General features: G+C 33.0%; 22 protein-coding genes and 1 long non-coding RNA gene across 41 annotated transcripts; 15 read left to right on the top strand and 8 right to left on the bottom strand.

The window, feature by feature from the left end:
* Positions 1–14,539: 14,539 nt before the first annotated feature.
* ETR2 (ethylene receptor) lies at positions 14,540–17,628 on the top strand (the record flags this gene model as incomplete). Its single annotated transcript, NM_001297539.1, is given in 2 exon segments — positions 14,540–16,300; positions 16,883–17,628. Coding segments are annotated over 2 exon segments (2,304 nt in total). The 3' UTR covers positions 17,426–17,628.
* A 12,673-nt stretch (positions 17,629–30,301) lies between these two features.
* LOC103484177 (AT-hook motif nuclear-localized protein 20-like) lies at positions 30,302–31,429 on the bottom strand (the record flags this gene model as incomplete). Its single annotated transcript, XM_008441140.3, has 1 exon — positions 30,302–31,429. A coding segment is annotated over one exon (888 nt), but the record flags the coding sequence as incomplete, so codon positions are not given.
* A 4,755-nt stretch (positions 31,430–36,184) lies between these two features.
* On the bottom strand, positions 36,185–43,403 carry LOC103483620 (DNA repair protein RAD5B). Its single transcript, XM_008440333.3, has 18 exons — positions 42,121–43,403; positions 41,856–41,989; positions 41,617–41,749; positions 41,463–41,516; positions 40,909–41,058; positions 40,651–40,802; positions 40,474–40,558; positions 40,166–40,369; positions 39,833–39,976; positions 39,552–39,704; positions 39,255–39,322; positions 39,025–39,147; positions 38,817–38,916; positions 38,542–38,654; positions 37,862–38,438; positions 37,711–37,782; positions 37,539–37,637; positions 36,185–37,399 (listed from the first exon to the last, which is right to left on the bottom strand). The coding sequence occupies exons 1-18, from the start codon at positions 42,985–42,987 to the stop codon at positions 37,277–37,279; spliced, it is 3,351 nt and encodes a 1,116-aa protein (XP_008438555.2). The 5' UTR covers positions 42,988–43,403; the 3' UTR covers positions 36,185–37,276.
* A 305-nt stretch (positions 43,404–43,708) lies between these two features.
* Positions 43,709–45,059, top strand: LOC103483621 (enoyl-CoA delta isomerase 2, peroxisomal-like). Its single transcript, XM_008440334.3, has 2 exons — positions 43,709–44,142; positions 44,634–45,059. The coding sequence occupies exons 1-2, from the start codon at positions 43,738–43,740 to the stop codon at positions 44,931–44,933; spliced, it is 705 nt and encodes a 234-aa protein (XP_008438556.2). The 5' UTR covers positions 43,709–43,737; the 3' UTR covers positions 44,934–45,059.
* A 190-nt stretch (positions 45,060–45,249) lies between these two features.
* LOC103483622 (enoyl-CoA delta isomerase 2, peroxisomal-like) lies at positions 45,250–46,465 on the top strand. Its single transcript, XM_008440335.3, has one exon. It carries the CDS (start codon positions 45,589–45,591, stop codon positions 46,312–46,314), a length of 726 nt encoding a protein of 241 aa, XP_008438557.2. The 5' UTR covers positions 45,250–45,588; the 3' UTR covers positions 46,315–46,465.
* Positions 46,466–46,508: 43 nt separating this feature from the next.
* On the top strand, positions 46,509–47,895 carry LOC103483623 (enoyl-CoA delta isomerase 2, peroxisomal-like). Its single transcript, XM_008440336.3, has one exon. It carries the CDS (start codon positions 46,989–46,991, stop codon positions 47,706–47,708), a length of 720 nt encoding a protein of 239 aa, XP_008438558.2. The 5' UTR covers positions 46,509–46,988; the 3' UTR covers positions 47,709–47,895.
* Positions 47,896–48,617: 722 nt separating this feature from the next.
* Positions 48,618–49,722, top strand: LOC103483618 (enoyl-CoA delta isomerase 2, peroxisomal-like). The gene has a single exon (XM_008440330.3). It carries the CDS (start codon positions 48,809–48,811, stop codon positions 49,526–49,528), a length of 720 nt encoding a protein of 239 aa, XP_008438552.1. The 5' UTR covers positions 48,618–48,808; the 3' UTR covers positions 49,529–49,722.
* On the bottom strand, positions 49,545–61,818 carry LOC103483619 (actin-related protein 9). Of its 12 annotated transcripts, none has more exons than XR_536589.3 (22): positions 61,729–61,817; positions 61,578–61,650; positions 61,318–61,427; positions 61,171–61,230; positions 61,027–61,092; positions 59,896–59,998; positions 59,181–59,389; positions 58,582–58,702; positions 57,197–57,261; positions 56,681–56,770; positions 56,426–56,476; positions 55,554–55,685; positions 54,308–54,397; positions 54,150–54,220; positions 53,862–54,061; positions 53,738–53,781; positions 53,574–53,623; positions 52,687–52,732; positions 51,080–51,130; positions 50,253–50,399; positions 50,012–50,078; positions 49,545–49,857 (listed from the first exon to the last, which is right to left on the bottom strand). XR_536589.3 is itself a non-coding variant. In XM_008440331.3 (21 exons), exons 1-20 carry the CDS (start codon positions 61,729–61,731, stop codon positions 50,256–50,258), a joined length of 1,779 nt encoding a protein of 592 aa, XP_008438553.2. In that variant the 5' UTR covers positions 61,732–61,817; the 3' UTR covers positions 49,545–50,078; positions 50,253–50,255. The 12 variants fall into 12 exon arrangements, 4 of the variants coding, with proteins under 4 accessions (XP_008438553.2, XP_050942027.1, XP_050942026.1 ...); XR_536591.3 differs by having other exon boundaries at positions 49,545–49,846; XR_536588.3 differs by having other exon boundaries at positions 50,024–50,078.
* Positions 61,819–62,615: 797 nt separating this feature from the next.
* On the bottom strand, positions 62,616–65,038 carry LOC103483616 (uncharacterized). Of its 2 annotated transcripts, none has more exons than XM_008440328.2 (5): positions 64,798–65,038; positions 63,444–63,558; positions 63,224–63,322; positions 62,998–63,096; positions 62,616–62,910 (listed from the first exon to the last, which is right to left on the bottom strand). In XM_008440328.2, the coding sequence occupies exons 1-5, from the start codon at positions 64,863–64,865 to the stop codon at positions 62,806–62,808; spliced, it is 486 nt and encodes a 161-aa protein (XP_008438550.2). In that variant the 5' UTR covers positions 64,866–65,038; the 3' UTR covers positions 62,616–62,805. The 2 variants fall into 2 exon arrangements, with proteins under 2 accessions (XP_008438550.2, XP_008438551.2); XM_008440329.2 differs by having other exon boundaries at positions 63,224–63,313; positions 64,798–65,019.
* Positions 65,039–67,477: 2,439 nt separating this feature from the next.
* On the top strand, positions 67,478–68,974 carry LOC103483615 (1-aminocyclopropane-1-carboxylate oxidase homolog 1-like). Its single transcript, XM_008440327.3, has 3 exons — positions 67,478–68,153; positions 68,226–68,547; positions 68,633–68,974. The coding sequence occupies exons 1-3, from the start codon at positions 67,537–67,539 to the stop codon at positions 68,879–68,881; spliced, it is 1,188 nt and encodes a 395-aa protein (XP_008438549.3). The 5' UTR covers positions 67,478–67,536; the 3' UTR covers positions 68,882–68,974.
* Positions 68,975–71,246: 2,272 nt separating this feature from the next.
* On the bottom strand, positions 71,247–73,575 carry LOC127149848 (uncharacterized). The gene is made up of 3 exons (XR_007821633.1): positions 73,429–73,575; positions 72,113–72,603; positions 71,247–72,031 (listed from the first exon to the last, which is right to left on the bottom strand). It is a non-coding gene; the product is annotated as an uncharacterized LOC127149848 (long non-coding RNA).
* On the top strand, positions 71,486–72,910 carry LOC103483614 (1-aminocyclopropane-1-carboxylate oxidase homolog 1-like). Its single transcript, XM_008440326.3, has 2 exons — positions 71,486–72,048; positions 72,128–72,910. The coding sequence occupies exons 1-2, from the start codon at positions 71,486–71,488 to the stop codon at positions 72,711–72,713; spliced, it is 1,149 nt and encodes a 382-aa protein (XP_008438548.1). The 3' UTR covers positions 72,714–72,910.
* Positions 73,147–74,911, top strand: LOC103483613 (1-aminocyclopropane-1-carboxylate oxidase homolog 1-like). Its single transcript, XM_008440325.3, has 2 exons — positions 73,147–74,112; positions 74,194–74,911. The coding sequence occupies exon 2, from the start codon at positions 74,225–74,227 to the stop codon at positions 74,780–74,782; it is 558 nt and encodes a 185-aa protein (XP_008438547.2). The 5' UTR covers positions 73,147–74,112; positions 74,194–74,224; the 3' UTR covers positions 74,783–74,911.
* A 1,787-nt stretch (positions 74,912–76,698) lies between these two features.
* On the top strand, positions 76,699–78,442 carry LOC103483612 (1-aminocyclopropane-1-carboxylate oxidase homolog 1-like). The gene is made up of 3 exons (XM_008440324.3): positions 76,699–77,527; positions 77,600–77,921; positions 78,017–78,442. Exons 1-3 carry the CDS (start codon positions 76,989–76,991, stop codon positions 78,278–78,280), a joined length of 1,125 nt encoding a protein of 374 aa, XP_008438546.1. The 5' UTR covers positions 76,699–76,988; the 3' UTR covers positions 78,281–78,442.
* Positions 78,443–78,747: 305 nt separating this feature from the next.
* On the top strand, positions 78,748–80,369 carry LOC103483611 (1-aminocyclopropane-1-carboxylate oxidase homolog 1-like). The gene is made up of 3 exons (XM_008440323.3): positions 78,748–79,382; positions 79,479–79,803; positions 79,887–80,369. The coding sequence occupies exons 1-3, from the start codon at positions 78,823–78,825 to the stop codon at positions 80,160–80,162; spliced, it is 1,161 nt and encodes a 386-aa protein (XP_008438545.1). The 5' UTR covers positions 78,748–78,822; the 3' UTR covers positions 80,163–80,369.
* A 938-nt stretch (positions 80,370–81,307) lies between these two features.
* On the top strand, positions 81,308–84,156 carry LOC103483608 (1-aminocyclopropane-1-carboxylate oxidase homolog 1-like). Of its 3 annotated transcripts, none has more exons than XM_051086065.1 (4): positions 81,308–82,005; positions 82,245–82,566; positions 82,675–82,962; positions 83,975–84,156. In XM_051086065.1, the coding sequence occupies exons 1-3, from the start codon at positions 81,425–81,427 to the stop codon at positions 82,924–82,926; spliced, it is 1,155 nt and encodes a 384-aa protein (XP_050942022.1). In that variant the 5' UTR covers positions 81,308–81,424; the 3' UTR covers positions 82,927–82,962; positions 83,975–84,156. The 3 variants fall into 3 exon arrangements, with proteins under 3 accessions (XP_050942022.1, XP_050942021.1, XP_008438542.3); XM_051086064.1 differs by lacking the exon at positions 83,975–84,156 and adding an exon at positions 83,124–83,400; XM_008440320.3 differs by lacking the exon at positions 83,975–84,156 and having other exon boundaries at positions 82,675–83,400.
* Positions 84,157–84,933: 777 nt separating this feature from the next.
* Positions 84,934–87,510, top strand: LOC103483609 (1-aminocyclopropane-1-carboxylate oxidase homolog 1-like). Of its 3 annotated transcripts, none has more exons than XM_017043562.2 (4): positions 84,934–85,523; positions 86,126–86,447; positions 86,534–86,823; positions 87,368–87,510. In XM_017043562.2, the coding sequence occupies exons 1-3, from the start codon at positions 84,937–84,939 to the stop codon at positions 86,786–86,788; spliced, it is 1,164 nt and encodes a 387-aa protein (XP_016899051.2). In that variant the 5' UTR covers positions 84,934–84,936; the 3' UTR covers positions 86,789–86,823; positions 87,368–87,510. The 3 variants fall into 3 exon arrangements, with proteins under 3 accessions (XP_016899051.2, XP_016899050.2, XP_008438543.2); XM_017043561.2 differs by lacking the exon at positions 87,368–87,510 and adding an exon at positions 87,131–87,277; XM_008440321.3 differs by lacking the exon at positions 87,368–87,510 and having other exon boundaries at positions 86,534–86,935.
* On the top strand, positions 87,316–88,225 carry LOC103483610 (1-aminocyclopropane-1-carboxylate oxidase homolog). Its single transcript, XM_051086066.1, has 2 exons — positions 87,316–87,861; positions 88,073–88,225. The coding sequence occupies exons 1-2, from the start codon at positions 87,321–87,323 to the stop codon at positions 88,081–88,083; spliced, it is 552 nt and encodes a 183-aa protein (XP_050942023.1). The 5' UTR covers positions 87,316–87,320; the 3' UTR covers positions 88,084–88,225.
* A 19-nt stretch (positions 88,226–88,244) lies between these two features.
* LOC103483607 (CASP-like protein 5B3) lies at positions 88,245–91,036 on the top strand. Of its 2 annotated transcripts, none has more exons than XM_051086067.1 (4): positions 88,245–88,394; positions 89,693–89,893; positions 90,576–90,708; positions 90,793–91,036. In XM_051086067.1, the coding sequence occupies exons 2-4, from the start codon at positions 89,763–89,765 to the stop codon at positions 90,985–90,987; spliced, it is 459 nt and encodes a 152-aa protein (XP_050942024.1). In that variant the 5' UTR covers positions 88,245–88,394; positions 89,693–89,762; the 3' UTR covers positions 90,988–91,036. The 2 variants fall into 2 exon arrangements, with proteins under 2 accessions (XP_050942024.1, XP_050942025.1); XM_051086068.1 differs by lacking the exon at positions 88,245–88,394 and adding an exon at positions 89,215–89,378.
* An 894-nt stretch (positions 91,037–91,930) lies between these two features.
* LOC103483605 (transcription factor bHLH104-like) lies at positions 91,931–94,465 on the bottom strand. Its single transcript, XM_008440318.3, has 5 exons — positions 93,998–94,465; positions 93,824–93,898; positions 93,522–93,599; positions 93,088–93,250; positions 91,931–92,395 (listed from the first exon to the last, which is right to left on the bottom strand). Exons 1-5 carry the CDS (start codon positions 94,111–94,113, stop codon positions 92,147–92,149), a joined length of 681 nt encoding a protein of 226 aa, XP_008438540.1. The 5' UTR covers positions 94,114–94,465; the 3' UTR covers positions 91,931–92,146.
* A 779-nt stretch (positions 94,466–95,244) lies between these two features.
* LOC103483604 (electron transfer flavoprotein subunit beta, mitochondrial) lies at positions 95,245–98,414 on the bottom strand. Of its 2 annotated transcripts, none has more exons than XM_051086062.1 (5): positions 98,185–98,414; positions 97,793–98,115; positions 96,975–97,055; positions 96,169–96,263; positions 95,245–95,776 (listed from the first exon to the last, which is right to left on the bottom strand). In XM_051086062.1, exons 2-5 carry the CDS (start codon positions 98,048–98,050, stop codon positions 95,551–95,553), a joined length of 660 nt encoding a protein of 219 aa, XP_050942019.1. In that variant the 5' UTR covers positions 98,051–98,115; positions 98,185–98,414; the 3' UTR covers positions 95,245–95,550. The 2 variants fall into 2 exon arrangements, with proteins under 2 accessions (XP_050942019.1, XP_008438539.1); XM_008440317.3 differs by having other exon boundaries at positions 97,793–98,077; positions 98,185–98,413.
* Positions 98,415–100,165: 1,751 nt separating this feature from the next.
* Positions 100,166–101,472, bottom strand: LOC103483603 (RING-H2 finger protein ATL16). The gene has a single exon (XM_008440316.3). The coding sequence runs from the start codon at positions 101,317–101,319 to the stop codon at positions 100,351–100,353; it is 969 nt and encodes a 322-aa protein (XP_008438538.1). The 5' UTR covers positions 101,320–101,472; the 3' UTR covers positions 100,166–100,350.
* A 6,912-nt stretch (positions 101,473–108,384) lies between these two features.
* On the top strand, positions 108,385–108,990 carry LOC103483602 (ethylene-responsive transcription factor ERF096). The gene has a single exon (XM_008440315.2). The coding sequence runs from the start codon at positions 108,448–108,450 to the stop codon at positions 108,862–108,864; it is 417 nt and encodes a 138-aa protein (XP_008438537.1). The 5' UTR covers positions 108,385–108,447; the 3' UTR covers positions 108,865–108,990.
* Positions 108,991–110,434: the final 1,444 nt, after the last annotated feature.

Raw genomic sequence — 110,434 nt, 5'->3', positions numbered from 1 at the left:
AAAAAGAAAGATCATATCAATTACGATTGAGTTAAATTTTCTTCGACAATCAAACAAACAAAAATGTCTCAAACGTGGTGTTAAAAATGGTAAGGGAAGGGGTGACATTAAAAAGGAATGTGGGCCAGGATAGGGACCATCGGGAGGGTGGTTTTACTCTCTCGTGATGGCCCAAAATCGGCCCAGCATTTACTGGTTCCGAATTTGGGATGTGAGAAATTCCCATAAATGCCCCCCCCCCCCCCCCCCCCTCCCCCCCACATCATCATGCTTCTTTTTCTTTTTTCAAAAAAAATATGTGGAAATTGAGGCTAAAGTTGAATAAATGTTATAATGTAATAAGTCAGATTAATGTGGGGAATGGAAATTGAATTTAGGGATAAGATAAAGATGAAAAAAAAAGGGGGGGAAGGGTAAAGAAAATGAGAGACAAAGGGGTTGAGAGTAAAGACCAAAACATCCTCTGGCGTTTCACTATCGGTCGGCCCATTTTGAACCTCGGATTCACATATCTTTTGACACACCACCAAATTAGGGGCCCAAACAAACAGTGAATCAAATTTTCTTTTCTTCATTTTTACCTCAATCTTTTTAAATATATTTTAGAAAAAAAAAGTTTCCAAATTCTTTTACATTTCTGTCATATCTACAAATTTTTTATTTATTCTTTTTATTTTAGAATTTTGTGAAACCGAGTTGATATCTAATTTCTAGATTTACTGTAAACACATAGCTTAAAAACGATTAACAACAAAACTTTTATTTTTATTAATTTCTTGTTTTAGTAAAAAGGAAAATGATATTTTAAATATTTCTTTCCTCTAAAACATATATATTTAACTTTGTTTTCACTACCAAAGTCGTTTTCTTTGTCTGGAATCCTAATTATGAATTCTATAAATAATTTTCGAACATAAAACAAATCTGACATATATTTTACTCTTCTTTTTATTTCATATCATACTTTAAATATTTGTTTGTTTTTAACATTTCAATTCTGTGATAGATTTGGCTTTAAGAAGAAAAAAAATTAATTAATTAAATGGTGAAAGATATCTATTAAAACTATTGTTCCACATCAACAGAACTATAACTTAACCGACACATGAATCTATATTATCAATTTTGTGGTTTAGAGTTTGATCTTCATATCTCACACTGTTGTTGGAAAACAAAAAGAAACATAAAGACTCTTTTATCTTAAGCATTTAACCATCTGATTTTAATTCAACTGTGAAATAAAAAGCTAGTAGTGGAGAAAGTATTGAATATAAATTTGACAAATATATAGAGTGTATTATTGATCAAATGGTTTAATAATAATCCCAACCATGTCAGAACTCAAAATAATAATAATAATAATAATAATAATTTCATTGTGTATAACTAAAACACCATTACAGCTTCCTAAAATAAGAGAATCTTTCCAAAAATAATATGAACAGTTTATTCTAAGTCCCAATAATTTTTCGTAAAGGACATTGATATTATTTTATTGTAGAATATTGTTTCAGCAAACTTCTTATGTCCCTCTTTTTTTAACCATTGTGAAAGAGAGAGCTAATATAAATGTCAAAACTAAAATTCACCTCGATTTGATTTTGGGGGCAATTGGGAGAAAAAGTGATTTACTGTTGTATATTTTGTAGGGAGAGTTAGATTAGCTGAGATTTTAAATAAAAAAGTTAATCAAAACAACTCATAGAGAACAATAGTTTTGAATGTCATATCACCCATTTGATATTGATTCCATATATGGAATAAGAGGATGAGATATAGAAGATAAAGTTAATTGAAAGTTCGAAAACTTGAAAAGAGATGAAATTAAAAAAGAAAAACTAAAAAGAGAGAGAGAGAGAGGGATCTGAGTCTCATCTCATGGATATGAAACAGACAGAATTGTAGTATACAATGGACATATTTTGGGATGCTCTTTTTATTTACCCTTTATTTTGTGTTTGTTGATAAAGAAAGAGCATATGGGGTGAAGTCAGAGAAACTGTTTTTGAGAAAGGAACAACTCTAAACAGACTTATAAGATGAGATCAATTGAGAGATAACAATAATAATACCCAAAAAGCAAAAGAAAAAATAGACAGAGAATTGGAATTATGGGTGTATTGTGCAGAGATATATGATGATGAAGATGGTCACTATAAGAGGTTTCAAAGCCCTTTGTTACAAAACCTTCACAAATGGACCCTCTTATTTCCAACACATGGGATGTTGCATTTGCATGTGCATTTTTGCAGAGACCCCCCACCACTTTTTTCTTTATTCCCCCCCCTCCAAAAAAGAATTGAAAAACCAGAGAGTTTCCCATGTTGACTTTGCTTTCAAATTCCAAAAATGTTATGTTGGATGGAGAGGAAAGAAACACATATATATTATATCTCTCTAACATCTTTTTTCTTTCTTTCAATTTTGTCATGCTAAACCAATCCCAACTCATTAAAGTATCATATTAGAAATGTATTTTGTCTCACATCTAAAAGCTTCAAAGCACGAGATGACCTCCGAGCAATACACCGTAAAACAAATATATGTAACTATTTAATTGTCCTTGAATCAATATATCAAGTTAGGTGTATCAATAATATATTGATATGTTTTTGTAACGAGATTAGAAGAGATTTAAGTGTGACTATAATAACTTTTCACATACCATTTAAAATGTTTGTATATTAAGGGATGTATTTAGGTTTATTGAAATTTTTATTTATCCGTACGTGGAAGGTTGTTCATAACAATATCCATCTCGTCATAAATGTGCCAGAATATCTCTACAATTAAGGGAAAAGAAAAAAGAGGTCATGAATTTCTATAATATTCTTATTCCCACCTTCAATGCTTCGTAATAGAGACCAATGATGGAGGTGGAGATGTGTGTCAACCACACTTTCCCTCCCCCACTTTGCCCTTTGGTCAGCCATATATATATATATATATTTTCTTTGTGTTTTGTAAAGTAATTCAATGAAACTAACTGTAGGGTTTGTTAGATTAAATTATATAGTGATAGATTGAATATTAAAATATATGTGAATGAATTTCAATTGTTTGTGCTTTCAAAACTTAAAAGAGAAATAATGGGTCAGTCAACAAGAATGATAAATATTACTCCTCCACCGATTTGTAATAATGGCCGACTACAACAGTACTATGTGCACTTATGAGCTTTTTGTTAATTAAAAAGATTTTAACAATGTGAGCTGCCAAGCTTACAACAATAAACAGACTGCCAAATTGATTCAAGCGTCTCCTACTAATAATATTCACCTAATACGACTCAAACATATATCATTTTAATAAAATGTATCGTAAAAATTATTACTGTGTCATGAAATGTTCGATCAAAATAAGAAACATTTTAATCGATGAGTACTCTATATTAATATTGTTTTATGATAGTTGTTCTTTAAAATTAACACAAAATTAAACGACTTTAATGAACAAGCGGTTGTCATAAAAGAAATATAGGAACAAAGAACAGAGATAAAAGCTAGGAAAATCGACCATCCCAACCTTTTAGAGAAGCCAAAAAAACCATTTGAAATGATCACAAAATATTATAGATTAATTAATAAAAAGAATCCAAATTTTATTTTAGACTTCTGTTCCTATGGAATTGTTGACATAATATTAGAGTTGTTTACGGTGTTCGAAACTATTCGATATAAAACCAAACTCGACTTAAATATTTCTAGATTGGTATATACTTCTTTTAGCCTAGCCTAGCCGGTCAAGGTAGATATAAAACTTAGACCTGTATAATGCTTCTAAATTTTTCTTGGACTAGTTGACTATTTTCATGAAGCTAGCATCCAAGATCTAAAAACCACAACTATAAACAAAAAGAATTGATTCTGTTGTTACAACTGATCATATCTAAAGTGTATAGCGTGTGGGATGAGAATGAATAATCCGAAAGTAAGTGTATTGTTTGGGTACAAATCGATAAATAAAGAAGAAGAAAAGAAATAGGTAAGTCCCATCACATGTTTTGGGAAAATTTTCTGCCCACAAGAAAAAGATAGGAAGAAAAAAATGGTGGTACTGAGATAAAGTTGAAAGATTAAAAGAAAAACAAGCATCGATTAGACCTTTTTTTTTTTTAAATTGTGAAATAAATGATAATAATAATAATAAAAAAGAAAAGATTGCGTGGTTACAACAATTCCTACGATATATATATATATATATATATATATATATATAATGCTATATTCAATTTTCTTTATAATATGTTCATGAACCTTCTAATATTTTCCCAATTCTCTACTCAACAATCTCTCACCACCATTAGCCTTTTTAACACTTTTCTTATCTTTTCTCGATTTTTGCTTTCGTCTTTGCTCTTTTCATTACTATTTATTTTTATTTAATATTGATTTTAAATTAGTGAATAGTTACATGATTAATTAATTTGGAAATTAGGAAGAATGAGGTGAGTTTGATATGATTTGATTTGAACATAATATCTAGATGGAAAATAATATATATATATATATATATATAAAAAAAGATAAATAAAGAAATAATAAAATAAGGACACGTGTGAATAAAAACATCACTATCAATGTGGGAATAAATTCTAGAGGGGCAATCCATTTTGGTAAATTGGCATTAAATGGAAGAAAAAAGGGGGGAAGTTTTCGATGATTGAATTTTTAAAAATAAGTTTAAAATGTTTTTTTAAATAATTTTATACTTTTATTTTAAATAATTATGTGATATTTAAAATTAAAATAATGCACTAAAAATATAAATATTTATCAAAATTGGAGAAGCAGAAAAATAGTTTTCCGGAAAAGGAAAAAGAAGAATATTGAAGTTAAAATTAAGGACGGGGGTGATGGGGAGAGTTCATTGCACATTAAAAAGGTGAATAGAACTTGGAAAGGTGCATTGTTAAGAATTTTGTCAACTTTGTCTAACCCATTATTATTTTATTTTAAAATTTTAATTATCTACTTTACAAAGAAAAGGATAAAGTTTAAAACCAAACGGAAATAAAAAAGAATTACTAACATTCTATTCAGTACACCGTTTTCTATAATTCTGCCTTTCTTTTCATCTCCCTCACATTTAATAAAAATCACAACTAACGTTTCTAAATTCAAAATTATTCCAATTCTTTTTCTTTTTCTTTTTCTTTTTCTGTTTATTAACTCAGCTTCAAAGTATCAAATCTTTTTTAGTATCACATCCATGTTAATTAATTGGTTAAAATCTTAAATTTCACTACTCCTATTTTCTAAATATAATTTTATAAACTTTATTCTAAAAAAAAAAAATTACATGTTTCCATTGAAATTCTTTTTCGTGTCCTTTAATTTTGATTTATGTCTTTAACCAATTATGTTACGTTTTGGTTGGTCCGTATTAATTTTGTTAAATAAATGATATAATGACATATTTATTAATAGATTGAGGAGGCATGAACATGTATAATTGGCTACTTTATCAAAACAGAGGTTTGGTTTCACGTCTTTCTTTTATATCCAAGTGTCATCATCGCCTTTTTAAATATATAGTAAAGCTAAGGCTATGTTATATCAAGCACGATTACTTGTGTTATTAAGTAACTGTGTATTTCATATTAATTAGAAATTAAATTGTGTTATATTATATATTTAGTTTAAAAAATTGATTATATACCCAATAATTCAATCAATCCATCGTAATGTTTAAATTTAAAATTTATTAAAATTACGTAATAAACTAAAATTTAAAAGTTTATCTTCTTCGATTTGAGATCATTTAGGATGATATCTTAAATGGACGATATTGTACTATTATAGAGATACACGTACATGGAAAGTTATTACCATTACATTTTAACCTTCTTATTCTTATTATTATTATTAATCTCAAAATCAATCTTTTATTAAATGGTATCATCGTTCTTGAATATTTATAGATGGATAATTTTGAGATATCCAAACTCGTTGGCATGAAAAAAACACTAAAGTTCAAAATATAAATGTGAAAGAAATTTAGTCAAACAAGTAATTGGATAGCAAAGACTAATCCGATCAACAATCATCATGTTATGTCTTTATTTATTAAGTTGTCAAAATTGGTGGAGCATGAATTTGATGTTTCTTGTTCATCCATGAAAACAACCATTTTAATTCCCACAATTCATTGTTCTCCATCATTCCATACATGTCTCCATTTTCTACTTAAAAGAAGGAAAAACAAAAAGTATAACTTATAATTGATTCTAATTCAATATATATATATATATATATATATATATATATATATATATGAAAAGAAAGAAAAACTCATACCACGATTATTTCTATCGAAACTTCAAACTAATAATTATGTAATTTTAGGTCGAGACATTCAAGTTTTTGGCATGTTAATTTATTGATAGTATACAACTAACTTAATTGAAATCTATTTAAGTTAGATATTTTTTTTTCCTACTCAATTATAAAAGATAATTCATCATAGATTGTCTTGCTTAATAATTTTATCGAGCCAATCTCAAGCGAAATTCAATAAATTAGCCATAAATCATCTAACACAATTGGTCCAAATTGATTCCTATAGAAAAGTGAAGATTTAAATTGTTATATTTATTAGACTTGTGTAGTTAATATGATCTAATTTTAGTAGATCTAATATAATAAAAATTTCCAATCGTATAGGTAGTATAGTTTAAAGGTATTTTTCTTTTCTTTTTTTGTTGCATAGAAAAATTAAGTCTCTTAACTTCCACTATATAATTTAATTATTTTAACTATTTACTAAAATAGTCAAAAAGAGTATTTGAGAATTGATTAGGTTTAATATACATAGCAATTTAATTAAAGAATGCAATAAATAAGAATGGTGAAAAAATTGAGGATTTGGTGAAGATAAGAGTAAAATTTGTAAGAAAATGTGAAATTAGTTGGAGCCAAAGTCTGAGCCATATCCCCCACCAACTCTATCCACCCAAGGGGGATGCAATGCATCATCATATTTCAATTTATTTTTGTATTTAAGATCATCATATCTCACTGTTCTATTTTAGTATTCATTCAAACACCTTCCTCAATTACTTCACCTTTATTTATGCGTAACTTCTTTACTCTTCTTTACTTTTATTACTTTATGTAATGTATAAATCTAATCATAAACTCTCTATAAGAACTGTCTATCACATTTGATTTTGTTGGAATAAAACTTAATTATTGATAGATAATATATTTTTACCTGGCTTATGCTATTTTAATGGTTGTGTTAACTATTTATGCTATGAAATGATTCGATCTTAGTTGAAAATAAAAATAGTGTTCTTCCTTATTTACTCCGATGAACGACCACTAGACTTTAATTCCCTTTGATTTTAGTCTCATGTTGGAGTATAAAGACATATTGCTTCCTTCCTTTTTTACTGTTTGTCTATATGTTAGTTTGTTATGTCAAATCAAATCTTTAAATAGGAATAGAAATTTTATTATTTCTAATCAAGTAACCCAACAATTGTCTAAGACCATGTTTGGTACAATCAACAACGTGAACGTTTCCAATTTTACTAAAACTTTAACGTTGGAAAATATTTATAAAGAATTGTTAAAAAAAATATAAGTAAACTTAAATAAGTTGAAATGTTTATTAATTGTATTAAAATTACATCAGATACACTTCATTGTTCTTTGATATTTAATATCTAATAACCACAAATATATTACACCAAAAACTAGTTAGGGCTCAGGTTGATAGAATTATTTTATAGATATATATATATATATTGTATATTTAGTCTTTTCTTTTTAAAATTGTAAAATATTTTATAGGTATATATATTGCACATTACAACACTGTTCAAAGACAGACGAACAGAGAAAAAGGTAAAATATTATATATAGTCTTTCTGTTTTATGATTTTAAAAATAGTTTGTAATAATTAATCATGGTAACAATTTAAAAATAGTGTTTTGTTAATTAAAAATAATTTTGTGTGCACTACAAAACTGTTCCACACAGAGGAACTTGTCTGCGTAAAAACATGTGGAGTGAAGAGAGATGATTTATTACTTTTTTATGCTTCTAACCAAAGTTCATATGAATCCAAACCACAAACAAAAAATGGACATCATATTTCATTCTTCAGGTGAAGATATTAATCAGTTGCTCAAATTTCTAAAGTACTGGGATTACAGTATTTACAAATAAATATAATTATTAATTCACGAGGCAAATTTAGAAAATTATTGAGGATGCAGACGAGTGTTTAATACTGTAGTAATGTATGTAAAATGAAACCAAAATAATTGACTTTATAAGAAAAGTACTATTATCTCTTTTTAAATATATTATAATTCAACTTGGTATGTACATTATCTACATCCTCGAGAGCAATGAAAATTTTGATATTTTCAAAGTTAAAAAGTTTGATTAATTATGATTTGGGTTGAAAAGTATCAATGTTTACCTCTAATTAGGGATAAAACTAAAGCGTCAAGATAGAGGCAAATAAATATATTTATTTTAATTACCATTGGCAAACCCTCTTCACACACACACACAATAATAGTGAATTTTGAGATCATAAGAATGTGGAAAATTACAAGAAAAAAAAAAAGTAGAAAGGTAGGTGAGTGGGAAATAAAGAAATAATAATAATATTATTGTTAGGACTAAAACAAAATTAGATGAAAAACTTAAAAGAGCTTCAAATCAATGTTGTGATGGTTACAAGTTCTATCTAAGTTCAATTTATATTAATTAATCAACTAATTTTAATTTAAAAGCGGTTTAAACATTTTCCTCAATTCATTGAATTAATTAAGGAATTAAAGGTTTGTATAATATTAATTAATTAATGTCAATGAATAACCTTACCAAAATCCATTAATTTTAGGTTTTAAAAAATAGCTTGGTTGTTATTTTTATTTAAAATTTATTAATTTAATGTCATAATTTTGAAGTTTAATTTTTTTAAATCCTAACGCTTTGAGTTTAGATGGTGCGAGATACAATTTTCTAGTTATAAAGTATAGATTTGATAAGTGAAAAACCATATAAATAATTTTATTTCCATATCTAAATATTATATTGTATTCGGTCTTAGTTCATAAACCTTTTTAAACCGTTTGTTTTAGTCCATAAATTAAAAAAAAAAAATTGTTATTTTGTTTATTGTATTAGGATTTCGTTAACTCTTTAATACAAATATGATGTGATTTATATATTTAAAAAATTAGACTGTGTATTTAATTTAGTAGAGTTTGTTTTTAGGTGGGTTGTTCTTAATTTAATCTTTAGTTTTATTTCATCTCATCATGAAAGTTAAAGTCAATATGTAAGTTCTATTTTATTTTTATTCTACTTAACGTTCTTTACTATTTTTTTTAATATTCAATTTTTTTTTTAAAAAAAAACAAAGGATATAAATAGTTGAGTTTTGAGGGAAAAAAGGGAAAAAAATAATTTTTTAGTTTTTTTATTCAAGTATGTTGATTATGTTTTATGTTAGTATAAAAGATTTATAAAATAGATTAACAAAATTTATTAATTAAATTAATATGATAAATGTAGAAGCTATAGTTATTCAAATATTAAAATCGTTTTAGAGTTAACCAAATTTTAACGAAAATAATAAAAACAATTTTTAAGAAGTTTAAAAATATTAAAAAGGACATGAAAGATTAAAATAAAATAAGATATATATTTTAATGAAGGGAATATGTATATATAAAATGAGTTGTTGATTTTAGATAAAAAAAAAAGAAAAGAAAAGAAAAGAAAAAAGTATGTTTAATTTGTTGGAGGGATTAATGAGTGTGGATTGTATTTGCATTAAATGCCAAAGCAACCAAAATAGAAAGTAGAAAATAGAAAATAGAAAAAGGAGTAATTTGAATTAAGTTTCCAAACGCGCGCTTTCCCTGTAGCTATGTCCCGCGTGAAACGCGTGGCTTCCTCCCTTGTGGGACCTTCCCCCAAAAAATCAAACACATGCTCTTTTTTAATATTTTATTCCTATTAAATAATTCACTTCCTCCCATTTTTTATTTTTAAACCTTTTACACTTATTTATTCAATTTTGGTACCAAAATTCTAACCACAGATTTCATGCTATGCCCTATTCATACATTTGAGCTCAACTCTTGTTTATTTTCCTTGACTATATAGGATTGAATTATATGAGGTCGTAGGAATTTTTTTTACATGCTCTAAAAATTATGATTTGTTAAACTGAAAACTAACTCAACCCTTAAAATCAAGTTAGGTTTAGTTGAATTGTCGAATTATTATTGTTATTATTATTCTCACCTATTTAATATACTTAAATTTAGCTACCACGCATGTTTAATAACTAAAAATTCATACGGCTCAAAGATTAAATATCAAATATTTAATTATATCTACAATAAATTTTGAATGAAGACAAACAATTTTAAAAGAAAAATATTATAAGACTTAATCTGACTCGATAAAATGGAAAATTTTTAACCCAACTAAATCCAATTTTTACTATTGGAGTTTGATAGTTTAGGTTGTTCGAAATGTCAAATTATTTAAATACCACTAGGTAATATTGAGCCAAAGTAATATAAAAAAAAAATGAAAGGAAGAAGAAGTGTTAGGATGGTGAAGCAAAGATCCACCATATATTCTTTGGATTTGGATTCATTACCTATTCATGACTTGGACAATTGTAGACTCCAATATTAAAAGCATTAAACACTACCAACCACTTAAAATCCTACTTTATTTCCACCTTCTTCTTCTTCTTATTTCTTTGCTTTCAATATTCACACACACACATATATATAATTTTTCATTACTTATTTATTTATTCAATTTAATTGGTTGTCACGTCTGAAAATAATTAATTTATATTGTACTAAAAAAATCCATAATTTATCACATCATTTGAAATTATAAATTGGTAAATTTGCTCGAATGTCATGTATCTTCATCTGATATGATAAAATGGCTTTGTCCAACTCGATCATGATACTAAGGTGAAGGTTCAATGAACCAAAAAGTATGTTCTTTAATCCAAATACCAAATTGATTGGTCTAAAGAGCCATTCAAAACAAAGATGACATTATTTAATGGAAGCTTCGCAATTAGAAGAGTTTTTATTCATTTTGGTAATCCATAAATTTAAATATTTAGAGAGAACTCACCAACTATCAAAAGACGAAACTAAAGTCATATTTTTAAGACTCATATTTTTTTGAAGTTATAAAACTTTCCTCGCAACAACTTCAACTTCGATCGCAACAACATTTATAAATCTTTTAAGTCATAAAACTTCCTTCGTAATAACTTCAACTTCAAGAACATTTACATGTTACATTCTTCAAATGAGTGTATGCATTCAAGTAAAACAATCAAACTTATATATCAAGTGTTTGAGATCAAACCGCACATCTATAAATCAAGTTCAACTCCACCAACTAATTTTTTCTAGAAACTTTATACAAACATTAGCTAATTAAACGGATTCTTTTGTGTATTTTTAGTACAACAGGACATAATGGAGATTGGTTCTTCTAACTAATAATAAATAAATAATACCCCACTTTTACTCCTTTTACATTATTAAAGATCAATGACATGTTGTTTGATAAGTTAAAATCATAATAAAAGGTTTAATTAACGATAACTACTTTTTCTATTGTTTGTGTAAAAAAAAAAAAAACCCAATGTCATATTTGTTGTCAAGTGAATGTAATAAAAGATCGCTCAAAAAGCACTATATCTACTATATCGAAGTGAGTTTGACTTAGTGAAATTGACACAACTTTCACGTTTAGATCCGGTTAGAGGTTCAATCTCTCACTATGGTTTGTAATCCACTAAAAATAACAAAAAATCTATCTTTAAAACGTTTATGATTAGACTAAAGGTTGAACTACATAAGACTTAAAAGCTAAACTACTATTTTGAAACATGACCATAACTGTGAGCATGTTGTATTCAAATTGAGAACAGTAAATTTTCCAAGCCCTACAGAATTCAAAACCACTTTTTTATTAAATTTAAAAAATATTTGGATTGCTTATTTGTGGCTTTCATTTAATTTTGCATCATCAAATCCACTATATACATCAATGTTGTAGTGTTCTCGGTACAAAATTTCTGGCAATTTAGAACAATACTCAAATAAAATAATCGATCGTTGATTTTGAATTTATAGATCTTATTTTAATGAGAAAATTCAATCTATAGACTTAAATCTTATAGAGTTTATAATTTTTTTGTTTGTAACGATGAAAGGGTATGGTAGTACTCTCGTAAGGATATTTTTTAAAAAGCTACATTGTTTTCGTAAACAATCAAAATTTGTCTAAAACTAGAAAAATATAAAACTAAATACAATGTATTTATTGATGTTGATATTTCACCAAATGTAACATAAAAGAGAGAATAAATAAAAACCTTATCAAACAATGTTTTTGTCTAATTAAATTTACTTTTGTCTTATTTTAGTTTTTAACGCTAAAAAATATAAATATTCTAAGTTACTAAGAAAATTAAAGTTGAGCCTAAGTTTAAGTCTTTTCTTTTTTTAATATATATAATTTTATCACCATGATTTCATTTTTTTTTTCTAATTACAAATTTCCCATGATTTCCAACATCTCATACAATACAATGTTAATAATTTCACTAGTCAATTATTTGATAAAAATTCATACAAATGACACAATCAATTTAAATAAGACACTATTTAAAAAAAAAAGTAAAAAAAATATTATTGAATACTACCATCAAGAGTTTATAAAATATTAATGGTTGCAATGTTGACTTCATAAATTAGTAACTATGGATGAATTATAAGGTGTAGTTATTAACATAACTCAATAAAAAATAAAAAATAAAAAAGAAAGTGGATAATTTACGTAAAATGAATGGTTAAGCGAAAAAAGAAGAAGAAAAAGAAGCGGAAGAGGAAGGGGTGAATGATACGGGGGAGGTATGAGAGTGGTGGCGTTAGAGTAGAGACCACGTGGCAAATAGAAAGAAAGAAAGAAAGAAAGAAGGAAAGAAAGAAAGAAAGAAAATAAAGAATTAAAAAGGAAAGGGGGGGAAGGGGGAGGTTGGGTTTAGGAGAGAGAAAGAGAGGAAAAATAAAACAAAAGTATTTTTGAGAGATTTATAAGCAAAAGAGCGTCTAAGTTCTCTTCATGTAACAGCCTGAGGGTCCCACTCAGTCTCTCTCATTGTCCTTCTTCAATTCCCCCCCCCCCCCCCCCCTTTATTTATTTATTTATTTATTTATTGTATTTTTATTTTTTAGATTATTATTATTATTATTATTATTATTATTATTTTGGTTTTCTGCTTATTTCCGAAACAACGGCGCAAACAGTCTGCGTTTCCTCTCCCTCTCCCCCATCTTCTTCACCATTCTCTCTCTACAAAAACCTTTTTTACTCTCTGTTTGAAATTTCAAGGGCAGGGAGAGAGAAACCCCATCCACCCCAACTTCACCAATCACAGATACAACACTCTCTACCCCCTTCCCCCATCTTCTTCTATTCTTCTTCTTCTTCTTCTTCTTCTTCTCTCTCTCTCTCTCTCTCTCTCTCTCTCTCTCTCTCTCTTTTATCATCTTTTTCCTCTACCCCTCTTTTTTTTGGAGGGGAGATTATAGCTACCTATTAAGACTAGAGCTCAACTCTATCAACCAAAGAAGATCTGGTGTTGATTCTCTCTGTTTTTCTTGCTTCCTCTTTTCATTTCTTTTTTTTTTTTCAATCGCTTCTTACTCGTGGGCTGGGTTGCTTTTTTTTTTTTTTTTTTTTTTTAAAAATATTTATATATCTTTTTTCTTGTAATCGTATTTCTTTTTTGGTTCTCCCTCCCCTTTTCTTTCTTGGTTAATCTTTTTCTACGCAGTTTTTTTTCTTTTTAATTTGTTCTGAGGAAGAGGAGGTGTTCTGGGATTGATTGATTTGGGTTTCTGTTGGTGGGTTGGGTTTAAATGAATGGAAATTGGGATGGATTGGATTAATGGATGAGAGAGATGGGATTGCGGATCGTTTGAGGTTTGTGCATGTGTTGGAATGCTAAGATCTGAAGCTGGATGTGAATGGAATCTGATGTATTGGCGATTGCTTGGTTTTCCTTTGTCAGGTTTGCTATATTCTTTCTCTATTTTGTGTTCTGACCTTTTTTTTTACTTCTCTGATGGTTGGGGATTGGTTGGTGTGGTTTTCAATTTCTTGATAATGCTGTTGATTTTTTCTTTTCCCCTTATTTTTCGTTGGTGGAACTTTGATGGGAAAGTTTAAATCGGGGTGGGGATCGGGATTTTGTTTTTAGTTAGAAGCGGATTGTTACTTTTTTTTTCTTTTTTCTTTTTTTATAATGGGGATTTTAAAATGTTCCACTTGGCTGATGAGGTTTCTCCGTGCTTTCTATTTTGTTTCCAGGAAATGGGAATTGGAGATGCGTGTATTGTTGTTATAGTTGATGCCAATTGCTACTCCGTTATCGGCAAGTTGTTGGGGCTTGAATCTCTCGAATTTTGGGCGTTAATGGATTGAAGAATCTTGGGTTTTGGATGCAATGTTAAAGGCATTGCCATCTGGGTTTCTGATTTTGTTATTACTGGCATCTGTTTCTGCTGCCGACAACGGATTTCCGAGATGTAATTGTGATGACGAGGGTAGTTTATGGAGCATCGACAGCATTTTGGAGTGTCAGCGTGTGAGTGATTTTTTGATTGCTGTGGCCTACTTTTCTATTCCTATTGAACTCCTCTATTTCGTTAGTTGCTCCAATGTGCCCTTCAAATGGGTTCTATTTCAGTTTATTGCCTTCATTGTTCTATGTGGGTTGACCCATTTGCTCAATGGTTGGACTTATGGCCCCCACTCTTTCCAGTTGATGCTAGCTCTCACCGTCTTCAAAATTCTTACCGCCCTGGTTTCCTGTGCTACTGCTATAACCCTCATCACACTTATTCCTTTACTTCTCAAGGTGAAAGTGAGAGAGTTTATGTTGAAGAAGAAGACATGGGATCTCGGAAGAGAAGTTGGTATGATACTGAAGCAGAAAGAAGCTGGCTTACACGTTCGGATGCTTACTCAAGAGATCCGCAAGTCTCTTGATCGACATACGATACTTTACACGACCATGTTTGAGCTGTCTGAAACTTTGGGTTTGCACTACTGTGCAGTTTGGATGCCTAATGAGAGCAAGACGGTGATGAATTTGACTCATGAGTTGAAAGATAGGAGCTTCTCAAATGGATACAATGTTTCTATACCAATAAGTGATTCCGATGTCATTAAAATCAAGGGCAGCGATGGTGTTAATGTTCTTGGGCCTAATTCGGCCCTTGTTGTTGCTAACTGTGGCGAGTCTGATGAACGTGGTCCTGCAGCAGCGATTAGGATGCCAATGCTACGTGTCTCCAACTTTAAGGGAGGAACTCCTGAGATAGTTCCAACTTACTATGCGATTTTGGTTTTAGTTCTCCCTGGTGGACAACCTAGATCTTGGAATAACCAGGAACTAGAGATAATAAAGGTGGTTGCTGACCAGGTGGCTGTTGCTCTCTCCCATGCTGCTCTTCTGGAGGAGTCCCAGCTCATGAGAGATAAACTGGCTGAGCAGAATCGAGATCTGCAACAGGCCAAGGAGAATGCTATGATGGCAAGCCAAGCTAGAAACTCCTTCCAGAAGGTAATGAGTGATGGGATGAGGAGACCTATGCACTCCATCATGGGTTTGCTTTCAATGTTGCAGAATGAGAATATGAATGATGACCAACGAATTATACTTGATGCTATGGTGAGGACTGGCAATGTTGTATCTACATTGATAGATGATGTTATGGAAGATCCAATTAAGGATAGTGCAAGATTTCCTTTGGAGTTGGAGATGAGATCTTTTAGGTTACATTCTATGATAAAGGAGGCAGCTTGTCTTGCCAAGTGCTTGTGTGCATATAAGGGCTTTGGTTTTGCCTTTGAAGTTCAGAGGTCTCTCCCTGATCATGTCATGGGCGATGAAAGAAGGGTTTTTCAGGTGCTTTTGCATATGGTGGGGAGCCTATTAAATGACATCAACCAGGGAGGAGGATATGCTTTGTTTCGGGTTGTGGCCGAGAGTGGAAGTCAGGGACGGAATGACCAAAGGTGGGGTAATTGGAGGCAAAGCTCTTCTGATGGGGATGCCTTTATCAGATTTGAGATTGGGATAAATAAGAGCAATTCTCAATCAGAGGGCTCTATTCCAAATGTGGTATCTGGTGATCGGAGATACGCCAGTGATGGAGCTGAGGAACGCTTGAGTTTTACCATCTGCAAGAAGCTTGTTAAGGTCAGTTTTTTTTTTTATTGCGTTTTAGTTTAATCCTTCTACTCAGTCATTTTGATCTTCATGAAACTAGAGATTTTGCATTTTCTTTACAAGCCTTGGTTTCTTCTACTACTGTAGTCTGAGGGGAACAAAAATTTTCCGAGTCTTTGCCTTTATTTGAGTAGCTTTAACTGTGATCGTTTCTTCCTATGGAGTTTTGGCTAATCGAACCTAACATTTTTGTTTATTCAAGTTATATATTTTTTATTGTTGGTTATTTCTTACTACTACTGAACGGATTATAGTTTGGACTTCGGATTTTAATCTATAATCTTAATATTTTTGTTTTACTTAAAACTTTTAGCAAAAAATGTTTTTATACTTTATTGAGTTTCTGTTTGGAGGAAGATTGTTTAGTTTCAAGGTCTTTTATATGGATAACTAATCTTTACCAAACGCTTGCTGTTCCTATTAGACGCTGGTCCAAGCAACTATTTTTAGACTTAAAAATTTTGTGCTTCCTTTTACCATCCAACTCTATCTTTTTCTCCTTTTTCTCCTTTTTCTTGTTTCTCTTTTTGTTAATGATCTTATCACTGGCAGTTGATGCAAGGGAACATATGGGTAATCCCTAATCCTCAAGGATTTACACGAAGCATGGCACTTGTTCTTCGTTTTCAACTTCGACCCTCCATAGCAGTGGCCATGCCTGAACCTGGAGAATCATCAGAACATCCACACTCCAATTCCATCTTCAGAGGATTGCAAGTTATTTTAGCCGATGCAGATGACATGAACAGAGCTGTGACACGAAAAATGCTCGAGAAGTTGGGCTGCAACGTGACTGCTGTTTCTTCTGGATATGAATGTCTCACAGTCATGGCACCAGCTGGTTCTTCGATCCAAGTGGTGCTCTTGGATCTTCACATGCCAGAATTAGATGGTTTTGAAGTTACAACAAGGATTCGAAAGTTTAGAAGCCAGAATTATAGGCCAGTGATCATTGCATTAACTGCAAGTGCCGGTGAAGATTGGGAGAGATGCGTGCAGATTGGGATGAACGGTGTCATACGAAAACCGGTTCAGTTACAGGGAATCGCCCATGAGCTTCGCCGTGCTCTGCTGCAAGCAAGTAAGGTTGTGTGAGGAGGAATAGAGAACCTGGCAGTTAATGTTTATGTGCAAAAATCTGGTTATCTTGATAGAGAGGTAGCAAGCAAATATAATTAGTCTCTGACCTCAAAAGTCTGAGTTTCCCCATCAAATCTCTTCCGCCAGAGAGGAATGTTACGAACTCGAAAAAATGTTCAACAATTTCACAGTGAAAAATGGTATACAATAGTTGTCCCTACTCTCTTTTCCTTTCACATCTTCTTCTCCTTCAATCCTATCTAACACGGAGGGAGGGGAAGGAAAGAACATGGCCGCTCCCCATTATTCTTTCTTATATCTTGTCATAGTTTGACTTAGGTTGAAAAGAAAAATCAAATCAATTCGATGAATGGAACCGAATAAATCTATTTTGAGTAGGTTTGATACGGTTAATTCTACAGGTTTGATTCTTAGAATCAAATCTATTATTTATGATTTGATGTTCGATCATATTTTGAATATATGTGATCATATATATATGTTATGTAAATTTCGTGTTATTATTTTTGAAACTTACTCAAGTCTGACCATATGCTTGGCTGCCATTTAGCAGTGCCCTTAGTTTTTAAACTGTGATTGAAGCCTCAATTATTTAACACCCATACTTCTAGGCTGCTTTCCAAGTTTTTCTCCCATTTTTCTTCAATTTTGTCCTTGCTCAAATGATTCTGAGCAAACTGTGTGGGTCTATCCGCACTTGAAACTGATCTATAGAGTTGGGAATAAAGTTTTTTCTTTCACTAATCTTTTCCTCAATCTCATCCATTTCCCCCTTTTCCAGTCGTTTATCTCGTGGGTTTCATTTCGTTGCTACAAATTTTTTTGATCCGTTGGTTGATATAGTCACTTGTGCTTTACAGAACAACTCAATTCGATTCTTCTACCATTGGTCTGTCTCACTCCTAGAAATATCTACAGAATCTAAACTCGTTAGGACTCTTCATTCAACCAGCTTCAACTAACATAAACACATATTGATTATCGTATAGGATAACTTGACGCTAATGCCCATATACATTACAAAACAATAATCTCCCTTCCAATCATATTTTCGTCAAGTTCAATTACCAACTTATATTCTCGTACAGAAACTGAGACCCAAAAAAAAAGAAAAAAGAAAAAACAAGTGAAGTGCTTTTATTGAGCAAACGAACAATGGGGCAGTAACAATTACGAGAGCTAAAAAGCTATTTTTCATAGGAGAAAACAAAGCTATTTTAGAGTTGACTTCTCTAGATCTTGCAATAGTTTCTGTTAGATGAGAAGGTTTAGAGTGAGAAAGTGGGTAAGTATCATATTTTTTCTTAGAGACATTTCGAAATAAGTTTACAATGTTTGGAAGCCATGATAGAAACAATTAGCAAACAAAGAATCAAATACGAACAACGATAATACATAGATTGACATAGTTTGTTACGAGGATGCTAACTATTTCAAGAAGATACAATACCAGAAAGATTTGAAGATATTTTTATTATCATTTATAAATCAAAAAAAAAAAAAAAAAACGAAGTAAGTATATCAAAGAGGATAAAATTTATGGTCGATAGTTAGAATGATTAGATAATAGATTCAAGGCATTTGAAAGGATAGGATGGGATAATCGTGTATTTAAAATAGAAATTTGAATAGAAAACATGCATGAATGTGGTACGTACATGGACTCTTTGTTTCAACGTCCAAAAGGCATTGGGTGGGGCTCTCTGTTTTTTGTTTTTTTGCTTATCCATGCCACCTCACCCTCTTTTTCTAATAATAATATCTTCGGTTTTTATTTTTAATATTGTTTTGTATATTATTTTGACAAAAATGAAAAATGTTCATGATGACCTTTTGGGCTGGCCTTGTGGGCCTTGTTTTAGAGAGAGAGAGTGTGTGTGTGTGTGTGTTTCTTTTCTTCTTTCTTTTATGAAAGTGATGCCTTTGCTTGTCAACATTATGTCATGGGTTTATTAATTATGGTAGAGTACTACCAATCCATCACTCTCACTCAATCCTACCCACTTTCTCTCTCTCTCTCTCTCTCTCTCTCACTATTCCATCCTTCTCTAGTATCTCTCTCTCTCTCTCTATATATATATATATATTATTTTATACATCTCTTTTCCCCCATTCTTTCGTGTTTGTTTTTGATTTGATTTCTTTTCTTCAATGCCACCATTTCTTATTTCTTTCTTTTCAGTTTAACCGTAAGATGAGAGATTGACTTCTTCTCAAATTCTTAACTGATACCGATGCATCGCTAGCATGCGATTGCATGCCTACGATTAAAAAGGAAATAAATATTATAATTAAACCTCTAGAATTGCAGATATAGTATGCATCTTTGACTTTACAAAGGGAAAAAGGAAAAGGGAAAGGGAAAGGATGACATAGGAGATAAAGCTAAGTGTGGGTACAAATTAATTAATAATGAGGAGTAAAAGGATTAGTGATAGCTTTCCCTTCTTGGTCACTATTTGATTGAAAAATTAGAAAGAGGGGATCTTTTTATGGTCAAATTAAATGGTGAAGCAGTGCAAGTTGAGGGCATGTTCCAATATGGATGATGGCATTTGTATAGGTAGCCATCATCCAACATATACTATTATTTTATCAATTTAAATACAATATTAGCTAACCCTACTTTTTATTCTCTCTCTCTCTCTCTCTCTTTATTATTATTATTTTACTCATTTGTTGAATCATAAAGTTGTGCCAGGGGTTATGTATCTCTTTCCCAACCTAATTTTATATATATGTGTGTGTGTGTGTATTTACTTTGTCTTGAGATCCTTTCTTCAAATCCCATTGGATTTACTTAAAAACTTTCCACTTGTGACTTACTCTTTTTAAAATATGATTCTGACCCTACATACTAAAAGTAATAAATATACCATGTTTTCATATTTGATTACTAATTTGTTTTGAACAAGTGTAATTTAACAAATTTATATTATGGAGTTTGAAATTAGAGATATGATTGAGGATGTGGATTTATTGAAATAATATATATATAGTTAAAGATTTAGAAGGGATATGTTAAAATGGAATGGGAAGAGTAGAATATTAGCAAGTGGAGGAGATATATATATATATATATATAATTGAACATATAGGGTATGGAAAGGGAGATGAACCTGTAGAGTCAATCCCAACTTGGGGGGGGAGGGAATTATTTTTTTGACTCTTTTGGAGATTAAATCTCGAGCTCCTAAACTTCGTAACCCTAATAATTCACAAACAAACCGAGAGGATGGTTGATTTTGATTGGTTTAAGTAAAGGAAATTTGGACTTTATTGTCGTTTTCTTTTCTTTTGTTGAAGATCAAAGAAAATATGGGAATTAGTATGATTTATTGAGGATGCTTCAATTAAGGAGAATAATTTGGGTGAATATGGTGGTTTGTGGGATATGGTTGGGTCATTTGCATTAATGATTCTCATTTGTCTCAACTTTTGGGGGTAATTTCTTCTATTATATCATTTGTTTCCCAATCTTAATCATAATAACCATTTACCAATGTACAAACCAACCATTTACCCATTTTATTAATATCCTTATTTTAATTACTAATATTTTCTCTTTTCTGTTTTCCATTTAGTAAAAGTAAAAAGAGTATTTTGGACTTTCATTCTTATTTTATTTTAATTTCTAAATTTTTAAAAACTTTTGTTGTATTCCTCAAACTTAAAAAAAAAAAAAAAAAAATTGGTCTATTTCATTTAACATCAACACATTCGTCAAATAAATCCAAAAACTAAATATTATTCTTCTTTTTTTTTTTAGTTTCTTCACATCTACTTCCATTATTTATCTATCATAGTTAGTTTTCGATATTATGTTTACTTTTTTATTATTATTAAGCCAAATGATGATGGTTAATAAAGAAGAGTTGGAAAAATGTTTGTATGAATAAAAAATCATTAGCCAGGGGAAATAAAGTTGTGTTGGTAGTGGGAGTGAGGATAGAAACTTTAATTTAAAATAAATAAATGATAGCGTGGACAATGAAAAAAATAAAAAAGAAAGAAGACATTAATTAAAGTATGAGATTCAATTGAGGGTCTTTTAAATAAATTGAAGTTATGAACTAAAATCATATGAAAGTTGTGGTGAATCCAAGTTGGTGGTGATGTTTTGAAAAGAATATAATTAAAGGGAATATTGGCATCTCATATTTGACAACACACCACTCTCTCATTTCTTTCCACCTTTAATTTCTTCTTTTCCCCTCTCAAATTGAGCGCTAAGATCCCTATTCATAACAGTTTTCTTATGCATTTTGGCTGGGTTGCTGCTTGGAGCTCTCAACTTGAATTGAATTGAATTGAATCTCACAAATTTTAATTAATCAAACCGATCAAAGTTATAATTTTCACAATGATTTTGGTTTTCGTTGCGATGATATTTCGAATTTGATTGATCGAAATTTTTCATGCCTATTTTGTTTTTTGTTTTTTTTTTTCTAAAAAACTTTATTTCTCCGACATAAACTTTCAATTCTTTTTTTATTTTACGGACAATGATTAGGTGCATCATTTCTTCACCATACAAAGATACATTTTTTTAAAAAAATTATTTGTGAATTTTATTTTTGTGAGGTAAAAAAAGATGGGAGAGCATATGAGATAGAAGTTTGATTTTCTTATTTTAATGATGTAAATAGAAAATTTTGAATAGATGGCTAAAACGTCTTCACTCATTGATAATCGTTGAAATCATTATTCTTTACCTTCTCCGTCACCAACTCAAATTATCCGAAGCTAAGCATATACTTCAGTTTGGAGTTTCTTACTTTCTATAATCGAGTCAGTGAAAAGAAGAACGTACTTTGTTGGTATAGACTTAGTAGCTACCATTTTTTTTTTTTTTTTGTATTTTTAAACCATACTTTCATATTATGAAAGTCTGTCTCTCAATAGATGTAATCTTAAATAGCTCATATACTTCTTGTAAACTCGGGTGTTACTTCCAGCTCTAGCCATAATTCAATGAAGATGAATATTAAAACTACAACTGTACATCTCTAGAATTAAACGTCCACACCTTTAATCATAAGAGATAACTTCATTCTAACAATATCAATTCTATGCATAGCTTTTAAATAGACTTATTAATTTTAAATAAACGTCGTAATCCAAACATATTTACATTCTTTGAATTACATTTTTTTTTCCAGTTGTCAAGATTTTGATTATTCGGCTATCTGAAAATAATCAATCTATTTTGTTGGGAAATTTTTGCGAACAAAATTTGATTTAGCTGCAATTTGAAATGAGTGAATACCTTGTGAAAGGAAATATGAGTTTTGAAGATTAAAGAACTTAGTAGGCCGGCCCATTGGGCTTCAAAGCCTTTCAGAAATAAACATACGTGTGGGTCTAAACTGAAAAGTGGAGAGGCCAGAAAGTGCACATGCCATTGCCAGCCCACGCAACTATTTTCCACAAAGTAATAACAAAATGAAGGTCTTAGTTTCTTTTTAACTCCCTTCTTTCTTTTTTTTATAAATGTATTGTAACTACGATTTTTTGGGTAAAAGATTTGAACTCGGGACCTCATATAATCAGGTAAAATTTGGTTTTTTCTCTCTCTCCCTTTTTATGGGTAAATTGGAAAAAATAAAAGAAAAATATTTTAATTACAACTATTAATAATTAAACCTTCAAACTTATACAAGTATTAAAATTGGATTCCTTACTTTAACCTTACATAATGGTAGAAAATGTATATATATAAATTTGAGGTTTTCAATTTTTATCATTTAAGGTTTAATTCTACATCGACTAATAAGTTTGAAATTTCGTAACACATGTAAAAGTTTGAGAATTCAAATTTTACTATTAAAAATTTGAGTGTGTAATTGCAACTATCAAACGGCAAATTGTCTTTTCTTTTTTCTTAGATACCAAAGAGTTTTTGAAATGTGAGGGACAATAAACAGGAAAATAATCGGTACAAAACTAAAAGGAATTCATCTACGTTAGGAATTAACATAAAAAACAACATAATCAACCTACCAAAAAACACATTATATATATATATATATATATATATATATATATTATAAAAAGAAGTTTATTTCTTTAATTTTTTATGTGGTTTTTTTTATTACGTTGATTTGATTTAAAATGATTAACTTTAAAGTTGGTATAAAGTGAATACCTTTTATATATATATATATATATCAAAATTGTATTTCAGGTGTAGTTACTAAATTCTCAAGTCTGTCACTGATTAAAGCAACACATTCTTATCCTATTGTCCCGTAGGAATTATAAGTTTGCTACATAGCTAGCTTATTATAATTCTCTCTCAAATAAGAATGAAGGAATAATAGAAGGAACGGAAAAAGAAATTATCTATGTTTATAAAGAGAGAGACTGAATTTATATTTTTCTTAGAAATATTTTAATTTTATACTTGAGAGTTTATATCAGTTTAAATGAAATTTGAGAGTTTGAATTGATACGATAAGAATTCATATTTATCATTTTATTTTTTAAAATAAAAATATTATGAAAACAAATTCTATAGGTTGAGTGTTGAAAGGCAATAAATGAAACAAAATCAAGCAAAAGAATGGGAAAGAAAAAATGTTGGTGGGCCTTGTTTTTGTTTGTTTGTTTTTGCAAATAAAATAATAAGTAGGTAAAAATGAAATGAATAATATTGATGACGTCTACCAATAAAGTTATCATAATGATATTTATAAAATTAAATAACGTGAAACTTAATTTGATATTTTCTATTCCCTCACGACCAACTTCCATATAATTATTAATTACGATGCCGGCCGTTGACTTACTCTTACTTTCATTTGTTGCAAACGACTTGTTTGTCACGTAAGCACCAGTGGTCTAGTGGTAGAATAGTACCCTGCCACGGTACAGACCCGGGTTCGATTCCCGGCTGGTGCATCCACGCTTTTAATTAGTCATTTATTTTTTTATGGATGTGGGGAAAAGGTAGTTTAAGTGTCGCACGTGTGAGGGGTGGTGGGGGTGGGGGCAGGGGGGCCACACGTGGGTGATGAGAGATGTTTGAGACTACTTGTGATTGAATATGTTTTGTCGTTTGTGGAAGGAGAAAACACAAAGTTGGGGCCACACTTGGATTGAGCATTGGATTTTTGCAAAATTGGAAATATTACTGCTTTTGGATACTCATCTCCATTTACTTTAATGGAAATTTCAATTCATATAAAAAAAAAAAAAAAACTTTTCTTCTCTTTTCTTTTTCTTTTTTTGCAAAGCATCATTTTGTCAAATCAAAATTTCCATTCCATTCCATTCCATTCCCTCCCACTTCTATACTCTTCAATTCACCATTCCCTAGCAGCTACCACAATCATTTCTTCATAGATTAAATAAGTACTGAAATGATTTGTCAAGTGTTTAGGAAAGCACTTAATTAAAAATGAAGTGATTATTCCAAGAAGATTAAGAAAAGCATCGTCATAGAGACTCATAACCATGTCCTACACTAAATAACCTCTTCAAGGTATTGTAGTTGTGAAGAAGTAATGAAATGATTGGTGGTTGGATTGAAAATTATATAAAGAAAAAAAAAAAGGAAGTCTCAGTTGAAAATGGTGTCATAATTAATATAGAAACAGGTATGATGTGTACTCCATCATTAATTTAGAGAATGAAGCTTCTTTTTAACTTTTTAACTCCAATATTGAAAGATATGCTTCATATTAATGGAAAGTCTATATATTACCTAAGGTGTCTTCTAAGTTGTTCTTACGTATCAAGTTGATTTATGTTGACAATGGTTCTAATTAAACGTATGTTTTTTAATGAAAAATGATTTAGAATACAATCCAAAATATGAACGAATCTTTCAAGATTCACTATATTTTATATTTATACTTTCAATTGTATTTGTCGTTATAGCATATCTACGTGTATAATATATATATATATATAGCTTGTGGTAATATTCCTCCATTAATTAAGAATTATAATTTTTTACGTCTCTAACCAATATGGAACACTACATGTATATATTCGACAAAATAAACATTTTATGAATTCTATCGTAAACAATGTCTTAAATAATGATTGGTGCGGGGGATTTCATATTAAATTAAAGCATGAAGGTTTGTGAAAATTGTGTGAATCAATGAGAGGATGTGATAGCTTGGTAGGGTTAGATTGAAATGGGGGGGAAAGGGAAAGGGAAAGGGAAAGGGAAAGGGAAAGGGAAAGGGAAAAAGAATAAGAAGAAAAAGGTTTGGTTAAATTAGAATAATGATAAATAAAGAAAAAAGGAAAAGGGTGATGTGTAGCCCAATATGATTAAGAGATCAGGGAGGGGGGAGGAGAAGATTGTAAGCACTAATTAAATTAGGCATGATGGATTTGAAATGAAAGGGAAGGCAAGGGGGGGAAAAGGCCAAACAATGGTGTCCCACTATCCACACCTATTGGGCGGTCTGTGTTTCATTAATTTTGTTTTGATTTAAGTGTGGGGGTTACAGATTCCCCTTTCCAAACCTTTTATTTCTAATTAAATAACCCAATTCCTTGCTGTTTTTCTTTTTTTATTAGTTTAATTAAATCATTCATGCTCTAATCACATTTAATTTGGATCTCTCTAAACCAATAATTTTGAAAGAGAAAACAGCACTTTATTTGCTCTCACATCTTACCTCCAACTCCATCATTAATTCTATATTTCTGTATATAAAAACCCTCTCACACGTTTTGGAGTTGGTTTTCAATTAAAGTGTGATCAGTTATGGAATGTTTTGAATACAGTCCACTTAAAGCGATAAATAGATAACACCGCCTCTCTATCACAGTACAGGAGGCATGAAATACCCATTTATTGTGGTGGCTCCCCGATTTTAGAAGGCAATTATTGGATGGAGAGCAGGTGTACTTCAACTCCATTTCTGATGCTTCGCCAATTCTTTATTGAATAATGGAATTCATCCTCAAATGATGTTTTTTATGTTAGCTCTTTGAAACTATCTTATGCCAAGAACAAGTTATGTCAACATTTTTTAATGTCAAATCGCCTTGGAGTAATAATCTATCCGAAAAATGTAAAGTTTTCTTTAGTTGAGATATGTTGATGCATAATCAAATCTCTCTTGCCTTACGAATTGTTTTCAAAAGAAAAAATAAATTATCCTAAAATTTAGAGGAGTGCGCTATATAAACTCTCTAATCTTAATAGCACTCTTGACTTTGTAATTTAAACTATTCTCTCGGATAATAAATTGTTTTTTTTTATTATTTTTTGGACATAGTTAACATATTATTAGCGTGTTTTAACATATTGATATTATGTAAATGAACCATATAGTAATTAATTAGATAACAATTAGGAAGAGATATAATGTAAAAGAGAAGTTCAAAAGTGGAGTATTATAGTTAACATTTAGCATCAAATTGAAGCAACTATTATTTTCCTTAACATGAACTTAACTCATTAAACATATAAAAGATATCAAACTCTTGATCGTGGGGATACGTATGTTCAAATTTTGACTCTACAAATTGTTAAACTAAAGAAGAAATGGTAAGGTGTGTGTATAGAATGAAATTGATGATGTTGTGTTTTGTAGATATCTATCCCCATATTGGTTTGACCATAAGTGGGAATGCTTTTTTGGAAGTTTGAAATCCATTAATTGTTCACCACAATGTGCATATCTTGAAGACAGTGAAAGCTGAACAAGTGGTTAGGGAAAACCCATCTCTGTCTCTCTCTCTCTATTGGAATATATATTTATATTTTATATAAGCATATACTCTATATATAGTATGTGTGTATATATATTATATGTATTAAACTCAACAATATATTAAATACTGTGGCTCAAAAAAAGGGTTTTCAGTTCTTGGCCAATTATTTGGAACTATTATTTAAACTTTAAAGCGCTCTATCATGTCTTTATTTTTTATTTTTTTAAAATTGTATATATTAAATAAATTGAATATTAAAAAACCTAAAGTCCCTTTTAATTATTATTTTTTATCTTCCTAAATTTTTTATGTTTTTAGTTCGTGTGACTGGGAGAAAATTAAAATTAATTCCAAAAACTTGGAGATAGTTTATATAAACTTACCTTTACAAAAAAAAAAAAAAAAGTAATTAAAAAGCTAACATAACCATTTTTGTATTTTTAAAAATTTAGTCGTCTTTTTTTTAAAAAAAAAATTATAATGGATTGTATACTTTTTTTAGTTTAAAAATTGAATTAATGTTAGACCAAAATTTAAACCCTAATGTTTTACTTTTTAGTTTTTAAAATTTGACTTAATTTTTAAAAATATTTTATAAAAAGTAGATAAAAAGATAAAGAAATTTAGGGAAAAAATATTTTAAGGTAGAGAATTAATTCTCAAAACTAAAAATCAAAATTTTACTGAACAAAGTATCAAAACTTTCCTAAATAATTATTGCATACTACTTAGGACGTTGGTTTTTTGTAAAGGTATTTATATCATATTATTATTGTTCTTTTAGAGCTCATCAGTCACAAAAATATTTCTTTGCTTAGTAATTACAAACTATTTTAAGGCAATTAATTTTAAATGTCAACGGTAGAAATGAAGATGTTAAAGCAATAAAAACATATATAATTGAAACAAACTCATAACCTCATCAAACTTTACTTGGTCGTAATAATGGCAGAAACCAAAATGAGTATATGATTACTTTAATTATTTTTTAACATTAACATTTCATATATATATAATATTTGAAGAGTGTTATTTCAACTCGAACACAAATATTTCGGTATTTAAATTAAAGTCGAGCGTAATTTAGCTTAATTGATATATAACTATCTTTTTTTAAAAAAGTTTGTTTAATCTTTGTTTATGTTAATATGGTACTAAAAAATGTTTGAATCTTAACGTCAAGAAATGAAATATGTTGGAAATATTGAAAAATTGTTACAACACACTAATAAAAATATATTTCTCTAATCTCAGTCTAAAATTAAAAACACTGAAAAATAATTCTTAAAAAATTAAATTATTTACTACAATAGACTCTGGATAATGATTACTTATACTTTTGAGGAAAATGGATAGTAGAACAATCAACCTTAATTAAATGGTTTGGTGAGATAATGAGCTCATCAATGATGATAATGTATATGTTAAACCCTAATTGGTAGTATAATATTGTAATCACATGTGAACAAGATAACCTAATCAGACTTGTCAGCTTTGCAAGGCACTTTTCTTTCTTCTTGATTTAATGTTTTTCCCTCCCAATCATCCAATGTGTATAATGGAATATGTATAATTCAACTCAACTCTTATAATTCAATTAATTATAGTTTCCTTTTGATAATTAATCATTTTATTAAATTAAAGAAACTTTACAATCTTTATATAATATATGAGTTACTAATTTTATTATTGTAAATTTATTTTGAGATGGAACCGGCTTAAGTGAATTATATAATCTTCTAATGGTTTAACTTGATGAAAAAAAATTCGCGTACAACAAATTTTTACTCTTATTGATAGATAATATATTAAACAATCTCAATTTTATGGTTAAGTATAAAATTAAGGTGCTCGAAGTCATCAACCTTTCACAATTACGATGTGGTTTGTATATTATCCCTCAATTGGGAAGCTTTTATATAATTTCTTTTTGTGTTAGATTCGCTCTTCCCAACTAGTGGACTTCTCTCTCTAACTCGCTTTTGTACTCTAGTTTGGAGGCGCCATTCTAGTTAAAATGTCCCAATGTACCGCTGATCCCTCTGCCTTATGAATATTTTTTAAAATAAATAAATAAAGTAACTGATTATGTTCAAGTTAGATGGTTTGATTCTATATGGCTCAATGTCTCTTCAAATTTAATTTGTTTAATATCGTCTACTTCGTTTATCTAATGCTTTTCAAATAAGTATGTTTTTTTTAGTACAACAATGTTGTGGGGATGAGGAACCTCTACGATGTAAGGTCATGTAATTTACCGTTGAGCTAAACTTAGTTTGACATTGAGTTAATATATTAATATCGTTTAGTTGGAAAACATCTTTTTTATTTTAACTTTATACTTGTGAAGTGTAAATTCAATCTTATGATAAAAGTATTAAAGTAATCAATTGAGTTATATTCATATTAATATTTTCTTTTTAGAGGTCAAAAATTTCTGATAGAGAGATTAGAAAATCTTTGATTTCTTAGTTGTATACATACGTTTCAATTTGTTGAGTTATGTTCACTTTGAAATGTTTAGTTGACAATGACAATGTTTGGTAAATTGCGGAGTTCCACCAATAATATTAATATTTATTCAAAGCTTCATAGCTATAAACAATTGTTTCATTCTTAAGTAGTATAAACCAAATACACATAACCCAATAAAGTTGCACTGAAACTATAATAATAATAAATTAACCTAAATTGATTGTCTGTTGAAATATTCATTAATCCTAAGTTTTAAGTTTAGAAGGAAGAACATATATTCTAAATGTTCCCAAAATCATATTCAGAATCAGTAGAAATCAATCACACGAAAAACAACAAAAACAAAAGAGATCAAAACATCTTTTCTAAGCAAATTTTGTAATTTTAATGCTAAGAATGGAAATGAAAACAAAACAACACATCATTATAATATAAAATATGTGTATATTTTTTAAGATTCCAAAGAAGGAAAATTGGACTAAATTAACATCAATCCAATAATAATAATATACATCCCCTTTAAGAAATTTCAGGAGAAAAAACATACACAAAAAAATTCTCAATAAAACATGCATGAAGAATTGAGAATTTTCCGTTATAAGAAAAAATATATGAAATTTATTAGCCATATAACTTATACCCCATAAATTATTATAATGATAAAAGGAAACAAAAAACAATCTAATCAAAGGAGATTAAACACCACAATTGAAAAGACAAGCCAATTATCTTCTTTATTTATTAATCCCAACCAGAAATTAAAAAAAAAAAAAAAAAAGACTAGAAAGAAAGATTGGCCAAGCTAATTACTATATGAACAAACAACAAACTGATTTCTTTTTTTTTTTTTAAAAAAAAACCCATCTTTAATTCTCTCTCTCTCTTTTTTTCTTCTTCCTCAGCAACCCTAATAATCAGTATATCCCTTGTTAAATGATTTTTGAAATTTCAATACGGCGGTCGGACATAAGCATACCCGTCGTGGCCAAGCTGAACGCCGTTGGGAATCATATCTGGCAGTAAATTATACAAGGGCAAAGTGGGTTCCGGCATCCCAGCTGGCATCTGCCCTCCTCCAGTGGCTCTAATTTCCGGCGGAGGACTTCTAGGACCACCGTGTGAGGCGGAGCCACTTCCAACTTCATGTTCGTCGGGATCTTCAAGAGGCAACCTTTCATAAGTTGCATTAGCAAAAGTAGCTGCAATTACCATAATAGGTCCGGCAGCCACAAGCGATCCAACCACGCTCCCACCGACGACCTGGCCCTGACCGCCGGACAAGTAAACTGTGAGACCCGTTGAGCCAGGTGGAGCTGGACCGGGTAAAAAAGCACCGGTTAACGAAAGAATCTCGAACCTTCCTTGGAGTGGCATTACGGAACCGGGAGCGGCGGGCTGACGTAAGGTGACGTTAGCGACTAAGCCGGTTGCACTGAGGACACAAACGCCACGCTGGCGTTTACGAGCGAATTGAGCGATGGAATCGGCCACGTCGGATCCGGCAGCGACCTCTAAAACGTAGCTCCGGAGAGCGTTGGGACTATCACGTGTGACAAAGATTGGGGGTTTTGGTTTGTTTTTAGATCCAGGTGGACGCCCTCTTGGCCTCCGTGTTCCGGCTTCCACGGCTCCTTCTTTTGGCTCGTCGCGATTGTTGTCGTCGTCGTCATCTTCTCGGCTTCCGCCGCTGTTTTCATCGCTTTGTTTGAAGATGGGTGAATTAATCGCGGCCGGGTGGTGATGATGATGATGATGATCAACCCCGGACAACCCCACCTGAGTGGTCCACCAAGGATTCGCCAGATTTATAGAATCAATTAAACCCTCAAAAAATATTTATATATATATATATATTGAGAATTTAAATGATGGAAGAAGTAGAGGGATGGATGATGAATTTTAATTAAGATCAGAAAGAGGGATTTTTTTTTTGTGATAATTTAGAGAGAGAGAGAAAAAAAAGAAAGGCATAAGTTAGTCTGTAGAGAGAAGAGATGGGGAGAGAGAGGAAATTAAAATGAAAGGGTTTGGCATCGATCGATCACTTATGTTCCACTAGTAGCTAGAGAAGGGAATCAAGCAGCAAAGAAAGAAGAATAAACCCAGAGATGGGAAGCACTAATTAATGGGGAGGGTCAAACTCCTTCCAGTTTTATTTATTTATTTTTATTTATATAAAAAAGAAACTGTATATTGGGATTGAATTGGAGGACATATGAGGATTATAATATTACTGTAAACATTAAAAACCCAGCATTTAGCTAGAGGGGAAATAAATAATTAATGTGGAAAATTTGGTCCTATAACATAACAACCAAACAAAATAAATAAATAATTCGATTCATAGTTGTGTTCTGTGAAGGAAGCTAAGGTTATTGTTGTTATTATTTTTTTAATGTGGAATAAATAGGTAGTGTTGTTTTTTTTTTTCTTTTCTCTCCATACATACATAATTTTAAAATGGTGTGCGTGGGTGTGATGAGGAGCACTGCTTTTAGGGGTTCTTGGAAATTAGGGTTTGGTGGGTTAGCGTGCGCGTGGGAAGGAGTGGTCTTAGCTAAGCACTTTTGTTTTGTTTTGTTTTGTTTTCTGTTTTTTTTTTTTCATTGAAAGAAGAGAAGTGATAGATGGAATGTTGAGGTGATCAGATGAAATGAAATGGGCCTTTTACTTACCCAAAACAACCAACAACCAAACCATCCTTCCTTTCTTTCATTGGGCTATTTATTTCACTCTCTCCCTCACTTCCTATCTCTTTTTCTCTACCATTAATATCGACTTTATAAAATGAGATCAAATTCGTTCATTTTTTACGTAGCTTTTATAGCATAAGTTCTTATGATATCTTAATCTTCTTTTCTCCCTTTAACTTTTCTTCTATTTCTCTATCTAAACTACTCCTTTATTCTATTTTCGTTCTCAATCTCTTCTCTATCTTTCCTCTTTAACATCAACACTTATTTTCCTATTTAACCTCCAATAACCACACTAACGTTAACTAATGAAGTTTCCTTCTTTGTGCTGTGCAACACATGATGGTTGGTGGCCCTAAAAAAGAGTTTTTCCCGATCCAAGTGTAGAGGATAATAGCAAGAAAGTGAATTAGAATTATTAGAACAATAGTGGAAGAGAAAAAAAAAATTAGGTGATACGACAATGACATGTTTAGTAAGTTTGGTTTGCAAATTTGGATCAAACTTCAATTTAATTTCCAAAAATTTTTAGGTGGTTTATAATAAATGTTTTTTTTTCTTTAAAACTAAACTTAAACAAAATTTATGTGAACACCAATTAAGACTAAACATGAGAAGAATTTAAAAAATGCAATAAACTCAAATCGAAATAACGTAAATATTACATAATATAGTTGAGCAGAGATTATTGTAATATCAATACCCCATATACTAATGGAATAGAATGGTTTTTGGAACTTGAAAAAAAATATTTAATTATATTTAAATATTTAAATATAAGTGAAACTCATACTTTGTCCCAATAAGTAAAATATTATGAGTCACATTTAAACCCTAACTATATTTTATACATGTGCAAACACGGTAATACTATAAATTTTCATGTAAGATAAAAGAAAAAAAAAATTTCGAGATTAAAGTCAACTAATAAAACTATAGATTAAAGAAGAAGTTAAAAGTTATTTATTACTATATATGGAATTATACAACTCTTCCAGGATTAGGATATAAGTTTTTCTTAATCTCAGTATAGATCTTATCTAAGAAAGAAAGAAGATCCTCTAGATTTTCTAACTCTCTTTCCAAATTAGAAGAAATATATTAAGATATGTGTGTATATAATCCAAAAATAGAGAAATAATGAGAATCATTTTTCTTTTTCTTTTTCTTTTGAAAAAGGAGAAATGACAAGAAGTTGACATGCATGAATATATTATATATATAATAAAAATAAAAAATTAATCTTTAGTAGAACTCAATAAGTCTATCCGTTTAACTAGTTTTAAATCAAAATCTAGTAATTTTGAAGTCTTTAAATTGATCTTTTATATAGATCTTATTTTAAAAGTACAAGATTTGAGAATATTTAAAAAATTGTTATAATTTAGTTAGCAAAGTTCAAAATATTTCCAATTCATAGATTTTTTTCTTTTAACATTCTCGATACATAATTACATAGAAATTTTGGTAATTTTTCAAATATCCTTATTTATATATTTTCTGTTTATTTTTCAAATTCACTTATCCTTACCAAATACCAAAGCCTTAATAATTTTTTAAATCTTTAAATGAATTTAGATGAAATATATGAATTTCGGTTAATTTCTACCGAGATGCTCCAAGGCCAAAACAATCGTTACATTGGAGGAATATTTGAAGTCTCCACAACTATTATTTGAACAATTTTTCAAAAAGGGATTAGTTTTGTAAAACGAAAATTTTACGCAATTACTTTTAACAATTTCTCTTTATTATTTCCGTGAGTTTCATAAATATTTTCAATCCACCCATATTTAAGTTTGGGGTCGAAATACCCCTTAATTGTTTTAGGATAATCGTAATGTGTAGCAATACTTTATCGATAATTATATGGCTAAAAAAAAAGTTCATCCCTTGAGTTCTATGATGAAATACTGTTCAAAGTTTCTAATTACACCCTCTCAATTGGCTATTTATAGCCTCACAAGAAAATGTAACTAATTAATTATAGTTAATTATAAAAATACTAATTAAACTAAATTAATAACTAATTATCTTAATGAACAACTAAACAAATATTAGACTAAAGTACACTAACTACTTCTAATTCTCCTCCATGGGAAATGGTAAGAAGGCAATCACAACTTTTGAATACTATCAAGTTTCTCGATTATCAATCAATTCTCTTTGTTTGAAATTTATGTTTGTGGTTTTCAATTTTTGTGAACAAACAATTTAATTCTTAGAACATTTTTTTAATTATTAAAAATGTCATTTTACATGGTTAAATTAAATTCTAATATAGTATCAAATAACTGCTAATATTATAGTGAATAATTTATAGTTTTAAATATTTTGTAGTGTACAAGTGGTTAAAATGTGGACTTGATTAATATTTTTAAAATAGTGGAAGTCAATATTTTTTCTTGTTATTTAAATTAAAATTGTGTAGTAAGACAAAATAATAATAATAATAATAATAATAATAATAATAATAATAATAATAATAATAATAATAATAATAATAATAATAATAATAAAATAACAAAGTTCTCCAAATAATAATAAAAAAATAATTAAGTCGTTTTACATAGTTAAATTATAATGCAATATCAAAATAACTACTAATATTATTATTAAAATGTGGTAGCATGAGTTAAACTCTCTATTGGATTAAAATGAAAGATTATTATTATATTATTTACATTTTATAAAATTAAGCTAATGTCATAGGATTGGAAATTTAGACTTTTCATACCAAATGACAAATGGACAAAATAGAAGGCCTTTTTCTTCTTTCAAATATAAATTACACTTGCCAAGTTGCAAGCACCCCCAGCAAAATTCAAACAACACCAACACATTAATGTTCTTAATCCGTCCGAAAGAGAAACAATAATAAGTGATGAAAAATATAATTTTTTCCTATACTTTTATTTTATCATCTTATTCTTTTCTAATGGTAACAAAACCTTAGGGCTAATTAGAAAGAAAATTTTCATTTTAAGAAAAAAAAAAAGAAGAAGAAAAAGAAAACAGATATATATTTGATCAAACTAAAAGGCTTTTAATTAATTGTGTTGTAAAAGTTATTGTAGATTTTTGTTTTGTTATTCTATGGAGTTATTTTCACTTGATTAATTGTGGATCTAACTCTTGATAAAAGAATTTCAATATCTTATAAAAGAGAGAAAAATAGGATAACTCTTATATACGATTTTGAAAATTTAAAAAATGGTTTAAAAAACTTTTTTCGTTTTTGAAACTTGGCTAAGAAATTGAACTCTTATATTTAAATAGCATGAGTTTCATTGCAAAACAAATTGACAATAAAACTAATTTGTATAAAAAGTATAGTCATCCATTTTTTTTTTTAATGTTAAATATTCAACAAATGACGTAAACATGCTTAATTTTTAAAAACCAAATAAAAAAACTAAATAATTATCAAATTCAAAGAACAACGTTAAAACAGAAGAGACCCTATTTGATAATTTATAAACACTGGTTTTTATTATTTCAAAGAAATACCATATATAGTAAAGTTAATTCTTAATTGGTTAAGTTAACCCCGACAAAATCAAATTAGGTTAGTTGTTGAAACTTGAAAGAGATAAAAGAAAGAAAGAGGGGACCCTCAAATGAAAAAATAATCCTATAAACTCCAAAAAAAACTGCGATTTCAACCCTTTCTATGCTGTCTTATGTCATTAGGTCCCACCAGAGGTTTCGATTCCCTAACCACTCCTTTATCACAATTCACTTTTTTATTTTTCTTCTTCTTCTTCTTCTCTTTTTCCTCCAAAAAACACCACAAAAAAATCATAATGAAATTGCCAATGAGCTAATTACATTCCTTTGATCTAAACTCACAGAAAAATTGAAACAAATTTACTCTAATTTTCATGAGATGTGTTAAAGGCATATAATAATTAATAAAATTAGCTTAAATAAACGTAAGCAGTAAAGAAGTTTGTATACAATTATGAGATGAAAAGATATAACTTTATACAGACAAATTGTTCCATGGATTAAGCAGAACAATAATTGTTAAAAGAGAAGAAACGAAATATTCACACAGGCACAAAGGCGTTAGCCCTTGGGACAGGCTCATAATAAAATGGAGCCGCAGGGTGCTGCCATTTGGTAAAGGTTAGCCCTTTGTTTTCCTCCCTCGCATTATTATCAGCCATTGACAACACTTTCTCTGGCCCTGAATTCCCACAAGACGAAGGTGATACAAGAGGGGATAATAATGGTATAACCACGTTCCAATCCAGCACCCTCTTTATCTCGATCGATGCCGGAGCCTGGCTCTGCAGCCTCGTGGGCGCAGGGTTGGCAGTTTTTCTCTCTGCATCGGACATTTTTTCTTTTCCTGTTTTGTGTAGATCCAAGTGGGTAAACGCAAGAGTTGAAGAAGTTTAGAGAGGAGTGAGATACCTGAGGTTTGGGAATGGAGATTTAAGGGTTCGTTTAAAGGGTCAGTGGTCAAAATTCAAATGTTGAGATGGCAATGTGGTTGACTGCTTCCTCTTCTAAAAATAGCCTTCTATTGGTTTGGATATCCGCCACCTGAAATCTTCATGTTACACGTGGAAACATGGGATTTGTTCACTCGGTGCGTGGTCAATTATGAAGATTTCAAACGCAACAGATCTTGTACACGTGTATGGTCCACGTTTAGCGTCTTTCATTGCATTATTCAAAATTTTCAATGGTTGGCCAATCGCTGTCTCATCTCCAAACTTAATATTATTTTGTTTGTGCTAAATATTCTCACTTTCTTCAAAAATAGGAATATTCGATTTGTATGTCTTTATCAAAATAAGACTTTCAACAAAATGAGGCCTTTTGCTTTCTAAATTAACATCAGCTAAGCTAAGACATTCACCTGATGCGGACTTTACAAAAAATTGGGGCTTTTTACAGAGAGACCCATCGCAATAATATAATATTTACGAGTAATTTCATTAAATAAAAAACCAAAAATAAATGAACAAAGTGATGTTCATCTAAATAGCATCTTGAGTTCTTCAATTCTGGCCGTTCGAACTTCCTCGTTAGTGAGTGCACCGGAGATCATCCGCTGCTTTCTGGCTTGAACTTGTTGCATGCGTTCCTCCACTGTGTCCTGTCCACGTGGTCAAATTCACATTTTAAACAAAAGTACCAAGTTTTGACTTTTGACCTTTGATTTGGTTTCTTTTATGACGTCCAATTTTTTATATACAATAAATACAACAGAAGAAAGAAAGAGGGATTTGTGTAACCTTGACAATGAATCTCCTGACACGGACTGTCCTCTTCTGACCAATACGATGTATCCTCATGATTGCTTGTTCCTCAACCGCAGGATTCCACCATGGATCCTAAGATCATGATACAAACTTAATATGCAATTGACTGAGGAAAAGAAAATAACTAGAGTCCAAGATGATTTACCATTATGAAGACATTTGAAGCCGCGGTTAGATTCAATCCAACCCCACCAGCTTTCAGAGAGATCAGCATCACCTAAAATTGGAAGAGGGAATGGAGTTGGAAATTTGAAATCAAAAAAGCTTAAAACAGAGTAGTAAATTTCATAATATACCTTTATCTCCTTGCTTTCACTGAACTCCTTTAGAACTCTTTCCCTATGTTTCTGCGACAGCTTCCCATCAAATCTGAAGAATCCAATTCTTTTCCTCTTCAAGGGAATCTCCAAGAGATCAAAAAATGTAGTCCACTGACTAAAAACAATGCTCTTTTCACCAGAACCCGACTGATTAATCTGCTCCAAGCATTCAAGCAGTTTTGATACTTTTGAAGACTCCTTCCAGTTCTTCTCAACATCCACACGGAAAGGGTTTTCTGATGGACATGTTATGAGGTCAGTTTTCCTCAGCATTTGCCTACAAATTGGGCAGAGCCCACATGTGGGGGTCCTCCAGCTTGAGAGGAGACATTCCCTACACATCCTGTGAGCACATGGGGTGAGCACTGCATCGTCAGCAAATTCCATACATATTGGACACTCTGTGTTTTCCCCTCGTCGAATGCAATCAACAACCTCTTCGACATATGCTCGAGTCGGTGCAGTCGGCTCCATTGTTGTAGAATTAGTGTTGGATTCAAGGAACTTTCTTGCAAGCTTGTTTAAGTTAGCATATTGTTGTGAATCTCCTCGGCTGCATTTATCAAACCAAAAATATCAAATTGTTTGCAATAGAATTTCACGAGAAACGAAACCATGTGTTCTATTTTCTTTCTTTTCTTTTTGCTTATTCCAACCTCATTACAAGGAATGGGTGGTTGCAACACTGCCTAAGTCGAAGCAAGAGCTCGAGGATGTTTGCATAGTTGTGGAGAACCTTTCCTTGTGCTACAAACTGGTCAAACTGGACCTGTTGATTCAAATAAAGGGATAGTGAGTAACATATTTAAGGATAAAAGACAGCCACTAATCTACTTGTGAAATTGACAGGGAAAAAGAATAAGGTGTTAGATTTTTCTTCGCTTCTTCAGTTTAGTATATCGAAAGAGCAATCTACTCTAAGAAAACTTACTTTTGATCTCTTAAACAGTGCATCATAAAAATCATGTTCAGCCTCAGACTGTTCACACGTGACGGTTTGAACATCGGTAGGAGGGAGAACAAGAATAGGCCTGCATCAGATGAGTTAAATGTCACATGCTTTAGATCCGGGGGGGGGGGGGGGGGGGGGGGGGGGGGAACTTTATATTGTGAGAATGTTGCAAGAACGTAAGAACTACCTTCCGTTTGCATCCTTTGTATCTTTAGTTCTCCTCAACATAAGTGGCCTTAGGATAGCCTTGATCAATCTCAAGCCTCTAGGATCACCATTTTCATAAGGCCTTTGAATCAACTTGTTCCACCTAATTAAAGCCAAAATGCAAATGAGGGGATAGAAGATTCGGCATGACCAATCCAACTTAAAACTAAAATATGTGTGCTGAAAAAGAGAGAATTAAAACTGCCATACCATGCCCAATTGCACCACGGTTCCACTCGCAAGAAGCACAACAGGCTGAAAAGGTCTTCCAAGTTATTCTGTAGCAAGAAATACGGTTTTCAATAAGATGCTAGACCACAAATTATAAAATAATCCTTATCTTCTGACTATTCGTTTTACTCTCTTAAAAAGGATGGATAAGAGATGCCAAGTTTATGGAGCAAAACAAATATGAAAGAAAGACTATCTATAATTTGTTTCGGAAGCCACATATGCCCAAGGAGAACGATATTGATAAAATAGTAGGAAAAAAGTTGGGAATTGGACCTGGAGGGGGGTTCCAGTAAGACACCAGCGACAATATGAGTTAAGTGTAAAGGCAGCCTGTGCAGTTTGTGTCTTTGATGATTTAATTGTATGGGCTTCATCTAACACAACTCTGTACCAATCAACTCTGTGGTAAATACTAAACTCTCCATCCTGAATTAGAAGTGAATGGACAATAAAACAGATAGAAAAGTTAATAATATTGGATAATGAATAAGAGGTTTGACTAGTGTCAACATGTATACTATAAAGTTGAAACTAGCTTATAAACAAATACTCACACTCTTATAGGCCGATGTTAGGACACCATACGTTGTCAATACAACATCATATCCTGATAGCACCTCTGGGTTGTTGGTTCTATCACCACCATAATGAACAAATATGGAAATACTTTCAGGTTCTGAATGTATTTCAAGTTCCTCCTGCAGTAGCAAAATTCGGTCAAATCATAAGTTTAAGAAATGCAATTGCGTTTTATTGTTCAGTTTGGTAGTCATTACTATACTACTAGCTAGATCAACCCAGTTCATTTCAGCATCACTAAATGTAAAGTTAATCAAGCTTTTGGACTTAAAACAAAAGGACCTCATGAATTTGCAGAGCATATGTACCTTCCATTGACCCAGCAAAGCCATTGGACAAACAATAAGGGTGCCACCCCTTGCTTTAGTCCTGGATTTCTGACTCTTTTTCTCTGTGATTACATTCTTATTCACTGTGGACTTTTGGTTATCAGGGCATCCTTTGCCCATCCTCGCAAGTATAAGAGCAATTGTCATAACAGTCTTTCCAAGCCCCATTGCATCCGCGAGAATCTACACTTACATATGACTGAGTTAAGCACAATATCAACTATATCCTACCTGCCTACCAATGAAATAAGTTCCATAAGGTTATTCAATCATGGGGTTATTCTTACTCCTCCTCTTGCCATCTGTGTTGCAGTTGGGAATTTTGTAGTTGATTCCCCAGAGAAAATGTTTACATAGATTGAGGTTGCTCTCCTACAAAGTGGAAACAATTCATCTCATTCCGTGCCAAACATGAGACACCAAAATCAAGGCGTTCCTTTTTTCTTTTAGTAAAAGATACTTACTCATCACAGACACGGTAGGCTGACCAGCATGGATGAAGGGTTTGCGTGGCCTTCTCAACATCGATCCCCTTCTCCAACTCAGACATCCAAAATAGAGCTTGCTTTTGATAAGACCTAAGATCACAGGTTAGTGTACGTGGAGGCTCCATTTCCTGAAAAATTCATATAAACACCCTCCAATAAGTAACGTACAAAGAGGGAAACCTTACTCATCATGTGTGGTGGATAAATATAGAATTAGATAATCATGTGACTTACATCCAGATTATACATATCTGCTGCACCAACAAGCTTAGTCAGTGATGATTCATTAAGAGTTTGGTCATCTTTGTTTTGATCTGCAAATTGCTGGGAACCCTTTCTTCGCTTCACAATAGGTAGCATAGATGTTGGTTCATCTGGATCATCCTATTTAATCAGACGATCAATTATTATTCCAAACCTAGGCTTCTGTCAGCAGAAAAGAGTTGTGCTTCTCGGAAACAAGTGTCTAATATATGTTTCATTACATAGCCTAAAAGATGAGGTCAGTATTTACCAAAAGGTTTGCTGACGATGGTATGATGCATGAGTTTTACTGAATTGTTTAACCATCCATTAAATTTGGAGGTCTTTTTTCTCATTAAAGCAGAAAAATGTGATTATGCAAACGTTAAGAATCAATTCAATATTAGCAATCATGCTCACTATTGCTCCTATTTAAAGACATGAACTTAAACACGCCGAAATGAAAACTATACCATTCATACGAACAGAGAAAAAGTTCAATTACAAAATAACGAAACAATAAGTTAAAAAACTTGGAAACGTACTTCAAGCTTCAGCAGACGCTTCCTTGAATCAAGTTCTTCTGGTGTAAATTCAGCCTGGGAAGATCAGAACATGGGGTAAGAAAGTGGACGTAAAAACTGAAGAACTCATACTATATTACGTGCAAATGAACGAGAACTTTTAGTGAACGATAACCTTCTGGTACGGTGTGATCTTCAGTAATTTGAAAAGGGTAAGAAGAGGATACATTGTAGAGTCAATGTGCGTAGCCTCCAACTTCCATGTAACTGTATCAATGTCTGAGAATACTGAACTATGGATATAAAAGCTGCGTAACAGATAACCAATGAATTCTATTTTGAGTCCAGTTGTACATTAAGAATCCAAGCCCCACAATAAACAAAAATAAAAGATAAAAACTAACATTACTTTACCTAACATATAGAAAGATCTCTTGCATTATGTGAAGGCTTCCTGGTGCAGCTATACATCGTCCAAGAATTTTAACTTTCCGGGAGTTGACAAGTGGAACTACACATTTTGCCCACTCCATTGGTAGGCGACCAATCTAAAAGTGATCACAGCACAAATTTAACATCAGAACACGTTGAAGATATATCATATTACACATAAATTGCACAAGAAATGAAATCCCATGAGAATGAAATGGTTAAAATTCAAACTACTCTCATCACATGCCTCTCCACTTCTTTTAGTTGAGAAGCGAACAATCCATTGCGCATTGAATCTTGAACTTGAAGAAGGAAATGCAAAATTAACAATTTCATTATCTGCTAATTTATTCCCTTTCGTGGTGGACATGGCTGTGACCACCGTCCTTCCCACCAAAAACCAATCGGACTCAATAGGGAAATCCCCATCTTCAATCTTGCACCTCCCATCATTAGACAAGGTTCCATTCCTTTGCATGCCACTTGAATTGCTTGAAACCGACTTTGCAAAATTTTCAGTCTCAGACCTCGCTTTTTTAGCAGATGCTCTGTTCTTAACTTCCAAATCTGGTTCTTCTTTTACCCTCGCATTTGTACCAGCACCAGATTGCGCAATCGCCTCAACTGGTTCCTCCTTTACATGAATCTTGGCACTGGGTTCCGCCCCCACTGCTGCCGGAATTTCCTCAAGGATCTTGCTATACTCCTCATCGCTCATCACATGCAGTTTAAGAAACTCATCAAGTGTCATTTTTGACGTTCCAGTGACCTTTGAACGATCCAAGCTCACTCCCCTATTCTCAATGCCTCTATCTTTGAGCCATAAACCCGGTTCCTCCTTCACTTGTACCGTCGGTTTCGCTTCCTCCTCCGACTCCATGGAATCCTCCTGCATGAACTGTGTCGAAACTCGAGCACCGGTGCTAGTGACAGTCCGTACAACAGACAGTGGCCTAGCCAAAAACCCAGGATTTTCGAGAATGTACTTAATAGCCTCATCAGGGTCACCACCGTTTCTCGACAACGTCCGCACAATAAAGGAATCCGGCAAGTCGGGGCCGACCACCGATCGAATCTTTTTGAGTTTCTCTTCTAGAATGGCGTTTACCTCCATGTTGAAAATCAGGCAAAAAGGGCTTTTGGGTATTCCGGAGAAGAGGGTGATTAAGATTAACAAAGTTGCAGAGTGTGGTAAATGGTCAAACCATTAGAAGTTGTGTGGAGTGAAAGGGGAAGGGGAAGGGGAAGGGTTTTGTGCAGAAGAGGTTGAGTTGAATTTGGCGCCAACCGGTATTTGTATGCACAACTTCGCGGTCTTTTTCTCTCCATACGCAGATAACTGTGCTTATCGCCAAAAAAAGTTTTGCGGGAAAAAGAACCCGCAAAATGGTAAAAACGGAAATAATGATTTTAAAAAACAAAGGTTTTGCAAATGTTCAAATTATTTCAACATTCAACCCGTAATTACTGTTTTTTACTTCTTTATTAGCCTTAGGACTTTTTATTATTATAAAGTTTCCATCTAAGGTGAGGTTGCTTTGTGTTTTTCCTTTTTTAGCCACGCCAATATTAATGAATTCTTTGACCAACCAATTTTATAGACCATATCCATAACATAATCATAATAATTAATGATTCTATAAAGTTTGATTTTTACTTTGTTCTCAACTGATCTTCTAGGAGTTAGTTGAAGCTCTTCGATTTTCAACCTTTTTGCACGAAATTGACTAAAAGCAAAAGACGCCAAAGCCAATTTCGAAATGCGTGCCGTTTTCTCGTCCCTTCCTCTTATTTATTTAGTCTTTAGTCTTTACACAAGTTTGTTTCTAAGATAGCGTCACCCCCATTTGGTTCAACCGACGACATGTGCACTCTAGAGAAGCGTGGCAGTCTGTTCATTCTCACCCTCACCGGCGACAACGAGCATTGGATTGGCCCAACTTTCATTTCCACCTTCATTTCCCTTCTTGCTCAAATCAAATCCCAAGCCACCCGCGGTTCAGTCCTTCTCACCACTTCCCATGGCCGTTTCTTCTCCAACGGCTTCGACCTTCCCTGGGCCCAAACTGCCCCCTCCAAATCCGCCGCTAGAGACCGCATAGTCCACATGGTCCACATTTTCAAGCCAATCGTCGCCGCCCTTCTCTCTCTTCCCATGCCCACAATCGCCGCTATCTCCGGCCACGCCGCCGCCGCCGGTTTCGCTCTCGCCCTCTGCCACGATTACGTTCTCATGAGGCGCGATAAAGGTGTCATTTACATGAGTGAGGTCAGTTGTTAATTATTTGCCTTCTTTTCTTTGTGAAAATTCTCTTTTACAGAAGATCATTTACAAAATTGTTTTTTGATCACTTAATTATATCATTTCAAATACAATGATTCACAATGGATATAATAGTTTTCCTCTGAAACGGTATGCAAAATGGAAATCCAACATGCTTTATAATTAATCATTTATGTTACTTGAGTTAGAGCCATTTACATCATGTAATGTAATTTGTGAAGAGTAACACGTCTATTTCTATTTACAAGGTGTGTGAGTTTTATTGATTTTTTTTAAACGTGAGATTTTCTAACACAACCATGAAATCCAATTTTTAGAGTTGTGTGACTGCTAATCATGAACTTTCAAGGTGTGCAAGAGGTTTATCAAATTTTAATGAGTTGACGAAAAAGAAAGAAAACACAAGTAGCCAAATACCTTAAGTAAACTATAATTAACATCTTTCTCACTCATACAACTCTTCATATCCTGACAAGATTGACTTGGGCTTAACCATGCCGGATTACTTTGCGGCATTGGTGAGATCAAAGATCAGTTCAGTTTCAGTCCGTCGAGATGTGCTGCTGGCAGGGAGAAAGGTCAACGGTGAAACAGCGGCGAAGTTGGGAATCGTCGACTCAGTGCACGATAATGAGGAAGCCTTAATGGAGGCAGCGGTGGCGATGGGGGAGATGTTAGCCAGGAGGAAATGGGAATGTGAAGCATATGCAGAGATAAGAAAGAGTCTATATCCTGAAATGTCTCCGTTACTTAATGAATTGAATGGAAAAATGTAAACATGGTGTTAAGCGAAAGGAATTGTATTTGTTTTCAATGTGTTTTTTTGGTGGATTTGTTTGTCGTATGATGTCTTGGCTGATGCTGCTGAAAACTATAATCAATAATTTTCTTCTCTGTTTTCATCAATTGGCTTAGCTGGAGATATTTTATTTTGTTGTTTGTGATAAAGGACAGTTTATCTTTAAAGAATACGACATTAATTGTTCTAATTTTATCTTGTTATTTAAACAATAAATTACAACTCGCCTTACATTTCATCAAGAAGAAGACAGTGTGTGGATGTGGATATGGATGCCCATGACTTAATAGACAATCAAAGGATTCATTATAGACATTTAAAATTTTTGCCTCTGTTTCCTTATATTAAAACCGGCAACAATGAACTTTGGTGTCGGATGTTCTTCTTTTAACTCTTCTCAATTTTAAATTTGATATAGTAAGTTTTCTCAAGATATTGGATAAACACGAATTTTTATCAACTCCTTCATTTTATGTCTCATATTCAATAGGATATCATAGAAGAGACGTCATTATGTTAGTAAGATTGTCACGTCTCCTGTCGTAATGGGTAATCGGCTGCAGTGTTTAAATTTTCATTAATTTCGAATTTGGTTATTGATTGTCAAGCTGCCGGAAAGCTTCCTTCCGAAAATGTGCAGTGTGGAGAAGCGGGGGAAGCTGTTCATTCTAACACTAACCGGCGACAACGAGCACTGGCTGAACCCATCTTTAATGAACTCCATACTCAATGCTCTGTCCCAACTCAAAGCCGAAGCCAGAGCTTCCCCTGGCTCCGTTCTAATCACAACTTCACAAGGCAAATTCTTCTCCAACGGCCTCGATCTCCCATGGATCCTCTCCGCCTCCTCCCTATCCGCCGCCCGCAACCGTCTCAACCATATGATCCAGCTTTTCAAGCCCCTCCTGGCTCAACTCCTCTGTTTACCTATACCCACCATCGCCGTCCTCCCAGGCCACGCCGCCGCTGCTGGCCTCGTCTTGGCACTAACCCACGATTATTTGGTCATGAGGAGCGACCGAGGCGTGCTGTACATGAGCGAGCTGGACTTGGGTGCCACTCTGCCGGACTACTTCATGGCGCTGGCTAAGTCCAAGATTGGGTCAAGCTCGGTGAGGCGGGATGTGTTTTTGAGGGGGATGAAAGTGAGAGGTGAGACGGCGGTGAAGATGGGGGTGGCGGAATCTGCACACCACGGGGAGGATGGAGTTATGGAGGCGGCGGTGCGGCTTGGGAAGGAGCTGGCGGCGAGGAATTGGAATGGGAATGCTTATGCGGAGATTAGGAAGAGCTTGTACCCTGAAATCTGTGGGTTGCTTGGATTGACCTCGAAGGTCATTACAATTTCCAAGCTTTGATAGAATTATAAGTATTAGTAAACTCTAATCAAATATAGGTAAGTTCATGATTTGGTTGCAACAAGCTTCAGGATCCGATGTATGTTTCTTCTTTAAAGCACATGAATCACAATGAGTTGTGTGAATGAAAGTCAATCAAATTGAATATTTTCATTTTTTAGGTTGTTTAGGTATTATCTGGGGATCACATACCAAGTAAAAGACTTATATTTCAATGGAAGACATACCCAGAGGGACTAAGCCGTTTGGAACAAGAATATTCTCGACTATAATAATACCTCTTGATATAATAAATAGCTACTCTATTTACTATTCCGTTACCATTTTTATTATTTGATACAAATTTTTTATCAAACTAAAATAGTTTAGAAAGATTTCTACCCAAAGTGAATTAGAATTAATAAATCGCAAAAAAATATAAATTACAAAGATACATATAGAATTTAAGAAAAATGATCCACCATCATGAGTCTTGGATTTATGTAAATTAACAAATGTGAAATGATATTTTTTTTTTAAGAAAATGTCAAAGCCACTTTGCTGAGTGAAATTTAAAGATAAAATTAGGAAACTTTGATAAAAGAGAAGATAAAAGATTGCGTTAAATCTGGATCAATCGCTACTTACTATAGATAAAGGAATCTGATAATCGATCCAAACGCAGAGCTCCCAAAATGTGCACACTCGAGAAGCGACGGAATCTCTTCATCCTAACTCTGACCGGCGACCACGACCATCGCCTCAACCCCTCCGTCATCGCCGCTCTCCTCGAAGCTCTTTCCAAAGTCAAGTCCCAAGCCTCCCCAGGCTCCGTTCTCGTCACTACTTCCCATGGCAAATTCTTCTCCAACGGCTTCGATCTCTCTTGGGCTCATGCCGCCGGCTCTGTTTCTGCCGCCGCTGAACGCCTCCACCATATGGTCCAGAATTTCAAGCCCGTTATCGCTGAACTTCTCTCCCTCCCCATGCCCACCATCGCCGCCATCTCCGGCCACGCCGCCGCGGCTGGCTTTATGTTAGCACTAAGTCACGACTATTTGTTGATGAGGAGCGATCGAGGAGTTCTGTACATGAGCGAAGTGGATCTAGGGCTAAGTTTGCCCGATTACTTCGCGGCGCTGTTCAAATCGAAAATTGGGTCGAGTTCCGTACGTCGCGATGTGCTCATGAGGGGAATGAAAGTGAAAGGGGAAGCGGCGGTGAAGATGGGGATCGCGGATTCGGTGTACGACGGCGAGAGCGGCGTCATGGAGGCCGCCGTCAGACTCGGGGAGCAGTTGGGGGCGAGAAAATGGAACGGTGAACCCTATGCGGAAATTAGGAAAAGTCTTTATCCAGAGATCTCTCGGCTACTTGGGTTGCCGGAAAAGGCCATATCGATTTCCAAGCTGTGATTAATGAAAATTGGCTGTTCTTCAGACATTCTGTGGTAATTTATGATGCAAATTGGAGCTTAGAATAAATTTCATGCTGCCGTTTGTACTATAAATCTTGATTGTTTATCGTCATGAAAGTCTTACAAACAGTTTCACAAATATCTCCACCTTCTTACACTATATCTAATACGTGGTTATGTTTGCACTCTTTTGGGCATATTTAAACTTTCCTAAACTTTAGGTAAATCGAGTAACATATTTGATTTATCTTCAATCAAAATTCAAAGTGCATTCCAATGTTCCTTTTGCGGTAACATTTTCAATTGTTGGATTCCTCAAAACTCTATATTAAACCACTCTATCTCTATCTCTTGTAGCCATCTCTTGTTGGACTATTGTTTAGTTATTTTTATAAATTAATTTTAATTCAAAATTTAATGTATAAATTAATACTAAAAAAATGCTACATAAGGTTACTAAATTTGTAAATTATAAGAATAATTGTTGGAATATTCATATTCTTAAAAATTACTTAAATTTAAAACAAAACAAGCACGTGTATCAAAATATTATTCAACCTAGTTGAAATAGTAGATTGTGTTTACTCATCTCCTTTCTCTTTGTTGTTTTTCTCTTTAATGTTTCTTGTATTTGAAATGGTAGGATTTTTTTCATTACATCAATTAAAAGTTATATTTTTATTGAGAAGTATGTAATTATTAAATATCCATAAAAATATTTTTATGAAACAAACCCGACGTGTATATTTAACCACGAACGTATAAAAAAGAAAAATAAATTATTTTCATTCTCTCTCTATATATATATTGTGAAGTGAGTTTTACGGGATTCTAGATTCTAAAACTCGGTTTTATATAGTTCATTTTAGAATCTTGTAAATCTTTTTTCCCACAAATGTAAATTTTTATTGTGACAAAAAGAACATGAAGTATATTGAATTATATAAGCTACTTTCATGAGAAGATAAGATAAAGTTAGAAGAAAGATATTTTGCGAAGGACATTTTTGGCACGTCCAAATTTGTTTGGAAGATACATGAGGAAGTGGATTTTTAGTTGGGTAGAGAGTGGACGGCCAATTAATTTAGCATTGAAAAAATGTGCACAGTTGAGAAGCGAGGCAATTTCTTTATCCTGACACTGACCGGCGACGACGACCACCGTCTCAGCCCATCCTTAATCAACTCCATCCTTAAAGCCCTTTCACAAGTCAAGGCACAAGCCTCCCCCGCTTCAGTTCTCATCACAACTTCCCATGGCAAATTCTTCTCAAACGGCTTTGATCTCCCCTGGGCTCTTGCCGCCGGTTCTGTTTCTGCTGCCCGTCATCGCTTAAACCACATAATCGAGATCTTTAAGTCTGTCGTTGCCGAACTCATTTCCCTTCCTATGCCTACAATTGCTGCCATTACAGGACACGCCGCAGCCGCTGGCTTTACATTGGCACTGAGCCATGACTATTTGATCATGAGGAGCGATCGGGGTGTCCTGTACATGCGGGAGTTGGATCTGGGTTTAACTCTACCTGATTACTTTATGGCTCTGTTTAAGTCCAAGATAGGCTCCAGTTTGGCTATGCGCGATCTGATCCTGAGGGGGATGAAAGTGAGAGGTGAAGCAGCAGTGAGAATGGGCATTGTGGACTCTGCACACCACAGCGAGGTCAGCGTTGTGAACGCTGCAGTGCGGCTTGGGGAGCAGCTGGTGGGAAGAAATTGGGATGGGGAAGTGTATGCTGAAATCAGGAAGAGTTTGTATCCTGAGATCTCTGAGGTGCTTGGGTTACCGGGGAAAGCCATATCCATTTCTAAACTATGAATAATGAGAGTAAATATGGTATGAATTTAAGTTCCTGATACCAAGGCATATGTATTGATACAATTGGCTGAGAGATATTGGAATCTCAGTCCAGTTCAGTTGTATGTTCATAAATTTCATAAAGATGTACACAATAAGATTCTATCAGACAATGAATGAAAAGTTGACGCTCAATACAATACTTAACAAATGAATCTATGATTAACTTGAGCATTTTTTTTAAACTATACTCAGAGGAGCACCAGCAATTTTTTTATTATAAAATCCACTTCCTGAAACTATTGATTCAATTAAAGGATAAGTGCTTCATTCCCCAATCTGACCGCAATCTTCAAAATGAAGACAATTAGTCATAAAGATCACTAGAAGAAAGGAAAAATTCAAAAGAATAAAGGACCAACATCATATGAGTTTGATCAGAAAAAGGAAAAAAAAAAGTCACTTGAGAGCATATTTGCAATGAGAAAATTTACAAATCAAAACCTGAGCAAACACCTTTCTAGTCGGAGCAAGAACTGGTTAAATTGTGAATGCTAGAAAAGCTTATCATCTGCAAAAAGAAACATGACTAGTTTCAGAAATTTGATTGTGTATAATAATGATAGAGCATACTAAAGTTAATTGCATTAAGTTCTATAGGCTTGTAAGCCAAACTTCATCTATACAAGTGGCCTAAAAGTTGAGAAGTTTGTGTTCAAAGTAGCAAATAGCAGAAACATGTCACCTTTTAGGAATTCATGTAGCACATTGCTTGTGCTTGAAGATAGTAAGAATCCTTGTATTTTCTGCCACTTCCAGTAAAAATTCCACTGTTAATCCAGTCTTCACGATGTATCCAAGCATCCCGCCCAAAGTCAAGCACTCCAATAATCTGTCACATTGTTATCATGTATAATATAATCCTAATGGATTAAGAAGGTATTTGGCTCATGCATCCTTTTCAACTTGCCACTTTTCCGATCCAAAAAACAATAACTTTTAGGGGTACTTATTCATTTCAAATACATTAGGAAGAACTCAACGTGAACCTTCCTGCAGCTAGGATGTCTGGCAATTTAAGACACTCCACTCTATGAATTATTTCCTTATTCTCCGAGTTTTTTAGGGAACAAATAATTTAGGCCCCATTTAATAATTATTTGGTTTCTAGTTTCTCAAAATTAAGTCTAAACATCACATTCCACCTCCAGGTTACTTTGGTTTGTTATCAACTTTCTACCTACCAAAAACTAAGCAAGTTTTAAAAACCAAAAAAGTAGTTTCTAAAAAGCTTGTTTATGCTATCGGAATTCAGGTAAGAAATTAACTCTTTTACTTAGGAAACATTAAAACCACGTCAAATAAATTGAGAGAAAACTAATCCAATTTTTAAAATACAAATAGAGTTACAAACGGTGCCTTAAATTTCAACAAGTTCATTCAGATAAATCTTTCACAACATTTTGAGTAATGTGTATTCTAAATGGATTATATTATGATGTAGGGAAAAGGCAAAATGAAATAGTGATATTAGATGCCAAATTAAAACTCTTTTAATGCAATTCAACTTACCGCTCCACCTTTCCACGATACAAAAGAAGGATTTATTCTTGATTGCAACACCTATATGGAACACGTCGTTCAGTCGAATAATAGGATTAAAGAGGACAATAACTTATAGGAGGTCAGGGATAAACTACTATTAGTACATTAATAAATTCATCAATATAAACAAGCAGGAACCATAAAGTCTCAAAATTTCAAGATCCCCAAATCTTTGCTAATAGTCTTTTAGCTATGAAGAACTGAAAGTAACGGGAACCTAATCTTTTCTTATAGTTAAAGCAGAACTTGGCTAAGTATTGCCTATAGTTAGAAATTGGCAATAGTTATTATAATTATAATAAATAGTTGCCACTTGTATTCAAGATTTTTTAAAGAATGGCCCAAAAATTACAATTGTGATTATAAGAGGAAAGAAAACACAAAATCGAAGAAGCCTAATGGAAAATACTCTCTAGTAGTATATTAATAAAATGATCCAAGTTCACAGACAAACAAGAATACAAAATAACAAGTAATAAAGGCAACCAAATGACAACAATAGTAAAAGAAAACTCAGCTCCTTCGAGAATAGCCAGCAAGTTCTCCAAAAAGCCTATAGCTTTCACCAAAATCAAGACCTCGTTTTCAATCCCAAAACATTACTTATTTATACCCATGTCTCCAGTGGACCGTCACGTGTTTCTTTCCCTCACTCCTCAGCTCTCCCTTGACATATTCTGTGAATTTTCCTTTCTACCCTTTCTTTTAGATGTATGAAGGATTGGAGGCCTAACAGAAACACCCCTATGTTTACCCCTCCAGACAGGTGCTCTAAAACAAGAAATTAACCGACTTGTAAGCAGTCAACAATCCTGCCTTGGGGGCCAATGACACTCCAATTTTTTGCTAGAATTCGACCAAAAGTTACCTGAGAACATAGACTATCAAGAAAGTTCGTTTAGATTCTGTGCTACTTCCTTGTATTGAACACACTATAAGACCAAACTAAAACAAATATCCTCCATTAGTCTCTCCATTTTCTCTAAGATTTGTGATTTGAATTGACCATTTTTGTGGTTCCCCATTGAAATAATTTCAGGTACATTGACTTGTCTGGTCGTTTAGTATAGTCACATTTTTATCCTACTATTAGGTTTAAAGTATTTTCATGGTTGGTTTGAAACTTTTTGTAGCTTGATTTTAAGTATTATGTTGGTTTACCTTTCTGGACAAATTTTAATTCAATCTTGAATAGGTATTAATTTACTGTTAAAATTTATGCACTACCGGGGGTAAAAATAACCTTTTTCAGAACTTCCCAACTTTAGTTTAGGCATTGTAATGGGAGAGAATCCTCGTGAAGAAGCATAAAATGTGCAAATTTCTCACAGGGAATGTCCACCCTGAGGTATCATACAAGAATTTTGACGAAGACACAATGAATTAGGGTTGTGCCATCAAATCCTTTACAACTTTGAATGTGAACATATAATAACTTTTTTACTTGTTAGTAAAAAACTTTCATGCTATTTTTTGGTTTATAAAAATGTCATGCTTAAAAGTTCTATCTAATTTTCAAATTAGAAGACAATGATTTAGACGCAAGGAAATGGCCATGAACTATAGAGTCTAACCTCAACAGTGTCTATTGCTTCATTTGAAGGAATTGCATGCAAAACTCTGCAATGGCAAACAAGGGCATTAGAATATCTACCAGTAGTAGATCACTGGTAATTGGTAAGGAGTAGTTCATACACTGAGATGACAAGGATGTAGAGATACTGCCATTTTTTAAAATAGTCGCATTAATGCATCGAAACTGAAATTATTTTTCCTCCTCCCATAACTTTCAGAAAAAGATGAAAGAATATGATGGCAAATCTAAGTCGACAAATATGCATACTGAATTAGTTCTGGCAGTTCCAGCCTAAACCAAGAAAGCAACATATTTGTCAAAGAATCTACAACGTAAGCATCATAAACAAGAAAAAGCCCGTTCATTTAATTTGAATGAAAATATGGATACTACCTAAAGCTATAACTTTATAGTAGAACAGTTTGGTATGACTTAAGTACAACAAATGGATAAAAGCTACATAAATCGTACAACAAATGGATAAAAGCTACATAAATCGTACAACAATGGATTAAAGCTAAATGATAACCATTCAGATGGAAATTTAAGTTTCTAGACCGAACCATTCAATGCAATTGTCCTCATCTATCCAACTGCAATAGCAGTGCTCCATAAATTTGAAATGTTAAACAGTTGTAAAAGGAACTCAGCTAACATTTCTTTCTGATGGGATCAAATTGAAACCAAGATGGGTAGAATGCCCAAATTTATATATTTAAGTGACCAAAGTCGATGAATCACTTCCGAATTCAAACTTAACTAATAAACAAGTTCCAATTAAGAATATGGAAAACAATTAACATTCTTTGATGCCGATTTGTGCAAGCAATATAAGACTAATGGAAAATGAAACAAGAAATGCTATCCAAGCTTAAGACAACAAACCTTTCCTCCATTGCAGGAATAATACCCCTTGTCAAAGCCACCCCACCTACCTAAAGCCCAAAACAATATTACTAGTTCCTGTCCGTATCACATTTATGAAATTTGAACTTTATACACTTATAAGTTATAATTGAGATACAAAGCTTTATAAATAAGAAACTTACTAACTGTATGCTTAAGAACAGTTTCCTCTGGAGGTCAATCCGCCCTATTCAGTAATCCAGGAGCTTAGCCATTAAAGTCTCACATTCTGGTAGAATAGAAATACGGGCAAGGCTGCAAACATACCTGTTAAGAGGATACTGCTTGCGATAGCTTCAGCAAGGCCAACTTTCTCTTCTTTCTTAGGTTTAGTTGCATAAACTGGGTAGCTATCCCACATTGGGTAATTAACGTTAACCCCAGGATATACATTATCTGGTACATCAGGTCTTCTGGAGTACTCTGTCTGCCATGTCTCTTCCAGCATATCTTCATAGTCATGAAACCTAAAATATTGTCACCAAATTTTCAATAGTCATCATACAGGTATATTTTGACATGAAAACTAGTTGAATATGATTATTGGCAACTGACCATGCACGGGGTGGTGGTGGATACACATCTGGAACCAATAGCATTGGGAAGAACAAACCCATGGGGGGTACCTGGAGAGGGAGGGGAGGGGATCATGATAAACGATCTTTCAAATAGATGTTATTCAAATAAAAAATGAATTCATTGTGAAGGCACACATTAAGCGCAGTCAGTCTTGTTTTATGAGAACCAGGAGGGGTGCCTTCTTCATATGAATGAACTACAGCAACAGCATCGACCTCTCCTTCCTGTCAATAGAAACCAAATGATAAGAAGAAATCAATCTAAATGCAACGCATCAATTAGAAACAACAATTGTGAAATACACTTGAAGGTCCTCAAAAGATTATTTCATGAGCTGTATCACAACTTTACATAACTAAGCATTTTTATCAAAAACTCCATCACCAACTTTCCAACAACAGTATATCCTTGAAATACAAATGAGCAGGTTCATAATATGGAATTGAAAACATCAAAATGCATTAAAATGAGTTCTATGTGGTATCATAATTTCTCAATTTATGGTCTTTTTTCTTCTTGAAGACACGAGGCATCTGTTGCAAACTATTTGAAAATAAAGAAAAGGGTTATTTTAGACCGAATCTTACATGAAATCTTGCCACAGTGGAAAATAGAAACAGCGTGCAGTCGGTGGAAAAATCCTACAGATCGCTGTGTTGCAAAGTAGCCCTTAACCATAAATTCTGTTAGAAATAGTGGGCTTGGGTCATGTTAAAAGCCTAAGGGTAGTTGAGATTTACTTTGTCCTAATTTTTTATTATTTTTATTAGACTCGTGTTGCCTATAAATATTTCCCTTTTGTACCTTATTATTATTAGTCTAATAAGAAACATCTATACCGTGGTTTTTCTCCCTGTATTGGCATTTCCACGTAGACCTTGTGTTCTTTCTTCGTCTCTATTTATCGATAAATTCAAACACAATGTAGAAGTTATGATCTGCTGATTTTTTTAATAGAAACCAAGTGTTTTAATGTACTTGGACCTTCACCCTCTTGAGATCGTTCAGCTTTAATTCACTCAACAATATATATATATATATAAAAAGTTTATAGCTTTTTTGGCAGAACGCTTTCTGGAAATAAATTTTAAAACAAAAAACAGTTTAATGAGAACAACAATTTTCATAATTTTCTTGGATATCATATAGTTTTCTAAATTATCAATTCGTGAATAGTCAACACTGAAAGCTGCTTTGGATATAAATAACTTTAAACTAACATACAGAAGCACCCACAAACAGAATCCAAAGTTTAAACATCCACCAAGGGTAAAATAATTATGACAAATTTTGCAGAACTTTCAAGAAAACAACAATTATTCAAGAAGTTAACTTTCATATCTATACTCTTACAGTCATAGAAAAGATTGTTAAACTCACCCTAATCTCACAGTATGACTCTTTTAATCTATTAAGCATCAGAAGATCTACAGGCTTCGACAAGATGTCCGTACAAATTGGTGGCCAAGTTTGGTGATGCCTTTGAGTCCACAGGAGGCATCTAGATAAGTCCTGAAAACACCTACTGAATAAGTAAAATAGTAAAAATTCATCACAGATGACACTGGAAAAAAATAACAACGGTCTTGTTTAATCCATTTGGTTTTTGAAAATTAGGCCTATAAACACTATTTGTCTATTTGTCTCCATTTCAAAAAAAAACACTACTTGTCTACTTCTACCTATTAGTTGTTTTTCTTATTATTTTGTTGTCTAAATTTTAGGGATGTTTTCAAAATCAAATCAAAGTTTTGAAAAAAAAAAGTTTTACAAACTTGTCTCTGTCTTTGACTAAGAGATTCAAAGAAAAAGATTCCTTAAGAAAGATGCAAACCATCATTGTAAAGAAAGCAAACAAGCATAATTTTAAAAACCAAAAGTTATTTGCCAACCATTTAGATTTTGAAAATTTTATTTGTTTCCTAACAACTTCTCTACCATGGTCTTCATCTTCTCTAATAAAATACTTGAATTCTTGGATTCAAAAAACAAAATAAGTACTTTAAAAACTTTTTTTTTTTTGTTAATTTTCAAAACTTGACTTGGTTTTTCAAAAGACTCCTAAAATGTTAACAAAACAAAGAAATCAATGGATGAAAATATTATTTATTAGCTTAATTTTGAAAAATAGAAAACCAAATGGCTATTAAAATGGGCATAAAACTTTGGACCTTTCAGATTTCTGATGCCATACTAATACTGACTTTCAACAAAACACATAATTGTTTGTAGCAACTAAGAAACAAACCGACCTCTCCTCCAAAAGGCAGTGTCTTTGCTGTGGCAGGTAGGGCAACTCCATCCTAGACACCAAAAGATGAACAATTACAACTAGATGGCTGAATATTTAAAACCTCAGGAAAAACATCTATAATTGCCAAGTGGAAAACTAAATATTCTGATACTCTTAAAATTTGCAAAACAGTTCCTTCTAAATAGGTGTTTATTTTGGTAAGATGATTCCTTCTAAATAAGTAAAAAAGAAGGTTATAAAAAATTGAATTTACCTCGATGCAAATAACTGTTGTCACCTGTGCTCCCACGTTAACAACACATGCTGATGATAGTCCATTCCCAAAAACTGCAGCAAGCCCTTCCTGTGTTGAAGGACAGACAAATTTGAGTCAAAAGCAGAGCTATGACAAACTTAAAAGTAATAAATATACGTACATTTTCAGTTCTAGATCTTATTAAATATTTCGATTTTTAGCAAATTAGACACAGCTTTCTTAAAACAAAAAAATTATGGAAACAATTTTCCTTGAGAAAGAAAATGAAAGAATACAAGAGCATACAAAAAACTAATTTGCACATTACACGCACCCATGTGAATCACTTATTTTACAGATCATATTCTCATGCCTTAAAATGCTTTCAAATACTCTAGTCGGAAGGAGCCGGCTCATAGTGTACAATGTCACTACTTGCAATTTTGTAAGGAACTGCAAGCACAAACATTATAGGAATAGGATGTGCACTATATAGTTAGCAGCCTGCGTACTTGATAGAAACTAGAAGCTCACCTGATGAACCACTGCTGAACCAAACCGCAAATCTCGCAATACTATTGTCAACATTTCCTTTATTTCTGTTGGCACCATGTAAAAGAAGCAGGTCAATTCTTTTTCCCTAATTGGACGTCAAGGTTTCGTTGAAGAATGCTGTCATAAGCAAACAAAATAGCTAGAGAGGAAAAACACACACAAGCTTCAGGTCTTTGAAGTATCACAACCTCACATGATAATAAGTAGGATGGCTTCAATAAAATAAAAAGTTCCCGAGCAAGGCAGAAACAATGACAAGCAAGAATTAAGAAAATCCAAAAAGACACTTAAACAATGTAAAATGTCAAAGTTTAACTATGTAAGTCCAACAGTAGAGATGGTGTGATGTGTGGTCAGAATCCAGAACCTGAGTCTCTGACATTCAACCATTAAATAACTTTCATATTCTACTTCATTGAAAACATGGAATACCTTGGTAGAATATGGACTTCTTGCATATTATTGATGCCTATTTTACCAATTTTGTTCTATTGAGATCATTCAAATTTTGACAAAATGTCACTTCCACAGTCCAATAGTTTAGTTTAATCTTTGAAAAAAATAAAACTAGTAGTCGATAAAAATACACTTAAAATTCAAGAAATTGTGCCTGTACACGTGAAAATGCATCGTACGAAAACACATGTACAAATCAGGGTAGGAATAAATGCTGATTTGAGAGTAAGTAATGAGAACCTTCTCCATCTACAAACATATTTCCCATACATGCTCCATTTACCAATTTTATATCTAGAAATAACTGAGGCAAGTTTTCCACTTGAGGTAATAACAACTTTCGACAACCTTACAGCCTATAAAGTCAACTAAAGGTTTAAATTATATTTCACTTCTCATCACTTCTATACTTCCAAAAAAATCTGTTTCAGTTCCAAAAACATTTATACAAAGAACTATTTGTCATTCACGTTAATTTTATGTTAACCAAGATATCTTGATCCACTTCAAAAGCTGGCACAGAACCCACAACATGTAGTAAATTATGGCTAAGATAAATAATGTTTTATGCAAAGTTTTCTTTCTTTCTTTTCTTTTCTTTTTTTTATGGATAATGGTAGTTTTATGCCAAGTTAAGGGCACTAAAATCATAGTGAAAGAGATTTAACCTCTTAAAAAAGTTCATTTCACTTCTTTTTCTAATAAAGTCAGTGCCCCCCTCAAGGCCTCAAGGCCCAGATTTTGAAGACATCGACAGTTTTCTTTATGCAGGCCTTAGCCCACCAGTTACCCTTTGGGAGTTACAAAAGCTCATTTCACTCGTTTTGACCATCTCTTGATTATCCAAGTAAGATTCCCAAAATGATAAAACAAACAAAAATGTATGTGTAAAAGGGCCTGAAAAGTACCACGGTTGTCAAATGTTTCTGGGACCACCAGAATAGCAGAATACAAGTTTCTTTCACTATGAGGAATATGCAATTTTTCTATCAAAATCCAGTCCCAAATAACATGCAAGTCCTCAAGTACCTGAAATGTACAGATAAAACTTCAAAACAAAGTTTGAAGCCTGTGAAAGCTTCACTAAACTACTTTCCTTTCATCTAAACTCTAAAATCTGCACATATTAAAATTTTAAAATATTTCTGAATGAACAAATATTTTTAAAATAAAATATTGCAGGCCATTGTCCTTTCCCCCTGGTCTTTGAAAACTAAAGTTTATCCAATTATGGTGGAATAATTGACAGAAAATGTGGTACCATCAAAGTATGGCCATGTATGACAGAAAATGCTGTACTATAAAACTTAAAAGTACAGCTACGGATTAACGTACCGATTCAGCTTAACTTCCCAAGACAATTCCTAAAAAGAAAAGCAAAATAGACTATATTCTAACTTTCACCATTCATAAAGACACAAGTTTCGTGAAGCTTATACTACAGTACATCTTAAAAGTCCATTTGGAAGAAATTACTGGCAAGAGATATTTGGCCAAATCAAAATACCTGTTGAGTAGGGTATTGCTGTGAGATATTCAAGTGACCTCTGCGAATAGGACGGTGCAGGCAATATGGCTCACTGGGTGATATTTTAAGAGCATCCTCACCGCAAATAAACTGTTTATATTTGATTACACTAGAAGTAAGCTCCTTGGAATCAGTATCTACGCACTGGTTCAAAGGCTCATGGTTCACATCCTTGGAGCTTGAACTTTCTGCAAAAACAACTTATGAAGGTAACAGAAGAACATATGATGTGCTATCAAGATACATTATTGAATCATGGTGGAAATGGCAAACGAGCGGAATATCTGCATATTTCCAGAAAATAGATTCTTAAAAGAAAAGCCAGACACATGTTGCAGAACTGTCTTGTAATGCACGTTCAATATTTATTTTGTCACCTCACTAGAAAGAAGAAGAAAATAAAGATGACAGGTAAGAAGGAGAAAATGACTAATATACAACACAATACCCAAGATTTATTTTAGCCTTACAAGAAGACAGTGAAGAATAACAGCAGGAACAACGTGGCCCATAAAAGACTTTAGAAGATTGGAATTTATTTTAATTTATAGCCTCATGCTTCAGGGCTTTATCAAAGTTTAAGATTTTGTTGGCATCCCCAATGAACATAAGATTTGCGAGACATATCATAAACAAATTCATGCCTGCTAATGGTATTTGAAAAAGCATAGAAAGTTAACTAAATGATTATTACCCACTGCCACTGGCGAAGTAGGGTTCCTCTCATGTACGTCAGTCCAACTAAAGACAGTATCCTTTTTGCCATTATGCATACCATGTCCATCAACTCGCCCCATCTGTAGACCATTCATAGCAGAAGGAATAAAACCATTTTTTTCCAGTAAGTTGCAACTAATTAGTCCTAATGCTCCCGTTTGAGAATTATTAGTAACCATCCAGGGCGCTACTATTACATGCAGAATAGCTTAATTTAGGATTTGTTTTTTAGGGACACAAAATAGAAGTTTTTCTTTTTAATTTTATTTTGGCAAGAGAGACAAAATAGAAGATTGATACAAATAAATAATAATGGCAAAAGTTGCATGTCATGCAAGGAAATTTCAGATTGTAGATTGAAGAGATGAAGTAATTTATCTACTTGTAAGATAAAGTTAAGCATATCAATATAATGGATAAAGAAATTTCCAATGTGATGGTTAATAACGTTGGTAAACTCAAAGGCATCCATCCTAGATTGTCTCTTTAAACGAACACATAATTTGATTCTCAAGTACATAGAGCTTCACTACTCCATTGGTCCAGAAAACCACTTGCCAGTTTGCTGTTTTGCTTACTTTAACCGTATGACACACAAAAGAACAGCACATGAATAGAAGGTAAGTGCGATTAAAAAATTGAACTAATGCGGTCATCTAATTTTATTACACAGAAGATACTATTGATGCATGCTTCCACGTCTTAATACAATTTAGCTGATCTAAATGAGCACAAAATAGTCTACTACACGATTTTCTAGTCCTTCAAACTAGAATACTATCCGCTTAAGAGATGCAACATGAAGGCTCTCGTGTACCACAAGTTTTATATCAATGACATATTTACCCTGTTCGTATCTCTACAAAGCATTCAACTTCAGCATTTTTTATTTTTTATATTTTCTTTTTTCTGGTAATGAGAAACATTACTTTCATTCGGCTGAATGAAAACTTCACTTCGGTTAACTGTATCCCTTCTTAGAGTATAAAAAGAACCAAGAATGTGTTTTCAAGTTGCAAATCGATCACAGCTAGAGAAAGTTACATTACAGCATAAGCAACAGAAATTAATCAACTTCATTACCACCCTGAATCCAGAAAACTGGTACCTTACGGGGGAAAGAACTGTTAGCAACCTCTTCATCCAGAAACGGTATTTTCAGCAACGAGGCAATCTAGAGACAGACAAAAATGAATAACCAATAAAAAAATATATTCCATTAATGTGAATACAAAGCTGACATGACACTCACAACATCATATGCCCTCTCCCGCTCCATGTGCTGTGCAGTTGTAACTTGTGAATTAAGCATCTGAAACCCCAGAAATTTAAAATTTCGGTCAATGTTGACTGAAATAACATTGATAATATTGTAAACGTCTTAAAACGTATTCTAAACCTGATCTTGAACATTTCTCTTGGGGATTTGATTGGTATAACGAGCAATGCAATGGGGAACATTAAAAGGAGCATCCTGTGATGCAAGGCCAATCCTAATATTTGCAGATCCTTTACACCCAAAAAAGTAACGATTAGAGTGTATAAAATATGATTAGGTCAGTGAAAATTTTAAAAGTGTAGATGTTGGAATATGCGAAAATAGAAAGGAAAAGAAGAAGCAGAAAACAAATACTAAGAAGAGAGAAGAATTTGCAGTACCAGGGTTTATGACTACTAAATTTGAACCCCGTTCGGCAATAAGTTGTGAAGGGACAACTGATTTCAGGTAATCCTGTGAGCGGAGGAAGGAAGAAACAATTCAAAAGGAGAGAAAGTTATGATAATACAGAGCTTAGTTCTTTGCCCTTACCATGGCGAAGGCGTTCGTCCTGCGGCAGTGCAGCCGACCGCACCTCAAATTGGCGCTAATTGCTAACGTCCGGTGACTCGCCGTTAACTCCGTTACCAGTTATAAACTTTTTTTAAAATAGTTTTTTTTTCTATTCATTGACAATTTTTCTTTTAAATAATTTCTTTTAATTAAAAATCAAATTCCAAACCTAGGAGTCCAAATTAGTTGCATGAGATACTCTATTGAGTCCAAATTTGTTTGAGTGCATCTATTTGATCGTTAGTAGATACGATAAGTTGGAGTTCGAGATGGAAATAAATAGGTTACTTTTTATTTGATTTGTTTAGTGCAACATATAAGTCGGATTACGGAGTATCTCTCTAAAGTTTCGTGGAACATACCTAATTATGGTTAGGTAAAGTTTTGTATTCTTTTTTCATTTTATCAATGTTAAGATATTTACTCATTCATTTATTTAAGAGTGATTAATTTCTAAAACTAAGCTACTAATCATTTATTTTTTTATTATTTTATTAAAAATAAGCTTATTTTCTTTCTATATGCATTTCCCAAATTGAATTCTTAATTAAATTTTAAAAACAAAACTACACATTAAAATCTATTTTCTTAAATTTTCAAATAAAGAAAACAAAAAATTACCAAACGAAAACGAAATCATAGGATTAGAGGTTATGTTAAATTTGAGATAGGAGCACCACAATTCGTTAGGCAAAACAGCTCAATGCTAAGTCAGATTTAATTTTTGATTCTATAGTCGTTGTATTAAGAAAGAAAATGACCTATTAAAGAGGAGGAACTCGGAAAGATGCCCCAAGTTAATTAACAAAATGTAAGTTAGATTCTTTTCTCTAGAGAGCACAAGTGGAGAAGTACAAAGACCGGAATGCCGCAGCTCAAATTGAGAATAACTACTCATTCAACAACGAAGTGAAGATATCCAAGAAAAACAAAACAGCCAACTACAAAAGAAGTACAAAAAACTTGTCTGCATCAATGGTGAAAATGTGTGTAAACCTAAGAACTGAATGACAGAGCAAATTAATCCAATCGCCAATCGTTGCTTCTTTGACAAATCTAATGTGCTTTTGCTTTTTGTGTCTTCTTTTTCAAGGGCTTCTTTGGACTTGTTGTGCTCTTCATCCCTAAGAAGAAAAGCAGAGCACCAAAAAGTGCAATGTGCTGCCAACAGAATAGGATTCTTTAAATCGAGATGCTTAAAATGAAAAGATGGGGAAAAACGGGTAGTTAGCAAGCACATAGACAAACCTGCAAGAAATCACTTAGCGGGATACCAAAATTCGGTTTCTGAAGACTAAAATTGAAGAAATCGAAAAGAACCGGGGTGATAATAACCAAGTGCAGAAGCTGAAAGAGAAGGCAATAATTTCTCAGTGCATAAATTTAGAGTAACATTCATTAACCCCCCACTATATAAATGATGGCAACAAATGAATACTTAAAGGCTAAAATTTTGAACATGGTGAATCCTTACCAGGAGATAAGCTCCAACTCTGCTGCCAAAAACAAACAGAAGACCTCCAATCCCTTTGAGAGATAAAGAAAGAGCAACCAAGTGTCTGACCTGAGAAAACTTTCAGAGTTTGAAAAGGAAAAGTTCAGTGTACTCATATTGTCAATATTGAAGTGGTGAAGAAGAAGAGAGCAGCAGCCAACACTGGAGACAAACAGATGGAGAAAAAACATGGCCTTACATCAATATCAGGTATTGCAACCGCCAGCTTGGATGATAAATTTCTCCTCAGAACAGCTACCTTTGAAGACAATTCCGCAGCTGCTGGCCCACCGTTATTGCCAAACTCATTAAACCTAACCAGTGGATGTGTGTAAAGTCAGTAAAGGTGAGATTGGCCTGCCTTCAAAAAACTAAACACTCAAAAATAAAACATTTCTGTACAAAAAATGGTTTTCATAAAACTTGTGCATCTGGTAAACAAAGCATTGCTAGGTGTAGCTCTCTATCGATCAATTACTTTTCTTGATATTTATATGCGAAACCAAATTGTTGAAACTTGAAAGTGTGAAAAACAAATCACGCAGAAACCAGAATCCCAATGTTAGAAAATTCTAGGGGGAGGAGTTCAAATGTGCATGGAAATGTTTACCCCAAGAACTCTCACACGTTTTCTTTTTATATAGAAGGTGCCTTCAATTGTCTAATCCTACCAGATAAATAACAATAAAACTCGCAGAGATTTGGCCACTATGACTTGAAACTATTCATCTCTTAATTATTTGCATTAGCACTTATTGACCACTAAACCACCCCATGGTAATTGAGTCCTTATCTATGGTGATTCATGGTTGAATTTCCCCCCTATTGATCAGTATTGACTTCATTTCTACAACATTTATCCAGTTTGTTACTCAAAATTGAAATAAATGTTCACATAATTAGCTAATGGAAATTTTCACCCTCAAATTACGAAGCAAGAACCAAGATCCAACCGACGTTAAAGCATATAAAATGCAATTTGTCTTCCAACCCCTCATATAACACAGTTGATTCATGTCTGAAAGGATAAAACCAATACCCAAACCCCTACAGAAATAAATGTCCCCTATATGCATAACCTTCCTCATATCAAGCCTACAGATAATAAACAATAATGGCTTCTCGTGAAAAAGCCATCAGCCCTCCACTCTCAACCAAAGCATATAAAATGATGCATAACCTTCCTCATATCAAGCCTACAGATAATATACAATAATGGCTTCTCGTGAAAAAGCCATCAGCCCTCCACTCTCAACCAAAGCATATAAAATGGTCCATAATCTCCACGAAAATAAGAAACTAACAATGTAAAATTCATTGTTAAACACCACCCATGAACCCATCGCAAACAACAAATCGAAGGAAAATGAATGGGCCCCTAATAAATCTGGCCCATTTAAAGTAAAAGTTCCGACATAATTCTGTAACCAAGAAAAACTCAGAACAATAGTTGTAGACTGCTATAGATTAGAGATCAGAGATCAGAGATCCTAGATTATTAGAGATAGAGATACAATAAATCTGAAGAATGAGAGAAATAGAAGAGAACTTACATCTGCCAGGCGGAGAGGATGAAAAAGGAGGCAAAAAGGAGCCGTCCAAAGAAGGAGAAGAACCCCATATTTGTTAAAGTTGTTCGAGATTGAAAAAATGTAGAAAGAGGTAATCTCGCCCGATCGAGACTCCTTCCGCTCCCGTTGGATGAAGAAATGTTAATTGTGACAGCAGAGTTATAAATGAGGACCCACAAAAAGGAATTTGTGTAAATTATGAAATACAACAAGGCAGCCACACCACTGCTCAAAATTTCAAATTTTGAAAGATCAAATCAAATTTATTTAAAATCTCTATTAAAAATATACCTCTAAATCCTCAAATTCATCTCATTTTAGTTTGCTAACTAATTTATTCAGTTTTGATTTGGCATTTTGAAAGGATTTGTTTTCACTTCCGAAACATTCTTTTTTGTTAAATTAAACGAGTTATGTATTTAATAGATTTAATTAACTAAGGTGAATCCCTAGAATTTCGATTTTAGGTGTCCTACCCCTAAAAAATTTGAGAGTTAGTTTTAATATAAATATAAATTTTATATTTAATCTAACCTTAGGTTTTAAATTTAGGTCTTCAACAAATCCAAATAGTTAAAAAATTTAATTTCAACAGAAATTAAACTTTGTAATTGTACAAGTTCAAATATTAAACTTGTATAAAGTAAAAAAAATATATATTTAAAAACAAGCATTATACAACATAACATAATTGAGTGTTGACCAGACCATAACACAATTGAGTGTTGGCCAGACCGGTACTGGCACTATTGATAAGTGCATTACATTTCTGAGTGCGTTACATTTCTAAGAATGAAAAAGTATTTTATGGTTGTATTATCAACAGGTTTTCTTAAATTGTCACACACCTAAGTTTCTCAAATTGAGGTAGGCAAGAAGCTTAGTTTAGTTTTTCTTTTTAAAGGCTTATTTAAAATTTATATATATAAAGATAATAAATTTGCTAAGTTATTCTAATTTCGAAGTTTACTTTTTCTTAACTGTGTTGTATGTTCTTGAGAAGTTAATTCTTTGATTAAAAAAATCAAGGATTTCAAAAAAAAAAAAAAAAAAAAAAAAAAAAACCTCCATTGTTTTCCACCCATTCTTAAAATTAAATAATACTTGATGAATTTTCCTTCTTCTTGCCACATTTTCCCTAAAAATTGCGTATCAAAATTGTGCAGGTGGTTTCACCTTTTTTATAACGAGTTAAAAGCTTTAGTTAATATTACAATAATTAAATTAATTTTTTATGGAAATCATCTCTTTGTTTTATCTTATTAAAATTCTTCCAAGTTGATATTGGGAAGAATGTTGAATTAAAAACCACTTCTAATTAAGCATGTCCATTTCTTAATCATCTTTTGATTCAATGATAAAGAATAGATTAATAGTCTAAGAAATAGGTTTCTCACTTTTAGTTTCAACTTTTAATTTATTTTCTTGTCAATTGACTTTAATTTAAAGCTTCCATTCTTATTGATTTTCCCAAATTATTTTCAATGTTTTTGTTACTAATCTCATAATTTAAAGCTTTTACTTAGCCTCACTCTGTTAACTTCAATATCACCTATCTACGGTAAAACTATAGATAAACTATGATTTTTTTTTTTTTGTCAAAGTGATTTTAGGTAAACACCATTTTTCAAGATTTTAATTTTTGTGTTTAATAACGGCATAATTCTTTATCCATATAAAATCATTTTGTCAAAATGGCGCTTATTAAATTAAGCACCCAAGTCGCAACCACATGGTGGAATCGTGACAAAATCAATTGTATCAAACTTGAACTTATCTGTATGAAACTAATAAGTCTATCAAGGTTAAAAGGTATTATCGTTTTAACTGTATGAAACTAAAAAGTCTATCAAGGTTGAGGGGTATTATGTGAATTGAGAAGAATAAATGTAATAAGAATACGGTGTATCAAGATCTTGGTGTATTAAAGTGTATCAAAGAACACTTAAGTGCATGTATCAAAAAGTATAAGGTACATCAAGTGTACCAAGGTTCAACAAAGTGTATAATGGGTATTAGGAAGTAGTGCCTATCAAAATGTATTGTTTTTATCAAATGTATATCAGAGCATTTTTGACATTTTACATATTGTATATGTGGGTTGGACTATCATTTTTATAAATGTATATGTTATAAGTAGTCTTTTAACTTTTTTGAAGTGTCATTTGAAACATATCTTTTTATAATACAACAATTGTAGAAATAGAATCCAATCTTTCATCTCTAAAACCAAAAATCATACGAATTATTGTTGAACTAAGCTCATTGTATTTTAATTTAAAAAATGAAATAGTTTTACACACAGGGTGAGTTTTTTTTAAATTTAATTATTTAAATATTTATTTTAAAACCACCTTAAAAATGTAGATAATATAAAAAAAAAATTTAGAAAATATCTAAATAAACAAATAGATATTAAAAAAAATTAAAATGTATATTACATTGTTTAATTTTGTTTATGTTTTATAAATGTTTCCGATAATTGAGGTAGATATATTCACATCACCACACATGTAATACTCATCCATATGGACATGTTAGATGTGTGGAACCCGACAAAGAAAGCATAATAAAAAAAAAAGGGAATCCACATGTTTATTTCCACTGTAATAATCTCTAAAAAAAAATAATAAATAAGTTCCTTATTGAAAAAAGAAATCTTATTGAAAACCATTATTTTCAAGGTGACAAAGTCATACTGCCAACTTTATTTATAATGCAATGTTTAATACAGAGCTATATGTCATTCATTCATACACATCCAACGAATCATTTCCACAAGAGAGAATGGCAGTGTCACCCTCAGGATTCGTCCTCACTCCTTTATCCAAAGCCGACGCCAATTACCATAGACCCACCGAACTCAAAGTCTTCGACGATACAAAAGCCGGCGTCAAGGGCTTGGTTGACGCTGGAATCACCGAAATTCCGCGCATCTTTTACCAACCAGTGGAAGATTACTACTGCTATAAACTTCCCGACGAAACCCATCACCAAATCCCAGTGATAGATCTCGACAACGTCCACGGAAATCCACTCAAACGAAAAGACGCCATAAACAGAGTCAGAGAAGCTTCAGAGAAACTGGGTTTTTTTCAACTGATTAACCACGGGATTCCGGTGAACGTTCTCGAAGAAATGAAAGATGCAGTCAGGAGATTCAACGAACAAGACACGGAAGTCAGGAAACAATACTACACCCGGAACAACACAAAACCTTTAATTTACAACAGCAATTTCGATCTGTACAGTGCATCGACTACGAATTGGAGAGACACGGTTGGATATATAAGTGCCCCTAATCCTCCCGATCCACAAGCCTTACCCGAAATCATCAGGTAAAATCAAATTTACTGTAGTTTCATGCTCTTGGACTCTGATATTTTCATTTAACAGTGTTTGTTTTGCAGAGATAATCTCTTGGACTACTCGATAAGAGTAATGGAAATTGGGAAATTGTTATTTGAATTAATGTCGGAGGCTTTAGGGCTGAACCCAAATTACTTAAACGAAATAGGCTGCAGCGATGGACTTGCAATTGGGTGCCATTATTACCCACCATGTCCACAGCCGGATTTGACACTAGGCACATCCGAACACAGTGACAATGTTTTCATCACTGTTCTATTTCAAGACAACATCGGCGGGCTTCAGATTCGAGACCAGAAAAAATGGGTTGATGTGCCACCTGTCGCCGGAGCTTTGGTGGTCAACATCGGAGAGCTTATGCAGGCAAGTGTGTTATATTACAGGAATCTGTGATCTCTCTGTTTGTTTAAGTATGTGATTATTGATTTGGATTATTGGGAAATTGCAGTTAATAACAAACGACAGATTCATAAGTGTGGCACATAGAGTGTTGGCGAAGAAGGAAGGTCCGAGAATTTCAGTAGCTAGCTTTTTTTCGACGATGGCATTTCCGAGCACGAAAACGTATGGACCCATAAAGGAATTGTTATCGGAAGAGAATCCTGCGAAGTATAGAGAAACCACAATTAGAGAATTCGATAGGCTGTATCGTGCTAATGGGCTTGGGACTTCCTCTCTGCCGCGTCTTAAGATTTGAGTGAAAAAAAACTGATGTGTAATTTATGTTTGTTTCTTGTTTTGATTGAACCTTTGTGTGTTTGTCCAGAAAGCGATGAAAGCTTCACATTAATCTGTGCATTTGCTTTTCAACCAAATAACATTTCAAACTTGTGGCGCAAACTATTCCTACTGTAAATATGATAGATCAAAAAGCCAGACAATACTAAAATCGATATAAAAGATCTAGTTAGTCACAGATAAAAAGGATTTCAATCGGTATTCGACAACCTTCATTACCGAGATCTGATTTGAACATCTACTAAATAGGTTATAATACAATGTTTTGATTGGAAAAAGACTCAAACTATCTCACCCCTAATTAGTGAAATCAAATCTTTCTAATAATTTTTTTTACTACTTTGTTTTTTGTTTTTTAAAATTAAATCCAGTCGTCAAAACTTGTACCCAGAGCTGAGTAATATGTTACTCAAAATTCAAATTCTTCATCTATGCGTGCATTTTGAGATTAAAAAATATCTAAATGGTTTGATTTGACATTAAAAAATAGTTTACAATTAACAACGTGGGAATAATTTAACTTTTTAAATTGTATAATCTCAATTAAAAGATTAAAAGTCTTAAATTAAATTATTTAAATCATAAAAGTGGTACATAATTTTTGTGACATTGTCAACATGCATCACATATGAAATTGTCCACCATGTTTGCAAATAAGACAAAAAAATCCACATGGTTTATGAATGATTTAGTCAACATATTATAAGTAAAACCATTAGAAAAAACAAAATGTGTCCAAATGCTACCACTTAATTCAAGACTATTTTTCTTCCTCTCTTTATGTCATTCATGACTTGATAGAAAACGTGCATTTAAGAATTTCCCCTATTTTTCCTATAAAAAGATGTCTTTAGGTTAAGTGTTGTTTTGGATCAAATTGATGTATTGACTTTAGTGTATTGATAAATTTGAATTTAGTTTAGTGATAGTTTTCTTGATAAGGATAACCAAAGAAAAATATTGCTAGGTATACATCCTTTGGGTAAGTAAGAAGATAACCATGATTTTTTTAAAGAAAACATCTCGTGGAGATATGAAGTTTTTAAATAATATATACTGATTATATCTTTATAATGATAGACGTTGTTTAACTATTAAACAAACACGTATTTCTTTTATATACATACAACTTATTATTTACTCAAAAAAATATTCACGTGCTTAATTACACTATTCATATTCCAATCTAAAATAATTGTTTATTAAATGAGTTCGAGTAAATCACGACAACTTGTGTCATGTCTAAAAAAAATATTATTTCTCATCAACTGGACTTGGTAAATATTGTTTAATATATTTTACTTTTCTTTTCCTTTATTATTTTTTGTTAGTGTTTATTATTTTTCGCCAAACAAAAATAATTTAAACTCCAAACATAAACTATTGTAACAAATACTAAAATATTTTACACCTTAAACATTAGCATGATGTTGTGACTTTATAGTTGAATGTTTGATGTTTACATAGTCGAGTTCAATATCTATATTTGTTAGTGGCTTTATAGGTGTAACTTCACAATTGAACTATCTTAGACGTGTTCTCTTCATCCATATCTCGTTTATTAGTTTGTCCATCCTCATCTAAAATTAGTCTAATTTTGGAACCAATCACAAATTGCCACATCATTTATTAAAATAATTATATTTGGATTAAAAGGCATGTGTCCCAAATTAAATTTAAAATAAATTGGACCATTCTAATGATGTCACGTGTCTTTATTATGACAATCGGGTCAAATTAATTATTTTGGTTCAATTAAATATTATTTAGTTAGACTGAAATTCAATTGAGTTTAAAAATAAGCTTAATTTATATGACCCAAATTGAGGCCATGGGTATGGTCCATAAAAGCCCACCAAAGAACATGTTTTAGTTGTCATATTATATTTTAGCGTGTTAGGCATGTTCTTATCATTCATAATTAATTGTAGTATTCTATATGACATCTATGTGTTACTTTTAAATTGACAAATTTAAAACCAAATGCCTATACTATACTAATTAAATTATAAGTTAATAAACAAATGTATGAAAAAAAGAACGTAACACACAAGCATCTATTAATTGCATCCATTGTTTTATGTTGTTAATGTTATTTACCAATTCTAAACTCTAAATTTACTGCAAACATGTGTTTAGGTTTACAAGTAAATCATCAACACGTAAGTAGTCGATTCGACTACATTAAAACTTTCATAGTCACTTACTAAAAAAAGTTAAAATAGATATAATAAAAAAATATTTTAGCATGTTTTTAAATATAAAAAAATAAATTAAAATGTAAACAAATATTATCACTTTTTCTCTCTTCTACGATGGATAGATTATACAACAATTTTATCATTTACAATAATTTTTTCATTAGTTTCATAGTATAAAGTCTCATGTATAAGTAATGTGTTTCTTTTAAAATCTAACACAATTATTTATTTAAAGTCAATGGGGGACAAACCGATAGATGCCTCACTTCTTTATTTAACATGTTTACAATTACAATCGACAACCCCTAACCAAATTTTTCAAAACACCTTCTTTAGGGGGAAGACAATTGTTCCTCTCCACAATGGCGGTCGCAGCCTCAACAGTCAACCGACTCAACCTCACTCCGCTGTCCAAAGCCGATGAAAACTACCATAGACCAACTGACCTCAGAGCTTTCGATGACACCAAAGCCGGCGTCAAAGGCTTAGTCGACGCCGGAATCACCGAAATTCCTCGTATCTTTTACCGCCCACCACCCGAGAATTATGACTCCGACAATATTTCCCCCGAAACCCAAGTCCAAATACCAGTGATAGACCTCGACCAAATCAACAAAAATCCACTCAAACGCAAAGACACCATCGACAGAGTCAGAGAAGCGTCAGAGAAATTGGGTTTTTTCCAACTGATTAACCATGGGATTCCGACGAACGTTCTTGAGGAGATGAAAGATGCAGTTCGAAGATTTAACGAACAAGAAACTGAATCCAAGAAACAATATTACACTCGCGACCCCACCAAACCTTTGATTTACAATAGTAATTTCGATCTGTACTCTGCAGCCATCACCAATTGGAGGGATAGCTTTGGCTATATCAGTGCCCCAAGTCCCCACAATCCCCAAGACCTGCCGGAAATTTGCAGGTAAAGACACTAATTTTGATTATTAAAAGAAGAAAAAAGGAACCCCCTTTTACTAATTACTAACCTCTGTATTTTGCAGGGATGTTCTTGTGGATTATTCAAAACGAGTAATGGAGATTGGGAATTTACTGTTTGAATTGCTGTCGGAAGCTCTAGGTTTGAATCCAAATTATTTGAAAGATATAGACTGCAATGAAGGACTTGCACTTGTATGCCACTATTACCCACCATGCCCACAGCCGAATTTAGCCATCGGCACATCAGAGCACACCGACAGTGACTTTATCACTGTGCTATTGCAAGACCATATCGGCGGCCTTCAGATTCGGTATGAGGACAACTGGGTCGACGTGCCCCCGGTCGCTGGAGCTTTAGTGGTGAACATCGGAGATCTTATGCAGCTAATAACAAATGACAAATTCAAAAGCGTTAAGCACAGAGTTCTTGCAAACAAGGAGGGTCCGAGAGTATCAGTGGCAGGGGTTTTTTCCACGCTTCATTTTCCGACCTCCAAATTGTATAGACCTATCAAGGAGTTGATATCGGAAGAAAATCCTGCAATATACAGAGAAACCACCATCAGAGACTTCCATATTCAGTTCCGAGCCGATGGCCTTGGAACTTCTACTCTGCAGCATTTCAAACTGAGTCAAGCAGGTGCTTAATTTGTTGTTAACAGAGGGAAGTAAAGAGAACAGAGTTGTTGATTCTGTGTGTTATCAGTTTTGATTGAGAACTTGTGATCATGACCTGCACAATCCTATAGCTTTAAACTGAAACTTGTTCTATGGTGTACGTTGTTGTCGATGTAAGATTGTTAGATGAAATGGGCATAATTAATAAAATTGGTGTGTTAGAAATATCCTATCAAATTGTTGGATGATTAATTTTGATACAAAAACAGTTGATTAAGAATCTGATTGGGTTAGATATTGATTATCTTTAAGATCACATAACTTGATAAAAAAAACAAGTTTTATTCATCTAATCGATCTCTTTAAATGTTTTTGACATGCAATTCAACTCAGCATATCTATTTTGCAAATTCAAAACTCTCATTCTAAACTTGAAAACAATCACAAAGTCTAAATCTCAAATCATCATAATATTCTTAGAACAATCAAACAAGACAAAGTCTCCGGGTAGAAGTCCTAATGCAACACTAAAAATGACAAAATTACCCCTATTTGAATTAAAATAAAGAAAACTATTGGATGGGAAGAGAATATTAGAGCCTGCTTGTTGGAGAAACTTTGAAATTTGTGGAAATGAAATGAATTATTGCTTCCATAACAACAGGACACACAACTATCCACCTCAACAGTACTACACACTGCTGCATTGATGCACGTCAAACAAAAAAATTTGGGAGTTTCTTACGCTTGTGTTTGAGTTGATGCATACTGGAGAGCACATAGACATTTTTGCTTCTTTCTTTTAAATAGTTATGAACTTTATTTTGTGTTGATGCATCGCAACCAACCAGCTTTTCAGGATAAGATAAAGATAGACAATGGCGGATTCAGGCAACAAATTCATCCTCACTCCACTGTCCAAAACCACATAAAATTACGATAGATCTTCTGAGCTCAAAGCTTTTGATGACACTAAATCCGGTGTCAAAGGATTAGTCGACGCCGGAGTCACTGAAATTCCACGCATCTTTTACAGGCCACCAGAGGATTCCGATTCCGACGATGTTTCTAGCAAAACCCAAATCCAGATCCCCGCGATAGATCTCAACCACGTTGGCAGTAATTCACTCAAACGCAAATACACCACCGATAGAATCCGAGAAGCTTCAGAGAAATTTGGGTTTTTCCAACTGATTAACCATGGGATTCCGGTGAGCGTTTTGGAAGGGGTGTATGACGCGGTTCGAAGATTTAACGAACAAGAAACAGAAATAAAGAAACAATACTATTCTCGCGACTTCTCTAAGCCTTTTATTTACATCAGCAATTTTGATCTCTACTTTGCAAAAACCACCAATTGGAGGGATACATTTAGATACGCAAGCGCCACAACTCCCCAGGATCAGCAAGACATACCAGAAATTTGCAGGTAAAATAGCTTTATTTTTGGAGCCCAAAGAAAGAGAACAAAACAGAGATCCCTGTTTATGCTAACGTTTTGTTTTGGCAGAGACATTCTGGTGTATTACTCAAAACGATTGATGGAAATCGGGAAATTACTATTTGAATTGTTATCGGAAGCTCTGGGGTTGAATCCAAATTACTTGAACGATATAGGATGTAGCGAAGGGGTTTCACTTGTATGCCACTATTACCCGCCATGCCCACAGCCAAACTTGACCATCGGCACATCAGAGCACACCGACAATGATTTTATCACTGTTCTATATCAAGATCACGTCGGCGGCCTACAGATTCGTTACGAGAACAGTTGGGTGGAGGTTGCCCCTGTGGACGGAGCTTTAGTGGTGAACATCGGAGATCTTATGCAGCCGACAACAAACGACAAATTCAAAAGCGTTAAGCATAGAGTTGTTGCGAAAAAGGAAGGTCCAAGAGTATCAGTGGCTGGGTTTTTCTCCAAGTTTCCGTTATCGACGTCCAAATTAGCACCCATTGAAGAGTTGATTTCGGAAGAAAATCCTGCAGTATACAGAGAAACCACAATTAGAGACTTCAATATTCAGTTCCGTTCGAAAGGTCTTGGAACTACTACTTTGGAGCATTTCAAGATAAAACCTGGAGATGCAGATGCTTAATTGTGGTTAGTTGTGGGTGTTCGTTCTCTCTTTGATTCAAACTTCCATCTATTATTGAAAAACTAAACTGAATTAAAGGTTGCTCCTTGCCGTTTCTGTCATACTATATATTAGTAAGCATTTGCGTAACTATTCGAGATTTCTGAGTTGATAATGTTAGATTGTTTTTGACAAAATGTTTAAAATCATGTAGAGGAAAAAAACAAAGGTATGGTCACTGACTATTGATTCAAAGAATGCAAACAATGCTTTCTTTCTAATTAATACCAATACGAAGGAATTACGATATTACCGCTCTTTTTAGTTTTTAGGGACTTAATACTTTCTTTCTAATTATACATTACAACTTAGCTAACCAAAATTCTAAATCACTTAAACAATTGTTTGTCTTCCCTTAAATTTAAGTTCTCAATTCCTACCTATTTTAAACTAATTAAAAAGCATGCTAATAGATGAGAGTGAATATTTAATTAAAAAAAAATAAGATTTAAAATGTAAATCTTGTCAATTAAGGAACAAACAAAACAAAATCCAAATTTTAAGAGTAAAATTGTAATATTTTAAAATTTTTGTTGACGTAGGTTTGATATGAAGTATGAAAAAATTGAAAAGTAAATGCACTAGATGAGATTCTGTTCAAACTTAGATATGCTCCTTAAGCCATGCTAAATCTCTTAAATCCGTTAAATCTCTATAACTAAAGTTAGGAACTAAAAATGTATTTAATAAAAGTCGTAAATCTATCACGGATTTGACTTGTCATATTGAAAATAGGATAATGATTTAATGGACCACATTGGTTAAAAGCATTTTTTGTTGAAAGGTCTAAAAGCACCTCTTCCACCTCAAGAAACAAAGGTGTCATATTCATTTAAGTCTCATTCTTCTCTTCTTCCACCTCTTGTGGAAGGTTGGTTTTGTTGGATTTATTGGAGTGCGTCTTTATTAGTAATGTATTTCTTTGTTTCTCTACCTTCTTTTCTTCTTTTTCTTCTTAACATTTTCTTTTGTTTTATTTTCAACCAAATTTATTTATATTTTAAAAATACTAAATTTAGAATTAATGTCTTATAAAAAAAAAAACATTCTTTTTAGTTGTTTTGATGTAATTTTTGCTTCTTTTTTCGGTCTATCTTTTTTATTTCAGCCTACTTTATTTGTTAAATTCAATTATTTTCTTATTCTTTTGATTTTTGTTTCATTATTTTCAATTTTAGAATTTACGTTAAATTAAGAATGAAATATATTATTTGTGATTATAAACTACCAAGAATGGGAAAGCATTAGTTAATAACATTGTTGTTTATTTAATTAAGTTATTATAGACTAAAACAACTAAAATTATAAAATTAGTTTTTGGTTCATTAATTATAGTTGAAGTAAATTAAATCAATTTTTATTTCAATTTACTTAAAGGATAAATTTCTATTCAATTAATTTAATATATCACGAATCACCATAATAAACTAGTTTGTACTCAATTAGGATTAGTCATTTTAGTCACTAAAGCATACAAAAATTAACTAATCAAACTAACCTCGACTAAATAAACTCAAAATAATAAATCTAATATAAAATATGTAAAAAAATGGTTCCCAAAATTTGTCAAAAACATTTAAAAATGATTTCCAAAAATTTTCAAATTGACTTGAGTTTACTATTTTATAAAAAAAAAAAAAAAAAAACGCATTCCATCCTGAGAGTTAAAAATAATGAAAAAACATTATCCTAATCTTTGCTTAGTTAATAAACAAATGGATTAATTCATTTGGCTATATTTAAAAAATCCAAAAAATAATAGATTAAACTATAAATTTATCAAATTGGTCTGTATGTATGAAAAACCAAGTTCACACCAACACAATTTCCCTTGAAATAATTTATATTGAATAGTCTAACACAAAAATAACTATACAACTCTGAAATATAAACTTTTCAACATGATTTGATTACAAGTCTAAAATTCAAAGGAAACACTATATGAATTATGAACATCTATCTATTTATCCATTCAGTCAAACTTTGAATATTCATTACTAGTGGACAACTTGAACTTGAACTATTATTAGAATTAGATCCCACCGTACAAACCCCCCTATATATCCTACTACATCACCATTGCCCAAACCACTTTACAATTTTGAAAACACACTCTTCATTTCATAAATTCAATCTCTTCCATCCACCTAAGAGATCGAGATCCATAATGGCGGTCGCAGCTTCAGGAATCAACCTTACTCCACTATCCAAAGCCGACGATAACTTCCATAGACCCACTGAACTCAAAGCTTTCGATGACACTAAAGCCGGCGTTAAAGGCTTAGTCGACGCAAACATTACTGAAATCCCCCGTATCTTTTACCACCCACCGGAGGAAGTCGACTCCGCCGAAACCCATATCCATATTCCATTGATAGACCTCGAAGGCGTCGGCGACGATTCGCTCAAACGCAAACACATTATCGATCAAATCCGTGACGCTTCGGAGGAATTGGGCTTCTTCCAATTGATTAACCATGGAATTCCGACGAGTGTTCTAGAAGAAATAAGAGACTCTGTTCGAAGATTTCACGAACAAGACACGGAAGTTAAGAAACAATACTATACAAGAGACTTCATGAAGCCTTTTATTTACAATAGTAATTTCGATTTGTATTCTGCTCCCACTACCAATTGGAGGGATACATTTAGTTATGTCAGTGCTCCAAATCCTCCAAATCCACAAGAATTGCCGGAAATTTGCAGGTAAATATGATCGTTTTTTTTTTTATAAATCAGTTTCATTTTGGATTTATTATTAACCTCTGTTTTTCGTAGAGATATTATGGTGGATTTCTCGAAATGGGTGATGGAGATCGGAAAATTAGTGTTGGAATTGCTGTCGGAAGCTTTGGGTTTGAATCCCAACTACTTGGACAACATAGGATGCAGTGATGGGCTTGCATTTGTATATCACTATTACCCTCCATGTCCACAGCCAAAATTGACCATCGGCATATCCGAGCACTCTGACACTGACTTCATCACGGTGCTGTTGCAAGACCTCGTCGGCGGCCTACAGATTCGTCATCAAAACAAGTGGATTGACGTGCGTCCTGTCGCTGGAGCCTTAGTCGTTAACATTGGTGACCTTATGCAAGTAAGACTCATTCGTTTATAGTAATTAATCCGAGCTTACCACTTTTTTTTAATCCCTTCTAATCTTTTTTCTAAAACATAATAATTTGGATGCAGCTAATAACCAATGACAGGTTCGAAAGTGTTAATCATAGGGTTCTATCAAGTCACGAAGGTCCAAGAATATCCGTAGCGGGTGTTTTCTCAACGATGGTTTCGCCAAGTGACAAATTTTATGGACCCATCAAGGAATTGTTATCAAAAGAAAAGCCTGCAATTTACAGAGAAACTACGGTTAAAGACTTTAGTGTTCAATTCAAGTCGGATGGGCTTGGAACTTCTACTTTAAAACATTACAAGCTGAATCATGCAGATGTTTAGATTGTACCATCCCCATAATCATAGATATGTACTCAAGTTTGTTTTCATAATCCACGATCTTTATCTATGTTATAGCTATTTTCTTCCGGTACTTTTTATTGTACTACTATCGTAAAAGTTGAAGTTGAAAGTGAACAAAACAATGTTTCCCTTTTGAAATTATATCACAATCTAATTGCCTCTTTAGATAATCACTAACAAAAAATTTGTAACTAAACTGAAACCCAAAGTTTGATATTAGGGTAACACTCGTGATGTATTTAAAAATTTCGTACAATGCGCATTTATTGCCATTCATAATTGATGACATGCATCTGTATTTGTGAATAATAAAAAAATACAAATATGTAACTTGAAAGAGGTAGCAGCTTCATGAAACGATGAGCTAACAAAATAAAATAAAATAATTGTTAAAAAATTTCAAGTCTTAGTCACGTTAAATTTAAATAAATCTTTATACAAATGGGAGTCTTTGAAACTTGAAACTGAAGTTGAGATTCTCAAACGAAAATCTAATCAGAGAAGATTAGTTGCAAATTACAATGTTGCACCAAGGCACGAATGGAGTCGATCGAGTTGACTTAACTCCGGCAGCCAACGCGGACGAACATTTCGACAGATCTGCTGAACTGAAACTCTTCGACGACACGAAAGCCGGAGTGAAAGGCCTAGTCGACAACGGCATTACCCAAATACCGCGAATATTTTACCGACCGCCTGATTCCAGCGAGTACCCTGTTGCCGGAGACACCGAATTGAGCATTCCAGTAATAGACCTCCAAGGCATTGACACAGATTCATCCAAACGAAGTGATGTCGTCAATAAAGTCCGAGAAGCCTCTGAGAAATGGGGTTTCTTTCAATTGGTCAACCATGGAGTTCCGTTGAGTTTTCTGGATGAGATTAAAAATGGAACACTAAGATTTTACGAACAAGATACCGAAGTGAAGAAGCTATTCTACACCCGCCACAACACAAAATCCATTGTTTACAACAGTAATTTCGATCTGTTTACTGCACCAGCCGCTAATTGGAGAGACACATTCCTCTGTTTCATGGGCCCTAATGTTCCAAACCCACAAGACTTGCCTGAAGTTTGCCGGTAACATTCTGGTTTCCGATGAGATTAAAAAAACAGGGTTTTTTTTTTTTTTTTTCTCTCTATTCTCTTTTCTTAATTAGTTGGTGTTTGTTGTAGAGATATCCTGTTCGAGTATTCAAAAGAAATGAAGAAATTGGGGCGAATACTATTTGGGGTGCTTTCGGAGGCTCTTGGCTTGAACACGAATTATCTAAGCGAGATCGAATGCGACAGGGGGTTAGCTGTTCTGTGTCATTATTATCCAGCATGTCCACAGCCAGAGCTTACTTTAGGCACAACTGAACACGCCGACAATGATTTCTTAACGGTTCTTCTACAAGACGACCAAATCGGAGGTCTTCAAGTTCTTCACGAGAAGAAGTGGGTTGATATTCCTCCAATTCCCGGAGCACTGGTCATCAACATTGGGGATCTTCTTCAGGCAAGCTTATAGGATTTACCCATAAAAATTGAGAATGAAAGCTTTCCCATTTTGTAATACTTAGCATTAAAGTATTTTTGCAGCTGATTTCGAACGATCGGTTCAAGAGCGTGGAGCATAGGGTGGTGGCGAATCGGGAAGGTCCGAGAGTTTCGGTTGCGAGCTTTTTTGGGATCGGCGTTTATCCAACATCTCAAGTTTATGGACCCATAAAGGAATTGTTATCGGAGAAAAATCCTGCCAAGTACAGAGAAACAACGCTCAAAGACTTCTATTTCTACCACAATATGAGAGGGTTGAATGGAATTTCTGCTCTGCAACATTTCAGGATCTGTCTCGAGGATGAAAGAAATGGTTAGTGGCCGATTTTTATTTCCGTTTAGAGGGTGGAAGTGGAAGATCGACGGCCAACGGGAGTGTTTAGGTTGGTTTGATTTTTATTATTAGTATTATCATTTCTCAAAGCTGGTTGGGTTTGAGATCTGTTATTTGAAGTTTGTTAACTCTGTTTGTAGATTACAAACAATGGGCGCACAATAATTAAAGAGGTTTTTACATGTTTTAAAGTAGTTTTTTTCTAGTTCATCTCCAACAAGATTGACTACTATCCAAGATTTAAAAGAAATTAATTTTTTCTAACTTAATTGGTCGTTTCGGATCTTTACGGTACATTCCAAAAACTAGTTCAGATAGTTTAGAACATTATTGTTAAATTTTTCTTGATCCATATGACAAAAATTTTAATGTTCTATTGTTTCACAGTTTTCCATAAATTTTTGGTATCAACATCATTGAACAAAGAACTTCCCTATCTAGTAAGCAAGTTATGTTTAGGCATTTCTATAATTTTAACAAATTGGAAAAGAGAGATATTCCCTAAAAAAAACATTCAACCCACTCTCAAATCAACCTATAAATTAGAAGGCACTACGAGACAAAAGGGTTCCAAAATATGAACCATCCTTCACAAAAAATCTTGTGGCTTATCCTTAAAGTGCCTTCCTTTGAAGACCAAAATTAAAGATAGATCCAATTTTTAAGAGCCAATGAAAACTAATTTTTACTTGCGTTAGCATCTTGTAAATTTATTATTTTGTCCTTAAAAATTATGTACATGTTTGATCCTTAGTGGTAACGCAAAATTAAAGATAGATCCATACTCGATGCTCTATGATTTATACTTTATAGTATATTCTCTATATTATATACTAGATACTTCATCTTTGATAGTTTATATTTGATACTAAATACTAAATATTGGCTACTCTATATGCGATGTTCAATGTTCGATATTTGATGCTCTTAAAAGTTATTTATGTCATATATATATATATATATTTATCATTCAAACCGTCATTTTTTAAGCAAATCGGACAAAAGAACTCAAATCCTAGTTTTAAGCAAAAGGTACAAAAGAGGAAAGAAAGAATGATAATTTTACCCATGATGACATAAGCAAAAACACCAACTATAAAAAGTTGAAATTTTTTATTTGAGGACACTTCCATTTTTGGTCTGTATTAGCTCTTTAAGATCTTTAGATATATTTTTTTATTTGAGCCGATGTGATATTAGCAATCGTTAAGATCCCCGCCGCCTAACAAATTTCTCTCCCATTAAGATGAATCAAACATCCAACACTCCTCAAAATTGGAGTCCCAAACACACAAAAATGCCCAACCTCACCCCATTCTCCAAACTTGACAAAACCTTCGACAGAGCTTCTGAACTCAAAGCCTTCGACCAAACAAAGGCCGGCGTCAAAGGCCTTGTTGACTCCGGCGTGGCGGAGATTCCAGGAATATTCTACTGCCCACCCAAAGAAGCTTCAAATTCCATTCCGGAGGAAACCCATTTGGGTGTTCCGGTGGTGGATCTGGAAGATATCGATAAAGACCCATTCAAACGCAGACAAGTGGTGGACGAAATCCGAGAAGCTTCAGAAACTGGGGGTTTTTTTCAAGTGATTAACCATGGAGTTCCGGTGAGTGTTCAGGAGGAGATCATAAATAGGGTTCGTCGATTTTTCGAACAGGACAGTGAAGTGAAGAAACAATATTATACAAGAGACTACACTAAATCTTTCATTTACAATTGCAATTTCGATTTGTTTAGCTCACCAGTGGCCAATTGGAGGGATACCATCGTCACTGTCATGGCCCCAAATCCTCCTAACCCACACGACTTGCCTCAAGTTTGCAGGTGATAGATACTCTGCCCGTTTTTTTTTATCTCTGTTCTTACTTCTTACCGCTTCCCATCTCTTCAAACGTTTTTGGGAAAAATCCATTTTTCTTATCCTTAAATTTTAATGCTGTATAGATTCTTCAACTGTAAAATGTTTATTTCTTGTTAATTGAACACATAAATGGATACCCTATGTCCAAAAACTGATAATACTTTTTGTTTGATGCATTATCGTATTAACATTTTTGTTTCAGAGACATCCTTTTTGAATATTCAAAACACATTATGAAGCTTGGAGAATTGATATTTGGTTTACTTTCGGAGGCTCTTGGTTTGAAATCAACTCATCTCGTAGACTTGGACTGTAACGAGGGACTTCGCATAATCGGCCACTATTATCCGTCAAGTCCTCAACCGGAACTCTCCATCGGCACAACTGAACACTCTGATGATACATTCATCACCGTTCTACTGCAGGACAATATGGGAGGTCTCCAAGTGCGTCAACAAAACAAATGGGTGGATGTTCCACCAGTTCCTGGGGCCTTCGTTATCAACGTCGGCAACTTATTGCAGGCAAGTGATTAGACAATTATTTCCATTGATACAATAATCCTGATTGATTTGGATACATATTAATAAAGGGAAAATTAATGAAAGGTGTTTGGGGAGTTGCTTTTGCAGTTGATAACAAATGATAGATTTGTGAGTTCAGAGCATAAAGTATTGGCGAACCGTGAAGGTCCAAGAATATCGGTAGCAAGTTTCTTTAGCACCGGCCGTCTACCAACATCTAAACTTTATGGACCCATTAAAGAATTGTTGTCGGAACAAAATCCTCCCAAATACAAAGAAATCACTGTTAGAGAGTACAATATCTACTTTGCCGAAAAAGGGTTGGATGGCACTTCTGCTCTTCCACATTTCAAGATTTGATTACATAGATGATTGAAAAGTCAGTTACTGATAAAGGTTTGTGTTTGTGACAATTAATGATCTTATTAGCGGAATCATAGTATAATATGTTGTGAGTTGTTATGAGCTTGGCGTACAAATTTCTTTTATTTTATCCTATTATCGGATCGTCAGGATTGTTGTTGCTAAATAATATATTTTTTTGTGTTTTTTGAAAGGTCCTAGATTGAGTCATTTTCGGTGTGTTGTTGTGTAGAGGAGAAGGTGGTTTTGAGGGTGAGTTTATCCCGTCATAAACTCCATCTTTCCAATATGTCGTGTGTTGAACACTTGGTGAACGAATGTTACACACTTGGTGAATGTTATACACTTGGTGAATGTTTTAATGCACTAGATCAGTGTGTGAGAAGATATGCTGTTAGGGGAAGCCTAACTTGTTGAACAATAATGTATTAAATCCGCCTTCACTTATTTAAAAAGGTTTGTTGTTTTTAATATTTTGTATAGTATGGGTTTACTAAAATGTTGTTCTGTACGCTTTTGTAAGGTTTGCTATGTCTTACATTATTTGTTAAAATGTTTGGTTGCATTGAAGTTTGAGTTTATGTTCTGAGATTTTTAATTTGTTCATGGCCTATAATGTTAGCTATGTTTGGTTTATTTTTTTTCTAGTACTGCTTAATGGAATGTCTCACAATAATCTAAAATAGTTTTTTTTTTTTTTCTGAATTTATGAAATTAGTTGGTTGGGAGAGGAACACATAAATCAACATTTATGAAATCAATTTTTGGAAAAATGTTTTTTTTAGTGTCTAATAATATCTCTCTCCCTAATTCGGGATTCATCTATGTTACTTTCATGGTAGTTGTTGTTAAACTCTACTGTTTAATGATTAATCTCCTCTTATTGATGTTAATATCGGCTAATTAATTAAAAATAATTATGATCTAAAATTTTAGATTAAATTTTGAGAGTGATATTAAAAAGTTGTGAAACTTAATTAATCATAACTAATAGATATTAACCTATGATAACATTCCGAGCTCATTTGTGCATGTTTTGTTGCAGGTGCTTGATGGTCTTAACCTCAAACTCACATCCTTTTAGTTTGTTCTCAATTTTGTTCAAATTGACCATCCTCATACTAGTGTGATATCGAGCTTATTGTAATTCAATAACTAAATTAGTACAATATGCGACTAAATCAACTAAACAATAAAGAATTAAAGTGGCCAGGTTTTTCAATTAAAGATACGTATTCTCCTCTTTTGGTGGTAAAATGAAACTATTTATAAGTTAGCCCTCTTATATATGTTCATGTTTGTGTGTGATGAAAGGAGTGGACATCTTTCCTAATTGATATATATATATATTTCGACTAGGATGGTTAGTCCAAATAAAAATTAAACCAAAAAAATAAAAACATATGGCATGTGATAGGTTTACTTAATAGATCACTACAATCTCTCAAATTTAACACCTAATCATTTAAAGATCGTACATTTTACATATAAAAGAAAGAATTGCAAGTTTAGATAATAATGGTAAAATAACTAACAAAATAAAAAAATCTATAAGTGGAAATCGATGTTAATAACAAAGGACTTAAAACACAAAATAGAAATGTGCTCAGGTTAATTACCACTGAACTAAATTATTGATTTTGTTATATATATATCTTTAAAACACCTCAAATCTTGCCCCTAGCCCCTGCTTAGATCGCGGGTGATATCAATATAATTTTCTCTTTTTGGAAAAAGATAGAGTGGATGTGTGCATTCATTCATCTTTTGTGGTTGTGGATTAGCATCCAATAGAAACGTGTATTATACTATCATACTTTCTCTAAATCTTTGGATATAAAGTATAGTAGAGGGGGCCAGCATGAGAACAAAGTCTATACCCTTTATATGTACTAAAATCTATATTTCATTTTATTTTGAACAAACTAAAAAAATAAGTTAAACTATTTTCCTCCACAAAATAAAGAATGACAAAATTTTATAATACAATATCAAGATGTTATTAGGATGGTAACTCACGTCCTCACCCCAAAAAATAACACTCAAACAAAAATGGCAAATCTAACACCTTTCTCTAAACTTGATGAAACCTTCGACAGAGCTTCCGAACTCAAAGCCTTCGACCAAACTAAGGCCGGCGTCAAGGGCCTTGTGGACTCTGGCCTCGCCGAAATCCCAGCAATATTTTACTACCCACACAAAGAACGTTCAAATTCCAACGAGACCTCTGTTCCCAACGAACCCCATTTGGGTGTTCCAGTGGTGGATTTGGAAGACATCGATAAAGATCCAATCAGACGCAGACAAGTGGTGGATAAAATCCGAGAAGCTTCAGAGACTTGGGGGTTCTTTCAATTGCTTAACCATGGGGTTCCGGTGAGTGTTCAGGAGGAGATCATAAATGGGACACGTCGATTTTTTGAACAGGACACTGAAGTGAAGAAACAATATTATACAAGAGACATCACTAAACCTTTCATTTACAATTCCAATTTCGATTTGTTTAGTGCACCCATTACCAATTGGAGGGATACCATCCTCACTCAAATAGCTCCAAATTCTTTTAGCCCACAAGACTTGCCTCAAGTTTGCAGGTAATCTCCACTCTCTGTCTCTTTCTTTTGCCTAATTACGATAGCTAACATCCCCCCAAGACTTTTCTCGTCGCCAAAGTGGGTGTTGGTGTTTGGAGCTGTTGTTTGCAATTCATATGGTGAAGCTATGCTTATTATGTACAATCATTTTTGGGATCCATGAATGTAGTTGAGGATATTGTTATATTAAACGGTGTTTCTTAGCTCTTGGAGTGGGTATTACCTAGTGGAATCTTAACTCTAAAGTTCTTCGGAACCTTTTGATTGGGAATTCTAACTCTGCGATTGAGGTCCAGGATTACCTCGATTCATTTAGACAAGTCCATTTAAGTGGTTTTATTAGGAAATATCTTTTGGATTGATCGCAACCGTAACGTCTTTGCACTTGATTTAGCTTTCCATGCTCAAACATTTTGGACACTCGTTCGTGAGTCTTGAAGATCATCAGATTCTGGCATTCTATTTTTTCTAACGTTGTTCTTAAAGCTTCTTTTTGTTTTCAGCTTGTTATTAAACTACTAATAGTTATCTATCTAAATAGATAACAAATTATAGTAATTGTTGTTATTTGTTGCGATTGGTGATAAAGATTTCTGTTGCAGAGACGTTCTACTTGATTATTCAAAACATATGGAGAAGCTTGGAGAATTGATATTTGGACTACTTTCGGAGGCTCTTGGTCTGAAATCAACTCATCTCGTGGACATAGATTGCAATGAGGGACATGCCATTCTCTGCCACTATTATCCGTCGTGCCCTCAGCCGGAACTCGCCATTGGCATCACCGAGCACGCTGATGGTACCTTCATCACCGTGCTGCTGCAAGACCATATCGGAGCTCTTCAAGTTCTACATGACAACAAATGGGTAGATATTCCACCCGTTCCTGGAGCTTTAGTCGTCAACGTCGGCAACTTATTGCAGGCAATGTTTTATTATGCATTCATCAATTAACAAGGTACACATATATAGAAAATATAATGATGGGTTTGGTTCCTTTATGGATGCAGTTGATTTCGAATGACAAATTTGTGAGCTCGGTGCATAGAGTGTTGGCTACTGGAAAGGGTCCAAGAGTATCGGTGGCAACTTTCTTCTCCACCACTGGCTATGCACAAACCTCCAAACTTTATGGACCAATCAAAGAATTGTTGTCCGAACAAAATCCTCCCAAATATAAACAAACTACTGTGAGAGATTACCGTCTCTACTATGCTAAAAGAGGGTTGGATGGAACGAATCCTCTCACACACTTTAGGCTTTGATTTTACTCAACTGCTTTTTGGTTCATAATTCCAAGGTTTGTTAAATGTTTTGAGTTCGACTTTTGTTAAGGTTTGTGATTTTTAAATTCTAAAACATGGATTTAATTTATTGAAATGTTATTTCCTATGCTGTTGTAAGGTTTGTTATGTCTCTAGAAATTATTTATTAAACCTTTGATAGACTTAGGTTTGAGTAGGTCAACTAAGTTTAATTTAGTATCTATAATTTCAAAGAAGAATCTTGGATAAGAATCTCATATCTTTAATTACTTAGGCTACATGTTTTTTTAACACTTTGAACACTGGGATATTTTTTATTCATGACTTGTACGAAAAACCAAGACAAGAGAGAAAGGCAGCATCAGGGGGACAGAGTTACTGAGTTATCTACTCCTGTTTTCTGTCTGTATTTGCCGTCAGTTGATTAGGAAGCATTCACGTCGTTCTCAACGCCCAAAAAAACTATCCCCATTCAGATAAACTGATCGGCATGAAATTAAAAGATCATACATAGTACACTCCTCAAACAAAAATGGCAAACCTCACGCCTTTCTCTAAACTTGATGAAACCTTCGACAGAGCTTCCGAACTCAAAGGCTTCGACCAAACCAAGGCCGGCGTCAAAGGCCTTGTGGACTCTGGCGTTGCCGAAATCCCAGGAATATTCTACTACCCACACAAAGAACGTTCAAATTCCGACAAGATTTCTGTTTCCAACGAACCCCATTTGGGTGTTCCAGTGGTGGATTTGGAAGACATCGATAAAGATCCATTCAAACGCAGACAAGCGGTGGACAAAATGCGAGAAGCTTCAGAAAGTTGGGGGTTTTTCCAAGTGCTTAACCATGGGGTTCCGGTGAGTCTTCAGGAGGAGATCATAAATGGGACACGTCAATTTTTCGAACAGGACACTGAAGTGAAGAAACAATATTATACAAGAGACAACACCAAGCCTTTCGTTTACCATTCCAATTTCGATTTGTTTAGCGCACCCACTGCCAATTGGAGGGATACTGTCTTCATTCAAATGGCCCCAAATTCTCCCAACCCCGAAGCTTCCCACAAGTTTGCAGGTAAACTCTGCATCTCTCCATTCTCTATCTTTTTGGTGCACGGTTGACTTTGAGGGTCAGGTTAATCATAAGGGCATTTCATACGTGAATTGAGCTAAACTCTTATCAGGACTTAATATACTATTTTTATGTCTATCCATTTGAATATGTTATTTGTTAGGAATTGATTGAATATCATGGAGTAAAGAGTTTTTTGTGAGTTATGTTGCAGAGACATCCTAATTGAATATTCAAAACAAATAGAAAAGGTTGGAGAATTGATATTTGAGCTACTTTCAGAGGCCCTTGGTTTGAAATCAACCCATCTCCTGGAATTGGATTGCACTGAAGGACATGCCATTAGGTGCCACTATTATCCCTCGTGTCCTCAGCCAGAACTCACCATTGGCACCACCCAGCACTCCGATAGTAGCTTCATCACTGTGCTGCTTCAAGACCATATCGGAGGTCTCCAAGTGCTTCATCACAACAAATGGGTGGATGTTCCGCCACTTCCTGGAGCCTTTACCATCAATGTCGGCAGCTTATTGCAGGCAAGCTTTTATTATTATAATGCAGTAATTAATATAATTAAATTGTATTATTTGAGGAAATTAAAATATAAATGATGATGTGTTTGCATGGTTTAATATATTGAGTTCCTTTTATGAGAGCATGCAGTTGATTTCAAATGACAAATTTGTAAGCTCGGTGCATAGAGTGGTGGCTAATCGTGAGGGTCCAAGAATATCAGTGGCAAGTGCCTTCAGCACCGGCACTATACCAACCTCCAAAGTTTATGGACCCATCAAGCAATTGTTGTCCCAACAAAATCCTCCCAAGTATAGACAAATCACTGTTAAGAGAGTACCGTATCTACTTTGCTAATAAAGGCTTGGATGGAACGGATGCTCTCGCACATTTTAGACTTTAATTTACTCGAACTCTTTTTTACTTTCCCAATTCCAAGCTTTTATTAAATGTTTGAATTGTGTTTGTTAAAGGTGTTAATTTTTTAATTTGTAAAACATGTTAGTGTATAACAATGTGTGGAATTAGATTATGAATCTCTCATAATTATTGTTGCTAACATTAACTATAACAATAAATATGAAATACTAGTATTTCTAAGTAGAAGGATCAAAGATAATTAAATATATTTGTGATTTAAGCTCATAATGATTGATTTATCGATAAAGTTTCATTACAAGTATATTAATTTTATTATGAATTGATAAAGATGTCATTCGTCTCTATAATTTTTAAAGCTAGAATTTAGTCGAAACGTCATTTATATTTAAGTGATAATCGATAATTTTTTTAAACGTTTCTATAATTTAAAGGTACCTAGAAATTTTTTTATAAATTTGGTTAAATTTCAAGCCAGCATTTAATATAATAAAAAATTAATGATTAAAATAATATGTGGAGGTAATATAATAGTTGAATTCAACAGAAAATTGCATACGAGCGACTTGGAGGTTCTTTTCTCTTTGGCGTCCGGCTGAAATGAAGTGATCCAATGACTTTGTGAATTGGTGATGCCAATTTCCATTTGTTTAATCCAAAGTCAATTCCCGGACTTCTAAACTCCTATACGTAACCATGCATATATGCAAATCCCTTTTTCCCCTTCTTCTTCTTCTTCTTCTTCAATCCAAACAAATTCGCTGTTTATCGCCTTTTTCCAAACCCATTTCTGGGTTCGTGTTATCCCCCATCAATTTCTTTGTAATTCCGAAATCTATTCAATTTCGGATTCCAATTTCTCGTTTTGGCTTTTTTGGGGGGTTTTGGGTACCCTGATTTTTCTCAATTGCTATCTTGTCAACAGCTTTGATCTTGTTTACAGAGTTACGAGAAAATGGGTAATTCCCTCGATTGGATTTTGAACTTTGGAGGTTTCTTTTGAGTTGGGGAAGATGAAGGATTTTCCTGGGACTCCTGGCACTGCGATGGGGCTGATTCTGAGGGTTTTGCAGTGTGTTTTTGCTGCTGCCTCTATTGCTTCTATGGCTTCAACTGCTTACTTCTTTAAATTTACTGCTTTTTGGTATGTGTTCTTTGCACCCCCTTTTTGTTCCTTTGTTTGACTTTAAATACAATCTGATAATTCTCTGTATGAACAATAAACATCCATTGGTTCTGCTTACTTTCCATTCTCAGAGATAATAACATGAGTATTTGGCATCTGACTTGTTTGGTTTTAGTATTATGATCAAGTCTGAACCATTGTTTGTGAGATAGCAGTCTGATTGTTTGTTGTTCGTACGGTCCAAAGGGTCAAAGTATAGCAATCTGATTGTTTGTTGTTCGTACGGTCCAAAGGGTCAAAGTATAGCAATCTTGTTTTCTTGCAAATTCTAAGAGCAAACATGAAAGGATGATGTACTTCATACACTCTGATTGATCAGGAGAAATGGAATTGCCTCTAATTTCAACATAGACTAAATCGTTGTTTTGTTTACCTTTTCCCTGCCATAATTACTGAATAATGACCCTTTTTCAGCAATTTGGATTGTCCTTGATTGCTGACAATGACCAAAGATACCCATCTCCACATTTTTTTAAAATTAGACTGCGACATGTGTGGTTCATCTTGTCTGCAATGGTCTTTGTCATAACTATATCGCTTCTAGTTCATTAAATTCATACATTTATGTGATGGCTCAACAGAGTTGGAAGCACTAATTTAAACTTGTTTGATGTGTTCTTATCATTTATCCTTTGTGCAGCTACCTGATTGCTTCATTGGGGTTACAAATCACCTGGAGTTTTGTGCTAGCGTTAATTGATGCCTACGCGTTGGTGAGAAACAAAGCCCTCCAGAGCACGGTACTCGTTAGCCTCTTCGTTGTGGGGGATTGGGTGAGTTCCATGGAACTTTTAACCATCTTCGTTTTTTGTATGGCGGTGTCAAAGAATTAAAAGTTTCATGTATTTATGTTGCAGATTACAGCAACATTGACATTGGCAGCAGCTTCTTCTTCAAGTGGAGTTGCAATATTGTATTTTAACGACTTGAAAAGCTGTAATTTTATAGGGGAATGCCAAAAATACCAACTCTCAGTCGCCTTGGCATTCCTCAGCTGGATAACTATTGCTACTTCTTCTCTTATTATGGTTTGGATATTGGCTTCCAGTTAAAACCATTACTTGTACAGGCAATATCAAATGTTCGCCATTTGTAGTGATATTTTTGGTGTACTATTAGATGATTTATCTATTTATATAATTATCCTGAGCTATATATTTGTTACTCCCTATTAGCTAATAACATAAGAAATGGCATAAACAAAATGAGCTAATGAGTCAAAGACTAAGACACGATGGTTGCCCACTTAAGCAAATTTCTTTATCAACTAAATATAGTAAGGTAAGGGCATAAGGCGATGACTTGTGAGAGTTTAGTCGATATACGTGTCAAATTTACATTTTAAGCAACTTGTTTGAAAGTATTATCTGTTTACCATGTCTAACTGTCATCTGGTATGGAAAACCTTGGTATTCCACACCAAATTAAATGGTTCATTGAGATTTGTTTTAGCATTCAAAGCATGTCTGCTGTTGACCGATAGTTTATATGATACCAAAGAAATTGTTCGGCGTGAAAATTGGGAGAATATTCTCCATTCTTAGCTGTGGACTATGTCCAACTAAAATTACGAAGTCAAATCTAATTACTAACAGAACAAAAATAAATTTTCAAAATTACTCAACTAATCTATTATCTATCTCAATTTTGATCTGTCTCATCATACTGGAAATGATGCATCTTTTCTAAATAAGTTTGTTTGAAGGATACATTCTATTTCCTATTAGACAGCTGAGAAATCTACACTATTTTCTCAATGTGAACTGCTGCAATAGGAACTGGGCTTTTGCTAATGAAAGAAGACTAAGATGAATGCTAAATCCACTATCACCTGCTTTTGTTGATGCTCTCACTCTATTTACAATTACAATTTGACCACTTTCAATAGCTACTATTTATAAAGACATTTTCTTTCCTACTTTCTATTCTCTCCTCTATTTTTTCCAACTTTCACCTCAAACCAATTTAACTTTTGACCAATGAAAAATAAGTAGATAATGGACAATGAGTTGAAAATATATAAAAAGAGTAAACAGTAGTCCTTGCAAATCGTGGTTCCATTTTGGAACTAATTGTTTAGAAGAACAATCAGGAAATGTGTTGAGAGAAATTTACATGCTGGTGAAGCAAAAATGGATGGAGGACGGATGGATGAAAGGAAGAAAGGAGACTCTAGTCTAGTTATTTAAAAGGTGGAAAAAATTAAATAAACTAAGCAGCAGGGGGCCTGAGCTCATGATCTTGAGATGTATCTCGTATTGATGGAGGAAGATATTGCCACATTGGGATCAAACCATAACCAGGAAAAACAGCCATCTTACCTGAAGCAGCATGATATGTAGCTGGATGACCAGGGATAAGCCCTGGAGATGGAATGGCTATAGATTTCAACTGTTGTTCCATTTTTTCTTTTTCTTCCTTCAGAATTATTTTCTCTTTCCGAAGATCATTCTTCTCTGCCTGTTCAACAATTTATACAACCAAAAGTTATGTTAAAAGAAGAAAACAGGATAACCAAATCATTGAAACGCATCAATAGTTGTTTTAATTTGTGACAATGGCATGCAAGTATAAATGGATTTACTTTCGTTTTAAGTTTTAACTTCTTGGAGTGGTATTTTGAAGTGAAGCACATACCCGATAAATAGTTTCGAGTGGGGGAGGGGTATACCATGTATTCCTTCCAAAATACACACTGATTCCAATACTTCACAATATCTTCAAAATTTCCTTTTTGACATTTAATCAAATATCATGAAAGTTTTTGTATTAGGTACAATCACAGAATACAAGTTAGAAGAAAAGATATTGAAAAATAATACTAAACACAAGAAGTGTGCGAGAGATCTATAGCTATACCAAACAATAGCATAATTGCACTGAGAAGCAGTTCATGCAAGAGGCACAATTGCACTAATAGGAATTCATAAAAGAAATGGCTCCTTTACGAAAACATAAAAATATTAAAGATGCAAGAGATTAAAAGCAGCAGCCTTTGGTACAGAGAGTAAAAGCTTCATGATTTGCAAATTATTTACATCAAGAAAAGTGCAAAATTTTAATTGAAAAAAGATACAAGATTAGAATATCTCGACTCTAGCAGCACTCAAAGATAATATGAAGCTGATTGCCTTTCTTACATGATAACTAACCTTTAAGTTCTTCAATTCTTCTCGCAACTTTTCATTAGTTTGTTTGAGGTCTTCGGCTTCATTCTTAAGTTGATTCAACACTCTTATGGCATCATCAAGTATGGCCGGCTTGTTAGTTTTGGTATGTCTACTAGGTTCTAAAGCAATGCTCAAATCTAGAAACCTGCACAAATTATCAACGAAAGGAAAGCTTTACACTTGACTACATGTCCTTGTAACAACTAAGAGAAGAATTGACTCATCCTCTGAACAAGTGATTGCAGCCTTGAACTCCCGTTTGGATAGAAAAATAAATTCATACACAGATCATAAATACCATTAGGCTTATCCCCCCATCATCATCATTATCATCATCATCATCATCATCATCAAACAAAATGGTAGAAAAGAAGCATATAGAATTACAAATGTGTTGGATAACAGAAAATGCTTGCCTATCATTTAATTTCTCCCTCCGCAACCTCTCACGACAAGCTTTTGAAGATGGTCCAGCGCACGACCCATCTCGTGTCCTGAGAATTATTTCAAGTAGGAAAATTAGAGATAAACATAAGTGAAAAATCAACGAAAAGGTTCAAAAACATTACTAGAAAGATAAAACTTATAACAAAAGATAGCTTATTTCCAAATTCCAGCTGAAAAGAGTTATGCAACGTCCAAAATCAGAAAGCAGAATTCAGGCAAGTAAGATGGTATAATCAGGTACAATATCAGTATAGACCAAAAAGAAAACTACCTCTTCCTCGAACAATCATTTTCTTCAGATTCGACACGACCGGCTGAAACATCAGTATCCGCTAAAGAACCCTTCCTGCAAATGAAACGAAAACCATGCTTCGTATAAACAAACAGGGAAGGAAAAGAGAAGAGGAAAGAGAGAATGCAGAAAAGGGTGTTGTAGAATGATTGCCTGGAATCATTAGGAGGCCACAAAGGATCGAGTGAAGGGTTAATAAGATTGTCGGCGTCGGGGAAGAAGGAGCAATCGAGAAAATCCCAACAACTAGAATCCTCTAAGGGATCCATGTGATCCGAAATCAAAGGGTCGTCCACCGCCGTACCTCTCTGCTTCCAATTTCAGTCCCATTTGGCCATCGAAGGGATCGGGAAAATTAGGGAATGGGAAAATTGGGGAAAGAAAACGATGAGGGCGGATTAGAAGATCCAGTGATAGAGAAACACGTGTATAAAAAATTCAACTTTTTTGGGAGAAGGAATATGGATTAACCGCCGCCGTGTTTGTATATCACTGTCTGTCCCACCTGCTTCTACTCGGAACGGAATGCTTATCCCCTGTGGCCACCAACATCGCCAAATTGTACAACCGCGGTCCAAGATTCCTTTTTTTTCTCAGACATAATTGTTCTGTTCCATTGACTCAAAATCTTTTGAACTTAAAAATGGAATATGCTCTACTTCTTTTATTTTATCTTTACTTTGTTTCTATCACATGTGTGAAAATTCCTTTTCTTTTTTTTCTTTTTTTAAATTTTTCTCTTAATGTGATTTGTAGATTAAATTAACTTTTTATAAACCATAACCAAACTCCACATGGACTAATAAGTAGAAAGATTCATGAAAGTCTTATATGAATAGTTAAGTGGATAAGAATTTTGATCATATCTCAAATATGATGGTTTGATCTCTCGTTGTTGGCATAATTGTGAAGAATATGAAGCGTTGATGATACTCATGGACTTGTAAACTTAACTATAATGTGATTTATAGTAGAAAATCTGATTGTAGATAAATTATTTAAATATATGATAATATTAACTATATTTATAGTGATACAATAATCTTGGCTTGTACTAAAAAAACAAATAATAAATAAAATAGACAAAAAGAAAAGAAAAAATGTAAGTTGGATGGATAAGAGTTGGTGGTTGTTTTGGCCGTAAAGAAATAAATAAAGTCGCCACTTTCAATAAATAATGTCATTTTCCCATGTGATTTTATGAGTGAAATAAATATGGTAACTAAGAACCTATCTTTAAGTTTAAACATTCCCGACTATTCTAATGAGATTGAATATCATAGGATAAGATAGACATCACATCCATTATCCAAAAAAAAAAAATGGTAAACATTCAACCATCAACATTTTTTTATAGAACATTAAAGGGGAAAAGTATTTGAACTAAAATAAATAAAATCTTGAAGATAAAAAGTTTAGGCTTGGTTTTTTTTTTTCCACAATTTTTTAATAATAATTTTCATATTTCTTACTCATCACAACCCAACCCAAGAGACTATTTGCTATTACAGTCCCACACTGTTCTAGCAATTAGTAGCAAAAGCAAACCAAATTTCAATCTAAGAATCGGAACAAGGAAATTCATTGGCTAAGGGATGAGGGGATACAGACATCATGTTATTCAACTTGAATTATGATTTTCATACTGTATTTATTTGCATTCCTGAATACGTAAATGGGATTAGAAAAGGGGAGAGATCAAATGATCAAATGACATGGGCTTCATTTTTTAGTTTGTCAATCAGTTCATCAACAGATGACAATAAGATACCCGCTTTTCTTTTCGGAGGTTCCGTCACTTCAACGACCTCTAAATCAGGCTTCACATTCACATTTAATTTCTGTGGAGTGAACTTCTTTATGGGTTTTGACTTCGCTTTCATTATGTTCGGGAGCGTAGCATACCTCGGTTGATTCAGTCTCAAATCAGTTCTGCATACAACCAAAAACAATGAGTTCCTTGATTCAAGATATTGACAGCTATGGAGTTTCATAGGCAACAAGTTCCGTCAACTCTCTATAAAACTCAACATGAAAGATCACTGGACTTCTAAAGGATGAGATCTTCTTCTTCTTCTTCTTTTTTTTTTTTTTTTTTTTTTTTTTTTGTTCTGGTTGTTAAAATTTGCATACATCCTTGAAAAACTGTTAAATTTACATTGAAGATGCAAATAGTTAACAGTTTTCTGGATCAATATTTCAAGCCATTTTCGAGCTCGAGGAGAAGAAAATCTGATCATAAAATATCAACGTTTCAAATTATCAAGTTGGACCTATACAGGTCTATAAAAGGTAAAGCTATTGGGTAAATGCAAGAAACTAACGTGATTACGGCCGGTAAGTCCAAACAAAGAGTCTCGAGACCACCATCCACTTCTCTGTCTACTGTCACTTCCTGCTTCTCCTTGTCTATCACAACCTACTGGAAACGCGGATCAGTGTCATATAAACATTTTCTCCATACAGTAGGCAAAGTGATCTCTAGCAAATATAGAACGGAGAGAAGATAATCAAGCAGATTATCATTCTCATATCCTACTGATACTTGTTTGCAAAATCTAAGAGAGGTTATAATTATAAATAATAAATACACAGATAATATGTGCCGGGAGTCGAATAGAGCTTAAAACAATTTTGAGGAGAGACAACATATACCGTCTAGTCCAACACAACTTCCTAATCCTGATTCCTAATACATTTGGCAGAAATAAATCCCAACAGATTATATAGTTAAGCAAACTGGTTTGAATTCACCACGTACCTGAATCTCCAAATGAGTCAATCCCAACCCATGGTGATCCATATCCGTTAGTTTCTTAAAAGTTTCTTAGTAGCTGCTCAAAATAAACTAACAAGAGAAGGACCAGCAGTGGATGTTGGAGCTAGCATCTAAATAAGCAGTGGATGTTGACTACTACTACAGGAAAGATATTGAATAAATTGAGAATCTGCCTCAAAGTACTTAATGAAATAAGCAGTGGATGTTGGAGCTAGCATCTAAAAGTACTCGACAAAGTATAGTTATTATTGTAATATACGTATCATGCTAGCTCTTATGCCATGTTAGTTTTTCACTTTTCCTTCTAAGTTGTTCCCTAAATTGGAAAATGTATATGCTTGAGAAGCTAACCTTCGAAGCAAAAGTCCCTTGAGGCCAGTTCAGAAGACCTGCAACCATCTGCCCCGTTTGATTACAATCATCATCAATAGCCTGCAAGCCCAGAGTCAGATTGGACAATACGTCTCCTTTAACGTTAGATATTGCAGTTAAAGAAAGATGAAAATGGATAACAACATACAGAAGAACTACCAAACCCCACAATCCCAAATTCCAACGACATATTCCCCAACATCATGTCACAACCCATCATGTAAATGGTCCAAGCAAACAGATTTTAGGATAACGAGGCCCCCTATATTTCTACAAGACTATGATATCGTATATTTTGAAACAAACTCTGAATAGTTTACTATCGAATTCTATCCAAAAGATTCCATACAAAAAGTATTTCCTATTTCTAACTAATAGTACTATGTTCACATCACAACTGAATTTGGTATTCGTTTTTATGTTAAGGCTGAAGAAACTTCGCCAAAAGATGAAAACCACATAGGCTCGAAAAAATGCCAACAGTTCCTGGGTTTGTCAACCAATGTGACATTTTTTGCAATGTACCATGCTTTCCATCTTAATCAAAACAAACTATTCTAGAACATGATACAAAACTCAGCCTCGTATCAATCACCACCAGGAAATGTACAACAGAAATCAAAACCCCAATACGAGAAGTAAAGGTTCAATTATTATTGTGGGCATAATTCAAGATCCCCAAAATTATCATAAAAATCCCAATCAACAACAACAGAACAACTAATGTACTCAAAATTCAATTCAATCTGCCATCAGTAAAAATTAGTTCACAAATCAAAAGATGGATAAAAGCAAACCTGTTTCCCTAGTAAAAGAAGGCCAGGCTTCTCAACCTCAACAAGGGCCTTCAAAATCTTAGCAACAGATAGAGGATAAAGGGGTGCAGTGGCTTCCACATGAATGCCCCTGTCAGCGCCCATCGCAAGGCCCGTCCTGAGAGTGTCGACGCACTGAACTGGGCCCATGCTGACTGCTACAACCTCAGAGGCCAAGCCAGCCTCCTTGATTCGCAGAGCTTCCTCGATTGCAATCTCGCAAAAGGGGTTCATCGACATTTTGACGTTCTGGGTCTCAACCCCCGTCTAATTTTGCAGTTTTCAGAAAAGGGGTGAGTCGTCTTCTACCAAAAATGAATCAAACAACATGAAAATTTCGAAAGTAACGAAGAATTTATGAGTTGGGATCTTACTCTGTCCGGTTTAACACGGATTTTGACGGCGTAATCGACGACTCGCTTAATGGCGACCATGATCTTCATCTTGATCGTGGTATTGTGTATTGCTAAGAATGGTTGTTGCCTTTTGGTGGGTAGTTCGAGATTGGCACGCAGGCTGTAGAGGAAGAGAACAAGCTGCTCAAGTCTCTCTTTGTAAAGTAAAGCAAACAAAACGGCATTAATCTTTAATTTGCGCAAGCAATCTCTCTATTCTTTTTGTTTCTTTTCATTCCTTCTCTTGTCTAAATATTTTGTGAAAAATCATATCAATTTTGGCCTTCATCAAAACATCTAAACCATTTTTTTATAAAAAGTTTTAAGGACAAGATGAAATTTAAACAAAAAAATTATTTGATCGATTTCAAAACATCGCAGTAATAATTAAAATAATTTTTTTTAAATACCACAGTAGATATTCGGAGATTCAAAGTTTCACTTTTACGAGATAAATTAAATTCATTCTAACATGTAAAAAAAATTCTAAACTATATTTTTTTCAAATATTTTCTCTATCGCTCCTTCTATCAACACTTTTATCAAATACATAGAACATATTCCATCTATTATCGACGACTTCCATTTATGAGTCTAATTAACATTTTAAAAATTTAAAGAAGTATATTTATAATTCGATAAGAGAAATTTCAGTTATGTTAATTTTTATTATCTCATAACATTATTAGGTCAGTATTATCTTGAATTAATTTCGTTTTAGATTGCATACTTAAAGTAGCAAGTACTAAACATTAGTCGATATGTTTTCATTAAATTTTCAATATTGTATTGTAAAAGTTCATTTGAAAAAGAAACTATTTAAATAATAACAATATTCACGTAATAAAAACAAACAAGTGAATCGTTTGGGCCGAACTGAAAACGAAGGAATTTGGATCGTTCCTTAGTGGGCTAATAGCGGCCCGTTCCTCGGTTCTTAGGTAAGATTTCTAAATTAAACATTTTTCATGACCAAAACACTCTCAAAACTTAAAAGCCATGAAAAAAAGTGATTTTTAAGCATAGAAGATTTGAATTATATCATATGATGTGTATTGATCTTAATTTTAATTTTGTGTTAGGAGAAAAAAATAGTTGAACATCTATGATAAAAAGTTTCCAATAAAATTATTGTCCATTTATTTGTAAAATATCGCTAAACATTTGGACTTAAAAGATCTTTTCCATTACGTGTTAGGTAGGAAAATTAAAAGACTAACTTTAAAGTTGATAATACAAACAATATATTCGATGAGTTGGGTTTGTTTTTCGCTTGAGCTTAAGATCTTTCCAAATAAAAAGAAAAAAGGGAATGATACAACATACATTTTTTTCTTCCTTTTGGAGGAGGGAGAGGGGAAAGGGAAAGAGTGTCTATATGACATAAGAATTAATATAAATCATGTTTAGTATGTGCTTTAATTTTCTTTTAAATGATATTTGTCACAATTACATTTCATATTGATTGAATGTCTATAAAGTATCAAGGGTTCAATTAAAGAACTATTTTGGGCTTACTTTTCTTACCAGAGAAGGCAAAAAAATCTTTTGAACTTTGATTGCCAAATATAGACAATAAAACCTTTTAACAATTTTACGACTATGCCCCTATGCAATGCCTAGTGATAAGACTATATGGACCAATTAAACTTTTCCATTACACATTACAATATAGAAAGAGAGATGGAAGTGTTGTTCCCCAAAATAGCAAAACAAGATAAGAGACATACAAAGGTTGATAACCAATTCATGTTTTTCCTAATCATAGGGACTTGCAAAGTAGGCATAATCCACATCCAACAAACTTGATTATAGAGATCAAATTCTACTTTTTAGATATTTTAATCACTACAAAATAATTGTTATCCATATGCCTACACAAATTTAAAATATTGACCTACTTTTCTCCTAACTTTTTAAGAATACTTATAAGTAAATAATGTCATACTAACATATATCATATTCATAACTATATACCACATTCATAACTTAAGCTTTTGACAATTATGACTGGTTTCGAGAAAAATCAATTAAAAAATACATTAAAAAAAAAAAGTTATCAATCTTTTGATTGAATTTCTCTCAGAAAATGCTAACACTTTGTATCTTTAAATCAATGACAACAAAAATCAATTTTTCTAACTCTTAATTCTCTTCCAAACGAACAGGTTGAACTTGAACAGAACTTCTACAACTTCTACCATTTCCGAAAGAGAATAGAGATCTTCTCCCTCTCCCATTACACCCATCGCCGCCAGGACTAACCTCACTCCCACGCCGGCTCTGCTGCAGCGCCGCCTGCACCGCTAGATACATCTGCCGTTCCGCCGACGAGTCCATAGAAACCGACCGTCTAATGGGTTGAATAAAAAATTGCTCATCTTTCTCTCTAGTGTCAATCCACTCATCCCCTAAACTCGTCACTTTCTGAAGTTTCTGCCATTTTTTCCCCTGTTCCAATTTCACCGCCGGCAATTCCCTTGAATTCGCCCGCTCTTGTGAAAATTGGCCAGATGGGTCATTTCTAATTCCACCCAATTCAATCACTACGAAGTCCCTTTCACCTCCAGCACCGATTGGATCCTCCGGCGAGGAGCTCGGAAGAGGAAATCGATGAAACAGAACAGAGCTAGAAATGCTGGTTCGACAAAGTGGGCAATTGGGATTATTTTGCAGCCAAATGTCGATACAGTCGATGTGGAATAGATGTGAACAAATGGGAATAATTCGAACAGTCTCATCTTCTTCAAATTCACTCAAACAAACAGCGCATTCAGATAAGGTTTTTTCATTGGGCATTGATTTCTTGTAATGCAGCAAAGGGATTGATCTAATCACCGATTCGTCAAGACCCCGAGTCTCGAAGGCCGGAGAGTAGGCAGTGGGGGAAGGGAGACGGCGGGTGGAGGAAGGGGAGAGACGGCGGATGAGATCGAAGCGGTGCCAGTTGAGGCAACAGTTGATGACGAAGACATAGTAGCTGAGAAGCAAAAAAGCAGTGACGAGAATTCCAATAATGGCAATGGCGATAATGGGGAAGCTGGAATGGGAAGGATTTGGAGGTGGGAATGGAGGAATATGTTGGGAAGTTTTGATTTTGGTGAAGAAATCCATGGAAAGGAAGGAGTTTGGGGGACGAAGGAGGATAGATCTTGAAATGGAAGGAGAAGGGTAAAAACAAAAATCCAAAAATGGGGGAGAGAAATGGAACAAAAAGCAAAACCTAGGTGGTGGGAATAAATGAGGTTTGGTTTGGAGAAAAATGGGAAAGAGATCAGTGGAAATGAGCTGGAAATTGGGGTTTTAAAAATAAGAGAGGGGACTGGAGACTCAGTGTGAGTGTGACAGTACTTTGTAGTTGGTGAGTTTTCTTTTTTCATCCTTTCTCAATGACAGTTCTTTAGAATAGTAAAATATGGTTAACCTTGAAGTTTGGTTATCCAACTTCTAGTACCTTCTCAGTTCAACTTTTCTTTTTTCTTTTTTTGCTTTCCACAACCTATCAACAATTGGAATGCCATATTTTCGAAGGTAGAAGGTTTCATCTCTATCCTACTAAAAAAAATTTCCTTTTTACTTCTTATAGAAAAACAATAATTTTTTAAAAAAATTTGTATGGTTTACACTTTGGAATATAAATGTGATTGATACAGCTTTTAAAAAGTGCTTTTGTAATGGAGGTAAATGAAGATTTTATTTTTCTTTCTGTGTGATAGTAATTACTATGGAAAATTAAAAAAAAGAAACTACTTAGTGACTTTTGACATAATGAATAGATGAATGGATATTAATGGCATTTACCGACGTACTATATTTGCATTTATAATTAACCATTAGTCTAATTACTGTATAATGTAATTGTCATCGGACATTTGTATTTGAAGGGAACTTTTATACTTGGATGAGAATAACAATATGTGGGGACAATTTTTTTTTTTTTTTTTAAAGTTAGATGATCAAAATCTTAGATGTTCGATGCATAGATATTTGACATTATAATATCTGACATTCTTAAATTATCATATTTGTTTTGTAGAAATATATTTGAAGATATAATATTTTGATTATTGTGTTTATTTTTGAAGGATTTCTGTTTGAAAATGTCTTAAATTTATGTCATGTTCCCCAAATGTCCTTATGGCTATTTATTAGTTTGATAATAATTTATGTAATTTTTTTAAAAGATTAATACAATTTATATTATTTTTAGAGCTTCTTACATGTCTACAAAAATAAATTTAAAAATTAGGTCCATATCATAGATTTATTTACTTTAGCAAAAAAATTACAAAAAGAAAGAAACTCAACCCACGATAAATACATTATATATATTTGATGCACCGCTTATACATAGTATAACCTTGATGTAGGCATGGTATACATTTATGAGATATATCAAATATTTGGATTTATGATAAAATATTTTAGATTTTTGTTAAGGATTGAAAAAAGAAAAATATAAATCACAAACACGTACTATTATAAATCAAACTAAAATAATCTACACCACAAGTACAAACTATTAGCACCTAGCTATAATAACATATGGTTATAATAAGTCACTCGTTGCCACATTGGCTCAAACCACTCCTTTATTTATTTATTTACCATTACTACTATTATTATTAGTTTGTTATCAATCACCAATCAACGCCCGAAATTGGCTCAAATTCCATCATCAACTCTCTTAAAAACACACACGCTTTCATATTATTATACCTTTTATAACTTCTTTTTATCACTAAACATAATTTCATAATGATTTAGCACATGGGATTAAAATCAATAATTTGCCTTCTCATCTTTTCTTAATCAAAATTACTTTTTAAAAACTTTTGCAAATTATTTCCTGATTCTACTTCACCAAATCAACAGTTTTAAGTCTATTAAGCTCAAATATGTTAGAGAGTATTTGAATTTATCAAATATATTTGGACCAAAGTTTTAACTTTTAACATATTTGAGATTCTAATTATAAAAAGTATAATTCCGTGATCTAAATTAACCCAAATTTAGGAGATTTCAATCATTTCCTTTTTTTTTTTTTACTCTCCATTCTATTTTCTATTTAGTAATAATTATGCATGAAACACGTATTTAGTTGAATTATTGCATGATATCAAAAATGATTCAATATAACATTATAATACATCGTGTTAACGTTTAAAATATAAACATCATTAACAATTCAATAAGATATCGAGATTAGTTAAATTAAGTATTGCTCAATAGATTGATTTGTATATTTTTAATTCTAAACAAAAATATATTAACTTACTACCAATGTCAAGCTCAGAAACTCATTTCGAACCTAATTGAAAAAAAAAATTATATAATTCATAATTCACTCCCCAAATTGTAATAGAATCAATCGTGATGACGTGATAATGTTTTTATTATAAAAAAAATTACAATTGAGAAGAATTGCCCAAGTTTATATTGTCAACTTTACCTTCCTTAAATAAGTTAATTATAATGTTTTACGTTTCGACCAGTGGAAATTTAAAAATTTGAACTGTATATATGTTTATATTTTATCAAACATGTTTAGCTATTTATAGAATTGCTGATCTATGGGCACTAATTTTCTGTTATATTTTTCTAGCAGTCAACCTAACCTTAGGCAAAAAATTTACAAAACACCAAACTTTTCGACAACAGTATATAGTTTCCAAACTTTAATTTATAATTTAATCTATGCACTTTTATTTTTTAAAATTTAATTCACAAACTTTATCCATGTAGATAATTTAGCCCCTATCTCCTGATCTCCTTTTTTTTTTTTTTTTTGTTGTCAAACTTACTTGTTGTGAATTTCGATTATGTGTAATAATTAAAAATTTATTTGGTAACTATATATATATATATATATATATATATATATATATATTACCAACATTTTAGGGTTGTTTTAAGAAACAAAATGAACCTTTAAAAAAGTGATATTTGGTTTTTTAGAACTTATAACTCAAGTACTTAATTAGATATGAAGATAAAAATTATGGTAATGAACGTGTAAGAAAACAAATACAAATTTAAAAGAAGATGATTAGAAAGCGAAAAAAGTCTATTTAAGTTGTATAATGGAAATCTGGTAATGAATGCATGTGTGTAAAATTGTGAGATATGAAATGGAGAGATGAAGACTTGAATAAATCAGTCTAAAAGTTAGGAGATGAACAACTTGGATACCTCAGCAGCTAGAAATAGAAATAAAATGGAGAAAGACCCGTTTAGGAGGAAGGGAAGAAGAAAAAAAAAAAATAGCAAACCTCGTACGTAACATATAAAATTTAAGTGAAGATATTTTTTGATGATATGATAAAATTAGAAGTTTGGATTTTGGAGATGGGAAAGTAAAAGAAAAAAAAAGGCAAAAAGAGAAGACAAGATGAGTCAATGTCCATGCTCGTGTGTTGACGCTTTCAAAGACATTCATTTAATGTCAAATTACGTGTTCTCCCGCCTTCCCACTTCCCATTCTTCCTTTATTTTCCGCCCTAATTTTAATCCTATTAAATAACAATAACTACACGTACTTAAATTTTGGCAACTTTAATTAAATTTCACTTGTAGTCTAGATTCTTGTTTGAACTATGCCTTAATTAATTGGCTGTCATGTGTTAAATTTTGTGGCTATTGTTAACCGAATGAAAATAATTGTTAGAATATTTGTTAGACCTCAATAATCAATGCCCAAAAATATAATTTAGAAGTTAATATGAATATAGGATAGTTATTGCATTCTGGCCAAATGTTGAAATTAACTTTTGTCTTTATATTTGAGAATAGTTAGCCCTCTCGTTTCATTTTGTTATTGAAATACCAACTTTGTCTTTATATTTGAGAATAGTTGGCCCTCTTTTTTCTGAAAACACTGTTTCAATCCAATTATGATTGCCAAACATTGCACAACTAAGACAGACCAGACCTCTAAAGCTAAGAGATGGTAGAAGTAAAAATAAAAGTAAAACAAAATTATATATGAAAGATGGAGAAAAAGAAAAAGAAAAAGAAAGAAAATAATTTGGTAAAATGAAACGTGGGGGGTGGCTGCATGGCTTGGTAAAAAAAGAAAGATAGAACATCACAGCTCTTTGAATGGAATTTTATTACATTCTATAATTTATTATTCCATATATAAATATTTCCACTTCACTTCAAAATTCAAATAGTATTTTTATATCTCTATTTATTAATTATATTTTTGGTTTCATCCCATTTCCATAAATAACGGACCCAATGTCTAATAATAACACATGCCCGTTTACTGTTATCGTCAGCATCACGTGATCCTTGGATCAATTTCTGTTCTCATTTTTGTATCTTTTTTTTTTTTTTTTTTTTTTTTTTTTTAATTTAAAAAAAACTAATAATATCACTACAAATTCCCATATGAATTCAAATGAACTAAACATTTAAAAATACATCTTTTTATTTCTTCAAGTACAACAACTAGAATATCATCATATTAAAACATTTTAAAATAAAAAAAAAATAAAAAGCATTGGAAACTAAAATAAAAGAATTTATAATATCTTAATTTAGTGTTTGTACCCTCAACATGTTTTTTAAAAACGGAACGAAGTCTATTGTTGGTCAAAAAATTTATGGTATGGGATTTTGTTAGTGCAACCTTGAAGCACGTGACGTGGCAATGAAAGCTTGAAACATGGGAGTTGGCAGGGGGGCCACGTGCTGCCACGTTCTCAAATCTTTAGTGGGAGAGGATCAAACTGGGCAAACCCAGTCAACGCCTTTGACCTGGTCAAAAGAAATTCCGATTGGTCGCTTTAGCACATAGTTTATAATTCTAATTACTAAAAAAGTTAAAAAGAAAAAGGAAAAGGCAGTCGGTCAATCCTGCCAACTAACGGCCCATGATCTCTTATGGAGCTCATGGGCCTTTACTTTGTCAAATGCCCAAACGAATTTCAAACGACACGTCGTTTCCACCTCCCTAGCTATTTCTTTCTAGAACATGAAGTATTTGTTTGTCGTTTTAAGTTTTTCGACATCTCTCTTTTTCTATTTGGTTTGCTTGCGGTTTAAAAAGACTGTTTTGGCCAAACATGTCGTTCTCGTAATGGGAATGTCTTTTTTTTTTTCTTCATCAATATAGCCAAACTTTGTCGGTTTGAAACATTATTTTTAAGAATCCCACTCCCATATTAATTCAACCATTCTCAACGGTATGCACTTCTTGTTGGCGAATTCAAATAATCTCTACACAATATTTGAGCAATCATTTGAATACAACCTAACCATTTCTTCTTCTATTGTCGAAGCAAATCACCACTACACAATCATTATAAAAAGTTAATATCATAATTTGTACTCCTTCTACTAATCAAATTCCGATTTACATCTAATTTTATGTAATAATCATATGTAGGTTCTACTATAATATAAAAAATTTCATACCAAATGACAACAAAGGACTACCCTTACTTCTAAGTTTTAAAGCATATCAAGTAGGATAATACTCATAAAAGAACCCTCGATAAACCAACTATCTCTCATTACATTGTATTTCTTTCCCCACTCCTTCCATTAAAATAACAAACAGAGATAGAGAGGTAGGAACCGCAGTCTTATAAACGTCTTTCAATATTAAGAAGCTAAGATAATTATTGGACGAATGCATTGAATCCATTATTTGGAGCTTCTAATGATTAAGTATACGGGGTTTTACTGTTAGGTCAACAAGTTGAGTTAGAAGTGACACGCTTTTTTGTGGGGATTAAAGGGTGTTATGTTGCCTTCGAAAGCTAAGTTATTCACGTATTTGTCATATTTGCATCTACCATTTTTATCCTACTGTTTAGAGAAGTCAACTATATCAAGTCTCTAACTCTAGAGATATCTCTATTTTCTATATATTCTGAGCTTTTCTCTCTAATAAAATTGTTCTTTTTTTGTCTAGTGGATGTGTAACTGTCATGCTGTTAGCAAATCATGTAAATTTGTATGTCAATATCTTACTCTTCCATGTTTTTCTATTTTCTTTAATTTGCCTATTCCATAATATAATGATTTACACTTTTCTATAACGTTTGTTGTGAATAAAAAATTTCTTTCGATTTATCAAGGTTTAGCGTTGAGATGTTGCACATCCCATAGTCGTCTCAATGCTACAAATGTAGAAAGTGTCTTTTTAATGCATTTGCAACAACATCAGAATGTTCTAGTTCAACATCTAGACGTCGTCTTCTCGACGTCTTTACAAACTTGTTTTTGGCTCCACAATTCCATTAATTTGTTGCTATTGTCATGATTTGAATTTGAGAGCTCTGCAAATTCAAATTTTTGACTTTCTCTACACACGCTACATCTAATTCTTTTCCCATTTTTGTATTCTCTTGGGTTTTTCTTTTTGTAGTTACAATGGACCAACCATTATCATCTTCAAAAAGAAAAAGAAAAGTTCTTTCAATTTGTTGTATATATATATATATGTATGAAGTAGTAATATATAGTTAAAGTTATATAAAGAGATTATATTATATTCAGTGGCAAAGGGTAAATGTTGATGCGACATGAGATTAGAGAGAAAGCCACCATTTTTAATTTTTATTGGCATGAGATTGAAGCATTAATTTAACATAAAAAGAGAAAACCCTAGAAAGCATTGTTAGCCACCTCCACCTTCAACAAATACATCCACATTCATTGGACTGTAAATCCATTGCTTTCATGCAGATTGTGGACATAATAATAATTGAGCTCTTTTGTATATATTCATAATATCAAAATTCAATTTCATTCCCCCCCCCCCCCCCAAAAAAAAAAAAAAAAAAAGATCAATTCTAACCCAAATAAAACCCATAGTCAAATTTTCATATTAGCGTTATGAATTATAATCAAGTTTTATTTAGATGAAATTGAGTGGAGGAGGGAGGTTTTATTAGTTCGAAAATTTTAAATGAGGTAAGTGATGATGTTCCAAAAAGTACATAGTTTGGTTGGATGAATTTCAATTCCTAATTTTTAATTATATATTTCAATAATTTCTTCATGATATTGACCTTTTAAGAAATTTTTGTAAACCATAATCCACGTGGGTTTTTTAGCTTCTATTGGCCAATCTTTTTTGACAAATCCAGTCGAACCAAAATAACCACGTCTATATATACGAAGCCATGTAAGTTTCATAATACATCCCATGCAAAACTAAAACTAAAACATCCTTTCTTTAAAAAAAAAACCCCATTCATTTTAAACACATAATTAAAAACCTCCATGGATGAGAGTGGTGGTCGTGGAAGAGGTCATGGGGATGACTTGGCCGGAGGCAGCAGAGAGATTTGCTACCGGGGAGTACGACGTCGGCCATGGGGAAAATTCGCAGCTGAAATACGAGACTCTAGAAGGCAAGGAGTACGGATATGGTTAGGTACTTTCAACACGGCTGAAGAAGCAGCACGAGCTTACGATCGAGCAGCTTACAACATGAGGGGTCATTTGGCCATTTTGAATTTTCCTAATGAATATCCGCTTACCAGCTCTGGTGGCGGTGGAGCTTATTATTCGAGTGGGTCGTCATCTTCTTCTTCAATGTCAATGCGGCAAAATGAAGTGATTGAATTTGAGTATTTGGATGATAAAGTGCTTGAAGATCTTCTTGACTATGGAGAAGAAAGTGATAAGAGAAGCTAAAACTCTTGAACAAGTTGCTGCCCAAAAAAAAGATATAAAAGGGTAACAGAAGAGTCACTATCATCAAATAGGGCTATATTCTATTTAGCCCTTTTTAAACCTTTCTTTTCTTTTGTAATGGCATAATCATTTCTTGCCATTTATATATGTCTCTCATTTTCTTTTTTATTTCTCAGAATGTCATATAAATTATTGTAAGCCTTTTTCTTAGCAGGTAAGAGAAATGCAATCTCTTGTTCTTGATCAAACTCTCACGACTAAATTTTTTCTTAAAATTTGAAAATCTAATCTCTAAACCCACTAAAAAATCTCACTCAAATAATTCTTTTATAAGGTACTTCTAATCATTATTATAAGAGAATATTTGATTATCAAAATGTTAAATTAATCAGATACAAATAAAAAAATTTGAAACATAAACCTTTTTAATTTTTAAGCATACATCGATATCAATTGAAAGATGTTTTTAACTAAATTAATCCTAAATTTCATAACGATTAAAATAAAACGTTTGCTTTATTTTATTTTTAATTAATAAAAATGAAACGTGGAACAAATAATTTTTTTAACAGCATAATCATGGGGAGTGTCTTACTTGCACCATATCTGCTTAATTAATGAACTTTTTTTAAAAAATTATTTATCAAAGAAAGTAATTTATGAAGATATAATGATTATTTGGTACGTATATATTTTGCATGATGTTGACCACTCCAATAATAATATTTTGCATGTATGAAATTGTCCCCAACAATAGTCAAACGAAGCACAATGAATAATCAATTCTACTCAATTAAGCCTATTATACCAAATATTTCGAGAAAAAAAAAAGTTAATCATACACCAATGATTATTGATTCATGTAAGATTGTTAATTCATGTAAGTAAGTAAAGCTATAAGCGAAAAAAAGATTATATTTTCACTTTGTCTTTCAAATTTTACATAATTTCTATTATTTGTTTTCAACTATTCCCGTTGAGATGGTTATAGAAGAAAACGTTGTGTATATGTATTTTGTTATGATGTTTTGGAACATAAATATGAAACATCACGACTTAAAGGTAGAAATTTAACATATTTAGACAAACATGCAACATCATTTATCAATTACAATTATACGAGTTTAAGTGATATATCTTTTTATATATATGAGCGTGACATATAGACCATAAATATAAAAAATCATGAACTAACAGTAGAGATATGTTTAAACAAACAATAATATAAATTGTCACATGACAACCATTCAGATTGAATTAGTACAACTCTAAGTATGGATCTGATGTCGACTACGATTATGAAGCATCAATATTCAATGATATAGATATATATAGAAAAATGTTAATTATTTACTTTTTTTTCTTTTTTTTTTTTCTTTATGTAGTTAAATGAAGTCACAAAGTTTCATACACATAGACATGTTATGAATTAGTAATATATATATATATATATATATATATGAATAATAATAAGTAAATCTAAGTCGCTGAAATGTAGGAATAAGTTTTGTGATTATAAATTTTATATGAACAGAGAAAACCCATTAGACAGAAATGATGAGGTGTCATC

Source organism: Cucumis melo, chromosome 6, assembly GCF_025177605.1.
Source record: "Cucumis melo cultivar AY chromosome 6, USDA_Cmelo_AY_1.0, whole genome shotgun sequence".
NCBI classification, from domain to species: Eukaryota; Viridiplantae; Streptophyta; class Magnoliopsida; order Cucurbitales; family Cucurbitaceae; genus Cucumis; species Cucumis melo.
The sequence above is the reverse complement of the archived record's forward strand: the minus strand, read 5'-3'. Positions and strand labels throughout refer to the sequence as shown.

Coding starts and splice junctions, on each gene's coding strand:
- LOC103483620 (XM_008440333.3), bottom strand. CDS start 42,987: ATGGAGGTAAACGCCATTCTAGAAGAGAAACTCAAAAAGATTCGATCG. Junction 38,917..39,024: donor ACAAAGGATGCAAACGGAAG/GTAGTTCTTACG, acceptor CATCTGATGCAG/GCCTATTCTTGTTCTCCCTC. Junction 38,655..38,816: donor CACTGTTTAAGAGATCAAAA/GTAAGTTTTCTT, acceptor TTGAATCAACAG/GTCCAGTTTGACCAGTTTGT.
- LOC103483621 (XM_008440334.3), top strand. CDS start 43,738: ATGTGCACTCTAGAGAAGCGTGGCAGTCTGTTCATTCTCACCCTCACC. Junction 44,143..44,633: donor GTGTCATTTACATGAGTGAG/GTCAGTTGTTAA, acceptor TATCCTGACAAG/ATTGACTTGGGCTTAACCAT.
- LOC103483622 (XM_008440335.3), top strand. CDS start 45,589: ATGTGCAGTGTGGAGAAGCGGGGGAAGCTGTTCATTCTAACACTAACC.
- LOC103483623 (XM_008440336.3), top strand. CDS start 46,989: ATGTGCACACTCGAGAAGCGACGGAATCTCTTCATCCTAACTCTGACC.
- LOC103483618 (XM_008440330.3), top strand. CDS start 48,809: ATGTGCACAGTTGAGAAGCGAGGCAATTTCTTTATCCTGACACTGACC.
- LOC103483619 (XM_008440331.3), bottom strand. Junction 61,093..61,170: donor GGGAGAGGGCATATGATGTT/GTGAGTGTCATG, acceptor GTCTGTCTCTAG/ATTGCCTCGTTGCTGAAAAT. Junction 55,686..56,425: donor CACTGCCTTTTGGAGGAGAG/GTCGGTTTGTTT, acceptor AGGTGTTTTCAG/GACTTATCTAGATGCCTCCT.
- LOC103483616 (XM_008440328.2), bottom strand. CDS start 64,865: ATGGGGTTCTTCTCCTTCTTTGGACGGCTCCTTTTTGCCTCCTTTTTC. Junction 63,559..64,797: donor ATCCTCTCCGCCTGGCAGAT/GTAAGTTCTCTT, acceptor TCCACTGGTTAG/GTTTAATGAGTTTGGCAATA. Junction 63,097..63,223: donor GAGTTGGAGCTTATCTCCTG/GTAAGGATTCAC, acceptor CTTCTCTTTCAG/CTTCTGCACTTGGTTATTAT.
- LOC103483615 (XM_008440327.3), top strand. CDS start 67,537: ATGTTTAATACAGAGCTATATGTCATTCATTCATACACATCCAACGAA. Junction 68,154..68,225: donor GCCTTACCCGAAATCATCAG/GTAAAATCAAAT, acceptor TTTGTTTTGCAG/AGATAATCTCTTGGACTACT. Junction 68,548..68,632: donor ACATCGGAGAGCTTATGCAG/GCAAGTGTGTTA, acceptor GGGAAATTGCAG/TTAATAACAAACGACAGATT.
- LOC103483614 (XM_008440326.3), top strand. CDS start 71,486: ATGGCGGTCGCAGCCTCAACAGTCAACCGACTCAACCTCACTCCGCTG. Junction 72,049..72,127: donor GACCTGCCGGAAATTTGCAG/GTAAAGACACTA, acceptor TGTATTTTGCAG/GGATGTTCTTGTGGATTATT.
- LOC103483613 (XM_008440325.3), top strand. CDS start 74,225: ATGGAAATCGGGAAATTACTATTTGAATTGTTATCGGAAGCTCTGGGG.
- LOC103483612 (XM_008440324.3), top strand. CDS start 76,989: ATGGCGGTCGCAGCTTCAGGAATCAACCTTACTCCACTATCCAAAGCC. Junction 77,528..77,599: donor GAATTGCCGGAAATTTGCAG/GTAAATATGATC, acceptor TGTTTTTCGTAG/AGATATTATGGTGGATTTCT. Junction 77,922..78,016: donor ACATTGGTGACCTTATGCAA/GTAAGACTCATT, acceptor ATTTGGATGCAG/CTAATAACCAATGACAGGTT.
- LOC103483611 (XM_008440323.3), top strand. CDS start 78,823: ATGTTGCACCAAGGCACGAATGGAGTCGATCGAGTTGACTTAACTCCG. Junction 79,383..79,478: donor GACTTGCCTGAAGTTTGCCG/GTAACATTCTGG, acceptor TGTTTGTTGTAG/AGATATCCTGTTCGAGTATT. Junction 79,804..79,886: donor ACATTGGGGATCTTCTTCAG/GCAAGCTTATAG, acceptor GTATTTTTGCAG/CTGATTTCGAACGATCGGTT.
- LOC103483608 (XM_051086065.1), top strand. CDS start 81,425: ATGAATCAAACATCCAACACTCCTCAAAATTGGAGTCCCAAACACACA. Junction 82,006..82,244: donor GACTTGCCTCAAGTTTGCAG/GTGATAGATACT, acceptor TTTTTGTTTCAG/AGACATCCTTTTTGAATATT. Junction 82,567..82,674: donor ACGTCGGCAACTTATTGCAG/GCAAGTGATTAG, acceptor TTGCTTTTGCAG/TTGATAACAAATGATAGATT.
- LOC103483609 (XM_017043562.2), top strand. CDS start 84,937: ATGGTAACTCACGTCCTCACCCCAAAAAATAACACTCAAACAAAAATG. Junction 85,524..86,125: donor GACTTGCCTCAAGTTTGCAG/GTAATCTCCACT, acceptor TTTCTGTTGCAG/AGACGTTCTACTTGATTATT. Junction 86,448..86,533: donor ACGTCGGCAACTTATTGCAG/GCAATGTTTTAT, acceptor TTATGGATGCAG/TTGATTTCGAATGACAAATT.
- LOC103483610 (XM_051086066.1), top strand. CDS start 87,321: ATGGCAAACCTCACGCCTTTCTCTAAACTTGATGAAACCTTCGACAGA.
- LOC103483607 (XM_051086067.1), top strand. CDS start 89,763: ATGAAGGATTTTCCTGGGACTCCTGGCACTGCGATGGGGCTGATTCTG. Junction 89,894..90,575: donor TTTAAATTTACTGCTTTTTG/GTATGTGTTCTT, acceptor TCCTTTGTGCAG/CTACCTGATTGCTTCATTGG. Junction 90,709..90,792: donor TCTTCGTTGTGGGGGATTGG/GTGAGTTCCATG, acceptor TTTATGTTGCAG/ATTACAGCAACATTGACATT.
- LOC103483605 (XM_008440318.3), bottom strand. CDS start 94,113: ATGGATCCCTTAGAGGATTCTAGTTGTTGGGATTTTCTCGATTGCTCC. Junction 93,251..93,521: donor AGGGAGAAATTAAATGATAG/GCAAGCATTTTC, acceptor TAATTTGTGCAG/GTTTCTAGATTTGAGCATTG. Junction 92,396..93,087: donor AAGAATTGAAGAACTTAAAG/GTTAGTTATCAT, acceptor ATTGTTGAACAG/GCAGAGAAGAATGATCTTCG.
- LOC103483604 (XM_008440317.3), bottom strand. CDS start 98,253: ATGAAGATCATGGTCGCCATTAAGCGAGTCGTCGATTACGCCGTCAAA. Junction 98,078..98,184: donor TCCGTGTTAAACCGGACAGA/GTAAGATCCCAA, acceptor CTGCAAAATTAG/ACGGGGGTTGAGACCCAGAA. Junction 95,777..96,168: donor GACTTACCGGCCGTAATCAC/GTTAGTTTCTTG, acceptor GGTTGTATGCAG/AACTGATTTGAGACTGAATC.
- LOC103483603 (XM_008440316.3), bottom strand. CDS start 101,319: ATGGATTTCTTCACCAAAATCAAAACTTCCCAACATATTCCTCCATTC.
- LOC103483602 (XM_008440315.2), top strand. CDS start 108,448: ATGGATGAGAGTGGTGGTCGTGGAAGAGGTCATGGGGATGACTTGGCC.